Raw genomic sequence first — 141,695 nt, forward strand, 5'->3', positions numbered from 1 at the left:
CCTGCATTGGCAGGCAGATTCTTAACCACTGAGCCACCTAGGAAGTCCCTCTTTTTGCTCTTTTAAATACTAGAACATTTTAAATTGACTTGCTTCATCTTATTGGACTGCACTGATATAGAAGGTAATATAAGAAAATATCTTCACAGTGTCAAATTAAGAAAAAACTTCTTAAGTGACATGTAAAAGTGCTAATCCCAAGGGGAAAGATTGATACATTTGATCACATGTAAATTTTTAAAAGACAGTCCTAAATGTCTTCTAAGTTTCAAAAAGACAATGTTAAGAGACTAAAAAGGCAAGCTATGAAGTAGGAAAATAAATTTGTAGCACATACAACTCTCGAAGGGCTTATATCAATAATATATAAAGAACTCCAACAAATTGGTAAAGAAAAGACAAGCAATGCAAAAGAAAAATAGGAAAAGATTTGGAGCTGTCATTTCACAAAAGAGGCTTTTCAAATGACCAATAAACATACAAAAAAAAAGTAGGTCAATCTCTCTAGTCAATAGGAAAATGCAAATTTAAAACCGTAATGAGATGCCACTACATACCCACCAGAATAGCCATAATTAAAAACACTGACAGGGACTTCCCTGGTGATGTAATAGTTAAGAATCCACCTGCCAATGCAGGGGACACAGGTTCGATCCCTGGTCCAGGAGAATCCCACATGCCTCAGAGCAACTAAGTCCATGTGCCACAACTACTGAGCCTGGGCTCTAGAGCCCACAAGCCACTGCTGAGCCTGCACACCACAACTACTGAAGCCCGCGCGCCTAGAGCCCGTGCTCCACAACAAGAGAAGCCACTGCAGTGAGAAGCCCATGCACCACAATGAAGGGTAGCCCCCACTTGCCACAAAGAGACAAAGCCCGTGCTCAGCAACAAAAACCCATCGCAGGCAAAAATAAATAAATAATAAATAAAACTAAAAAAAAATAAAAAACACTGACAATGTCAAGGGTTGGCAAAGGTAGGGAACAATAAGAACCCTAGTGGTAGAGTAAATCAGTTTCACTATTTTGGAAAACAGCTTGAAACCATCTACTAAAACTGAACCATAGGCAGTCCCTATAATCCAGTAAGTCCACTTCTAAGTATGTATCCAACAAAATGTTTGCATGTGTGCACCAAGAGACAACTACTAAAATACTCATACAACATTATTTGTTATAGTTTGTATTGAAACAATCCAATGTTCATCAGTAGTAAAATGAATAAAGAAATTGTGGCATAATCACAAAAGAGAGCACCACACAGTAATAAAAAGTAATGAAGCCATAGCTATCTACATGCAACAGCAATGATGAATTTCACAAACATAATGTTGACCAAAAGAAGCCACACACAAAACATGCATACCATATGATTCCATTTACAGAAAGTGAAAAACCAGCCAAAGTAATCTATAGTGTTAGAAGTCAGGACAGCAGTTACCTTTGAGGAGAAAGGAGAAGACAGGGTTTGGGAAGAGGCATGAGAGAGGCTTCTAGGATGCTGTCAATATCTATTTCTCAGCTTGTCTGATGGTGACAAATGTGTGCTTTGTGATAAATCACTGTGAGCTATACATTTTGTAGAAGAACACTTTTCTGTGTCTATGTGTGATGTTTCACAATAAAAAAGTTTTTGTTTTATATTGTTTTTTAAATGTGAGTGCTTATCAAGAATTCCTAACTTGGAATTCTGAATTCTACCAAGTTATGGTGCTGAGAGGGAGGTGCAAGGATCTCTCATGAAGAACCCAGCAGCTCTCCACTGTTACTTGCCTCCCCATCTGCCAACTGTATAGAGGAGTGCCGAGACCAGCTCGGCGACTCGAGGTGAGTGACGGGTGCCGCAAGCTTGAAGAAGACACAGACACAGACTGAAGAGAAAGATGGGACCGGGGGACTCAAGACCTCTAGGATCAAGAGCCCCGCTGACTCATCCCAGGCTGCTTTTATTGAGTTCGTGGGCTTACATTCTCAGGTTACACTCATAAACAATCAAAGGCCTCACATGACTGAGGCAATGATCTTTGTTTACTTCCTGGGTCCGAGTTGAGCAGGTGTGGATCTGAGCTGGGGGTGGAGAGCAAAACAGCCCGGGGGGTAGGAGACCTCTCTCAGATATTGGGGGTCTGTGCCCCACCCGTGTTGGCCCCTCTGCGACTGTGCCTGTCTTAGGTTGTTCCTCCCTTGAGGAATCTTACCCGTCTCTGGCTAACCAGTCATCCTCCAGGGCCAAACACGGTGATATAAGGAAGGTTCTATGCGCCACCCCTGTTGGCCCCTCTGCGGCTGTGCCTGTCTTAGGTTGTTCCTCCTCTGAGGAATCTTACCCGTCTTTGGCTAACCAGCCATCCCTCAGGACCAAACAGGGTGATATTAGTCTCCACGCCCCGCACCCTCAGCTCCTCCACTGCTCAAGCAGGACATTCTGAATCCCATCGCTCGGCCCACATACTTAAACATTTTCAAGGTTTCAAAAAGGTTCCAGAATGTCTTCCCACATCTCCCCCTTTTTGTTTTCGTAGGAGAAGATAAGCCTGTAGGAGAAGATAAGCCTATTCCAGTTATTTCTTTTTCCCTCAATCCTTGGAGCGTTCCTCCTGTACACCTGAGAACTTAAACATAGGATAATTAAAAGACAACAAAAAGTATCAAAATGCTTAGGAGACTGCTATTCATGCCTTTTATCCAATCCAATGGATGCAATGCTTTTAATCCATCAGCTATACTTTGTAAAGTAGCAAATTTGGTGTAGAGACTGCAAAAATCATATTGCATGCCAGTTATTTTAGTTTGTAATTGTTGTACGTCCAGTGTGAGACCATCCGCTCCATATCCCAGCAGATGTGTCACTGGCATCATGGCCATTCCAGATTTGTAATGTTCTTAAACTTAAGGGAAGTTTCCATATTTTTGTTTGAGCTCTGCCATTCTCTAATTGAGGCCAAGGAAGTATTAATCCAATCCTAAGCCATAAGATGGGATAGGGCGAGTGCATGGCAATATTGGTATATGCCATCACAACCTTTTATAGGGATTGCAGGAGGAGTTTTTTTGGTGTAAACCATTAGAGACTGCATACCCCTTAGGGGACCAGTTTCATACTGTTCCATAGGAACCATTAAGTAGTATCACACCCTCCGTCCCACAGCAAACATCCCAAAGAATCTGATCTTGTCTGTCAGCCCATATCCGTTTTATTTTACACAAAGGTCTATCAGGGATGGCATAATTAGTAAACTTAGTCTCCAAAGCTCAAACCTGAAAACAAATGTACAAAGTTCATCTCCGGAGATTCTACATCCCATTCAAGATGGCGTTTCTTTGGAAAGCTCATGATATGGCTTAATTCTCCGAGATGGAATCCACACAGGTTCCAGGCCTTGTCCTGGTGACACACAAGCAAACCCTCTTCCCCATGTGATTAACCTTCCTGATGACCAGATATTAGTCAATGGGTCCTGCCACCATATCAGCGGCTGTGAATCATTAAAATGAGTCACATTCCTAGATGAGGCTCGAAAATGCCTCTCAGCTGCTGTATCCGTAGCCTGTGCAGATACATTCAAAAAATTAATAGTAAATAAGGCTTTATTTAAAATTGTTTGTTGCCCTTGGGTGATTCCCCCTTTTTGTTTTTGGAGCATGTTTTTAAGTAGTTGGTTTGCTCTTTCAACTATTGCTTGTCCCTGGGGGTTGTAAGGAAGTCCTGTAGAATGTGATATAGACCACATATCAAGAAATTGTTGAAATGGTTTACTAATATAAGCAGGGCCATTATCTGTTTTAATGGCTTGTGGCAACCCCATGACTGCAAAGCATGCATATAAATGCTTTTGCACATGCTTTGCAGTTTCACCAGACTGGGCAGTAGCCCATATAAATTGAGAAAATGTATCAATGGTTACATGCACATAGGAGAGCTTACCAAAGGATGAGATGTGAGTAACATCCATTTGCCATAAAGAATTAGGGCGCAAGCCCCGTGGGTTTACACCAGGTTCAGATTGCTGAGGATTATTAATAATTTGGCATGATGGACACGTTCTTAATATATCTTTGGCTTGATTCCATGTAATATCAAACTTCATTTTTAAGCCTTTAGCATTTACATGAGTTAATTGGTGGAAATGTTGAGCTTCATCCAATACGGGTGCAACAAGTCTATCAGCAGCTCTGTTACCTGTTGCCAGAGGCCCAGGCAAAGTAGTATGGGCCCGAATATGGGTAATATAAAAAGGAGCGTTTCTAGAATGGACAACTCGTTGAAGTAATAGAAAAAGATCATAAAGAGGCTGTGGAATAGACTGCTTGATAGTAGCAGTTTCTATCATATTAGTGGCTTGAACCACATAGGCAGAATCAGATAAAATATTAACCGCCTGAGGTATGTCTTGCAAAGCACAGATAACTGCATATAATTCTGCTTGCTGAGCTGAAAAGTGAGGGACAGGGATTTGTCGTGTTTTAAATCCCGTATATCCCGCTCAGCCCTTACTAGAGCCATCAGTAAAAATTATAGAAGCATCTGGTATAGGATCAGATTTTGTTATTCGAGGTAGAATCCATTGAGTTCTCTTAAGAAACTGCAAAATGGGATTTTTCGGATAGTGATTATCAATTTTTCCAATATAATCAGCAAAGGCAATCTGCCAACTTACACAATTTTGGAAACAAGCCTGAATTTCTTTAGTAGTTAAATTAATAATTATATGTGAAGGGTCAGTTCCAATTAAATGCTTACTTCGAGTTCTTCCCTTCAGAACCAACTGAGTTAATAATTCTAAATAAGGTGACAAGGATTTTACCATAGTATTTGCTAAAAACAACCATTCCACAATTCCTTCATTTTGCATTAATATCCCCGTAGGTGAATGAGGAGAAGGTAATATAATTAATTGCAATGGCTGATTAATAGTTACTCTCTGTAATTGAGAAGAATGAATTTTATTTTCTACAAGTTTTAGTTCCTCTAAAGCAGCTGATGTTAAAGTTCTTGGACTATTTAATTTTGAATCTCCTTTTAACAAAGCAAATAGGTTAGACAATGCATAGGTGGGGATCCCTATGCATGGGCGAAGCCAATTAATATCTCCTAGGAGTTTTTGCAAATCATTAAGAGTTTGGATTTGATCTGACCTCAGTTCCACCTTTTGTGGTCTAATAGTTGTTCTATCAACTATTGTGCCCAAATATTGATATGGGCTATGCATTTGTACCTTTTCTGGAGCTATTTTAAGTCCTGCTCTATCAAGGCAAAGCTGCATGCTAATATACGCAGAAGTAAGCAAATCTTGATTAGGAGCAGCACATAAGATATCATCCATGTAATGGATAAGATAACAATTAGGAAATTCTAGTCGTACTGGTTCAAGGGCTTTAGCAACAAAATTCTGGCAAATAGTAGGGCTATTCAACATGCCTTGAAGTAACACCTTCCATTGAAACCTTTTTCGAGGTTCTTTATTATTTAGTGCAGGCACAGAAAAAGCAAATTTTTCTTTATCTTTGGGATGTAATGGAATGGTGAAAAAGCAGTCTTTCAGATCAATAACTATTAGAGGCCAATTAGGAGGGATCATATTAGGTGATGGGAGGCCTGGTTGTAAGGCCCCCATTGGTTGTATAACTGCATTGACTGCTCTGAGATCTGTTAATAAACGCCATTTACCAGTTTTTTTCTTTATTGGAAATACTGGAGAGTTCCATGGGCTAAAAGATTCTTCAATATGTACAGGTGTATCAGTTTTCCAGGTCAATGGGATTGGTGCTGGGGGAAGCAGTAAGCTTTTACGAACAGTGGCCACTAGTGAAAAGACTGATATCCAAGACCTTCTCTATTTGCATTACCTTCAGCTGGAATGGGAAATAGTTTCCCTTGATGATATTTACCAAGACCTAACCCTGGCTGATATCCTTGATTTATTTGCATTTCTTGACTTTGCATACTATAAGTATCTAACGTTGGAATGTGGATTTCAGCCTTCCATTGTTGCAATAAATCCCTTCCCCATAAATTAATTGGAAGGTCTGCTATATAGGGTTGTAAGTGGGCTGGCTGCCCATCTGGGCCAATACAAGGCAATATTTTAGCACTTTGCTGCAAGCCATGAGCTCTATCTAAACCTACCACTGTAATGTCTGCAGGACAAGTAGGCCAGCGAGAAGGCCAATGATTACTGCTTATAATTGAAACATCAGCACCTGTGTCTATTAATCCTCTAAAAGCTTTTCCATTTATAGTTACTGAGCATGTCGGGCGTGTTTCTAAAATTTTTTCAGAGAGGAAAACTTTAGCCTCTCCTGTGCTTCCAAAGCCTCTCGTTCTCCTTACTTTTGTACTATTGCCAATCTTATAATATGGCAGAATAAGCAACTGTGCTATTCTATCACCTGGATGGGCTTTCCATGGAACCGAAGTTGATATCATCACTTTAATTTCTCCAGTATAGTCATTATCAATCACTTCAGTATGAATTCTAATTCCTTTTTGTTTTTCAGTTTCGTTTGGCACTGCACATGCCCATCGGTCCTCTGATTGACCGGCTTCTTCATCAAAGCTATCATTTGAGCCCTCAGGAGCCCATAGAGGCTCTAATAGAGGCTCTAATATTGACTTAATCAGAGACCACATTTGACCAAACAGAACCTGGTACGGGAGTCCCTTTAGAATGCAGTTTTTTAAGTTCGTTCCCAACCTTATCCCTAAGTACATAAACCCAGTGTTAGCCTAAAGAAGGAAACTATATACAATATTCTCTCAATTATTTACAGAATTTCTAACAATCGACCTTCACTTGCTTTTTACAAGACCTTCACTTGCTTTTTACTCCACCTGCCCTTAGGAGCTGCCGTAACAGGCATACATCTGGTCGATATTAATCTAAACTTTTATTTCCCATATTTTACCCCGAACACAAACTACCCAAGAGATTTACTTACTGGCAGGATTTTCTCAGAGGCCTCTTACTCTCCTCTTGGGGGCTTCACGGCACTTCCCAATTCTTTACTTTTATCAATTTCACTTTCCGTGAACCTTCGTCACTCAAGCCTTTCGAGCCCCACGTTGGGCGCCACTTGCCGAGACCAGCTCGGCGACTCGAGGTGAGTGACGGGTGCCGCAAGCTTGAAGAAGACACAGACACAGACTGAAGAGAAAGATGGGACCGGGGGACTCAAGACCTCTAGGATCAAGAGCCCCGCTGACTCATCCCAGGCTGCTTTTATTGAGTTCGTGGGCTTACATTCTCAGGTTACACTCATAAACAATCAAAGGCCTCACATGACTGAGGCAATGATCTTTGTTTACTTCCTGGGTCCGAGTTGAGCAGGTGTGGATCTGAGCTGGGGGTGGAGAGCAAAACAGCCCGGGGGGTAGGAGACCTCTCTCAGATATTGGGGGTCTGTGCCCCACCCGTGTTGGCCCCTCTGCGACTGTGCCTGTCTTAGGTTGTTCCTCCCTTGAGGAATCTTACCCGTCTCTGGCTAACCAGTCATCCTCCAGGGCCAAACACGGTGATATAAGGAAGGTTCTATGCGCCACCCCTGTTGGCCCCTCTGCGGCTGTGCCTGTCCTAGGTTGTTCCTCCTCTGAGGAATCTTACCCGTCTTTGGCTAACCAGCCATCCCTCAGGACCAAACAGGGTGATATTAGTCTCCACGCCCCGCACCCTCAGCTCCTCCACTGCTCAAGCAGGACATTCTGAATCCCATCGCTCGGCCCACATACTTAAACATTTTCAAGGTTTCAAAAAGGTTCCAGAATGTCTTCCCACAGAGGAGAGCATATGGCTTTTCTCTTTTATGTGTTAATGTGGTGATATTCAAAATATGGTATTTCCAAATATTGAACCAACTTTGCACCTCTGACAAATCTCATTTGATCATGATGTATGATTCTTTTTATATATTACTAGATATTATTTTCCAATACTTGGTTAAGAATTTTTGCATCTATATTCATGAAGGATATTTATCTTTAGCTGTCCTTTTGGTAATAACTTGTCCAGTTTTAGTATCAATGTACTGCTGACCTCATAAAATGAGTTGGGAATTGTTCCCTCAATCTCTGTTTTCTGAGAGAGTGTGTGTAGTATCGGTGTTTTCTTCAATTTGTGTTTGACAGATTAATCAGAAAACCATCTGGCCCTGGGAGGTATACTGTGGGAAGTTTTTCAACTACAAATTGAATTTTTTAAATAGATATAAAGCTATGCAGATTGTCTCTCCCTCTCTCTCTCTCTCTCTCTTTTCTGTTCTGTTCTGGAAATTTATAACTTCACAGAAGTTAGCCACTTCATCTCAGTCATCAAATTTATCGACCAAATTCTTTATAATATTTCCTTTCTCTCCAGATAATGTCTCCAGGGCGTGTAATGATGCCCCACTTTTACTCATCATATTGATCACGTGTCTTCTTTTTTTCTGTTGATTAGTTTATATGTATTGTTGAATTTTCTACAAACCAGCTTTTGATTTTATTGGTTTTATCTACTGATTACTTGTTTTCCATATCATTAATTTCTACTCTTTATTACTTCTTTAGTTCTACTTATTTTTTTATTAAAATTTGCTCTTCTTTTACCAGTTTCCAAGGTATAAGCCTAATCCATCAGTTTTGTACCTTGATTCTTTCTTAGTACCAGCAGTTAAAGCTATAAATTCCCCTCTAAGCACTGATTTGTATATATTCTAAAAATCTTAATAGTTGTGTGTTCACTTCTTATCAGTTCAAAGTATTTTCTAACTTACGATTTTCTTTGATTTAAGACTTCTTTAGAAATGTGTAATTTGCAAGAAATTTGAATTTTCTAGCTATCTTTTGATTCTTGACCTCTAACTTAAATCTGTTGCAGTCAGAGTACATATTTGTATGATTCGTTCCTTTTAAATTTACTGAAACTTGTTTTCTGGTGTAACATATGGTCTATATTGGTTAGTACTGTACATGAAATTTAAAGGAATGCGTAGCCTGATATCAATGGGTCAATGTGCTCTAATTGTCAATTAGGTCAAATTGGTTGATAGTGTTTTCAAGTCTTCTATATACTCACAGATTTTCTGTTTGCTTGCTTTGTCAGTTACTAAGATAGAAACATTGGCAGTTCTGTCAGTTTTTGCTTTATGTGTTTGAAAGTTCAGTTATCAGATCCATGCCCATTTAGAACTGGTATGTCTTCCTAGTGAATTGACCCTTCCATCTTACGCAGTATGTCTCATTAATCCTGGTGATATGCCATGTCCTGAAGTCTACTTTGTCTGATATAAACATAGCCACCCCAACTTTCATATTATTCATGTTTGCTTGGTGTATCTGAGTCTAGCTTTTCACCATTAATCTATATGTGTCTTTACAGTTAAAGTAGATTTATAGTAATTGACACATAGTAAGGTCTTAATTTTATCCAGTTCAACAATCTGTTTTTTAATTGGGCTATTTATATTCAATATAATTATCACTATGGTTGGATTTGAATATTACATATTGCTATTTGTAGTCTATCGTGACATCTCTTTTTTGTTCCTTATTGCTTCTTTTCTTGTCTTCCTTTGGAAAAATTGAGATTCTCTGTACTATTTTCATTGTTTTCATTAATGTCTTGTGAGCTTTAGTTTCTTTGTCTTATTTAGTGGTTTCTCTAAGATTTACAATATGCATCTTTAGCTTATTCCAGTCTACCCTCCATTAATATTATACCACTTGTTACATAACACAAGATTGTTACAATTGTACACTTCCATTTCCCCCTGTTTTCCTTTTTATTACTCAGCCATAAAAAGGAATGAAATGGAGCTATATGTAATGAGGTGGATAGACCTAGAGTCCCCCTGTTTTTGTGCTTTTGTTGCTATACATTGTATTTCTGCACATTTTGACATCCACAATACACTGATATTATTTTTACTTCAAGCAGTCAATTTTTTTAGTAGAAATTGAAAAAGGATTCTTTTATATTTACCAACATAAAGTTGGTAAATAAAAATTTTATCTGTTATTATTTTCTTTGTCTTGAAGAACTTCCTTTAACATTTCTTAGAGGGCAGATCTGCTGTTGAGGAGTTCTCACTGCTTTTGTTTACCTGAAAAATTCTTTATTCTACCTTCATTCTTGAAGGATGTTTTCACTGATTATAGGATTCCAGGCTGACAGTTTTATACTTTCAGCACTTTAATGAAGTTCTATTGGCTTCAACTTCACATTGTTCTGATGAGAGGTCTGCGTATATTAAATTTGCTACTCTGTACATAATCTCCTTTTTTCCCCTCTTGATGCTTGTATCAATGGTTTTCAGAAACTGGATTATAATGTGCTTTAATGTGGGTTTCTTTATATTCATCCTGCATGGGCTATATTGAACTTCTTGGATCCATGAATTTTTACTGGTCACCAAATTTGGTGAAAACTAATTCACCATTAGTTCTTCAAATATTTTCATGTTCCTAAACTCCTATTTTTCTGAGTTTCCAGTAAGACATGTTAGACACTAGTTTGTCCGTGGGTCACTGAAGCTCTTGTTTATTTTTGTTATCATTTTTCTCTCTATTTTAATCTAGATGGTTCTAGTGAAATGTCTTCAAGTTCACTGACATTTTCTTCTCCAGTGTCAAACTTTAATCCCATCCAGTGAAATTTTTATTTCATATTTTTTCATCTTTATTGGAGTATAATTGCTTTACAGTATTGTGTTAGTTTCTGCTGTACAACAAAGTGAATCAGCTATATGTATACATATATCCCCATATCCCCTCCCTCTTGAGCCTTCCTCCCACTCTCCCTATCCCACCCTTTTAAGTCTTCACAAAGCATTGAACTGAACTCCATGTGCTCTGTAGCAACTTCCCACTAGCTATCTATTTTACATTTACTAGTGTGTATGTGTCAATGCTACTCTCTCACTCCGTCCCAGCTTCCCCGTGCCCCACCTCCCTCCCCCCATGTCCTCAAGTCCATTCTCTACATCTGCACGTCTATTCCTGCCCTGACACTAGGTTCATCAGTACCATTTTTCTAGATTCCATATATATGCATTAGCATACAGTATTTGTTTTTTTCTTCCTGATTTACTTCACTCTGTATGACAGACTCTAGGTCCATCCACCTCACTACAAATAGCACAGTTTCATGCCTTTTTATGGCTGAGTAATATTCCATTGCATATATGTGCCACATCTCCAAAATTTCCATTTGTTTTTTTTTTATTACATCTATTTTTCTTGCTATGTTCATGTTTTCCTTTGTCTTTTAATGAATAATAGCTATGTTGAGGGCCTTGAAGTTTAAATTCCTTGATCTCAGCCATTTTTGCTTCTATTTGTTGGTTTTTTCTCATGGCTATGGGTCACAACTTCCTATTTCTTCAACTGTTTGCTTTTCCTATAGTTTTTAATTGATACTGCCCATTGTGAATGTTCCATGGTTGAATGCTGGATTTTGTTGTCTTGCTTTAAAAGGTGTTGGAAATATTTTGTCAGGCAGTTTGGCTACTTGTGGATCAATTTGATACTTTCAAAGCTTGTGTTGAAACTTTGTTAAGACTAGAGTAACCTTTTCTACAAGGCTAGCTTAGGTATATTACTAAAGTATAAAATCTTGGGGGTCTCTACTAAGTGCCTTCACAAGGCTTCTCTATTTAGTCAGAACTCACTCCTTCACAAGTTATGGAAATCATTCAGCTCACAGCTCCCTAGTCATTCTTTCATGGAGTTTCACCCTTCTTAGTATCAGGCAACACACTCAAGAGGATTCCATGCACACTTCTGGTTTCTCTCTCACTTGCTCTCTATCTTTCTCTCCCTCCCTCCCTCTGTCCCTCCACCCATCCCTTCCTTCCTCCTTCCACAACCCCCCTTCCACACCCTCTCCAGTTAACTGCTTCAGAAAATCTCAATTGCCTCAAAGTGCCTGAACCTCATTCTATGTCTTCTCAATCAAACAATGTTGCCATGCTCAGTTTGTGTTCCCCCCTTCCCTGCATATTTCAGAAAGTGCCTCCAGGCAGACATTTGGGACAACTGTAGGGCTCATCTCATCTGTTTCCCTTCTTTCAAGGAATCACAAACAGTTCTACTTGTCATTTGATGTCTAAAAACAATTGTTTCATGTATTTTATTTAGTTGTTTGAAGCAGGAAGGCAAACCCAGTCCCAGTTACTCTACTGTGACAATAAGTAAGCCTTGGTTTGTATTTTTATCCTATATTTTGCTTCCTCAATCTCCTACCCAAACAAACATTAACTCTATACCACATAGAATTGGTGTTGCACCATAGAGTTGGGTCTGTTGGTAGTTTTAATTAACAGTATTATATTATAAACCTTTGCCTTTTCTAGTTTTTCAATCAACATTGTTTTTAAAGGTCTGTCCATATTTCTATAGTACATTCAGTTTGTGGTTTTAGCTGCTGCATAGTTGTCTCAGGAGCATACAATGTACATTTCCTTATGTATTAATATTTTTTTATGTTATGAAATAGTTTTAATTTTCTTCTTCATAAAAGATTCATGTATTCCTTGTTAGATTAATTCCTCAATAATTCAGTTTGTTGCTAAAGTGAACGGTATTTATTTTCCATTCTATTTTCTAGTTGATTTCCCTGTTAACTAGGTCCCTGCATCTGATTCTAACTGAGAGGCAACCAGAGATGTTAAGAAAAATCTGTAACTTCAGACACTGAATGAGAAGCTAGAGGGCCATGGCCATCATGTTTTTCAACTTTCCAGTATTTCCCAATACATAGTCTTAGAGTTTAGAAGTATACTGATGGCCGGGGGAATGACCGAAAGTAAGCAAAAGCTAGACACAGAGAGCCAATGGGCTGGGCTGTGATACGTTCAGAGGTCAGGCTCCCGGCACCCAGAAGACATAAGAATGTGGACCTGGTGTGCAGGGAAGTTGAAGCTACAGAGATTCCAACCCCTCCTTTTTCTGAGCCTTCACCTAGTTCTAGCCCTGTGTGGAGTGAGGGCTGCTGCACCACTGGCCCAGGCTACAGAAAGCTCAGTTTGGCATGGGACACATACAGTCTTGCCAGTTTTCCCAATGCTAACAATATGGCTCCTCAGAAAATTGATGGTTTATTTTCTTCTTATCCTTAGGAAGGTAGTGAAGACCTCAGGAGGCTGTTAGACTCTTGCTAGAAAAAGGGACCCAGGCATGGCTCACAATGACAAGTAACAGAGGTGCTTCTCTAGCTCAGCCAGGTGCAATGAAATCTGTTTGCATTTCTGCATGATGTAAGGGTTTATGTAATGATGTAAGCAGAAGAAAATCACAGGGCCATCTGGTTGAACATTCAGTCAGCCTGCAAACATTTACCAAACACCTTCATCTGTACATATTGTGCCAGGTACTGGTAACCCAGAGATGGACTGGACGTATTTCTTGTTCTCAAGTAACTTAGTTCTATATAAGTAAATTTAGTAAAGTATTCTAGGACCACAGATTTGATATTGAGTATGGCACAAAGAAAAATTGGACTAGGGGCTGTAGAGCCCAGAAAGGTTTTTGAAAGATTACTTGTGAGCTCATTATAAACATTAGGCGACTGTATCCCAGACAGACAACAGAGAAAAGAGCCTTCCAGGTCAAGGAGATGGAGCAGCTGGAGCTAAAGCAAGGATCAGGATGTCACTTGCTGGGCTCAGGAAACTGCAGACATGTCTACGCAGCTGGCATGTTCAACATTGTGTCTCCAGGCCTAAACTCACGGGGAACACACTGTCCTGAATGGAGGGATGGACGGATGGGCAGATGCATGGATGGATAGACAGATGAAGTGCACATAGTGAGGAAGACCACAAGTTCTGGAGTCAATGTTTAGGTGCTTCCTAAAAGCGGGGGTGGCTCCTTTCTTCATGCTACGCTTACTTTTAATTCTTTCAATATAAGCTATATTATATAAGGTATCTAGAGTAGTAAAATTCATAGAAAAAGTAAAATGGTGGCTGCCAGGGGCTAGGGGGAGGAAGCAATGGGGAGTTGTTTAATGCATATAAAAACGATCTAGAAATCAGTTTCACACAGTGTGACTATACTTCACACTACTGAACTACAATACTTTAAAATGGTTAGATGATAAATTTACGTGTATTTTACAAGAATTTTTTAAATTTAAAAAAACTATAAAGTCGCTAAGTTACTTTTAGGGTTAGGAAAGGGTTATTCTACCTATATTATCACACGGGTGATCTGCGCCAGAATGTCTTCTCAGATGGGAAACCTCCGCTGTTTGTGAGATAGACATAGAGGGTCTCGATTCTGGGCATCTGCTTTGAAGTGGGAGACGTTTCTGACTCCTTCCAAAATCCTTCTTAGGAAATGACTGGCCAAGGCGAGGTCCATTCCTAAGCCCAGTTACCTCTCAGGTCTGTCACTTCAAGGAGAGTCGTTTTGGGGCGGTGTCCGGCCGCGGTACTGTAAGCAGGCTAGGTCCTAAGAAGCTGGAGAGGTGAGTCGAGTGGCCAAAGGGGGCGGGGCGGGATGGGCGCGGGTTAGAAGATTCGGGGCGGGGCGGTGGGCGGGCAGGAGTGAGGTCTAAGGGAGGACGTGTTGCCTGGAGACGGCTTGGGACTCTGTTGCCTGGAGACCTGGCACCCGGTGAGCGTCCGGAGGGCGGTGAGAGGGGGCGGTACTGACTGGACGCAGCAGAGCCAAGGCCATGGCTGGACACCAGAAGGAGAAGGCGATCGCAGATGAGGTCCACCAGAACCAGATCCTGCGGGAATTGTACCTCAAAGAGTTACGAACCCAAAAACTCTACACGCAGTATCACGTGAATCCACTCCGCAAGGGTGAGGGGCGCGGCGGGATGCAGGAAGGGAACGGGGGAGCCCCCTGGAAGGAGCCGGCAGGGGTGCGGGTCGGGGTGCTGGGTGGAGCACAGAAGCAGACGCCTCCTCTGACCTCTCATCCCTTCATAACCTTCAGGAACTATGACTTTGGGGGTGGGGAGGGGTCTCACCCCCCCATCACATCAACCATATTAGATACGTTAAAATGCATCCACATCCTGATTAAATTAAATTTTATTGTAAAAAATTTGAAAGGCTTTTTGTAAATTTGTTTTTGAAATATTTTGCAGGGTTTTATATTTTGTTTTACATGGATTTTGGTTTGTTAATTAATAAGTTAAAGGATTTCTTTCCGTCTTCTAACATTGTCTTAAGACCTTTAGAAAGTTCTAGGGGAGCAGATTCAGGGCCTGACGATGCTGCCTGATAAACTGTCCCCACCCTCACGCCTCACTTTGCACATTCCTGGGCCGGTTTCATCCAGTCCTGTAACATCAGCTCCCCCTAAATGCTACTGAGGCTCAAATGGAGCCCCAGACCCACGTCCCCAACTACCTCCCAACTCCCTTCCCCTGGACATCCCTTAGGTACCTCAGACACACCTGTTCAGAAAACTAGGCTCCTCCCACACCCCTGCCGCCCCTGCAGCTACTCCAGAAGATTTTGTTTTAGCAAAAGGCACCACAGCCCTTCTCTCTCCCAACTTAGAAGCCTGGGAGTCATCCTCAGTCTCTCTCTCCCTCACTCCCCACCGCGGGGTAGGCACAGTCCTGTGTCTTCCTTATCATTTCTCTCACATGAGGGTTCCCGTGTTCCTGCCTCACTGCGAGACACCATCATGCGTGGGGAGGCATCCCCACCTCACCTATCTCCACCCTCTCTCCATCCTCATTCCCAAACCTCAGCAGGGCCCTCCTCGTTCCTGCCTGCCTTGGTCTGATGGGCAACGAACTCTCTCTTTCCCTCCAGTCCCAGGCCTCCACCCCTCCCCTTCACCACTGCTGGCGAGAGCTGTGCTAAAGGGATCTGATCATCCAGTCCCTCTGTAAAATCCTCAGTGGCCCCACAGTTTCTGAGTTGAGGTTTAACCTGATCAGTACATGAGGCCCCTGTGGCTCTAGCTCTGTTGCCCACCCAGCTTCACCCCGACTCCCCCCACCCCCACCCATGCACTGTTCCTTTAATAAACATTTTAGTGCCTATTCTTCACAGCTCTTTTCTATCCCACTGTATCTAAATGCAAGGATTTCCTAAATCATCTTCACTTTCTGAACTTCTCCCCCAGTCCTGGGCCTAATTAACTGCAGTCCACTGCAGCCCAGCTTTGCAAAGAAAGTATAATGTCATTTTTTAATAGAATTTGTATGTAGTTAAGGTGTACCACGTGATGTTTAGATATACATATATATATACACAGTGAAGTGATTACAACAGTCAGCTAAGGGGCATATCCACCTTCTTACACACTTACCTTGTCGGGGGAGGGTGGTGAGAGTACAGAAAATCTATGTCTTCCTTTTGCTTATACTTAACCTGGTTTTCCTCTGGAGCCCCCAACTACTGATTTCAAGAAAACCAGTTAACATCCAATTCTGTTTGAACTTGGTCCATTTCAACAATTTAAATAATCCCTTCAGCCAGTGTCCAGGCTTCCTAGGGAAAGTGCTTCATCTCCCAGCTCACGGTCCTTGGGCACGTGATTAATATGATCCACTGGGATTAAGTGAGGAAATGTTAGAATTTGTATCTATGTTTACACTTATGTATAAAGAAAGAAATGATGCTTTTTTAATATATGACAATAGGGCATAGAGACTATAGAAATACACGTACGCAGTTTTTTGCTGGTAGGAGTTTGAGATAAAGCACTTAGAGACCGCTGGTTCCTTCTGGCCTCTGCTCATTTACTCCTGCTCTCTTCCTAGCTCCCTCCACTAGAGTTACTCTGCCTCTCGATGCTTCTCTAGCTCACCAGCCTCGCTCTTGGATCCTTCCCACGTACCCTCCCACAACAAGTTTATTCAGAACTCTGCTCTGATGTATGTCCTTAGAGACACATCACCCACACTGCACCCCACCATCACTATGGGTTTACCCATGTAACCTGCTTTCTGTTGGTGTGCATCTCACTTATATTTGCCTGATATTATATCAATATGTCTGTGTATTGAGTGTCACCACAAATAGAGGGGAAGCTCAGGGAGTACGGGGACCTTCTCTGTCCTATTTGCAGCCCTATCTCCAATGCACCAGTAATTACGAGCTGAATAGATGTCTGTGGATCCTACTCCTCCGTTACCCCATGGCCTCCTGGCTGCCTAGTATGTCTGCATCCCCACAGACCAGTCTGTCCAAGAGGACATTCTGCGATGATGCAAATGTTCTCTCTCTGTGCTTCGCTGCCCTAAGTGGTAGCCAGTAGCCACATGTGGCTGTTGAGCACTTGAAATGTGGCTGGTGGGACTGAGGAATGAATTTTCAACTGTATTAAATTTAAATTATTCAAATTCAAGTTGCCACATGTGGCTGGTGGCCACCATACAGGACAGTGCCTCTCAGATTGTGAGGTCCTTAAAGGTCTTATGCCCTAGTACCCAGCATAATACCTGACTCGTGACAGACACTCAGAAAATGCTGAATGGGTGTCCGGCCTAGGGTGGGTCTTAGAGAGGCCAGGGAGATCACTTTTTAACTTGAACCTGTGACGCTGTTTTTCTCTAGTTCACACAATTGCCAGAAAGCCCATGTCTTGGCATGATAACCTGGAGGAACCTGCAGATGGTAAGTCCGGGGTCTGAGAATACCACTGAGATAGAGCACAGAGAGGCAGCTGGCTGGGAGCCTCCCAGGGCAGTGGTTCCTTGGAGCAAGCCTCAGTCCTCTGTTTGATCATCTGAAAACTGGGCACATACTGACAAAGAGTATGTGTCACAGACTCTTTGTGCTCACAAGAGACCAACATATGCAAACAAACTGCCAGGTTATTAACTGTCAAGCCAAAGAACATGTTCCTAATGGCCCTGACATTGCAGTCATTCATCCATCCAGTAGTCAGCTGTTACAAGCACAGGTTCTGGCGTCCTGCTAACTGAGTTCAAATCCTCATTCTGCCGCTCATTAACTGTGTGACTTTGAGCAAGTTTTTTAACCTCTCTGAGCCTATCTCTTAGGGGTATTGTGAGGATTAAACAAAATAATGCAAGTGCTTAGAGCAGTATCTGGTACATGGTGATCAGGACATGCTGTTATTTTCATTAGTACCACGTGACAGTCACTAGGATGGGGCTGGGGGTCCCACACCATAGTCAAGAAGACAGACAAGTAAATGCACAGGTAAACAGAGAGCAAGACTGCTATGGCAGCAGCATAGAAAACAGGTGCCCACCGCAGGCAGTGGACTTCTGCAAAGTCTTCTTGGAGGTAATAACAGGGTAAGGTGGAGTATGTCAGGGGTGGAAGACTGTGGAAGGACATTCCAGTTATATGAAAAAGCACAGTAATGAGATACCAGCACGGCCCAAGAACTGTGAGTAGTTTGGCATGGCTGTGATATATGGGTGAAGGGGGGTCACGTTTGGGAATGAGGGAAGAGAGAGACTTGATGGGATGCCTAATCCCTCTGGCAAGCTCTTCTCCTTCCCCTCTGCCTTCCTAGAGTGGAGTTTGATAGACAAAAGATGTGTCATGTATGTAGGAGGACAGGGTAGGGAGTGAGGAGTGGGAAGAAGGAGTGAGGATCTCATAGCTTCATAGAGACAGACAAGTAAGTAGACTAATAGCGAACAACCCAAGGACGTAAGGTTGTTATCTGTAGTGGAGACACCAGCCTGGCTAGAGGAAAGGATAGGAGCCGGGGACTTGCAGCAATAAGGAAAATAACAGGTGGTGATGGTCTTGAACACCAGGCAAGAGTTCATCACTAGCCGCCTTGTATCAGGATACACTCAGCCCAAGGCCAGGTCCTGTATTCTTTAATTCCACTCTCAGACATCTTGCTGAGGTAGATATTTTCCTCCCATTTTACAGATGAGCAAAGTGAGGCCCAGAGAAGTTAAACCAACTGTCAAGCTAGTAGCGGAAGGGCCATGAATGTCTGACTACAAGCCAGCTTCATCCCCTTGTCAGACTGCCTCTCTCAAATTGAGACTGGATAGGGTAGATTGAAAATGAAATATAAGTCCTTAAGCTGTGGAGTTACCAATATACCTGGTGTTGACAGTCTTGCTGATTTCAACCCAGAAGGATCTGACCTCACTCTGCTGCAGCTGCATTGCCCAAACTCGCTCATCCCCCAGGACATTTGTTCTTGCTGCCTGTGATGTGCTTTTCCTCTGCCTCTCTCAAGGCTGGCTCCTGCAAGCCATCCTACCTAAGCAGCCAGCGCTGCCTCCACGTGCCCCTTTGCCAACTCCCTCCTTCACAGTTTGCATCACTGTCTGCCACCAGCAGGTTTGTTTTCATACTTGTATATTGTGTCCCCTGTCCCCTCAGACTGCATCTCCAGGAGACCAGGCACCATGTCCGTTCCTCTCTGCTCTACCTCCAGGGCCCAGACAGTGCCTGGCACAGAGTTTGTGCTCAGCAAATGTTTGTTGAGAGATGAATGGAGGAACCAGACACCTGTGCCTCGAGGCCTAGTCAAGTCTCTGAGGCCGGTGCTCTGCCTCTAAGGGAGGATGTGGCAGAGTCAAGGGCACAGGATCTCTCATTTGGTCCCAAAGCCTGACTTCTTCATAACCCATGCCTCATCTCCCAGCCAGGTTTCTAAATCTTATCCACCATGCTGCCCAGGGACCGAGGAAGAGATACCCAGAGACACAGACTGAAAGCCAAGAGATTGGATGGGATTCAGAGCCCTTGGTAAGTGTCTCCTTTACTTAGAGGCTCAAGGGTAAGTCAGGGGTGGCTAAGAGAACAGAGTGTGGAGCCAGCTGCCTGGACTGGAACTCTGGCTATCACGTACTAGCTGTGTGACCCTGCTAAGTGACTAAGCTCTTTTGTGACTAAGTATCCTCCTAATACAGTGGAGATATTACAGCCCTTGGAAGATTGTTCCAAGGATTAAATCAGGTGGTGTTTGTAAGGTGCTCAGTTCTGTGCCTGGCAAGTAGTGAATGCTGGTAACTGTGAGTTAAGCAGAGCTTGCTGATGACAGATGGACGGCCTGAGTGTGCTCTCCCAGGTGTTAGTAGAGTGCTCTCGGGCATGTCGCCTACATCTCTAAATTCTGTCCCCTTCTCTGGAAAATGCGAACGCCAGTACCATATTTGCCTCGTTGACTGGAAGGGCACCACTAAGTGCAAGGAGCCTGGGAAACGCAGTCTTTAGCACGTGATCTCCCTAAATGATATAGGGCTTCTGTTCCTGAGGAAGAAATGCAGGATTTTGAATAGACAACCTGAAGAACTTCCTGCCACACTTGTCTTCCAACTCTGATTATGTCTTTCTTCACATAGAAGGTTCTAATTTCTACATAGCCAAATGTGCCAGTCTTTTCCATCCGGCTTCTGGGTTTTGTACCTTACTTAGGAAAACCTCCAAAAACCAGAGTTGCAAAACACCTAACTTTGCTGTTCATTTCCCCCTAGGTTGTTATTATTGGTGTTGTTAGCATTTGGCTTTGAGCCCATCTGTTTGTTTTGGGGAAGATGTGAGGTTGGAGACACTGTCCCCCAGCTGTGTCGGAACGTTCTTCACTACCTCAAAGGCATCGAGACCTGCACACCCTGTCTTTATATTTGCTGCCCTGCAGCCGCCTCCTGGCCCCCAGCCCCCCTCACTCCTTGGGGAAGTCCCACTCACCCTTCATGACATCATTTAGGCTTCCCTAAAGCCCAGTTAAGACCCTTCTGTCCCCCACGGCCCTTGTGCTTCTTGAGCACCGTGTGCTCCTGCTGCTGCAGTAGCCAGCTCATCATTAGTCCGTCAGTGTAACCGGGTGGCCCCAGAGCCAGACAGCCTGAGACCAAATCCCGGCTCCAATGCTCTCTAGCTTTGTGAACTTAACCTCTCTTAACTTTCATTTATCTGCCTTAAAATGGGGATAATAGGATCAACAGTTGCAGGTTTGTCGTGAGGACGAACTGCGACAACGTATGTAAACTGCTTAGGACAGTACCTGGCACATAGCACGTGCTCAGTACATGCGGGCTACGGGGATGCTGAGGAGGAGGAACAGACAAGAGGGCACACGGCCCAGCGGAGGACCAGTCAGGGGCTTCTCCTGGCCCATTGGCCTAATCCCTGTTTGTCTTCATCCCTTGAGTAATTTTCTAATACGCTCCCTTCCCAAGAACACCCCACGCCCTGTCATCCTCCTATTTCTACCACAGGGGCCTGGCTTTCTCACCCATGTGTACAACCCCAGTCTAGGCATGTGGCTCTGCACAGGGCTCCTGCATGGAGACTGGAATACGTAGCTCAGCGAGTCGGGTTTTACCAGTGAAGAGCCCAAGTAGCTGCTCATTTGCAACTGCTCCTCTTCAGATGTGGGGCATCGCCTTGGGGGGAGGAGACTGTGCAAGACAGGGAGAGGATCCCAGAGGGAGCCCCCACCTCTTACCCAAGGAGGACTGGGTCCAGAAGGAGAGGCACTGTTGGGCAGCTGGGGAAGAGAGAAATGCTCAAAGGGAAAAGGAGGAGAATGGGAGGTGGAGGCATATAATTTCCAGTGAATAAGGGAATGGAGAGGGGGCTTGTGAACAAAGGAAGGCAGAGTGAAGAAAAAATCCTCCAAGTAAGACAACTAAGCAATGTAGAAAAATATTACAAAGCACAAGTAATTTAACTCACTACTCTTCATTTTCTTAAAGAGAAAAGGCCTGACTCCCATGGGTACAAAGTGCATGGGTAGAAATGTTGCATCTTTGAACGGCACATCTCAGGGCAGGCCCACCAGCCATGATAGGAAGGAGAAGTGGCTCTGGGTTGGCCAGCCCTGCCCTGCCTGGGCCCCGAGATCACTAGTCACTATGGAGTTTCAGAGGGTCTGGAAATATGCCAAGCCTGTTCATTATAAACCTGGGGACAATGCCATCAGATGGCACTGGTGGCAAAGTAAGAAAGTATACCCAGAAAGCTTAGATCCAGGTGTCACACGACCATAAAAGGTAATTAAGCTTTCAGAATGATGTGTTTGGGGGTGGAAGAGGTTTGATCAGCCCCAACTTAACATAGGGCTCCCTGCCCCCTAGCAGCACCCCGCACAGGCAGAGAACGCCAGCCCCAATACTGGGACTCTGGGGAAGCCACACTCAGTGAATATCGCTCAGCCTCTGGTCTCCTGGTAACATTTGCTGAAAGTATAACCTTTTAGTCAATTGCACAGTGTAGCTTCTGTGACATGTATGTGTCCCAGGGCTCACTCAGTTCTCTGTGTAACTACTTCAACAACATCCAATCTTTCTTTCAGCAAATATGTCTTGAGTCCCCGGCGTGTGCTGGATACTGTTCCAGGTGCTGGGATACAGACACAGCACCTTGCCTCCTGGAGCTTCCATGCCAGTGGGGGAAGAGTCCACAGGCCTTCACTATAGGCAGTGGGAAAGGGCAGTGCGGCAACTCTGCACATGTTATTCTCATGTAATCCTGCAAGTCTTTTTTTTTTTTTTTCAACTCTTTATTGGAGTATAATTGCTTTATACTGTTGTGCCAGTTTCTGCTGTACAACAAAGTGAATCAGCTGTATTCATACATATATCCCCATATCCCCTCCCTCCCATGACTCCTTCCCACCTTCCCTATCTCACCCAAGTCATCACCCATCATCGAGTTGATCTCCCTGTGTTATGCAGGAGCTTCGCACCAGCTATCTGTTTTACAGTTGGTAGTGTATGTATGTCAATGCTACTCTCTCACTTCCTCCCAGCTTCCCCTTCACCCCCACCCCCACCCCCGTGTCCTGAAGTCCGTTCTCTACATCTGCATCTCTCTATTCTTGCCCTGACACTGGGTTCATCAGTACAATATTTTTAGATTCCATATATATGCTTCAGCATACAGTATTTGTTTTTCTCTTTCTGGCTTACTTCACTCTGTATGACAGACTCTAGGTCCATCCACCTCACTACAAATAACTCAATTTCATTCCTTTTTACGGCTGAGTAATATTCCATTGTATATATGTGCCACATCTTCTTTATCCATCCATCTGTTGATGGGCATTTAGGTTGCTTCCATGTCCTGGCTATTGCAAATAGTGCTGCAATGAACACTGTGGTACATGTATCTTTTTGGATTATGGTTTTCTCAGGGCATATGCCCAGTAGTGGGATTGATGTAAATGTTGTTGTCTTCATTTCACAGAGTTTAACAAGGAAAAGCACCAGAGGCCACACATCAGGAGACTAGGGCCTGATTCAAGTCCAGGTCCCTGCAAGCCCGGGTCTTCCCCCTTCCCCACAGGCTTCTTTCTGACCTTTGCATCCTCCTCTCTAGGTGAATCCACAACGCGATGACCACAGGCTGAATCACTTCAGGGTCCACAATGACATCACTCTGTACAAGGCTAAAATGTGGAGCTTGGGAGAAGATGACCACCACAAGTAGTCCTCCCGCAGTGCTGTCAGTCCTTGTCATTAATGCCCAGAGTTTGAGCTGCCCAGGTAAATAAAGATACTTTAAGGCCTAGGTCTGACTTTTCCTGTCCTGAGTCTCACGTTTCTCCCTTCTCCCCAAGTCCACTGGTTCACATCCTTAATCTAATAAACTAGGAGGAGAATTCCAGTTAAGATGGCAAACTGAAGGCCTACAATATCTCCTCTGCCTTCCAGACCCCAATAAAGGATAATAAATGGATTTTTTAAACGGTATGAACCCACAACAGAGGAAACAGGGGAGAAACATTAGCAAGCGAGAATACTGACTCCATCATTAGCAGATGGAAAGCTGATGGAAGAGGTTGGAGGAAACCACGAAATGCGAGCCGAGCGGGACACCTCTGAGCACACAGCTCCGCCCCCCAGAACTCTGAAGGCAGGTCAGGACTCTGGACAGAGTGGTGTGATGCAGGGAACTGAAATGGCCGTTAGGAGGGAGTCTGCAGGGAGTCCTGTCCACACACCCCAGCACCAGGTGTGTAACAGCTCCCACGCTGGAGGTTTACTCTTGGAGAAATGGGCAAAGCAAAGAGCTCGGGGACACTGAGTAAGATGCAGGGTAGGAGTGAGGTGTGAGACTGGAGACAATGAACATCTGTGAAAGGAAGGTGGAACCCCTCATCTGCACATGCTGCATATTTACCCTGGGTTTGAAGATGGAGGGCTCCTTTCTGAAAAATGAAACAGCTCTGAAGACCCCCACGTGGTACCACCTGAAGGTCCTGGAAAGCAAGAACTGGTGAACGTCCAGGCAGGTGAACACACAGAAGTGCCAGGAGAGTTGCTCACCCCCGGAGGGCATGGATGCTGTGCACTCTGCCCTGCCCAATGCCCCCAAATACCTTGCTCTCAGTATCTCTTCCATCTGGCTGTTCCTGACTTAAGCCTTGAAGGGTGAAGCCATATATTGCTGAGGTCACTCCTGGTTTTGAAACCTGACAAGATCCAATGGAAGCTCCAACTCTGAGTGGCCTCACCCTGACAGACACTCCCACACAAGGATGGACTAAACCAGGGGTCCCCACCCCTCGGGCCGCGGACCAGTACCAGTCCACGGCCTGTTAGGAACTGGGCAGCAGAGCAGGTGAGCGGTGGGCAAGAGTGAGGCTGCATGTGCCACTCCCCGTCACTCCCCATTGCTTACGTTACCGCCTGAACCATCTGCCACCCCACCCCAGCCCCCGCTGTCCGTGGGAAAATCGTCTTCCACGAAACCAGTCCCTGGGGCCAAAAAAAGTTAGGGACCACTGGACTAGACCAATTATTAATGACTACATGGGAATCGAGAAGGGTGCCAGTATCTTGTAACTGTCCCAACCCTTTTGCTATAAGGAATCCATGATCAATGACCAGGGGGTGACCTGATATCATAGAAAGAGATTTGGTCTTTGTCCTGGTTCCTGACACAGAGCCCCTAAATCCTTTGTAACTTCCTAAGTGACAGGGGTGGTAGGAGGGTCTTTTGTTCTAATGAGGCAACTCTTAGCAGCCTCTAGACAGCTTCAGGATGCGGTCTGCTCCCAGGGAAGACCAAGCCTCGGTTTGACACTTGCAACTTCCAGCCCCACCACCCAACCTCTGGGGAGGGTAGAGGAGCACAGGATTGAACTGATCACCAATGGCCCCTGACTTCATCAATCAGGCCCACATAGTGAAATCCCCATAAAACCCCTAGACTGCAGGGTTTGGAGAGCTTGCAGGTGGGTGAACACATCAAGGTGCTGGGAGGGTGGCAGTGTTTTACCTATCAGGACTTGTGACTTGAGTGTGCCTGGCGTTTGGATGCACCTGGTCTTCCTTTAAGGTAGTGTGAACTACTGCTAGGTTACTGGATTCTTTTCTTGAGAGGTCATCAGCTTACAACAGTCTCCCAAACTCCCTTAAAATTCCCGTTCTGTAATCCCCTAGTGGGATTTCTAAACTAACTAATTATCCTACTCTATTCCTATCAGATTCACCTCCAACATTTTATCATTTGTACTTTCAATTCCACAAAATCTAAGAGCCCCTTTAATGGGAAGTTTTCTGCCAGTGTCACTTCCTCTGGGAAGTCACCACACTTTCCATCATTTTTCTCATTCTGTTAAGTTCACATTTACTGTCTCTCTGGTTGTATCTCTACCTAGTCTCTAGAACAGAAGCTGCACCCCCATCCCTCATCACCTATTTCTCCCATAACTCTATTTGCATTCTATTTAATTTTACTTCCAACCTTATCACTTTTCATTTCTTTGCTGCACTTTCATCTATTAGTCAATTCCCTCTTTCAGGTACTTACTTTTGTAAAATGCCATGTGGGTTTATCGCTGGAGATGGGGAGGCAACACAACTGTACATGAACTAACAGGTGTGCAGTGACCAATCACCCACATACTTCGAAAGAAGTGATTTTTGGTCACTAATCATTATGTATCTTTTATGTGGTGGATTATGGACTGAAGAGCCAGCAGCAAAGCTTCTACTTTCTGCAATTATTTGGTTAACAATACTTTAGCAACTGAAGCACAAACAGTGTTGTTGAGAAACTGCCGTTATAACTGAACCTTGAGAGCTGAAGTCCACGTATATTCGAACAAACCAAAGCAAGAAGAGCCTGGACTCGGTAATGGGAACTGCTAGCTTCTACTTATCTTTCAATGCACTGAATTGCATTTTAAAGCAATATGAGGGCTAATACTGCCTACAGCCTGATTATACTTCTAGAGGCTGGAATGGTAAAGTGATATAAATGAGTTCTATAAAGTATACCTCTGAAAATAAGGAAAGGGATTCCATTTGATATTTTTAAAAAAATTGTTTTCAAAATATTTAAAATGTACTCAAATCAGTAATTTAGTCTTGTCCCTACCAGTTGAACCGCTGTTGATCTGTGTTCTCCACATGTTCCACACATAGTGCAGAGCCTCTGAGCCGAGGCTCCCTGTGGGAATTACTACCCATTACCCCACTCACTACTAGCACACAGACTGTCGGAACAGGTCAGGGGGAAACACTGTGGTCTTCTGGGAACATGACCTGTTTGCTTACAATTTTGTTCACTGAAATTAGTTTACAAAAACTAATTTCACATTCTTTTTATTCTAGAAACTCAGTATCAGAGGAAACCAGAGATCCTTTTTTAGGTACCAAGGATGCGACAAGAAAACAATGTGAAAATGAGTTGTTTTTTCTGCTTAAGCATATAGAGTTCTCAGACATCTACAGCCTCCTTAAAGCCCTGTTTCTAAACTGGAATAGAGAGAGGGAGGCTGGTGAGCTGCCTTCCCTTCCCACCTTTCAAGACAGAGGAAAGTCTAACACATGACATGGCCGGCTCACCACGTCCAATCTGTGGACACCTCCCAGTCAGCATTGGAGAACCTTCAAATACCCACTACCACAGCTCAGCAGACACTATGGAGAGCCACCCCACCAGCAAAATAATCCTGCTCAGGCTTACACTTTCATTATACGGCAGGCAGTGTTCTAAGCATTTGACACATATTAACTCAATGCTCACAGGAACCCTCTTTGGTAGATACTATTATCATGTCTATAGAGATGTCAAAGCACAGAAAAATTAACTTGCCCAAGGTCAAACAGCAAGTACACAGCAAAGCCAGGTGTCAGACCCAGCAGTTTGGTCCCAGAGTCCATGCTTTTAACTCCATAGGGCTCATTTATTTATTATTAATAAATGATAGTATTATTTAATATGAAGAAGTAACTTCTAAATCTTTTAGTCCTGAGTTTTTAACTGAGAATATATAGTTCTCTGAATATTTTTTAGTTTATTGAAAGAATTTTTACAAAAAGAAACCCGCAGAAGGGATCCAACTGTATTGTGAAATCCCAGGTCTCCATCCCTTTTGCTTGGTCTCTGTATACAAACATGCTGCTTATTTAGCGTGTTCTGCTCTTCATTTTCTCTCTTGTCCGTTTTCCAGGTCTCTTCTGCAGAAAGCGAAACGCCACATGCATTCACACAGGGCTTGGCCTTCTGCCCCGGGGTCGGGATGCAGGGAAAGGAGGGGAGCAGGGTGGAGGAGGGGTGCGGGGTGGGAGATGAGGCTGCACCGGCCCCTCACCCGCCCCCCAGCTCACTTACATTTGATCCTTTCTTTCCAGGCCTCTTGAGGCCCTTGCCATGAGCTGTCTTGGCCCGGAAGCTGGATACATCATCATAGCTCTCACGAGTATTCCACTTGGAACCTTTCTTCTTCCCACCGTAACCAAACTTCTGGTTTTTATAGCGTCGCTTGGCACTGGGCCTGGAAAAAATTGGTCTCGCAGGCCACCCTCAGCACTGCAAATCCTGGTGAACACTATGGCCGAACAGTACCCTCAAGTTTCCTGTCTGTACAGGTACTACTGTACCTACCATCTCATCCTGGGCCCTGCATTTATATGCTCCAAACTCCCCAGGCAAGCTCATCTATTTACAGTCTTCGCCACCAAACCAGGAAAACAAAGCAAGAATTAGGAAAAGGCCCAGATACATCACGTGGCTCACCACTTATCTTCAGAAAGCTTTTGATTTAAACTAAATCATCCTCAGTCATTTCTATTCCTCTCAAGGACATTAAACGCAGTTAGCTTTCAGGTTTTAATACATTTTAAAACTGGTCATCCCACAGGAACCTCAATTCACCATATCCAGAGTCACACGTCATCTCCCTTGTAGACGGGTTTCAGCTCCTGTATCTATGTCCTAACTTGAGGCTGGTGGTCCTACCATCTACTCAGCCACCCATGCTGCGAACCTGGAGTGGGCCTTGATTCTTCCTTCTTTCATTCTCTACACCCAGCTCAATTACTGAGTCCCGCTAATTTAACCTTCTTCAATCCATTTTCTCTCCTCTACCCCCATTACCACTTTCAGGTCATTATCCTTGTTCTCGAGACTTTTCTAACAGTCCCCTGATCAATCTCCCTGCCTCCCTCACTAACACAAGTACCACTGTGATATTTAAAACATGAACATGACCTGCTCACTATTTTGAATAAAGCCCACCAGCAGCTTCCCGCTGACTGCTGGATACAGCCCAGGCTCCTCGCAAAGCCAACAAACACTGCCCTGTACTAGACCCAGGTCCCCCCAGCCACACCTCACCACTCCTTGCCTCACACTGTATCCCCATACAAACGCTGGCTCTTCCTCACACACAAACCTGCTGCTCTCATGTCTCTGAGTTTGCTCATTCATGTTCTTCCTTCTTCCAGATACCCCACATCTCTCCTGTTCTCCTGGTTAATTCCTACTCATCCTTCAGACTAAGCTCAGGTGGACCCTCCTCCAGGAAGCCATCAGCAGAATCTGACCCCCAAACCGTGTCATATATTTCTAAAATGTGCTTCCAGACCACCCCCTCAATGCCTCCAACACAGCATGTACTACATTACACAGAAATGATCACTCGCCTCAGGACGGGTGTCCAGGAACCCATAAAGGTGAATGAAAGGAATCAATAACAATATCCAACGTTATCCCTTTTAATCTTCCTAATATTAAGAGGCACTTAGAATTTTCTCATTTTCATAGATAAGGAAATTAACATTTAGGAAGGTGAAGTAACCTGCTCAAAGCTAACCTCCAAATGAGTGGCAGAGTCCAGACGGGAACCCCAGATCTGCACCCTTAACCACCACAATGACACGAGGAATCGACTTTTACTGAGCATTCACTCAAAATGTGCCCAATCCCGAAATCACCTCCCTTCAGCCTTCAAAGACTGACATGGCTGAGCAGACCCATCACACGGCTTGCACGTCTGGCCGCGGGCACAGCCGCGCGCTCTGCAATGAGGCCACACCGTGAACTGCAACCCCGCACACACCACCACCAAAACAGAACCCAGCACTCATACCCCTTCTTCGTCTGCTGGCTTTTGGCTCCTTCTTTCGTGCTCCGTGCGGCAGGCTTCTGATCTCCCTCAAGGAAGTCCAGTTTATCAGAGAAGCCTGGGAGTGAAGAAGTACTGTGATCAGTGCCATCACATTTTAAGAAAAGATTAAACTTCAAAAGAAGGATGTTACTTATGGAATCGGTATTAAGAGGCACATCTTGCTCCCCACACTGTTCCCAAACCTTAGGTCCAACAGTTCCAAATCGATCAAGCCTCCACAGCACACCGTGTCTGTTAGAATTAGCAGGTACCCCTGCTCCCCTGCAGCCGTAGGAGAGAATACACTCACCTTTCTGATATTTCTTAATGGCAGTCATCATGTGCGCCTTCTCCCGCTGCCGCTTCTGAAGAACTTCTGTTTGTACCTGGACGTGGACACAGGACTGTTAAACCCACTCCAAGCCAGCACGGCAAGTGTCTACATTCTCTCAGTAACCACACTGTGACATTACCACCACCGCTGAACACTGTGCCACAGCTACGCTAAGCCTCTAAGTATATTCTCAATTTCTTGTCTTAACAACCCAGTGAAGCCGAAATTCTTATGACCCTGAAACTGAAGCACAGAGAGGTTACATAACTTCCCTGAGTCACACAATGAGAAAGTGCAGAGCTGAGATTCACACCCAGACAGTCTGCACTCTTACCCCGTGACACAACCTGCCCACAGAACTGCACAAATCACGTTTATGTCTACATCCAATTCTCCCACTAATTATATTTGGGCAGATTAAATATCTAACCTACCACTGCTAGGCATGAAAGTACCAACAGAGAAAACAATCTCCCCAAAAAACAAGAAAGAAAAAAGGCTTTAAGGACAAAAAGATGCTTAAAATCTAAGGCAGGGTTTCTCCTTCTCAACACTATGACAGTTTGGAGAGGATTATTCTTTGTTGGGGGGAGCACGGCCGGTCCTGGGTGTTGCAGGATGTTTAGCAGCCTCCCTGCCCTCTACCCACCAACAGCACACTCCCCACCAAGATGGGACAACCAAAAATGTCTCCAGACATTGCCAAATGTTCCCTGGGAAGCAAATCATCCCCCATTGAGAAACAAAGCCCTGAGGTTTCCTCAAATTAGAAATGAGGGGAGTCCACCAGGAAAAAGATGGCGGCGAAGTAGAGAGACGTGGAGTGCATCCCTCTCCACAGATGCATTGGGAATGCACGGAAGGACGCAGTCATTCCCACAGAGAACCAGCTGAACACCAGCAGACGGCCTCGGACACCAGAAAGGGCTGCGGGGAGCCTGACATAGCCGACTGAATATTCGTCTACACCAATACTTGGACATTAGTCTGAGGCTTGGACAGTCTTCTATAAACACCTCTATCAGCAGGACAAGCAACCCCAAAAGCTTGGACAACCATGAGGAAACAAAGAAACACCATGCAGGCAAAGGAGCAGGAAAAAAAACCCACAAGACCAAATAAATGAGGAGGAAATAGGAAAAATGCCTGAAAAAGAATTTAGAGTAATGATAGTAAAAATGATACAAAATCTCGATAACAAAATAGAGAAAGTACAAGAAACAGTTCATAAGAACTCAGAAAAACAAACAGCAATGGATAACAAAATAACTGAAATTAAAAATACTCTAGATGCTCTAACCAGCAGAATGACTGAGGCAGAAGAACGAATAAGTGAGTTGGAAGATAGAATGGGAGAAATAAACGCCACAGAGCAGGAAAAAGATAAAAAAATAAAAAGACTAGAAGACAGCCTCAGAGACCTCAGTGATAACCTTAAACGTACCAACATTCGAATTATAGGCATCCCAGAAGAAGAAGAAAACAAGAAAGGGTCTGAGAAAATATTTGAAGAGGTTATAGTGGAAAACTTCCCCAACATGGGAAAGGAAATAATTCACCAAGTCCAAGAAGCACAGAGAGTCCCATACAGAATAAACCCAAGGAGAAATACACCAAGACACATATTAATCAAACTAACGACAATTAAACACAAAGAAAAAATATTAAAAGCAGCAAGAGAAAAGCAACAAACAACATATAAGGGAAAACCCATCAGGATAACAGCTGACCTTTCTACAGAAACTCTGCAGGCCAGAAGGGAATGGCAGGATATCCTGAAAGTCCTGAAAGAGAGAAACCTACAGCCAAGAATACTCTACCCAGCAAGAATCTCATTCAGATTTGAGGGAGAAATCAAAAGCTTTCCAGACAAGCAAAAGTTAAGAGAATTCAGCACCACCAAACCAGCCTTACAACAAGTGCTAAAGGAACTTCTCTAAGTAGGAAACACAAGAAAAGGAAAACACCTACAAATACAAACCCAAAACAATTAAGAAAATGGTAATTGGAACACACATGTCAATAATCACTTTAAATGTAAATGGACTAAATGCTCCAACCAAAAGACACAGACTGGCTGAATGGATACAAAAACAAGACCCTTCTATATGCTGCCTACAAGAAACCCACTTCAGACCAAGGGATACATATAGACTGAAAGTGAAGGGATGGAAAAAGATATTCCATGCAAATGGAAGTCAAAAGAAAGCTGGAGTAGCAATACTCATATCAGACAAATTAGACTTGAAAGTAAAGACTATTAAAAGAGACAAGGAAGGGCACTACATAATGATCAAGGGATCCATCCAAGAAGAACATATCACAATGGTAAATGTCTATGCCCCCAATATAGGAGCACCTCAATACATAAGGCAAATGCTAACAGCTATAAAAGGGGACATCGACAGTAACACAATTATAGTGGGAGACTTGAACACCCCACTTACATCAATGGACAGATCATCCAAACAGAAAATAAATAAAGACACACAAGCTTTAAATGACACATTAGACCATCTCGACTTAATTGATATTTATAGGACATTCCATCCAAAAACGACAGACTACACTTTCTTCTCAAGTGCACATGGAACATTTTCCAGGATAGATCACATCTTGGGTCACAAATCAAACCTCAGCAAATTCAAGAAAATTGAAATCATATCAAGCATCTTCTCAGACCACAACGCCATGAGACTAGATATCAATTACAGGAAAAAAACTGCAAAAAATACAAACACATGGAGGCTAAACAATTCACTCTTAAACAACCAAGGAATCACTACAGAAATCAAAGAGGAAATCAAAAAATATCTAGAAACAAATGACAATGAAAACACAACAACCCAAAACCTATGGGACGCAGCAAAAGCAGTTCTAAGAGGGAAGTTTATAGCAATACAGTCCTACCTTAAGAAACAAGAAAATGATCGAATAAACAACCTAACCTTACACCTCAAACAACTAGAGAAAGAAGAACAAAGAAACCCCAAAGCGAGCAGAAGGAAAGAAATCATAAAGATCAGAGCAGAAATAAATGAAAAAGAAAGGAAAGAAACCATAAGAAAAATAAATAAAACTAAAAGCTGGTTCTTTGAGAAGATTAACAAAATTGATAAACCATTAGCCAGACTCATCAAGAAAAAAAGGGAGAAGATGCAAATCAACAGAATTAGAAATGAAAAAGGAGAAGTCACAACGGACACCTCAGAAATACAAAACATCATGAGAGACTACTACAAGCAACTCTATGCCAATCAATTGGATAACCTGGAAGAAATGGATACATTCTTAGAAAAATACAATCTTCCAAGACTGAACCAGGAAGAAATAGAAACCATGAACAGACCAATCACAAGTACAGAAATTGAGGCAGTGATTAAAAATCTCCCAACACACAAAAGCCCAGGACCAGATGGATTCACAGGCGAATTCTATCAAACATTTCGAGAAGAGTTAACACCTATCCTTCTCAAACTCTTCCAAAATATTGCAGAAGGCGGAGCACTCCCAAACTCATTCTACGAGGCTACCATCACCCTGATACCAAAACCAGGCAAAGATGTCACAAAAAAAGAAAACTACAGACCAATATCACTGATGAATATAGATGCAAAAATCCTCAACAAAATACTAGCTAACAGACTGCAACAGCACATTAAAAAAATCATACACCACGATCAAGTGGGGTTTATCCCTGGGATGCAAGGATTCTTCAATATACGCAAATCAATCAACATGATACATCATATCAACAAATTGAAGGATAAAAACCATATGACCATTTCAATAGATGCAGAAAAAGCTTTTGACAAAGTTCAACATCCATTTATGATAAAAGCTCTCCAGAAAATGGGCATAGAAGGAAATTACCTCAACATCATAAAAGCCATATATGACAAACCAAAAGCCAACATTGTTCTCAATGGAGAAAAACTGGAAGAATTCCCTCTAAGAACAGGAACAAGACAAGGGTGTCCACTCTCACCACTGTTATTCAACATAGTTTTGGAAGTGTTAGCCACAGCAATCAGAGAAGAAAAAGAAATTAAAGGAATCCAAATTGGAAAAGAAGAAGTAAAATTATCACTCTTTGCAGATGACATGATACTATATATAGAAAACCCTAAAGACTCTACCAGAAAACTGCTAGCACTCATTGATGAGTTTAGTAAAGTAGCAGGATACAAAATTAATGCACAGAAATCTCTTGCATTCCTATACACTAACAACGGAAGAGCAGAAAGAGAAATTAAGGAAACTCTCCCATTCACCATTGCAACAAAAAGAATCAAATACCTAGGAATAAACCTGCCTAAGGAGGCAAAAGATCTGTATGCAGAAAACTTTAAGACATTGATGAAAGAAATCAAAGATGACACAAACAGATGGAGGGACATACCATGTTCCTGGATTGGAAGAATCAACATCATGAAAATGACCGTACTACCCAAAGCAATTTACAGATTTAATGCAATCCCGATCAGATTACCAATGGCATTTTTCACAGAACTAGAGCAAGAAATCTTACGATTTGTATGGAAACGCAAAAGACCCCGAATAGCCAAAGCAATCTTGAGAAGGAAAAATGGAGTAGGTGGAATCAGGCTTCCTGACTTCAAACTATACTACAAGGCCATAGTGATCAAGACAGTATGGTACTGGCACAAAAATAGAAAGGAAGATCAATGGAATAGAATAGAGAACTCAGAAGTAAGCCCAAACACATATGGGCACCTTATCTTTGACAAAGGAGGCACGAGTATACAATGGAAAAAAGACAGCCTCTTCAATAAGTGGTGCTGGGAAAATTGGACACCAACATGTAAAAGAATGAAATTAGAACACTTCCTAACACCATACACAAAAATAAACTCCAAATGGATTAAAGACCTACATGTAAGGCCAGACACTATAAAACTCCTAGAGGAAAACATAGGCAGAACACTCTTTGACATACATCAAAGCAACATCCTTTTTGACCCACCTCCTAGAATCATGGAAATAAAATCAAGAATAAATGAATGGGACCTCATGAAACTTAAAAGCTTCTGCACAGCAAAAGAAACCATAAACAAGACTAAAAGGCAACCCTCAGAATGGGAAAAAATAATTGCCTATGAAACAACGGACAAAGGATTAACCTCCAAAATATACAAGCAGCTCATGCAGCTTCATACCAAAAAAGCAAATAACCCAATCCACAAATGGGCAGAAGACCTAAATAGACATTTCTCCAAAGAAGACATACAGATGGCCAACAAACACATGAAAAGATGCTCAACATCACTCATCATCAGAGAAATGCAAGTCAAAGCCACAATGAGGTATCACCTCACACCAATCAGAATGGCCATCATCACAAAGTCTGGAAACAACAAATGTTGGAGAGGGTGTGGAGAAAAGGGAACTCTCCTGCACTGTTGGTGGGACTGTAAGTTGGTACAGCCACTATGGAAAACAATTTGGAGGTTCCTTAAAAAACTACAAATAGAACTACCATATGATCCAGTCATCCCACTCCTGGGCATATACCCAAAGAAAACCATAATCCCAAAAGAAACTTGTACCATCATGTTTATTGCAGCACTCTTTACAATAGCCAGGACATGGAAGCAACCTAAATGCCCATCAACAAATGAATGGATACAGAAGATGTGGCATATATATACAATGGAATATTACTCAGCTATAAAAAGGGATGAGATGGAGCTATATGTAATGAGGTGGATAGAACTACAATCTGTCATACAGAGTGAAGTAAGTCAGAAAGAGAAGGACAAATATTGTATGCTAACTCACATATACGGAATCTAAAAATGGTAATGATGAACTCAGTGACAAGAACAAGGAAGCAGATACAGAGAATGGACTGGAGAACTCGAGGTATGGGAGGGGGCGGGGGGTGAAGGGGAAACTGAGAAGAAGCGAGAGAGTAGCACAGACATATATATACTACCAACTGTAAAATAGTCAGTGGGAAGTTGTTGTATAACAAAGGGAGTCCAACGCGAGGATGGAAGATGCCTTAGAGGACTGGGGAAGGGGGGGGGGGACTCGAGGGGGGGGGCGTCAAGGAAGGGAGGGAATATGGGGATATGTGTATAAAAACAGTTGATTGAACCTGGTGTACCCCCCAAAAAAATAAAATAAAATAATAAAAAAAAAAAAAAGAAATGAGGGGCTAACGAGCCCAACTAAGTTATCCTTTGCTTTTGAAAATTTACTTTAAACCAATTGCCCAAGTCTTTGAGCTGAGCTCAACCAGCAAGAACCACATCCACCTACCAGATCCACAGCTGCCACTGTGCACAGCCCAGGATGTAAACTGCTCACACCCTGCTGAGGATCCATCAGTAAAATGACCCCACGTGTGGACAGCAGCTCAGCACCCAGATCACAAGTGTATATGTCCAACATATTGACAAAGTCAACCCCCATGCTGGTCCTCCTCACAGTCGTTTCTTCCCACAACCCTAAGTTTAATTCCTGTCCTCTTCCTTCTTAGGTAACCATGAAATAAATAAGGAAATCAAGAAAAGTTTCATGGTATGCCTTCTGGTTTTACATTAGAACTCAGTCACAGTTCAAACATACTAGTGCCATCTTTTCTCTGATTTGATAACAATCAATAATATGATTGCGGTTCCGGCAGGCCGGCGCGGCTCCGGGGCGGCCGGCGCGATGTCGGGCGGCCTCCTGAAGGCGCTGCGCAGCGACTCGTACGTGGAGCTGAGCCAGTACCGGGACCAGCACTTCCGGGGCGACAATGAAGAGCAGGAAAAACTGCTGAAGAAAAGCTGTACACTGTATGTTGGAAACCTTTCCTTCTATACAACTGAAGAACAAATCTATGAACTCTTCAGCAAAAGTGGCGACATAAAGAAAATCATCATGGGCCTGGATAAAATGAAGAAAACTGCATGTGGCTTCTGCTTTGTGGAATGTTGCTTCCTCTCTTTACAAAAGTATCTGGAGAGATGTAATTCCTTAATAATTATAATTAAGATACTATTTGAGAGCAGATGCAGAAAATGCCATGCGGTACATCAATGGAACTCGTCTGGACGACCGGATCATCCGCACGGACTGGGACGCCGGCTTTAAGGAGGGCAGGCAGTATGGCCGTGGGCGTTCTGGAGGCCAGGTACGAGACGAGTACCGCCAGGACTACGATGCTGGGAGAGGCGGCTATGGGAAACTGGCCCAGAACCAGTGAGTGGTGAGAGCCCCGCCACGAAGAGCTCCTCCTGTGGCCTGCTGAATCTCACGTGCGTTACCCACGGCCTGCAGACCAGCCCGTTTTTACCAGGCTTTAGTCAGTGTCCCTACGGAGCCGGAAGCCTCTTCATGGTTTTCCTCTTAACAATTATTAAAGGACAGAATCCAAAAGAATGCCTTTAATTCTGTAGTGTCTTGGTCGTGTGTCAGATTACCAGAATGATTTCTGTTACCAGGTCAAAAATTGTGTTCCTTAGCAAGAGACTTGATGTATAATGTTGATCTATCAGCCAGAAACACACCTCTTTTAAGTGTTTACCATGTGTGAATCTAAGTAGGTTCATGGTCTACGTTGGGGCCTGGAATTACTATTTTTAAAATTTTAAGTTTGCATGAGATAAAGTTTAATAAGTGGAGTTTTGCTATGTAATGTAGCTTTGTTTTCAGTTAGGAGTAGATGTTTGATAACTGGATTTTTTTCTGTGTTGAAATTTTTAATCTCTGACAACAAGCTTAAAAGTCAAGGGAACTTCCTAAATGGTGCAAAAGTAAGCCTTAGATAGTCCCAGGGGACACCACCTGCTTACATGCTTTATATGTCAGGAAATTAGGTCAGGACTTGAAGGGTATTTACTAAACACATTTTTAAAATGTGTTTTTGCTAATGCTAAAAAAACCCCAACAGTCTACAGGGAACCTTAGCTACTCTAAGGGCAGGGGGGAACGCTGTCAGTAGGAAATGGGGAGGAGATATCAGGTGTTGAGTTAAAACATTGCCTTGGCATGAGGACGGTTGCTGTGAGAGCCATCAGATCTTTTTTTTTTTTTTTTTTTTTTTTTCTTTTTCATTTTCAGACTTGATCTTGAGAGTGGAGTGGGGAGTTTCTGTTGTTATTTTTTTTAAAAAAAGAAAAGCTTGAAGATCAAGAGACTGCTTAACAAAAACAAAATCAGAAGTGCTTCCCTCAGGAAATGTTTTGGCCAGTTCTCATTCTGGAGGTCTGTCTTGTTTTTTCCCTAATTGTGCTAAGTTTCAAAGCCTGGATAGTGACCTCATTGTCTCTACAGAGAAGCAAGTCTAGAGGATTTATTTTGCATTTGAAGGCAAGAGAGAATTTCTCTAATATTATGGGAACTATTGCTCGTTTTAAACTGCTAGTCTAGTATGATTTTCCCTGACATAAATGAAATTTTTTCATCTAGCAACAGAGTATCTCCTAATTTCCAATAGTTTGTGAAGCTGGGGCTGAAGTATATCAGTGCGAACATCTTTCATGTTACAGTCAAGTGTATGTTTTCTCAAATTTAAACTGGCGATTTGAACTAAATTAGTTGTAAGTATTTAGGAAAACATTTGCAAATATTTAATGACATACAATTCATTATTAAAATCTTTTTACACTGTAGTTTGAATTAATGTATTTTATATTTTGCAGTAAAACGTAACTCACATTTCTGTCTGTGCCTTAAAACCAGACAGTGGTTCCTATTTGAATTGTCTTATGTAACAAATTTCAATAAAAGTGGACCAACTTAAAAAAAAAAAAAAAAAAAGAATAATATGATTGATTCCTTCAAGGAGTTTACAATCATCCAGGCCAGTGATTCTCAAACCAGGATGTGTACCGGAAACATCTGAAAAGCTTTAGGGGGAAGGGATGAAAACATACAGATTCCCAGAGATTCTGAAGCCGAGAAATCTGTTTTGAAGTTTCCCCAGGTGACTGCGCTATAAGGTCAGGTTTGGAAACCACCAATCTGGACCCAACTCTTCACTCTGCAGGTGTGCAAACTGCAGCCCAGAGAGATGCATGACTCGCCTGTAGTGCCCACAGTACCTCTGGTGACACACAGGTGTCCAAGAAGGATTGTGCTCGTGGACACTAGCACCCATGCTGCTATGAAATAGTAAACACACGATGGAACACACATGGGGCACGGAACCAACTCAGACCAAGCAATCTGCTGACAAACACACTCGGCCCCATCCCATCCCTACCCATTTTCCTTCCCACCTTCTTTCCATATTTCCTAAGTGCTCGCAGCTGCTTAGCCTTTTCCGACTTCTCCATGGCAGCCTGTTTAGCCTGCAGCTTCTGTCGAATCTAAAACACAAAATATTGTCAGCTTATGTTATTTGAAAATGGGATGACTCCTGCTTAGGGTGTACTGCAGCAGGGAGAAGATAATCCCAGCTCTGCAAACTATGGGGCTCAAAGGAAACCTGTGAATCATCTACTCCAAGCCCTGTGTTTTATACACAAGGACAATAAGGCCCAAAGGCTGAGCACTTAGTCTCAGCCTTGGAGCCAGAACGTCAAAGTGACCTTCCTACTCCCAGTGTGTTGTCTGATCCATTATGCAAAGTGGCCCGCTTGCCACTGTACCAGGAGAGAAGACTAACTTCTCTCCACCCCTGTCTGCATACTGTGGTTAAACTAGTAGGCAGCTTCAGCCCCCTTCTCCAATATATCATATACACAATAAAAACTCAAACAGATATCAGGTACCTAGCAGCTTGCATTAAACATACACATTTCAGTTAAAGGATCAGCAGTTGCCAGTTTGAATATGCAGAGATGCGTCTGGGCTCACCTCTAGATTAGTTTCCCTGAGTACCACTGAGACAAGAAAACCTAGCTTGAGACCCAAGGTGACTATTTAGGTATATCTTGGATTAGATGTTGATAATTCTCTGCCTCCCAAAGTTGAATGAGGACCACATTCTACCTAACTCTAAATTATACCAAATCTGAGCCATATATTAATCCTTCATTTTACGGAAGAGAAAAACTGAGGCCCAGAAAAAGGTAATTGTTTACAAGTTAGAGCCACTGCACCCTGGCAATGGCAAAAAAGAACTGTTGTCTTTTCCATATACCATGCCATGACCAAGCCAGCTAGGAAATGCATAAAGGCCATCTTTACCTCAGGGACCACACTTCTTACAGTACTTTCCTCCCCTTAACTGTTTAAATCTAGAAAAAAGTTATCCTTATGTTTATCCAATTGGTGGTGACTGGCATGAATCTGATGTAGATAACTGCTCACTGACAACCTGCTCCCTATTAGTGGGCTTATGCCTATGTTTGTTTAAACATTAAAGGATATAAGCCAGCTGAATACACTTAAGTACAAAGCCTCAGTTTTCCAGAGAAAACCTTTTCTGTTTCTCACCTTCTGCATCTGCTGATCAGACTTGGCCATCTCTGCAAAATAATCGGTGGGCCGCTTGGTAGGGACTTTGAGCTGATGAAGGCGGGGCAATACTGCAAGCACTGCTGCCTGGGCCTGACGGTAGCTGAGGATGTACGACAGTGTGAAATAAGCTAAGGGAGAGAGGCCTTACATCCTTCTCACTGCCTCTCATGAGGCATTCAAGGTCAGGACTCTCAACATCTGACCTCCACCAGGCAAGAACACACACACAAACAAAAATAGTACTAAAACCACATTAACTCATTAGGAGAAATTTAGATGTACACTCTTTTTAAACGGGGTGGGGAGTATTGCTGAAAATAAATTAGTTTAAGACAATGACCACTTTGGAAGTGCCTATTAACTTATAAATGCCAATTACACATTCTTATTGTCACTAAAAAAAAAAAAACTCGACATAAGGACCTTCCATAAGCAAATTTTTGTTATAATCAACTGCACAAAAAAACTTTAAAACTGAATATCTGAAAATAAGCTGGACTTTAAATTGTGACTTCTGGACCAACGGGCTCGTCTCTCAATCAGGGAGAATCTCCTAGCTCTTTAGTCCAAAGACGCCTTCCTCCCTAAGCCCTGGCTTACAACATCTCTGAGGAGTACAGGCTCACTGCTTTCCCCCTCTTCGCATCCTCCAGCATAGGGACCCACAACCTCTCCCACATTTGAAAACACACATACAAGCTCATCTCACGCTGAAAATCATCTTCTGGATCGACAGCTTTCTGATTCTTGTCCTGAGATGTTGACTGAGGTCCACTGGTTTCTGGTACAGGACCCCGGGTCACATCAAGCCTTTCAACCCATTCCAGATCCCGCTTGAATTCAGTCAAACACTGCTTCAGGCCATTCTAGGAAATTCAGACACTAAGCTCACGAGACAGTAACAGGCCAACAGACGAAGCGCGCTAACTCCCAAGACCCCGGCAGGTAGTCTGGGACTGGAACGCAGTTTCCCGAGCACAACAGTGCCTCCCGCGCATCCCAAGTGCAGCACCCTCCGACCAGGCGCCCTAGCTCACCACGTCGTTCACGGCCTTCTTCGGCCCCTCTAGCACCACGTTGAGGCCTGGCTTCAGGAGCCCTCGGGAAAAGGCCTCCTGCAACTACAGGGAACGATCGGCGGTCAGTACCGGCGAGTGAGCATTCCTCTCCCGCGCGCAGCCCCGCGAGCTCGTCTGACACTTACCTCTCTGTCTGTGACAAGAGAGTCCTCAGAATCCGAGTCCGAACCTGAGAGCGGCGGAGTGTCCATCTCGCAGCGCTCACGTCCACACCCGCCGGAAGAAGCGGAGTAGCTCGAGGCCCCCGCGCCTGGAAAACGGCGCCCCTCACCGCCGCCGCCGCCGCCCCCCGCTTTCAGCCCTCTGCCCTTCAGCCGCTGCTCCACGTGGACCCGAACTGAACCGCCGGCCAACAGCTCTCAGGTGCTGCTGATTTTTCTGATCGGGACTTCCGCTTCCGGCTGAGACACACTTCCGGTTTTCCGTTGCTGTAGGAACTGTTCCGGCGTCGGTGAGTGCAGAGGTGTTTGGGATTCGTAGGGGCCGTATCTAGGATACACGCGTGCTCTGGTGATCCAGAGAGCAGAAGCGACAGGTGGGAGGGGTCCCTGGGGGTCGTCCGGAGGAGCAGGAAGCCACGAGGGCCAAAGGAAAGAGGAGACTCCGGCCGGGGTCGGGAGCGAGAGAGGAGGGTGCGGGGGGGGGGGGGGGAGGTGCGGAAGAGGAGTCCGGGGGCGGGTCGCGGCGCGGGTGGGGCGGGCTGGGCGGGGTGACGCGCCCCTCCACGCTCCCCAGCTGCGCTGCCTCTGTAGCCGAACGACTTACCCGGACCATGTCCACTGTGGTAGCTCAGTCGCTGCATGTTTTTGGTCTTCGATCCCACGTGTCCAACAATGTGTTCTTCTTCGATGAACAGATCATTATATTTCCTTCAGGAAATCACTGTGTGAAGTACAATGTGGATCAGAAGTGGCAAAAATTCATTCCAGGTAAAAACCCTTTCCAACCCGACTCGCACATAACCGTGTGTGCCGGGTGTTACCCCATAATCCCAACACGACGATTGAAAGGACACTTTTTTGGCCAACTTGAATATACATATAGTTTTATAAATGTGGAAGAAATACGTGTCTAGTTGCCTTATTTAATGCATAGATTAGTGAGTCACACACATGTAAAGTCCCATGTAGAATCATGTTAATTTAAAAGTATTTTTTTCACTGTGATTTAATGAAAAAAATTCTTTTAAAGAGTTTCATGCATTTCCGGTATCACTGTCTTTGTTATCACCAGGGCCACTTTTTGAGTTTTCTCACAGTTTTCCAGAGTACACCACTTTCATTGCAGCACCTTTTGAATCCATGTATGTGGTGCAGATGGTGGAGACTTCAGCCCAAGTCACAAACAACCATTTGTATACTGTAACGTTTGGTTTTGTTCGCATTGGTCCTGCTCATGATATACATGATTTCCACAACTTAACCACCTAACTCTCTTTTTCCACTCTTTTTTGCATTCAACATGTTTTATTGTGACATGCATACAAAAGCCTGTACACTGCATATATGTAATATTTAAAGAACTGTAATAAAATAAAGATCTGTGAACCCACCAACAGGAGGGCAAATAGAACATTACCAGTTCCAGTGTTTATCCCTAACTTCATTCATCTCACACTCTCACCCCACCCTGGACTGTGTAATTATTCCCTTATTTCTCTATGTAGTTTTACCATGTACCTATCTGTGTGGCCCCATGTGAGATATCATTTTTGTTTGTGCTGTGTACCAGCTATGTATAAATGTAACTGTAGTGTATGTATTCTGTGACTTGCTTCTTTTCTTCAACATACTTTTGAGATTCATGCATCTTGATACATATTAACTGAGTTCATTTTATCACTTGTTTGACTCTAATTCTCAAGTATATTTATCCATTCTAGTGTTGGTGGACATTTAGGAATGAACATTTTTTGCTATTTCAGATGATGCCACTATAAACATACTTGCATCTATGTACTCATCCACTTGTGCAGAGATTCTCCAGGGCACACACCAAGACTAAAATCACTGGGTAATGTGGCAGTGCCAATTCACACTGCCATTCCTCCACAACCGCACCACCCTTTGCTATTGTTCTACTTTCTACTTCCTAATTTTTTGTTCATCTGTTGCTTGAGAAAGAGTGTCTTATTGTGGTTTGAACGTACATTTATCTAGTACTAATGAGGATGAGTAGCTTACCACACAGTTAAGGAGCTACTCATTATGTGAAATGTCTTGTTTAAATCTTTTATCCATGTTCTGTGTTTTGGGGGTTAATTTTCTTACTGATCTATGGGCACACTTTATATTTTCTGTATGCTAATCCTTTGTCAAATACATATATATATTTGTATTTGACATATATATATAAATAATTTCTCCCAGTTTGGGGCTTGTGTTTCCTTCCTCCTTATGGTATCCTGATGGACAGGAATTCTTAGTTTTAATGATGTAAGATTTATCAACCTTTTCCTTTTTGTGTCTTGTTAAGGAATCATCCCTTACCCCAAGCTTATTAATATATACTCCTGTATTATCTCTTCGATGCTCTACACATTTGCCTCTCACCTTTTAGGCTCTGGGTTAGGAGGGTGCTGAGCATGTTAGGGAAGTAGCAAGGAGGCCAGTGTGGCTGGAGTGGAGTAAATGGAGGGGAAGCGAGAGCTGAGACAGAAAGTAATGGGAGCAATGTCACATGGGCTTTGAGGTCAAGAGTTTCTACTCTGAGTGAAATGAGAAGCCGGCGGGGGGGTAGGGGGAGGGATTCTGAGCAGAGTGACATGATCTGACATGTTTCAACAGGTTCCTTCTGGCTACTGTACAGAGAATAGATTTAAGGAGGGGCAAGGGAGGAAGCAGGAGACCAGCTGAGAGACTATTGCTAATGATATAATCCAGGTAAGAGAACATGGTGGCTTGGAGCAGGTGGCAGGCAATAGGGTAGTGAGAAGAGATCAAAGCCTGGCTGTGTTTTGAAGGTGGAGGTGACAGGTTTCCTCATAGACCTGATGTAGGTGGAGGAGAAAAGGAAGAAGCAAGAGTTTTGGCCTGAGCAACCAGAGGGATGGAGTTGCTGCTGAGACAGAAAAGACTGCAGAAGGAGCAGGTTCTGTGGAGTGCCTCAGGAGGTTAGTATTTGACACAGTAAGACTGAGATGCCTGCTAGATATGCAGATGGGATCTTAAGTGAGTACTTTGATGTCAGGTCTGGATTCAAGGGAGAGAGGTCCAGGCTGGTGACAGAAATTTGAGGGTCATCAGCATAGAGGGGAAATATAAAGTCTTTAGAATGGATTCGATCCCCCTCGGGAGGGAATAAGTCTCTGAAAGAGGAGGCGCCTAAAGATTGGGGTCTGGGGCCCTCCTACATTTAGCGCCAGGGAAACAAGGAAGAACCTACGAAAGATCTTTGGAGGAGTAGCCAGAAAACTAAGAGGAAATCCATGCAAGAGGTGAACCTGTTTCAAGGGGGAGTTGGTCATCAACTGGGTTAAAACAGTGCGAAAGCATTTACAGACTCTGCAGTCAGTGTATATTGGTGGCTGGCACTGGTGATTGAAAGAACAAATAAGCAAGAAAGCAGAGCCCCTGGCCTCCAGGAGCTCTCAGCATTATATTGGGGACAGGTATGTATTCAAATGAGCTGGACTGTGTAAATGAGTAGGACACCGGCTAGGCCAGGTACGGTCCTGGTACAAAAGCACAGAGGAGGGAGTAATCTGTTGCCTTTTGCCTCCTCCAGGCAATCTCATCTACCCACACACTTTTAACTCCCCACAGTGACTTTTAAATAAAAAAATTTAAAGGCCAAAAGTAAATATTTGTTTTATTGTTTTATACAGTGTTTGTATACCAACTTTTTGTTCACTGTTCCTTCTTGCTTCTCTATCCTCCTCTTTTTTTTAATTTTTATTGGGTAAAATTGACTTACAATGTTGTGTTAGTAACAGGTGTACAACAAAGTGAATCTGGTATAGAAATATATATATATCCATTCTTTTTTAGATTCTTTTCCCACATAGGCTTACAGAGTATTGAGTAGAGTTCCCTGTGCTATACCCTAGGTCCTTATTAGTTATCTATCTCATATATAGTGGTAGGTATGTGTCAATCCAGTCTTCCAATTTATCCCTTCCCCTCCTTATCCCTCAGTAACCATAAGTTTATTTTCTACATCTGTAACTCTATTTCGGTTTCATAGATAAGTTCATTTGTAGTCTTTTTTTAGATTCCACATGTAAGCAATATCATATGATATTTATCTTTCTCTGTCTGACTTCATTCAGTATGAGAATCTCTGAGTCCATCCATGTTGCTGCAAATGTCATTATTTTGTTTTTTTATGGATGAGTAATATTCCATTGTATATATGTACCACACCTTATTTATCCACTCCTCTGCCAGTGGACATTTAGATTGCTTCCATGTTTTGCCTATTGTGATAGTGCTACAATGAACATTGGGGTGCATATTTTTTTAATAAATTTATTTTATTTATTTATTTATTTATTTATTTATTTATTTATTTATTTATTGGCTGTGTTGGGTTCTTCGTTGCTGCACACAGACTTTGTCTAGTTGTGGCAAGCGGGGGCTACTCTTCGTTGTAGTGCGCGGGTTCCTCATTGCCATGGCTTCTCTTGTTGCAGAGCACGGACTCTAGGCACGAGGGCTTCAGTAGTTGCAGCACACGGGCTCAATAGTTGTGGCACATGGGTTCTAAAGCACAGGCTCAATAGTTGTGGCGCACGGGCTTAGTTGCTCTGTGGCACGTGGGATCTTCCTGGACCAGGGCTTGAACCTGTGTCCCCTGCATTGCCAGGCAGATTCTTAACCACTGCGCCACCTAGGAAGTCCTAACTATTTGAATTATGATTTTCTCCAGATATATGCCCAGGAGTGGGATTGCTGGATCAAATGGTAGCTCTATTTTCAGTTTTTTAAGAAACCTCCATACTGTTCTCCATAGTGGCTGTACCAGTTTGCATTCCCACCAAAAGTTCAGGAGGGTTCCCTTTTCTCCACACCCTCTCCAGCATTTATTGTTTGTAGATTTTTTGATGATGGCCATTCTGACTGGTGTGAGGTGCTACCTCATTGTGGTTTTGATATGCATTTCTCTAACAATTCGTGATGTTGAGCGTCTTTTCATGTCCCTCTTGGCCATCTGTATGTCTTCTTTGGTGAAATGTCTATTTAGGTCTTCCACCCATTTTTTTATTGGGTTGTTTATTTTTTTGTTATTGAGCTGCATGAGTTTTTTGTATATTTTGGAGATTAATCCCTTGTCAGTTGCTTCATTTGCAGATATCTTCTCCCCATTCTGAGGGTTTTCTTTTCGTTTTGTTTATCATTTCCTTTGCTGTGCAAAACCTTTTAAGTTTAATTAGGTCCCATTTGTTTATTTTTATTTTTATTTTCATTACTCTAGGTGGATCAGAAAAGATCTTGCTGTGATTTATGTCAGAGAGTGTTATCCCTGTGTTTTCCTCTAAAAGTTTTATAGTAACCAGCCTTACATTTAAGTCTTTAATCCATTTTAAGTTTATTTTTGTGTATGGTGTTAGGGAGTGTTCTAATTTCATTCTTTTACATGTAACTGTCCAGTTTTCCCAGCACCATGTATTGAAGAGGTTGTCTTTTCTCCATTGTATGTTCTTGCCTCCTTTGTCAAAGATAAGGTGACCATATGTGTGTGGGTTTATTTCTGGGCTTTCTGTCCTGTTCCATTGATCTATATTTCTGTTTTTGTGCCAGTACCATACTGTCTTGATTACTATAGCTTTGTAGTATCATCTGAAGTCAGGGAGCCTGATTCCTCCAGCTCAGTTTGTCTTTCTCAAGATTGCTTTGGCTATTTGTGGTCTTTTGTGTTTCCATACAAATTGTAAAATTTTTTTGTTCTAATTCTGTGAAAAATGACATTGGTAGTTTGATAGGGATTACATTGAATCTGTAGATTGCTTTGGGTAATATAGTCATTTTTAAAATATTGATTCTTCCAATCCAAGGACATGGTATAGCTCTCCATCTGTTTGTGTCATCTTTGATTTCTTTCAATATCTTATAGCCCACCATGACTTTTACCTCAAATCTGTATTTCAGTCCAAACATCTTCCCCAGCTTTCATCATATCCAGCTGCCTGCTAGACCTCTTTACCTGAATGTTCTACAGTATGTACCTCACACATAATGTATCCAGAATGGAGTTTATCATTTCCTTTTTTCTCCCTCTTTCCTTAAGAGCCTACTTTGCCAGGTATCCAAACATATGGTAAAGATATGATTACAAAAATAAGCTAGTCCTAGTATAAACAACCCAGAAACACAATAATATACACATAAATGAATACAATGGATAAATGAATTTAATACAACATAAACATGGCATAAGTAATTAGTGCTGAGACAACCAGTTAGGTATTGATATTTGGGAAAGGGCAATCAATTTAAATCCTCACTTTAAACCTTTTACCATCATGAATCTGAGATGGATTAAAGACTTCAGTAAAAAAAAAAAAAGAAATCATAAAAAACTGGAAGCGAATAAGCATGAAGAAATCAGAAATATTTGCATGGACTATTTTCAGTGAAAAACAGTGGACGTACTCTTCACCATGACCCCTAACTCCCTTAGCCTGTGTTCCATCCCAGGTGTCACCACCACTCCCATCACCAACCAGAAACCTAAATGTCATTCATTGTTGCTTTCTCTCCATCAGCCCCTCACCCCAGCCATCACGGAGTCCTCCTGCTTCCTCTCCATCAGCCCCTCACCCCAGCCATCCCGGAGTCCTCCTGCTTCCTCTCCATCAGCCCCTCACCCCAGCCATCACGGAGTCCTCCTGCTTTCTCTCCATCAGCCCCTCACCCCAGCCATCACGGAGTCCTCCTGGTTTTCCTGCTTAGCGATTCTCTGACCTCCCCTTCCCATCACCCCTGCTGCCTTCCTGTTGCTCGTTGCTGCCATATCTCTCGGTTTTTGGAATAACCTTCTGAGGTTTTCGTCCCTCCAGGATTGTCTTCCATACAGTCCCCAGAGGGATCTTTCTACAACACACACCTGACCTTCCTAAAATTTCCCAGTGCCCTCCCATTGGCCTCCCTGGTTCTTCTCGGAGGTGCAGCTACTCCCTGCAGCCCTTCCAGAGAAGTCCGCGGGCTGGTCCAGCTTGCTGAAGCTTGTGTGACTCAGCAGCGTGGAGTCCATCGTGTCACTTTCTAGCACAGCTTCCCCTGCCTCCCTCACGCTCCCTGCCCTGGGCTTGTAACAGGCTAAATTACTGTGAGGCACAGCCTGGGGCCCATGATGCTTTTAGGGACCAAAGAAAATATTTTAATTTTAATTTATTTTAAAATCGGGAAAAAATGAATATAATACTAGTGAATCCAGCATGGATTATATTCTTCTTTCAACCAATGAGTCATAAAATATAATTTTTACCATATTTTAGTGGAGGAAGGGGACCGTGAAAGCAGAAGTGCATAGGGCCCACGAAAATTATAATGCAGACCTGATTACATTACCCAAATAAGACATTTGCAGTTTAATCTTTACATCGGGCTCTGCTCTCTAGAAGCCCACGGCTTTCATTCTCATGCTTGTTACCTCGTGGACATGAAGAGTGCTCAAGCACCAGGTACTGCCTCTTCATTCCTGGAAAATGGGGAGAATGCACCCAGCCTGGAAGCACAGGCTCTACCGTAAAGCCCACTCAGCAGACCTCTGCATCTGTCTCTCAGCCAGAATGTCACATAGATCACTTAACTGCGAGGGAGGCTGAGGAATCCAGCAGTCAGCACGCCAGCCTGGAAAATGGAGGAAGAGTAATGAGTGCTGGCTGCTCAGGGCATAAAGGCCTCTGAACTGACCCTGCTGCACCCTCCAGACCCATGTTTGGTCACCCCTGGTGCACAGGGGATGCTCAGCCCTCTCCCACCATGTGCAGTTCCCCCACCATCTATGCCCTTTCTCACGTCCACACCTTGGCCCTTCCTGACCTGCCCCACTCCTCAGCCCACTTTGTCCTCCTTCAGGAATCCTTCCCTGACTTCTCCTACTACTACAGCCTCAGTGAGGCGCCCATTCTACTTATTTTCATAATTGCCCAGACAGTTGCACCGAGGGACACAGGGGTCGACAATTACCTGTTTCTGCACTTCTGTTGCCTCGGCAGTGCCCGCCACCGTGCCTGGTTCATACTGAGTCTTGGTGAACTGGTGATCTCCCCTTATCAGCCCCTCTCCTTTGTTTGCAGGCTCAGACAAGAGTCAGGGCATGTTGGCCCTTTCCATCAGTCCCAATCGGCGATACCTCGCTATCTCCGAGACTGTGCAAGAAAAGCCCATCATCACCATTTATGAACTGTCTGCCGTCCCGTGCCGAAAGCGCAAAATCCTTAATAATTTTGACTTCCCAGTTCAGAAGTTCATTTGCATGGCTTTTTCTCCAGACTCCAAATACCTCTTGACTCAGACATCACCTCCAGAGTCAAACCTTGTCTATTGGCTGTGGGAGAAACAGAAAGTAATGGCCATTGTTAGAATCGACACCCAGAACAATGCTGTCTACCAGGTACGACCCAGTGTGACAAGTATTGTGCAAATTATTAAAATATAGCACAAGCTGTCTCTCACTGAATGCTTTCTTTGTGCCAGGAGTAGTGCTGATTTCTTAAAATGTATTTTTAGATTTGCCTCACAACACCGTATAAGGTATACATAATTATTGTCTCTGTTTTAAAGATGAAGGAACTGAGGCTCCAAGAACTTAGCAGGGCCAGAACTCCCTGACCCCAGGGCCTGTGCTCTTTACTTTGGCTCCGAATTTCTTTCTGGTCCCAAGTCAGGCCCAGAGGAAGGTTGATCAAATTTGTTCTCTCTCCCTGGTCCTGGCCTCTTCTGAGCAGCATAGCTGGGCAGTGGGAAGACTTCAGGAAGGTGATGTGAAGTGGTAGATCTTTAGGAAGCTGTCCATGAAATCACACTTATGTGGGAAGCAGAAGTTTCCATCGTGGGTTGAGGGCAAAATGAAGAAAACGTGTCAGGAGGCTAGTTTGGTCCCAAGGAGGCTTTTCTTGGAGCAGTCAACCAGTCAAGGATCTAGCGCTCAACTTTACAAGTCCAAGCACTGAGTTCTGTTCATGTTCTGAGTTACTGGCTAGTCAGCGTCTCGGGCACAGACTCCGTTATTCTCACAAGAGGCTGACGTGTGAACCAGCATGTCACAACCAGAACACACAGCATTTATCCAGTGTACTTCTTCCTTGATAATAGAGCCCTTGGGAGGTGAAATGAGTAATCAGAAAGTTGCTTGGTGATCATGGAATCAGAGCAAAGGCAGGTAGAGCCTGAAGATAGTTCCATCCAGGTCACAGTAAGGCACGATACAGCATCCTGTTCAGAGCAGGGAGCACCTCCTCTCACACAGACTCAGGAAACGTTCATTGCATGCCCGCTATGAACCCGGCACTGGGGATACAGAGAGGAAAAAGCCACAGCCCCTCCAGGCGCTCACCATCCAGTGGGGGTGATGGGTTGACCGCCCATGACGGCACACTGGGATGAGGCTAGAGCTGAAGGAAGCTTAGTCCCTGACATGTGGTTCCTTCCCCCTGGACAGGGCCCGTAAACCTGCCAAACCCTCAGTTTTCTGTGTTTTGAGCTGAGCCTTCTTTCCATTTTGTTGGCACAGAGTTTGGTGATTGTCAAAACCTGCTCATCCTGCTTTTTGGCGCTTGTCAGATGACTTTTGAAGGTTTCCTAGTTTGACTCATGAGCCCTATATATATAATGGATATAGATCTGTCCGCTTGTCAAATATGGTCTTAAAATTATGATTTAGTGGTGTTTAAAGGATCCTGTGAGCTAACTGGAATAATTAGCAATTAGTAAAATGGGAAATAATGCCATCAAGTTTAGTGTCATATATCTTTTTTTTTAATTCTTTCACATTTTGCAGGTGAGCTTCAATCCCCAGGATAACACTCAGATTTGTGTCACTGGAAATGGGATGTTTAAGCTTCTCCGTTTTGCTGAGGGAACCCTGAAGCAAACTAACTTTCAGAGGGGAGAACCCCAAAACTATCTCGCCCACACCTGGGTGTCTGATGACAAGATTGTCGTTGGCACTGATACAGGCAGGCTCTTCCTCTTTGAGTCTGGAGATCAACGCTGGGAGACAAGTATCATGGTCAAGGAGTCCACCAGCGAGACGAAGAACCTGGGGGTGATCCAGGAGTCAGAGAGGTAATGGTGCCCTCTGGGCGGGGGCTCTTGGAAAAATACACTCATCGTGCTGATAGCATCACACTGAAAACAGAATTCTTTAAAAATCCCTTCTGTCCCCTCTACCTTAAAAGTCAATGCTTTTCATTTTCCCTCTGTCTTTCTAGTGCTCATGCATTTTCAAGCACATATGAAAGTTATATCCACAGCCTAGACACAATTCTTTATATGTTTACACCTAACCTCATTTTATAAGCATTTTAGTATGACTAGTCTTCAAAACTGCAGATTTTCAAAAATATGTTTTCTAAATGCTGCCTAATTTACTGAATCAATTAAATAAATGCCCACCAAGTCCTTGCAGTGTGCCAGGTGTCTTGCTAGGTGCTGGGACACAGGTCCTGAGGACCTTACAATTCAGCAGGAGGCACCAGACCAACAAGGAAGTGCAAGGAAATATTGTCGGTCAATCTGACAGAAGCATATGGGCTAAAGTGGCGGCTCAGGATGGAGCTGTCAATTTTACCTCGACTGCAACCAGTAACAGTTGCAGTCTCACCCACATTCGAAAGTACCGTTGTGTGTTCTAGACACACAATGACTTAAGCACTTTATATATCCTCATTTGAGTCTTACCCTAAAAAGCACATATTATTATCATGCCCATTTTAGAGACAAGGAAACTGATGCTCAAAGAGGTTAAGTGACTCACCCGAGATCACAGCATTGTTAAATGACAGGTCTGGATTCAAACCCAGATGTGTCTGACTCCAGAGACTGAGCCCTCAACCACAATGGCATGCAGTAGATGCTTCTTCCTCAATGACTTTGGGTGCGCCCATTTTTACCACCCTCCATGACAATAATATCTCCCTTTCTGTTGTGATTATGTTGAGAAGTTCCTAATAAGGCCATATGCCCTCCAGTTTGCTGGGTTCAACATCCTTCAGTGGGTCCAGGGCTCCAAAATAAAGCTCAGACTCCTGAACTTGGCCCACACGTCCCTGCTGCTCTGACCCTTCTCTACATCTGCAGCATCAGCTCCTGACTACCTACCACACATGCCTCGTGCACTCTGCTTCTGGGCTTGGTCTGCCCCCCACCCAGACCCCACTCCCCCGGACACAGACACATGCCTGACACAGTCCTCTTTGTCCTTCAGGTCTCAGCTGGGAGCCCTCAGCCTCTGCTCATCTCAGAGAGGTGGTCCTCCCCTGTAACGGTCCTCAGAAAACCGTTGTTAGCTGCTGACCGGCTGCTCCCATCCCACTCAGCTGCCCCCAACAGTCCTTATCGCACGCCCCCTTCTCTATCAGCTCTCGGGGCAGGAACTGTGTCAGCTTATTCACCATTGTCTCACTGAGCTGTTAACACATGTAACTCCAGTAAATGTTGAATAAATGAGAGAGAAAGGGGGCGGAGGGAGGATGAAGGAAGGGGTGAAGGAAAGGAAGGAGGAAGAAAGGAAAGAAAGAAAAAGCAAAGAGCAAGGAAGGGAGGGAGGAAGGGGATAGAAACCTGGATTCAAATCTCAGCTCTCCCACTTCCTAATTTAGAACTCAACGCCTCTGAGCCGCTTTTTTCCAAACAACAAAATGAGTACAATAATAACAATGAAAGCAGGGACGACACGGGGTTGCGAGACTCCACATGAATGCACAACCTTCCATCCTCCATGGAGCTCGGGTAGGACTCCCGGCCAGAGGGGAGCATCTGGGACGTGGGAAAGGGGCTCCCCCTGGGTGGTGTCTCCCACACCCAGGGACAGCCCTTCTTCCCCACCCCAGCAGGATTCATCTCCTTGGAACCCTCTGTTATCTTTACGTGCCGTCTTCTTTTCCAGCCTGATCGAATTTCCGACCATCACTTCCCCAGTCCCCTCCTCGGAGCAGGTCACGTTGGCCAGCAGCCACAGCCAGCTGTCCCTGCCCCGGGTGTCTGCCATCGCAGCCTACTCCAAGGGATTCGCCTGCTCTGCTGGGCCGGGGAGAGTTCTGCTGTTTGAGAAGACGGACGAGAAGGAGTTTTACCATGAGAGCAGGGAAATCCGGGTGAGGACGGGAGGAAGAAGCAACACCCGGGTCCAGCTGGCATGTGCTCTCCAGCAGCAGAGCACCGACAGGGCGTCTGGTCGGGGGAGGGGCGCTGAGTGCTGAGCACAAAGGGACTGGAGGCATTTGTCCTGAGGGGAGTTCTAGGACGGATTGGACAGAATTGGGCTTTCAAATTAGGGAGATCTGGATCTGAAACCTGGGAGAGAATTTGGCAAATTCTGTTTTCTCTCTGAAGCTCAGTGTCCCATAAAATTTGTATGATTATGATGTATATGGATATTTAATGTCAAGAAAACTACCTGGTGCACAGCAAGCATTCAGTAAATGGGGAATAAATGATACAAACTGTTTTAGAGATAGGTCTTATCTGGTTTGGGGAGAACCAGGACGCCTTCAGGGTGTTTGAGGATAATCTTTGAGGAAGGGTCTTAGAAGGTGGATAACATTTGACAGGAAGAAACAGATCAGGAATTCCAGGTGAAAGGAACAAATTTAGCAAAGGCATCACTGACAGGGAGCAGGTGGTGTGTTTGGGAGACGTCTGTTGCCCAGTGGAGGGGCCTGAAGTCACTTGAAGGGAAAGAGAGGTGCTAAGGCTGATGGGAGATGACAGATGCCAGCCTGAGGGGTGTGTATGTAAATCGGCAGGCATCCTGTTTTTCAGCAGAGAAGCATTGTACTTCAGAAAAGTAATCTGAATGAGACATGACTCTGAAGTTTACTGGCTGAGTGACTTCACGTGACAACAAATCTAGCAAACCTGTGTCTCTTCGTTAAGGAAATAGCCCACCCTGGTGGTTATCTAAAGGATTAACAACATCTGTGTAATCACTGATGCAGTGCCTGTGCTCAGTAAAGGATCCTAGTTATTATGGCCACAGTTAGGAATCTGTTCTGAGGCTCTTTTGATACAGAAGCCAAAAGGCAGTGAGGTCTAGGATCACGGCAGTGTGAAGCAGAGAGAGTCTTTGTGAAGGTCAAGTCTGTGGGACGTTCCCTGAGTAGATGCAGGAGCCCAGAAACAAGGAGCTCTCAGGGAGGATGCCCAGGCTCTGTGCTGGGTGCTGGGAAGGGACGCCAGGGCAGGAAGACTGGAGGTGAGAGCAAAGCGGGTGGGGACTGCAGGGGAGCATTGTGAGTTTACTTTGCCTATGAAGTTCATTCTTTTGTGTGTTTATTCATTTAACAAATATTTATTGAGTGTTTACAATGTGCCAAGCTCTATGCTCAGAGCTGGGATACAGATGAGAAGTAACCACACTAAGACTTGACCTTAGCGCTCAATCAACAAGTAAACAAGCAAATATGGCAGATTGTCGGATGAGATCAATGCTGTGAAGAAAATAAAGCCAGGAAAGGACAGGGAGCAAGAGGGGCTTCTGTTCTAGAGAGAGTGGCCGGGGGACGCCCCGCTGAGGATTACTGACATTTGACCAGATACAAGGATAAAGTGAAGCAGTTGGCAATGTGGTTGAGACCTGGGGAGTGAGATCAATACATCCACCACGCTCAGATACACTCACACACACCCATAGTGCTTGGCTTGTGTCTGGCACATAGACGATGCTTTATTTTCACTATTTTAAGTATTATTGTAATTACTACTGTTGTTTTCATTGAACCCTCATGTTAGGTAAAATCACTGAGAGATCAAATATAGAGATAAAAAGAGGACTGAGGACAAAATTTAACATTTCCTAATTTCAAGACTAAGGATGAGAACCCAACAGGGCACTGGAAAGGTGTGGTCCTTCACTCATTCATTCAACAAATGTCTATCGTGCACCTATCACAGGCCAGGCTCCGTGGTGGGGCCTGTGGTGGGTGCATCAGACACGGGAGCTTCCCTCATGTCTGGGGGAGGGCCGCGAGGCCACACCATGCAGTCACTGAGCGCCAGCATGTCCCAGGCACTGCTCCAAGCACCAGGAGACAGATGTGGGAACAGACAGGATGCTCAGTCTGCGGGCTCCCATTCTGCTTTACTCCATGTGATGCGTGTGACAACAGAGGGAACTCCCAGGTGCTGTGGGCACACTGAGGGACCATCAGGGCCCACTCAGCCCAGGGCTGTCAGGGACAGCTTCCCAGACCCTCGCTGTCCCAGCAGAGCAGGGGGAGTAGACTTCATGAAAATGGGTTAGGAGGTACCTAGGAAGACAGAACTCCAGGCAGGGGGAGGGCAGCACAGGAGGCCAGGGCCTTCTAGGGAGGAAGGTGTTAAGGTCGCTGCTGCAGGCTCTAAAAAAGCCCAGAAGATGAGGGCTGAGTGGGGGCATCAGGCTTTGGTGATAAGGAAATTTCTGATGTTCATGAGGACAATTTCAGTAAATGATGCAGTGGGAGCCACATTATAAGGAATTAAGAACTGAGTGGGTGGTAAGGAAGCAGAGATGGTACATGCAGACCAGCCTTTCAGTAAGTTTGGTTGTTAGTGGAAGGAGTGGAAGAGCAGGGAGAAGAAAATCTAGTTTTATAATGTCCACTAGGAATTCCAGGCCCCCTGAGATGTTGCAAGAGCTGTGGGACCCCTTCTCTCTGCCCTGTCCCCTGCCCCACGTAGTAGAAGGGCCCCCACCTTCCCCTCTGCTGCCCTGAAACACACTGTGTACCTGGTGCAGGTGGGCGCCTGTACCGGGCTCCCAACAGCTGGCAAGAGTAGGGGCTAGACTGTCGCTTGTTCTGAGGGGGGATCTCAAACTGAAACAGAAGGGTTGCTTTCACCTGTGCCGCTGCCTTATTACTCAGCCACTCATCACTCAGAGGTGAGTAGGAAACCGACAGAAACGGAGGGCCCTCCCTTCTCCACATCTGAGGAGGCTCTGGGAAGCGTGCTGGTCGGGAGTCTGTAAGCTGCAGGTGTCTGAGAGGATCCGAAAGCCCGAGGACACCTGAGAATGTGGGGGCATTGCTGACCGCTGTGCTGTGTCTTGGGCAGATTCCTATGGACCCACAGAGCCATGACCCAAGTCAGTCTGACAAACAGGACGTGCTCTGCGTGTGCTTCAGCCCCTCCGAGGAAACGCTGATCGCCAGCACCAGCAAGAACCAGCTCTACAGCATCACCATGTCCGTGACGGAGATCAGCAAGGTGAGTCCCCCAGCAGCGCTTCCTTCCAGCCCGGGGACTGGTCACCGCGTGGGAACATTGTAATCCAGTTCCCGAGCATGTGCTCATTCACCCCTTCATAACAGAGCAGAAGAAACTCTCATTTCAAGATGTCCAGGTAGGAGCGCTCCAGTACCCTCAGAGGGCAGGGGCAGGGGGCAGAGGGGCACAGGGGGAGGCACGGGGATGTGATGGCTGCAGCCTCTTTGGAGAACACTTGAGATGTCTGCCAGACTTAAATTGTACCTGTCTTTTATCCAGCTAGCAAGTGTACTTCGGGTATTTAATGTACTGCTATACCTGCTCCTGTGCACAAAGACATATATATATGTAAAGGTGTATCATTGCTTTTCATGTTTAAATAACAAAGGAAGCCAGTATGAATACGCTGCAGACATTGCAACCCAAAAGCTATATTAAAGATAGAGAATCACTTTGTACTTATAGAAGGTTCACTTCATCTAGCAGATGTTACAGTTTTAAATTTGTGTGCACCAAATAGCCTGGACTCAAGATAGATCAAGCAAACTTTGGCAGAACAACAAGGAAAATAAACCACCTACAATCATAGTAGGAGATTGTAATATATCTTTCTCAGTAATAGTGGGTTTTTTAAATAACAACTGTGCTGAGTTAAATTCATATGCTATACAATTCACCTATTCAAAGTGTACAATTTAATGTTTTTAGTATATTCACAGTTGTGCAGCCATTACCACCATCAATTTTAGACCATTTTCATCGCTTCAAAAAAAAAAACATGCCCTTTAGCTATTATGCTCCCAGCACCCCATCTGCTCCCTTCCCAGCTGTAGCCAACCACCAATGTCTTGTGTCTGTATAGATTTGCCTTTTCTGAACATTTCATACCAATATGTGTACTCTCGTGACTGGCTTCTTTCACTGAGCATGATGTTTTCAAGTTTCATCTGTGTTGTTAGTGTGCATCAGTACTCCATTCCTTTTCATGGCCAAATAGTGTTCCGCTGCATGGCTAGACCACGCTTGTTAGTCTAATCATCAGTTGATGAACATTTGAGTTGTTTCCACCATTTAGATATTATAAATACTGCTGCTATAAACATCTGTGCACAAGTTTTTGTGTGGACATATGTTTTTATTCTTGTTGGGTATTTACCTAGGAGTGGAATGCCCGGGTCACATAGTAACTCCATATTTAACTATTTAAGGAACTGCCAGATAGTTTTCCAAAGTGCTGCACCATTTTATATTCCCATCAGCAGTGTACAAGTGTTTTGGTTTCTCTGTATTTTTGCCAACACTTTTTCTTATCTGATTTTTAAAGTGACATTCATAACATGTTTGTCTGTAGTTTTCTCGTGATCCTTTCTCTGCTTTTGTCTCATTCTGGCCTCATATATTGAGGCGCAGAGACAAGGTGGAAAGAGAATTGCTTTTGTTTTAACAGAAGAGAGATTTGAGTGTACTTAAAAGCTTGTAGGCTAATATATAAATCATTATGTTTTATACCCCAAACTAAGACATTTTTATCATTTCATGGTGGGGAGGGGAGGAGGACCTCATTCACAAGGACCCAGAAAGGACTAATTTGATGGCCACATTTCCAGTTTGTCCACTTTCTCTGTCTAGAGGGTGAGCTCATTGCATAGAGCTTCTCTCCCTGCTGATGGGAGAAGGAAGGCTGCGTGGGGAGGAGAGAACTAGACCAGAAAGTGGGACCTTCTTTGGAGAGGAGTGTTTTCAGTCTCTCCCAGGCTGTAAAAGTCTCCTGCCTGTCCCTGCATGTACACTCTACCTTCCAGCCACTGAATTATATTCTGTTTAGTTGCCAGAATGATCTTTACAAATCCCAGATGTGGTTATCATAAAATACACATCCTCCACCACCTCCACCATCATCACAGCCGTGATCCTTCAGTGGCCTCCCAGTGCTCTGAGAAGCACAGGGCTGGGTGATATCTGGCCTAGGCTGCCCTCTGCAGCCCCATCCCATCATCCACCTGATAGGACTGGCCTTTCTGATCACCATGAGTCTGCATGTTCCCTCTGCCAAAAGGCTTCAGCACGCTCTTCCCTCTGCCTGGGGCACGCTCCTCTTCCCCACATTAGTTCTTGCTCATCCTTCAGAGGAAAAAAACAGATACTAGGAATGTGCTAGTAGAGACAGGGAGGTTGAAGATCCTGGAGAAAGAAGGGGAAGCAAATGGAGAATGGGAATAATCTGTGCCTACCCCCACCCCAGCCCAGCACCTCTTTCCGACTCAGTAGAGAAGGATGGAGTGGATGCTGGTAGTTTATAAGTGGGGAAGTGTCTGAATTTGAGGGAGTTGCCAGCTCAGCCTTTGTCTTTGCTTGTGAACAAAGTATGTACACCTCATTAAATTCCCCAGCCATCACTCCTCATTCAGGTGTCCCAGGTATAATGTCTCTGATGACAGACACCTGGAATCTCCCCACCAGTGCAGTAGGATACATTTTAACTTAAAATCATTCTCCCAACTCTCCTTGCTGCCGCTGGTGGAGTAATATAGTCTATCTGCAGAGAAATTTGGGGGGACTCATTAAGATCTTGAAAACATTCATACCAATTTGCCTTGTATTCCTCTTCTAGAAATGTATTCCTTGTGTGGGTCCCAACCCATTGGTAGTGATGCTATCAGCCAGGAATGCCAGAGGCAGTCTCCAGGGGCTGTATGACTCCTAGCAAGCCCTCATGTACACTTCCCCCACCAGGGCCAATGTTGTGGCCCGATGAGCCCTTAGGTTCTTATTATGACTGTAGGATGTACTTCAGCAAAAACCATCAGGGAACTTTGAGGAACAAGATTTCTTATTCACAGGTCCTAGAGGGTACATAGCACGCCCAGGGACCGTACAGTGAGGCCATGGGTGAAGAGCCAGGTGGACCTGGGGCTCTGCCTTGTTTAGGGTTTGAGGGTGGGGTGTCTAGGGTTTTGCGAGTTCACTATTTAATGCTATCTAGTCATGAGAGTGGGAATTAAGGCACAGGAAGAGAAAAGTGGGGTCACTCAAGAAGTCATTTAAATTATCTAGGACTTTCTGCAAAAGGCATCTTCAAGTGAGGGGGAGGCTTAATTCCTTAGCTGGTTATTTGGCTGGAGGCTGTGTCATACAACTGGCAATATGTTTATTCAAGACAGATGCCCTTTGAAATAGATGCCTTGAGACCCAAAAGCTTAATGTCAGGCACTTACACTGCAGTATCTAAGGAGGTAATCAGAGAGGAACACAGACTTACACGTAAGAGTATTTAGTCTAGTGTTACCCCTAAATATCAAAAATTGGAGAGCACTTAAATATTCCCACAGTAGAAGAAGGGATAAATTAAATCCTGGTATATTCACAGAATAAAATATTTTATTTCCATTAAAATGATGTTTTAAAATAATAATGGTATAGGAAAATATGCACAATGTTAAAGCGATTTGCCCACAGCCTGATTTCTGTACATCTGGGCTACTTAACGTCTGTAAGTGGTAAGGAGAGCTGGAGTACATAGCCAGTCTTTTGCTTCCTCTGGCCGATCTCATCCTGTGTGATTTCTCCAGGGGGAGCCTGCGCACTTTGAGTATCTGATGTACCCGTTACACTCAGCCTCCATCACTGGCCTAGCTACTTGCATCCGTAAACCCCTCATTGCCACCTGCTCTGTGGATCGGTCCGTTCGCATCTGGAATTATGAATCAAAGTAAGGAATGAAAGGCTTTGCTACTGTGATATGCAGGATTTTGGTTGTTCAATTTTTCCATGCAATAAATGCAAGTAATAAAGCATCTCAAACGCTATGATAAAAATATGTACCAGATACAACGGAGAACTCGAGGGACTCAGTGGGCTAGACTTATATTCAATAATGTATCTTTTTCACAGCACCCTGGAACTATTTAAGGAATACCAAGAAGAAGCTTATACAATCAGCCTTCACCCATCTGGACACTACATTGTAGTAGGGTTTGCTGACAAACTACACCTTATGAATCTACTCATTGATGATATACGTTCTTTCAAAGAATACTCCATCAGAGGGTGCAAAGAGGTAAGAACTGCTGGAGATAAAGGTCCAGTTTCTTGGAAAACCAGAGGTGAAATATCAAGAACTAACACAACTGGAGAGGTGGGACCAAAGCCTGTCTTAGAGAATTTTAGTGGCTTTAAAAAATCCAGTTCTGCCCCCAAACGTATTGAGTATATTGGTTCTATCCCCTTTCTCTTATGCCCACCAAAATGTATCATTGAACCAAACCTTGTAATATCCCATCTGCGATTAGTTCTGTGACTGTGAAGTAATAATTTAATAATACCAAAAAAAGCATTAAAAAGAAAGTTATCACAGCATCAGTCACAGCTGGGAAGGTGGGGTTGGTGAGTGGGAGGGGCCAGGGAAAATGTGCAACAAGGAGAGACAATAGCAGCCCATCAGATGTCCCCCTGAGATGACTTGTGGGATCAAGACAGTGACTTCAGGCATCGCTTCCCTGCTCTGAAACTTCTTCTGCAGACAAAGTGAGTGTTCTGCCCTCTGATCCAAGCACCTTCATGATTTGTGCACATGGTAGTGTCAGCATCTTGGCCAGTATGAGCTACAGGAATAGTGAAAGTGAAGATGTCAGCCAATTCTCAGTCCTGTCTGCACCTTCCCCCGATTCCCAACCCTGCACATGATTTCAGCCTGAACTCTTTAGGAAACGGAGCTCTCGACTGTAACCTCCAGATAGACTGCTCTTCTTTTCATTCTTGCTCTCTTCCTGTATTTCCTGGTAGTGTTGCTTTAGCAATGGAGGTCACCTGTTTGCTGCAGTGAATGGGAATGTGATTCACATTTTTTCCACCACAAGCCTGGAGAACATCTTGAACCTGAAAGGACACACAGGGAAGGTAAGTGAGTGAACAGTGTCCAGGGAAACAAGGACACCGAGCCAAGCATCATGTCAGCCAACGGGATGTGAGTGAACAAAAGAGAAGTGATTCCTTTTCTCTTGGAGGTCTCTGTCTAATTGGGGGAAAAGACAATAAGACCAATGCACAGATTTAAGTACTAACTGCAGTAAACTCAGTGAAAGAAAAATAGGGGTTGTTATGAGAGGAAGTATTGAGGAGTTGGCAAGATGAAGGAGACTGGGGTGTTCACAAAGGCTTGGTCCTAAGCAGTGAGTTGGAATTAACCAGCCAGAGCTGGTGGGGAAAATCATTGCAGATAGGGATCCCTGAGATGGGAGATTTCTAGGGGTATAGGAGGAACTATCTGTGGGACTAAAACATAGGTATCAGGAATGAAACTTGGCGTGAGCTGACATTGGTGAGGTTAGCATGTACCCAAGTTCATGGAACCTTGTTCATGGAAACTTGTAGGCCTTTTAAGGGTTTTATACTTTATCCTCCTTGTTCTTTGAACTCATTGAAGACTTTAGGGCAAGAAATGGTATGATGATATTTGTATTTTAAAAGATTACTTTGGCTGTAGAGATTGTATTGAAAGGGGCAAGTGTGGAAATGGTAAGGAGATTATTGTCTACATGGTAGATGATAGTATTTTGGACCAGGATGGAGGTAATACCAATAGGAAGAAGTGAATGGATTCAAAAGATATTTAGGAAGTAAAACCACTAGTTCCTGAAGATAGAGTGGATATGGAGCATCCAGAAAATTGATAGACCAAAGATTGAAAGGGTAAGAAGAAGTCAGCAGATGAATTTGGAGAGAAAAGCAAAGGGAAAAGAAAGGCAGCAGGACATGTTGTAGATGATGGAAAAGGAGTACAGAATAAGATGGTGGTTTGTGGATTATAGGGCTGGAACACTGAGCACATTTGAGGAGTGATAGAAGGAGGAGCTGGAGAAGTTTGCTGTATCGTGGAGTGTGTATGCCATGCTGAGGGATTGGACATTAGGCTGTAGGTGATGAGAAACAATTGGAAGGATTTAAGAAAGGAAGTAATGTGATCAGGAAGCTAATTCTCTAAACAGTATTGAGGATGGGTTAGAGGGAAGGGAAGTTGGAGTGAAGGAGATCAGCTAGGAAGTGAGGGTGAAAGAGGAGCTAGGAACTAAACCATGGCTTTAGTGTAGGGACAGAGAAAAGAAAGATATTAAGCTCCATTTTGGACATGTTATGTTTGACGTGTCCAGGAGTGTGATATATGAGTATAGAGGTCAGAGGGCAGTCAAGGCTGAAAAATTACGACTCAGGGGATTAGGTGGTAGTCAGCGGAAGTCAGAGGCATAGATTAGATCACCAAGGGCTCAGGTGGAATCTGAGATCTTGGGCAGGAGATAGGTGACCAACATTTAAGGGATTGGTAAAGAAGAGAGAGAGACTGCAAATGCAGGTGTAAAGAGAACCTGGAATCAAGGAATTGTATCAAGCCAGGAAACTAATTTCTAAAAGGATAAAGTAGTCAGTGGTGTTAAATGTCAGAGAGCAGTCCTGTGAAGACTAAATACTGACCATCAGGAATATTGTTGGAAATAAGATAACTATATTTAAGTGCATTTTTACATAATACTAACAATTAGAAAGTGCAATGTAAGAGGTGGAGCTAGGCCTGAGACACGGCTAAGGGTGTGGCTGACAGGACTGGAGCCGTGGGAACACCCGAAGAGGTAGCCAGTGGGTCAGGAGGTTGGTTACTTATAAGGAGATGGAGAAAATCCCTTAATGTATTGGAAATCATGGGAGCCAGTCTCTCTCTACTGGAGAAGGGAGTTGCAAATACAGAAGGGAAAAGGCTAAAATGTTTTTATTTGGCTAAAATGTTTTTATTTGGTCGTTTTGTTTAGTGACTTGGCTGAGCTCATTCTAAGAAGTCATTTTCTCCTGCAGTGGGCAGCCTCGGATGTCTTTGCTCAGGTGTTTTTCTTTTTTGATATTTTAGCCTGGCTACCTCGTTGCACTGGATAGGACTCAGTACAAGGCTACCTAGGGCTTGCCCCTGGGTTGATGTAAGCCACTTATTAGTCATAGTTTGTGCTTAAGGTCCCTTAGCCAGTTAGATTTTCACCCTTTACTGCTGGATTTTTGTTCGGCTTAGAGGCTTCTGTCACAATTCATGGAGTTTATGTTTTTGCCGCATGTTTAGCCAGAGGCCAGTAGTTTGGAGGCTCCCTCTCTGATTGTACCTGAGAGGGTGCAGCCTCAGCCATGCACACAGCCTTCCAGGCTGCCAGGCATAAGCATGATTTTATTTCTAAACCTGACTTCCTGGGAAATGCCCCTGGGTCAGGAGCTTATTATTCAGTTAGTGTTTGGTCAGATATTGTGTTTAAACCCCTTGTGCCTATGAGGCTTCCACCCTGTGTTAATGGGTCTTTGTGCAGTTTAGGAGATGCTTTCAAGTGGTCCCCGTATCACGCGCTGATTGCTCTTGAGTGGGTGCAGCCTAGCACATACATACGGCCTTCCCGATCCCCAGAACTGTCCATGATCCCAGAAGGGCTCTCTTGACTCTTTCCCTTGTTCTCTCTATTCCAGTTCTGTTGCTCCGCCATTCTGCTTATATCAGGGAGTTACCAGCCTTCTCTTAATTGCCCTCCACCTAGAACTCCATTGATTTAGATGAGGCCCATGAGTGGAATTCTCCATGCTCTGTTCCAAATAAGTCAGTCTCCTCAAGCAGAACTGTAGAGCTTGTTGTCCCCTGGGAATAACCCCTGCTCCACTGCACCAGAGCAGGGGGTAGGGACCTCCTTTTTTTTTTTTTTTTTTTTAAATTTTATTTATTTATTTATTATTTTTGGGGGATACACCAGGTTCAATCATCTGTTTTTATACACATACCCCCGTATTCCCTCCCTCCCTCGACTCCACCCACACCCTCCCCGTCCCAGTCCTCTAAGGCATCTTCCATCCTCGAGTTGAACTCCCTTTGTTATACAACTACTTCCCACTGGGACCTCCTTTTACAAGACTGACATCCCTACTTTGTGAGTGGCACTTGCAGGTGGAAAGGGGGTGGCATCCCTCATCTCTTCAGCTCTCCCTTCATGGTGCAGACCCTCCACCCTATGAGTTAGCTGGGGCAGGAGCAGTCAGGGCACCAGGATTCTCATCCTTCTGCACTTGGCGTAGAGCTTTCACCAACAGGTGGGGGCTAGTTGGGGGAAGGGAGAGGAGGTCCTCTTGGCCGTATCTGCCTGGACATGAGCTTCTGGGTGGGGATAAGAAATGCCAACAGGTGTTTTCCCAGGGTGAGACTGCAGCCAAAGACTGAGATGTGGGGAGAAAGGGAGCCCCATCTTTTGGCCGCACCTGCCCGGAGTCCACAGGAATAAAGTGTTTGAGGCTGAGGAGGGTAAAGGAGCAGATCGTGGCTCATATGCCACAGTCTCAGTTCCTACTGAGGTGGAGTAGATTTTCTTGAATGAATGTTTCTACATTTGCTGTGTGCCCCTAGGACAATTTCCAGAGACTTTAAATAACTGTTTTTATAAAGTTTAACAGTTACCTTATTGTGTGGGGGATAGGTCAGCTGAGGGCCTTACTCTGCCATTTGGAAGAACCCTCTCTCTGTGCAATTTTTGCAACTCCCTGTGAATAGATAATCATTTCAAAATAAAAAGTTTTTGTAAAACACAGCAATGATTGATTATAGCATTATCAGAGCTCTTATGATTCAGTCTTTACATTCATAAAGTGAAATGGAAATGGGAATGTTTCACCTTCAATATTTTGCAAGCATCTAAGAAAACAGAATGGTAACTTTCCCACGAAGCTATGATTTGTGTTTACTGAAGCGCATGTACCAGGAAAGGACATTCTGCCTCAGTCTAGTGGAACATGTAAGGGGTTATCCTCCTTTCCGTGAGAGGGGTGTGTGTGTGTGTGTGTACGTACTTCTAACTGGGTATGTCTTCATCCCCCATAGATTCATTCAGTTGTGTGGAATACAGATGACAGCAAACTGATTTCTTGTGGCACAGATGGTGCTGTATATGAATGGAATCTGTCCACAGGAAAGAGAGAGACAGAATGTGTGCTCAAGTCCTGCAGCTACAACTGTGTTACCATCTCCCCTGATGGCAAAATCATCTTTGCTGTCGGATCAGACCAGACTCTCAAGGAGATTGCAGATTCTTCAGTGAGTCTGCCCCTGTCCCTCCCCTGGGCTGCTGTCCTGATCTGCAGAAGACAGCCTCCTGTGTTTACAGCAGAAAGGAATGGAAAGGGGGCCTGTGAAAACAGCATCCCTTCTTCATGGGATAACACCCAGCACCTCATTCCTATAGGATCAGCTCAGTAATTTTTACTTCTGGGATTTCCTGCCCAGTGCCCACCTGACTGGGTTAAATTGTGGGGCCCTTTTCCATTTCTACTTTCCTTGCTGTCTATAACTTCTCTCCCACCCTCCATGGATGGAGGTCAGCAGGGTCCCTGAACTGCCCTTTAACCCTTGATCTGCACATACTTTTGTGTAAAAACAGAATTCTAGTTATGGCTATCACCTAAGCTTGCCACCATATTTGTTTGGAAATCCCCAAACTCTGCAATTTTAGAATTACCACATTGGCTCCAAATAGTTGAGGGAGGAGAAGAGAGCTCAGCAAAGATACCTCTTGCAAATGCAGCTGTGTCCTTCTCCGTGAGCCCAGCTGAGGGTAGGGTGTCTCTCCAGTGTGCCCCCAAGTAGCTGGGTCCTGACTCTGCAGTGGCTTCCATGGTGCTGCACCAGAACAAAACTCCTTTAGGGCAGGGCCGTGGCTCACACCTCTCGGTATCCCTACTAGCTAGCACAATGCATGACCCACAGCAAACATTCAGTAAATATTTGGTGGCTAGGTAGATGGGTGGGTTGATGGATAGTAAGGTGGATGGGTGGGTAGGTGGATGGATGGGTGGATGAGTGAATTAAAGAGTGAAGGAATGAAGTCCCTGATAGTATAGTTTTGTTTATGTAATGGACATTAATATTCGCTGAATAAATTTATGGTCCACATCCCATTCTTAGTTTGAGATATGTGATAGAATAGCAGTCAAGAGCATAGTCTCGGGAGCCTGACTGCCACCTAGTAGGTGGGTGAGTTGATGCAACTTACCTAGTATCTCTGTGACTCTGTTTCACCATCTTTAAAGGGTTTTTGTGAGGATTGGGTGAGTTACAACCTGTAAAAGCCATAGAACACTGCTGGGCACACACTTTATGGAGGTTTCCCTTTTTTAGTGTTGTTCCTAACTCCTAGAACTGCTTACTGAGTGGCCAAGCAGCCAAGAAATATTTAGTTTGTGCCCTTTATGTGCTGGACACAATGTCAGATGCTAAAAGGAATGGGAAAAAGCACGTTTTTAAATCCAGAACTTGCCCTACTGTTGCTATTAGAAGCAAGGAGGATGATGACATGGGGACAACTGGGGACACGGCTCTGCCCCTCACCCTGAACAGAGCTGGCTGTGTTCCAGGTCCTTAGGGAGATGTCAGCATTTGACGTCACCTACACAGCCGTCGTCATCTCCCATTCCGGGCGCATGATGTTTGTGGGCACCTCAGTGGGAACCATTCGTGCCATGAAGTACCCGCTGCCTCTGCAGAAAGAATTCAACGAGTACCAGGCCCATGCCGGTCCTATCACCAAGGTGAGGGGGAACGTCTCCCCTGGGGCCCAGTCCCAGATCCAGCTCTCAATAGACCCACCTGGTCCTGCCCTCCACATACCCGCTTCATCCCTTTAACCTCCCAGTATCTTTTCTCTCCATTTATCTATTCATCCAGGTAAATGTTCCACAAACATTTATTGGCTCTTAATACTCTTTGTTTAAACTACTCCCAGGAATTTGTCCTAGGAAATAATCAGAGATGCACCTAGAGATTTATGTACAAAGTTACTCGTCATATTAGGCTGCATAATAATGGGCCATTTGAGAGTTGCTATAGGTGCCCTGCACCCCCCCCCCAAGTTGTCCTCTACAGGCCAGCACCCTCATGTCCCAGCTGCTGAGTGTTGGCTGCTAAGGGCTCACAGCTCTCCTTCACAGAGTAGCTCTGGACTAAAAGGGGTCATAGCCCAGGAGATGAACCCCCGCCCCTCCCTGGGGTAATACCATGAGCACACATTTGTAAGTTGTCCTTTCACTCTCCCTTGTTAAAAAGCAGTGTCTGTGCTTACATGGGCTGCTGGAGAACAGGCACTGGGAAAGTGTGTTCTCTCTCCCTCTGCCCCTCTCTTATCCTCGATTGAACAATACCAACACCTGAGGTTTTTAATTACAGTATGTCCCCAATTCTGTACTGGCTTGCCTGCAAATACCATCCTTATTAGGAAAGCATTTTTCATTATAAACTGGAACATTCCTGTACTGAGCCTGGGTCTTGGGTCCAAAGTAAATTACTATCACATGTTCCCCCCTCTTTGCTTCAGAACTACCAAGTGTCATGGATAAGATGTTTACTTTTCTGATTATAAAAGCAATACATGTTTAGTTTAGGAATAAAAATCCTCATAATAGCATCATCGCTAATATGTTAATGAATTTTCTTCTACTTTTTTGTGCATATGCTTTAAATAAATTAAGATCATACTGTATGTACACTCTTTTATAAGCTTTTTTTTAATTTAATGCTATCGTAAGCAGTTTTCCATATAATTAAATATCCCTCAAAAACATGATTTTTAGTAGCTATACAAATATCCTATCATATGGTGGACCATAACTTATTTAACTCTTCTCTTACAACTGGACATTTAAATTATCCTATGAACTCATGAATATCCTGGTCTATAGATTTCTGTGAGCATCTCTGATTATTTTCTAAGGCTAACTGCCTAGGCAGAGAGCAAATCCTAAGGGAAAGAACATTGCTGTTTTTAAGGTTCTTGACACATATTGGTGATTGTGAAAGACAGTTTCCACAGTTGATTCTTTACTTTTCACTTTTTATTTTGAAGTAATTATAAATTCATAGGAAATCTGAAAGATAGCGTCGAAGTCCTGTGTGCCCTTCACCCAGTTTCCCCCAATAGTTACATCTAATGTAACTACTGTACAATGTTAAACCAGAAAGCTGACAGCACTGGTACACCGTGTGTGGGGGTCCTGTGTCATTTTTTCACATGAGTACATGTGTGTAACCATCACTGCAGCAAGACACAGAGCTGTCCCAGGTCCACAAACAGCTTCCTCACGCCACCCTTCATAGTCACCCACCACCATGCCTAGTCCCCGGCAACCACGAATTTGCTTTCCATTTCTATAATTTTCACATCTTGAGAATTTGATATAAGTAATCATACAGTATGTGACCATTTGAGAGGAGCTTTTTTCACTCAGCATCATACCCTTGAGCTCCATGCAAGGTATTTCATGTATCAATACTGTATTCCATTTTTTTTTTTTTTTTTTGCTCCGTAGCATTCCGTGGTAAGGATGTACCATGATTTGTTTAACCATCTACCTCTAGTAGGATATTTGATCTTTTTCCCAGTTTGGGGCTATTACAAATAAAACTGCTGTGAACAATTACGCACTGGCTTTTATGTTTACCTCAGTTTTCATTTCTCGGGAAAATGCCGAGGAATACTATTGCTGGCATATATTGCAAGTGTGTTTATTTAGTTTTTTTAAGAAACTACCAGCTGTTTTCCATTCCTACCAACAATGTGTGAGAGATCCACTTTCTCCACATCATTGCCAGCATTCGGTATCACTATTTTTTTATTTTAGCTATTCTAATAGGTGTAGAGTGACATCTCATCACAGTCTTAATTTGCATTTCCCTAATGGCTAACAACGCTGAACATCTTTTCATGTGCTTATTTGCCATCTGTGTTACTTCTCCAGTGAAATGTCTCTGTATCTTTTGCCCACTTTCTAGTCAGATTATTGGTTCTTTTTTTTTTTACTGCTGAGTTTTGAGAGTTCTTATGTAATGTACATAATAATTGACTCTGAAGATTCTACATCCACAGAGAACATATGCATAGTCTTATGCTGTTACTCTTTCCCACAAGCCTGTGAGGGTTCCTGTCTCATTTCTTTTCTAAGACCGAGTCCTCCTCCCCAGGAGGCTGTGCCCCAGCTTGCGTGGTGGGAGGTCTCACACAGCAGCTGGCTCAGTCGCGGTCTCCGCAGCCTGAGAAGGCCTCCTCTCCACGCTCCTTCTCCACAGATGCTGCTCACCTTCGATGACCAGTTCCTGCTGAGTGTCGCCGAGGATGGCTGCCTGTTCACCTGGAAGGTCTTTGATAAGGATGGTCGGGGGATCAAGCGAGAGAGGGAGGTAGGCTTTGCCGAAGAGGTGCTGGTTACCAAGACCGACATGGAAGAGAAGGTAAGAATTGGATCTGATGAAGAGGGACACAGATTCCTTACGAGGCTGCATGCAAAGTCCTGGGACCGGCATAGAGCCCTTCTCCAGCCTGGCCTCACCTTGCCCGGCACAGACCCTCACGGCTCCCTGCCTGTTCTTGCCCACACCGCCGCCACTGCATTCTGTGTCCTCCCTACCCCACCTGTCCTTCTGCCGCGTGATCGTCTTGACTCACACTGAGCTCTGCTTTTAGTCTGTGACTTGTCTTTCATCTCCTACTCTTTGAGGACAGGAACCATGACATAATTCGCTTGTATGACCAACAGTTTCCGGCATGTGCTAGGCATAAATAAATATTTACATAAATATTTGTGATAAATATTTACAAAATTAAAGTGACAAACTGAATATTCCAGTTGTATCTGTGAAACTTAACAACTGCTGGTATCTGGAACCTTCTTTAAAAAAGAAAAAAACAATCCTGAAACCCACTCCTCTCAATAATAAAGCAATAAAAGTAATAATAACCAATAACCAACCTTTTTTCAGGTTCGCCACGAACCAGATACTGTGCTAATTACTGTATAAGTATTTTCTCATTTAAATCTCACAACATCTCTGTGGAGAAAATACCATTGTTTTCCCCATGTTTCAAAAAATGTTTTTGGAGAGGTCGAGTGACGTGTCCAAAGTCACTGAGCTAATTCGGAGTAGGCTCAGAGTTCCGATCCCGATTTCACATAGAGCCCACTCTCCTAATCACGACCTCACAGCGCCTTCCCTCCTGTTGATGCAGCTAACGGTGCATTAAGACGTGTTTTGAGCACTCTGAGTGCTGCAGTCCCCGAGGGAAAAGCCAGGTGGGTGGTAACCTCACGGGGCTTACAGAGGGTGTACAACTGCGCACTCACTGCCGTTCTTCCAGAGTGTAAGGTGCATTCATTGAGTACCTGCTGTTTGCTGGTTACTGGGGATGCGTGTGTGAAAAGACAGAATGGGCCCTGTGATCAGGAAACTCACAGTCAAGTTGAGGGACAGAGACAAGCGAACCAACAGGACTGCAATGCCAAAACAACCCCAGAACAGGATGGTTGGCTCCTGGCAATTCCCTGAGATCCCTCCTAGAGCTCTCTGGAGCTTTCTGCAGGAAAGGGAAGTGGGAGGAAAGGCTGAGGGAGAGCCTGTGAGAGTCAGGGTCTGACCTCCTGCAGGCAGGCTAATGTGTCTCCTCCTCTTCCTTCTTCTCTGTTTCCTCTCTTTTTCCCAGAGAGGAGAAGACACCAAATAGGAGACACTGGGCTGCACCAAAAGCCTGAGGTCTCTGGGCTGACTCCTGACCCAGTACCTAGCTAATCGTGACAGCACTGCTGCCAAGCTGGAAATGACTAGTGTATGTTCCACCCACTTCTTGAAATTCCCTTCTCTCTCTGGCTCCAGGAGACCACACTCATCATCCCTGTAAGCCTCTCTGACTCGTCCTCCCCAGTCCCTTCCTGGCTCCTCCTTCATCTGACCTTAAAAGTCACATTGCCCAGAATTCCCAGCTCTCTCTTTTTCTTCGTATTCTATGACATTCTATGTAACTATCGTGATTTACCCACTCATTCAGTCATTCCTTTACTCATGCATCCAACTAAGTATTTGCTGCGGGGATCTGCTATGTACCAGATACTGTGCTCGGTCTAGGATTACAGAAATGAAAGACCTAGACAGTCCTGGAGCTTATATCATGGGAGGAGGTATGGGGAAATTTTTATTTTGTTTGTTTATTTATTTGGCCACACTGCATGGCTTATGGGATCCTAGTCCCCCAACCAGCCATTGAACCCAAGCCCTGGGCAGTGAAAGCACAGAGTCCTAACCACTGGACCACCAGGAAATTCCCCAGGTAAAGTTTTAAAAGGGAATCAAGTGTGTAATGAGTGTTATGAAGGAAACCGTGCTGTGGGAGCACAGGGAAGGGAACCGGACCCAGGCCAGCTGGTGCCTGAGGAAGTGAGCCTTGAACAGAGCCTCTGGAACAAGTGGGAAAGGGCCTTCCACCCTGAGGAATGAGTGTGTGCTGATGGATGAGTGAGGGGTCCTCTGGGGAGGATGCTTCTAGCTGGTGGTGCTGGAGAAGAGGGGACTGCCAGAGAGAAGGGTTGGAGGTGAAGCAGAGAGAGATGGTGAGGGGCCTTTTACACCACGTTTTAGACTTTGGAGTTGGTTCCTAGGGCCCCATTGATGATCTGGGTTAGGGAATGAGTCAACAGATTTGTGTCTGGAGAGACTGCTCTGCAACAGCAACATAGAGAAGGACGGAGGCAGGACGATGAGCAAGTGTCTCCAATGTGACATGTCAGAAGCAGGTGGTTCCCACCAATAAACGTGTCCCACTCGTCCATGGCAGACCCCCAGGCCATGTATTCATCTGATACATATTTATTTAGTGCTGACTGTGTGCTGGGCTTCCAGGATAAAGCAGGGAAGCAAGACAGGCCAGTGCAACCCTCAGGGAATGGTCTGGGCCGGGCTGGGTCTTCATCCACACTCCTTTCACTTCACCCCACACCCCATCAGGCACCATGTTCCCTAATATCTCTTTCTCTGGAATCGTTCCATGGTGCTCTGCTCCCCCACCTCTGGTCAGGTCCTTACCTGCCCCCACCTGAACTATGCAGGGCCCCCCCAGCTAATGCACCCACCTTCAGTCCTTCTCTACCCTAGCCTGGGTGCACGCTACCTGGCTTTGGGTCCTTACCGCAATTGGTAATGATATGTCTACTTGGCTGTCTCAGTAGACTGTAAGTTCCATGGGGGCAAGAATCATGATTCAACAAATATTTTTCGAGTGCCTACTATGTGTTCAGCACTGTCCTAGGTACTTGGGATACATCAGCATACAAAACCAACAAAGATCTCAGCCTTCTTGGAGATTAAATTCTAGTGGGGGATGAAGACAAAAGACAATAAAATGAAAAGTCATATTTAAAAGTGCCAAGATCTAAGGGAGTAATAAAAAGTAGAGCAGTAAGGGGGTGGAGGGGAAGGGGAAGGAAGTGGGATTAAATCATGTGGTCCATGTAGACCTCACTGAGGTGACATCTAAGCATATTTGAAGGAGATGTGAGTTATTAGCATAATGCCTGTTGCACAGTGGAGCTCACTGAATACATGTTTTAAAGGTAGAGGAAGAAGCTCGTGTCTCCTAATTTCTGGTCTGTGTGTCTTGTGCAGGGAGATGACACATGCGTTGGAGGCCGAGCAGAGCTGTAGGTCTCAGAGAGCTCATGGCCACAGGTTTAAATAGTCTGATTCACCCTCACTGTGAGTGTTCTTGATTCTGTGTCCTTCTCCCAAAGGCTCAGGTTATGTTGGAGCTGAAGATGCGTGTGGAAGAGTTAAAAATGGAGAATGAGTATCAACTTCGACTAAAGGATATGAACTATTCTGAGAAGATTAAGGAGCTAACAGACAAGTTCCTCCAGGAAATGGAGTCCTTGAAAACGAAAAACCAGGTCTGTTGAACCAACAACCACAAATAACAGGAAATTTCCTATTCACTCAAGACAACTGGCACACCCTCAAACAATAAGACACATGCTGATGTGCAATTTTAAAACATAGTTGGTAACATCAGAAATGCTTACAACAAAGTGCTAAGTGGGAAAAAAAGCAGAATATAAAGCTCTCTATAGTGAATGTTATTAATGAGGTAAAGTAAATACACACAGAACAATTTTTTTCTAGTTAGTATTTTTTATTAAATAAAAGTAGTGTACTATGATGTAATATGGAAAAGATATAATGTTTCCACCCCCAAATTCAATACCAAAATAATCACACTATTCAACTTTATAACAGAATATTAGTAATAAATTGTTTGGGACAAAGAAAATTTTCCTAGACTATAAAGTCATGTTTCCCTAAGGAAAAAAAAGAAAACAGATTGCCAATTTTCTTCTTTCATTAGAACAATTTTTTAAGAAAATAGCCAACAGTGTGATTCTCTCTGAAAGTTGGGATTGTGGATAGTTTAAATTTGATTCTTTATGCTTTTCTATAATTTCCAGATTCTCCACCATAAGAATATATTACCTTTCTGATCCAGAGAAACTTATGTAAAAGCAAAGTGAAAAAAGTAGCAAGAAAAACGAAGTATGGAAAAAGAGGAGCTAGCAAAATATTGATCTCAGGATTGTCAGTAGGTTAAATAAAATTAGTCTAAATGGTCTTCCTGTACTTAAAGATGGTCCAGGACTCTCCCAGAATGATTTCTCTGTTCTGTACAAATCTGCCTGGTCCTTCATCCCAAAACTGCCCATTTTTTGCTCAAATGATGTTTGTTCTTTTATGTTATCTCCATGGGTCTAAAAACACCCTGGCATTTAATGTTATTATTTCATTCATTTAATCAACAAACATTGGTGCCTTCTGTAATCCAAGCACAAAGTTAGGTCCTTCCCCTGCCTACAAGGAGCTTTCCTGCTCCACGAAAGAAAACACTTGCTTAGAACATGAACATATCCAAGGATTTCCTTGAGAGCAGTGTGCTGACAACAGTGGTTTCAAGATCCATTTCGTAGAAGGATCTAAACAGAGACATTGTAGAACTTTCAGAACAGAATATAATGCAAAAAAAGTGATAGCTCAGGTGTTGCTCATAGAACAATGCTTGGCGCAAAGTAAGGGCTTGGAAAGTGAAGGCAGCTCTCACTTGTATAATTTGTTTCTCATAGTGGTGCTTTCAGCAGATGTGTAGAAATAAGAACACTTGACTCTGTGTCTTAGGTTTTAAGAACTGAAAAAGAAAAGCAGGATGCACTCCATCGTGAACGCATGGACGACCTCCTAGACAAACAGAGCCGAGAACTGCAGGACCTGGGTGAGGCCCCCTGTGGAGGCCACTGGGCATAGGGCAAAATCTGAGAGTCCTCCAGATTCAGCAGAAGCCACAGTCTATGAACAGCCTACACTTATCCCCTGGAACTCACCATGGTTTTTACTCCTGTGTATTTACTCATTCTCTAAACATGGATTAAACACCTACTGCACGCCAGTAGGGGATAGGAAGAGTGTGGATTTGGAGCCTGATAGGCTGCCTTGGGTCCCAGACTCACCCAGACTTGCTGGGTACTCTAGGGAGTTGCCTAACCTCACCAAGCCTCAGGTTACTCTTCTATAAAATGGAGGTACTAGTACCTGTTTTGCACACTCAGCACATTCTTCTTGGCCCTGAACCCCCAAATAACCCTCTGCACTTTTTCTGGAAACCTTCCTGCCTAGATGGTGAAGGGAAGGAATCTGGCTGCCTGACAAGACAATGGCATGAGGTGGCCCATAGGGAAGACGGGTGTGCATTTGGATCTCGGCTGTGGAGGCAGAGGCTCTAGCTGGTGCTCGAAGGGGACGGAAAAGCACCCAAGGCCTCCTGAGTGTCCTTGAGTTTGGTGCTACTATCCCTCTTGAAATAACCTTCTTTGCTTCGCTCCAGAATGTTGCAACAACCAAAAGTTGCTTCTAGAATATGAGAAGTACCAGGAGTTGCAGCTCAAGTCCCAGAGGATGCAGGAGGAGTATGAGAAACAGCTTCGGGATAACGATGAGACCAAGAGCCAGGCCCTGGAGGAGCTGACTGAGTTTTACGAGGCCAAACTGCAGGATAAAACCACCCTCCTGGAAGAGGTACTCGCAGGAAGCCGAGCTGTGCCTCCCTCTCACGGTGCCATCCTGCAGACCTGGGAACAGCCCCGAGAGCTGTGGGAAGCCTCGCCTGACCTCCTTTTCCTTCCTCACCTTCCTTTCCGAGTGTGTTTCATTCAGCCTTGCTTTGTACTGTTTATATATTTGTTTCCCTGGTGGCCAAGAGACTCCCTGAGCTGGGAGGTACTCAGCTTTTGAGACTGAAATTCCTTGGATAGACTGAGTGTATATCTATTATTCTCTCCTAACTGTATCTTCATGCCTTAAGCACTGGGGACAGCTTTCTAGAAGGAGCCTGTAGAACCTGGAGAGGAACAAGGGTCCTGAACCATGGGGCAGGTGGTTGCCTGAAACCCTTCGTAACTTCTTATGTCTCACAAGACATTGTAAGTCAATGAAATCATTCCTTCACTGACTCAACAAGCACAGACCATGTCTTATTGGTTTACCAGCCCAAGTGCTGGGTGGTGAAGCTAAGTGAAACATGGGACCAGGTTATCAGTCAGGTAAGAGAGGCAGTCACACAGACTGATATTCATCAAGGTGCAGACCAGACAGTGGGGGATACAGACACAGAGCACCCCCACCCCTGGCCTGCAAGGGCTGGAAAGGCTGGCAGGAGCTACTGAGATCCAGGAGGCAGGGAAGCTGGAATTAACCAGAAGATAGGGAAATGCCCGAGGTTAAGAGCATCCAGACACAGCAAAGTCATAGGATGTTCAAGCAGTTGGGTTGCCAAAATATCTCGTTTCCCAAGATGAAGAGAAAATTGAGAGAGGCCAGATGGTCTTCTTTTTGGCATGAAATTCTGGCAGGTAGTATGCTGAGAGTGAGAAGGCGGGGGAGTCATGCAGGTACGGAGTTATTTTTGAAGGGAATAAGGAAGGGAGTGACCAAGAAGAGGACAGGCATGTCTGTAGCCGAAGGCTCAGCTCAGGTCTGAGACACGAATTGTGGTGGCGTTCACCCACCAGGCTGTGTGCTTTTCCACAGCAGGGTTCAGTGAGTAGATGTGTGAGCAAGGAAGGCGGGGAGCCGCCCTGACCTGGAGCTGGGGCTTCACTGAGTGGTGAAAATAAAGGTTGGCTGGTCACCAGCCACTGGGTCCAGGCCAGAGAGGGCCAGTAAGGACCTAAGGGTCAGTGAAGGAATCAAGACCAGGCCTGGGGCCGTGGTGAGGTTGAGAGCTGGATGGCATACCTGGGATCCAGCAGGGAAGTCACCTGTGCTCAGAAAGCAGGGCCTGTAGTTCAAGACTTCAGAGGTGGCACCGTTCCAGGGGGTGGGCCTGAGAGTGGGTGCAGGAAGATAAGAGTCAAAGCACCAGGAGACCACCCTGATGACGGCAGGGAAGATGGTGCGTGGGCATCCGGAAGCCTCTGGTGAACTGGGAGGGTGACCAGGTAGTGGGGGATATATAGGTGGTAAGAAGTAGAGGGTAGAGGTCCTGCAGACTTGCCAGAGGCTGAGCTCTGTTAGCAGAGCAGGAGCTAAGAGAATTCCACCCCCACCTGAGCCCGCCATGGTTCCACTTCTACAATGTGAGGAATGTTCCTTCGCTGCCCTGACCACGTCCCCAGCCCCATTTCCGGCCGCCCCTGTCCAGCTCCCCCGCGTCCAATGATGTGGAGCCTCTGGGAATTTTCTACACAACCTCTGGTCCCCTGCTCAGGATGCTGCCTCTTCACCTATGCACTTGTCTGCACCCTCAGGGACTCAGGACAAGACCCAGCTCCTTGGTTTCCACTTCTTTACTAACACTTGGTCTCCCATCCCCATGATAGGCCTCGTATGCTCACCTCGTCCCAGGCCCTCTGAGCACACAGGTGCCACATGTCCCCTCTCCCCTGGGCACACATTCTCCCTTTCCCCGAGCCAGGCGCAGGAAGACGTCAGGCAGCAGCTGCGCGAGTTTGAAGAGACCAAGAAGCAGATTGAAGAAGATGAAGACCGTGAGATCCAAGATATCAAAACCAAGTATGAGAAGAAGCTTCGGGATGAAAAAGAAGCAAACCTGCGGCTCAAAGGAGAAACGGGCATCATGAGGAAGAAGGTAGCGGGCTGTTTCCGAGAGACCTGGGGGGCAGGCCAGGGCCGCACTGCAGAGGAAGCACGGGGTGGGCTGGGTTGACGGACAGGAGCCCGCTGACGGTGGCTCTGCCCCCAGATGGGTGGGGGAGGTGCCTGGCAGAGGTCCAGCCTGGATGTCCTCATCTCCAGCAAGTGGGTTCGGAAAGGAGCGCCAGCTGGTATGAGGGTTCCCCCTGTCCAGACAGGCAGACAGATCCTTACCACATCCTCTGATGGGGTAACTGTCAGGGGTGCCCCTCCTATTTCCTGTTTACAGGGGCAGTGAGGTTCACCATGACACCCTTGGACACCCTGGGCTTTCATTTATTGGCAAGTGGGACTTAGAGTTTTCAGAGCTAAACTTTTAAAGTGGAAATGAGGTCTTTGGAAGTGAAATAGATAAAATCTTTGCCTGGAGGTGTCCTCAGGCTCTCAGTGCAGGGAATCAGGGGTGCTCCTGTTCAGACTCTGTGGGTGGGAGAAAGATTGGGAGTATACGATGCTTAGTTTACAAGGCAGGGGAGATGTTTGTAGTCACTGATGGCTGGGTAAGGAGGCATTCAGTTCACAGATCCTTATAGAATTGCCACGTTCCCCAAAACATTTAGGCTTAGAGAAGCCAAGTTCAAAGCAACTCACATTCCTTCCTATTAAAACTCACGCTACTAATCAATCCAGTGGGCAATCACGTCTTCCCTTCTTGGACGTGACTAAGGTGGCTCATCCGCTAGGGCCCAACCTCTGTGACCTTGGTGGCGCATGGATCCCAACCTTTCAAGGTCAGTGTGATCACAGAAAACTCTGGATCTGCTGGGGGAGCTGGTCTCTGGAGCCTCTTAAGGCAGACAGTCCATCCTCGCATAAGGGGATGGGACTGAATCTTCTTGGAAAGAATACTACATTGTCCCCTTGGCCTGGGAAATTCTTGACTGTCCCATATTCTGATGGGGAGCTCTGAAAATCTCCAGGCAGGCGGGAGGAATAGAGACGAGCTCACAGGCTTTGGCGGTCTCTGTTGTTGCCGTTTGTTCCTCTAGTTCAGTAGCCTGCAGAAGGAGATTGAAGAGCGAACCAACGACATTGAGATCCTGAAGGGAGAGCAGGTGAAGCTGCAAGGGGTCATCAAGTCCCTGGAGAAGGACATCCTGGGCCTCAAGCGGGAGATCCAGGAAAGAGACGAGACAATTCAAGATAAGGTGAAGGCACATCCCCTGTCCTCCCTCAGCTCCAGCCTAGGTGGACCCAGGCAGTGAAGATGAAGCCGGAGGGACAGGATCCCTGCCTTTTGAACTTGCTGGGGGAGGAGCAGTCAGTGAAGTGGGTACAGTGTGCTTAGCACTGGGCTAATTGCTGTAAACACATCCCATTCAGTACCCCCAGCAACCCCAGGGACCATCAGCAACCCAGTTGTATAGTTCAGGAAACTGGTTCCAAGGGTTAAGTATCTTGCCCAGGGTTGTACAGTTTATAGGTGACAGACTTGGGGTAAGAACCTGAGGGCTGACTGCCAGGCCCCTGCAAGCCGCTGCTCCGGGCGTCCCAGGGTGACCAGCCCACGGACTGGGGGCAGCTCACCTGTGCTGTCGCCCATGTGATCCCCCTGGTTGGAGAGGAACTCCCCCATGGTTGGCCCCCACTGGGTACCCCGGAAAGTGGTATCAATTTTTCGGACGGCCTTCTCACAAAACACTAAGACAGACACATCACATTTTGTGAGGCACACCGCCTCCATATCCAAAATCTCCTATCCTTCTGAGCAAATCCAGGCTTCATGCCCTCCTCTCCATGCCTTCTGCCATTGCTGCCTTAGTGGGACACAACTCCCAGGTGGTTGAGAACCCGAGTTTCAGCCCAGCGAACTAGGTTCCAGGGCAGCCTCTTGCATTGGCCACACGACCTCGGGCACCTAATCCAAGCCGTGTTTTCTCACCTGTGAATGGGGCCCTCAGGGCTCTGAAAAGGATGAAATGAGACAGTGCCCACATGTATTTCTGCAAGTGAACGTTTGCATTTGTATCTGGGCATTTTTTAGGGAGGAGCCAAAGCTCTCCGCAGATTCTCAAAGGGTTTTTTTTTTAATTAATTTTTATTGGAGTATTATTGATTTACAATGTGTTAGTTCCAGGTATACAGCAAAGTGAATCAGTTGTACATATACATATATCCACGCTTTTTTAGATTCTTTTCCCATGTAGGTCATTACAGAGTACTGAGTAGAGTTCCCTGTGCTATACAGTAGGTCCTTATTAGTTATCTATTTTGTATGTAGTACTGTGTATATGTCAATCCCAATCTCCCAATTTATCCCTCCCCCGACTAAAGGAGGGTTTTGACAAGAAAGAGGTTAGGACCTCTGGAAAATTGCACAAGCCTCCTAACAGGTCTAACGGCCTTCCTTCCCACTTCCCATTCAGGCTCCCTGCTCTGTAATTATGTCACTCTTCCACTTAAAATTCTTTTGCAGCTCCCAACTGCCTGTGGCAAGAGTCAGCAAACTTATTCTGTATTAAGGGCAAGGTAGTGCATATTTTCGTCTTTGCAAGCAGTGTGGTCTCTGCCACAATTGCTCAGTTCTGCCGCAGTAGCATAATATCAGCCATAGACAAGACATCAATGCATGGGCTTGGCTACCTTCCAGTAAAACTTTATGAAAACAGGCAGCAGGTCAGATTTGACCTGAGGGCTATAGCTTACCAACTCCTGGCCTCCTGAATAAATTTTCAACTCTTTAAGCCAACAGGGAAGACCCTTGCCCCCCGCCCCCGCTCCTCCCCTCCAACCTCACCTCTCACTGCCCCGGTGAACCACCACCTTAATTCACGCAAGTTATTCTCAGCACCCTCAATACTCACCACGCCTCCTGTGTGCCTCCCTCTTCCACAACACCTGTCACAGTGTAGGTTTACATTTGTTGACACATTTGCTTTCCAGCTAGTGTGTTCCTCCTTGAGGGTAGGGACGGCGGCATATTTCTATTTGGAATCTCCAACCTTGGCAAAAGATCTCCATTCAGTAAATATGTGGTAACAGATAGACCTACATTCCAACTACTATTGCCTTGCAACACATTACCCCAAAACTTAGTGGTGAAAAACAACTGTTTTTTTTATGCTTGCAGATTTTGTGGGTCTGGAGTTGGGACAGGGTACAACAGGTTGGTTTGTCTTTGCCCCCGATGTCTGGGTCCTAGTGGGGCCTCAGCTGGGTGACTTCAGCATCTGGGGGCTGGAAGACCAGCATCCAAGGTGGCTTCTTCCGCATGTCCAGTGCCTCGGCCAGCATGGCTGGGAGGCTGGGCTTAGCTGGGACTGTTGACCAGTGCACCAAATGTGCTCTCCAGCCTGGAGGTCTCAGAGTGGTAGGACTTTTGACATAGCAGATGGCCTCCCCCAGAGCACGTGTTCCAAGAGAACCAGGTGGAAGCTGCTTGGCCTTTTCAGAGCTAGCCTGGGAAGCCATACAGCATCACTTGAGCTGCATTCTTTGGCTTATAAGCAAACCAGAAGTCCAGCCAGGTGCAAAGGGAGGGAATTAGGCCCCACTTCCTAATGGAGGAGCATAACGTCACATTGTAGAAGAGCATGTGGGACAAGAGATGCTGTCCAGGTGAGCTTTGGAAAACTCAGTCGACCACAACCTATGTCTGAATGGGTGAGTGAGTGGATGAAATCCTGGCAGAGAAGCTAAGGAGTCAGTGATGCTACCTGGTAGGGGATCTGGCCTTTGTGTCCCCAGCAAGGGGAGCGGTCTGTGGCCTCCTCAGCTAGGAGGTCACCGGGTTTGTGCCCTTTGCCTAAAGGGATTCCATACCAGGGCCTCCTAGTAGCTCTCTCACTTCTCTCTCCTCTCACCGACAGGAAAAGAGAATCTACGATCTGAAAAAGAAAAATCAGGAACTAGAGAAATTCAAGTTTGTGCTCGACTACAAAATAAAGGAGCTGAAGAAACAAATAGAACCTCGAGAGAATGAGATCAAGGTGATGAAGGAACAGATTCAAGAGGTGAGAAGCCATCTGGACACGCTGGCCGCCTTCCTGACCTTTCCTGGCCGGCAGGGGCGGGGAGCGGGGGGAGGTGAAAGAAAGCTCTCCTCACAGCCCCTCCCTTCTCCACACGGTCCGCACCAGCTTCCACTCCGCAAAGGAAGCAAAGAGGAAGGCCCAGTGGGGATGCAGTGGTGCAAAAACAAAATGCTGTGGGAGTTGGCTTCCCTGCCGGGGGGTGGGGGGCTTGGGGTGGGCTCTGGCCCTGTTCCTCCCCTCTCCCCGCAGGACGTATGCTCTGGGCCCTTAAAGGGAAACTACAGCGGCTGAACCCTCAGCCACCAGGGGGCAGTGTGTACCCAGCCACCAGCCTGGTCACCAGCGAGGACACCCCTCTGGAGTCAACATTGTCTTCTCGGACTAAACATGTTGGTGGGGGCCCTGTGCAAGGCTGTGGTGTTTGGACTTCATCTGATAAGGAATAGGAAGTCATCAAAGGCCCTTGGGCAGGAGAGCGGCAAAGTTAAGTGTGTGTTCTGGGAAGCAGACAGGATGAAGGCAGAGAGGAGAGAGGTTAGAAGCAAGGGATGAGGGCTCCTGAGAGCCCAGTGAGGGACAAGCGTTCCCCTTCGGGCCCTCTGCCCCGCACACCCTGTGTTTCCTTGTGACGTGTTTGCCTGTCAGCCTGCCCACACTGGGCCGTGAGCAGCTGCCTGGAGTCCACGGTCGATCTAAAACTGAACTCCTGGCCCCCCTCGTCCGGTTTACCCATTTCTCAGTCAGTGGCCTCACAGCCCACCCAGGTGCTTAAGTACAAGTGTAGAAGGCTTCTGAGTTCTTCCCTTCTCTTAACTCCTATATTCAAATCACCAACACCCCTCTGATCAATTTCCAAAGGATATCTCAGATCCAACCAACCCTCCTTGCCCTCTGCTGCCATCACTCCAGTCCAAGCCTCCATCATCTCTCTTCTGGACTTGACTCCAGCCTCCAGTCTGGTCTCCACATAGAGACCACAGCAAACCCCAAGTGGTATCCCCTCCCACCTAGAATAAAGCCCAGACGCCTATGGAGGCCCCTGAGGTCCTGCATGATCCTACCTCTACCTCTCCAGGCTCCTTCCCTGGATCCAGCCTGCAGGCTTTCTGACAGTTCCGAGGACAAGCCACGCTTTTCCCATCCTGGGACCTTTGCAGTGCTGCGCTCCCTGCCCAGAAGGCTCTCAGATCTTCACATGACCGGCTTCTTTGTGTCTTTTACATCTCAGCTCATATGTCACCTCTTCAAGGAGGTCTTCCCTGACCACCCTATCCAAAATAGCCTTCTGCTCCCCCTCCACCTTCTCTGTGCTAAGCAAGGCTAAAAGTAAAAGGATATGAGTGTACTGATGGCCCAACTAGAATTAGCTCCACAAGAGCTATGGTGGAGAAAAGCAAAGCCTTTTCTCCAGGAGGCCCAGAAAGAGGCCAGGTGGTGGAATCAGTCCAGGGCTGGGGCATCCAGAGAGAATGTGTCCGTGTGACAGTGATTTTTGCCCTGCCCTCTGGGATGAGGAAGGATGCTCCCAGCTGACCACAGAGCTGCTTCCTCTGGGCCTCATGCCATTATTGAGTAATTTCAGGGCCCAAGAATTGCAGCCTGAGAAGATGAGAAAGAGCAGGGGCCCCACCTGCCTGGAAAGCCAATGTGCCGCAGGCCCCTGGCAGTCACTGCCCCACTTCTCCTGCCTCATCTGACATATTGTCAGCTGCATTTAAGGTTGGACCCGTTACCTTCTACTGCAGCACACCTGAGAAGTTGTTGACTTTCCCTTCAGTAACTGGACCAACCATGGCTTTAATCCTCAGCAGGGAATAGGCCACCCCCTTGGGACTGAGTCAAACAGGACCCTTCCTGCTCCACCCCAGGTGCCAGTTGCTGCCAGGGCTGATATCTGGGCTCAGTCCCTTTCCCAGGGGCCTGTGACCTGGGGGCTTCCCTCTGGGGCTCAGACACGTTTGGCCCACCCGCTGCAGACCTCCTGTGAAGTTCCTTTCCCTGACAGAAGGAAGCTGCTCCTTTGTAGCGCTGAGACCTCTGTGCATGGAAGCAGAATACTTCCCTGACTCAAGTACCTCCCCTCACAGACACATTTCCAGTTTCTCTTTGCTGAGACATGACTATCTCCTTCCTAGGGCAGGAGTTTCCGGAACCTCGTCATTTTACTTCGCGCTCCTTTATTTCTCCGTCTAGTGCAGGATTCCTCTGCCTCAGCACTGTTGCCACTCTGGGGGGGTAATTCTTTGTTGTGGGGGCTGTCCTGTACCTTGTAGGATGTTGAGCAGCATCCGGGGTCTCTACCTGCCAGATGCCAGTAGCAATCCTCTGCCTCCCTCACACGTGATCACCAAAAATGTCACGAAGTGTCGCCAGATGTCCCCTGGAGGGCAAGATGCCTCTCCCTAGCCCCCTCCCCACTGAGACTCTCTCAGTGTGATGAGTAACTCATGGCGAGTGGATGGAATTTCCATGCCAAGAAAAGGGTGCTTATTCCCACGCACCGTCTAGGCTGACCAGCCAGCCACTCAAATTTGACCTGTTTCACAATCTTCCCATGAAATAGATTCATTCTGTTCTCAGTGTGGTTTGAGGCTTTGTTCATATCACTTCCTTTCTGACCTAATCTTTGTTGCTGACTTTAAGATTGTAGAGAAAGAGGCACAGCCAGCTGCAGGCACTCAGACCTTGGAGAAGCCCCTCTGTCTGTTGCAGTGGCCATTTCTTTGGTCTGGAGCCCCAGCATCTCACCTGGGTCACAGTGGCAGCCTCCTGACCAGGCTGCCTGGTTCCGGTCTTGCTCTCTGTGGTAGAGCCTCTGCATCAGGCCTTCTAAGGTGCAAGTCAGATCATGTCACTCCTTGGGTAAGACCTGTCAGTGGCTCCCTGAACTTTCAGGATAAAGGCCAAACTTCTGACCCATTTAAACTTCTGGTCAAGATAAAGGCTGAGCTTTTCACCATTAAAGCCTCAGCGCTCGGGTCCCGCATGGCCCAGCTCAGCTGATCTCTCCAGTCTCTCGTCCCCTTCCTCACACGCACCCCTCCAAGATCCAAGGGTGGCTGGACCACTTCAGCCTGCAGAGATTCACCAGCCCATGCATAGCTTTCTGTGCATGGCTGTTCTCTCTGCCTGAGATTCTCCTTCCCAACTTGTCCTCTAAACGCTATTCCTCCTACAAAACCCAACTGAACATCCCTTCTCTGGGTGCCACCCCGCACCTCCTCTGTGCACACACAGGGCCCTTTCTACCCTGACTACGGACAGTGTTTATCCTGCTCCACCTGAACTTCTCATTTACTTCCCTCTAATCTCTCTAGACCCAGGGCTTCTTGAAGACGGAAACTGCCTCTCAGTCAAGGTTTATATCCCTGTGCCTGTGACAGCCGGCCATTCCTTTCCGATGGATACATTCTTTTGTTAGCTGTGCAGATACCCACACGTGCTGTGTGTCCTGCACCAGGCGGCTCCACGTAGCTCTGCCAACACTGCATGTTTATCTTATCGCTCTTCTGCCAGAGGCAGGTTCTTTCATGCCCTTCTCCCTTCCCTCACTTTTGCTTCCCTTGGCCTTCTACGTCTGCAGTGCATTCATTCATCCATGTAAATATTTATTGAGGGCCGGCTTTATGCCAGGCATTGGGTCAAAGGGCTACTCTATCTGTACAAAATGCTTCCAGTAATTAGGCTAACATTCTTCTAAATGCTGCCCCCTTCCTGTCCAGGATGTGGCTGCTTAGGGCCTCCTGGTACCCTGGAAGGTGGCCAGGAGCCTTGAAATCTGACCAAAGAGCCTGGGTTAGGCTAGAGGGGCTACTCCATCCAGCCATGAAAAAACCCAGTGAACTCCCCATTCCCCTCAAAATAGTCAGCAAACCTCTCTAATATCAGGAACACTGGCATCTACCAGAGTTGGTGTGTCAATCAGCCTGCATGCCTTTGCTTTCGGCAGAAATTAAATCAATGGAGAGCTCGCCTACAGCTGGTTTCATCCTAATCAGAAGCTCCGATTGTCATTCACATGTCTTTGGTTCATACCCTTGTAACAATGAATAAAACGTCTTTCAAAAATTAAAAAAAAAAAAGTCTTTCAGAAGCTCATGGGTAGCTTCTTTTTTTCTTTTGAAGATGAGGCACTCCGCAGTTATACTTTTAAAGAACTTTTCAGCAGAATGATGAGGCAAAGATTCCTTCTCAGCCTCCTCTTTCCTGTTTTATGCCTTAGACTGGGGATGCCTACATGCTGGTCCCTCAGAACTTTCTGCTTCAGAGTCAGCCCTGATGACTTGTGGCCCCAGACGGTCAAGATTCACTCATACAACTTCACAAAGTAGACAAGGAAGGTGCTTTTCTGCAGAACCTTGCCTCAGGTTCCAGTACTTAGGAGTTATCAGTTTATAAGGAATGCAAGAAAAGAAGGTAATCAGAAGGTTGAAGGAACAGGGAAACTAAGGGGGAAAACTTCATAGCCTGGCTATAGGAACACAAGATCTGGGTTAACATATCAGCCAAGGGGTGGGGGGCTTTGGGGATGCGAGGAAGAAGAAAGGTTCATTCCAGACTGGGAACTAGAAGGGAAGCGCCCTGGTAGCAGAGGAAACATTTGCACTGAAAGACTTCAGTTCTCTAATATAATTTTCATTCTCTTACTTTCTTCATTGAGGTTACATTGGTTTATAACGTTATATGTTTCATGCATACATTATATTTCTACTTCCGTATGCACTACAGTGTGTACAGCTAGTTTCCATCCGTTGCTGTACAGTTGTTCCCCTTTATCCATGTTCCCCTTGCCCTGCCCTTCCCCCTCTGGTAACCACTACTCTGTTCTCTGTATCTATGTGCTTGGTTTATTTGGTTTGTTCATTTATTTTCTTTGTTTTTTGTTGCTTTTTAAATTGAAGTATAGTTGACTTACAATGTGTTAGTTTCAAGTGTACAGAAAAGTGATTCAGTTATACACATAACCTTCAGATTCTTTTCCATTATAGGTTATTATAAGATATTGAATATAGTTCCCTGTGCTATACAGTAGATCCTTGTTTACCTATTTTATATATAGTAGTGTATATATGTTAATCCCAAACTCCTAATTTATCTCGCGCCCCCCGCCGCCCTGCTATCCCCTTTGGTAACCATAAGTTTGTTTTCTATGTCTGTGAGTCTATTTCTGTTTTGTAAATAAGTTCATTTGTATCATTTTTTTTTTTAGATTCCACATATAAGTGATATCATGTGATACTTGTCTTTCTCTGTCTGACTTATTTCACTTAATATGGTAATCTCTAGGTCCATCCATGTTGCTGTAAATGGCATTACTTTATTCCTTTTTATGGCTGAGTAATATTCCATTGTGTGTATGTACCACATCTTCTGTATCCATTCATCTGTCAAAGGACATTTAAGTTGCTTCCATGTCTCTTATATTTCAAATGTGAATGAAATCATACAGTATCTATCTTTCTCTGTTGGACTTATTTCACTAAGTATAATATCCTAAAAGGGTCCATCCATGTTGCTGCAAATGGCAAGAATTCATTCTTTTTTATGGCCAAATAGTTTTCCTGTGTGTGTGTGTGTGTGTGTGTGTGTGTGTGTGTGTGTGTGTGTGTGTGTGTGTGTGTGTGTGGTGTGTATACTACATCTTCTTTATCCATTCATCCATTGATGGGCACTTAGGTTGCTTCCATATCTTAGCTATTATAAATAATGCTGCAATAAACACAGGGGTGCATATATCTTTTCAAATTAGTGTCTTTGCAGTTTTTGCACAAATACCCAGAAGTGGGTTATCTGGGTCCCCCATTATGTGTCTATTCTTAATTTTTTGAGGGATCTCCATACTGTTTTCCACAGTGGCTGCACCAATTTACATTCCCACCAACAGTGTACAAGAATTCCCTTTTCTCCACATCTTCGCTCACCCTTATTCTTTCTTGCCTTTTTGATAATAGCCATTCTGACAGGCATGAGGTGATATCTCACTGTGGTTTTGTTTGCATTTCCCTAATAATTAGTGATGTTGAACATCTTTCCCTGTGCCCGTTGGCCCTCTGTGTGTCTTCTTTGGCTTACTTTCTAATCCTTGACTCTTCTCCCCCTCTTGCCTATAGATGGAAGCTGAACTGGAGCGTTTCCATAAGCAGAACACACAACTGGAGCTGAACATCACGGAATTGTGGCAGAAATTAAAAGCCACTGATCAGGAGATGCGCAGAGAGAGACAGAAGGTGTGAGGAGTTTCAGCGTCTGGGAGCTCTTGGATTCAGGAGCTGGCACCTGTCTGCAACGGGCAGCTGGCTTCCAAGAGACAGAGCCAGCCCCTCGCTGTGATACATTCCCATTTTAACTCACATTCTTTACTTGCTCACAGCCCTGCCCTATTTCAGGCTCATGTAAATGTACATGACTGAATCCATCTGAGACTATAAAATGACTTTGAGTAGAGTGATCATGGAGGTGGGAAGCCAGTGTTAACAGGAATGCTCCCAACATTGGCTTGTGTGGCCTGGGAAGGAACATGCTAAGAGAGATCATCTTCAGTCCGTGGTTAAAGGCTTGGCTACCAAGACAGTGCTGAGCTAGGAGGACCTCAGAGATCACCTCTTTCGATCTCTCTATGTAATAAACAAAGAAAGCAAGGTCAGAGAAATTAGGAGGTCAGAAACTTCACGCAGCACCCACAGCTAGTTAGCACATACAGAGCCAGTGCTGGAAACCCAGATTTCTGGTCCTTGGCCAAGACTTGGCTGCAACCTTACCTTCTGGCACAGAGCACCTTGTAATGTTGATAGAATCAGGTTGAATTTTTCCATCTCCCACATTAAGCATTGACTCTGTACTAGGTAACACTAGAAGCTGCAAAGCTATCAATGTGAACTGATACAGATCCTGCCCTTCACACACTAAAGAGGTTGACAAATGATTTGTGGCATGTGCATAATAATTATAGTGCAAGGTAGAAAATTATGGAATATGAATAAAGGGCATGGGAGCGAAGAGAAAGGAGAGGCTCTCTAGGTCAGGGATAGGAGAAGATGGGTATCTGAGAAAGCCTGATCTGCCCAGTTTTGCTGTCATCTTCCCTACCCACTCACAGCAGCCCTCAGGAAGCAGACACAGTGGAAGAGCTAACAAGGGGGCAGGGAAGCCCTGGCCCAGGGATCTGCAAGAGAGAATTGATGCTCTTCATCTTGACTCTGAAAGGAGCAGGTGACCACTTGCGCCTCCTTTAGTCTTTTGAGGCCTGTGGTCCTGGAAGGAATCCAGAGCCAATAAAGGAATCAGTGTGTGCAGCCTCTTAAAGATGCAGCCCCTGCCCCTGGAGAGTCCCTACAGGGCCAGAAGTATTTAAATGCCTCTGCTTGCAGGAGCGGGACTTGGAGGCGCTGGTCAAACGGTTTAAGACAGACCTTCACAACTGCGTGGCATATATCCAGGAACCCCGGCAGCTGAAGGAGAAGGTCTGTGCGCTCTTTGAGAAGTACGTGCAGAAGGCAGACATGGTGAGCTCTGCCTCCCTCTCCCGCCCTTCCCTGCCCCCTAGGCTCTCCCCTCCCTCACAGCAAACCCCTTCTGCTCCATCAGGTGGAGATCGCAGGGCTGAACTCGGACCTGCAGCAGGAGTACGCCCGTCAGAGGGAGCACCTGGAGAGGAACCTGGCCACTCTCAAGAAGAAGGTGGTCAAGGAGAGTGAGCTGCACCGCACGGATTACGTCCGCATCATGCAGGTACCCACGTGTGCCCCTCATCTCCCTCGGAGGCTGAGCCATCAAAGATGAGAGAGCCTGTCGGGGGCCCCTCCGAGACCACTGTCCTCAGGCCTCTGCCCCAAATGTCCAAGGGACCCACTGGCTTTCTCCAAAGTTCCCTCATTAGCTCATCTTCTCTGACCTCCCAGAGCTCATCCTGGCGGCGACCATGGCCCAGAGCCCCACCAAGGAGCTTTTCTAGCCATTTCCAGTGCCCACTGCTGCCTCACCAGTGCCGGTGCATGTCTGCCCCATCTCACTTCACCAGGCACCTGTTTCTTTTTTCCACTCCCATCTTCATCCACAGCACTCCTACATCCTGCCTCACTCCTCTCCTTGACCCCCTGTCCCCTCTGGACCTTCGTCCATGTGACTTCAGCTCTCCAAGTCACTCTCTTCCTGGTCCTCTTTTCTGTTTCCAACTCTTGTTTCACCTTACTTTGTTTTGCCACTTTTTATTCTGCTACCTGTATCATATGGTCCCTGCTGGCCAAGTTCTCTCCTGGGAACATACCCATCTCCTCCCACCTCCTCTGGCTTTTCTGGCGCCTCAGGTCCCTACTCTTATCTCTTGGGTCCGGAGCCAAGCACACCTACCCTAAGTGTTGGGCTCCCCGTGATTTAATGAGCTCTCCACCCCCATCTCCCAGGACTCTTCCTAGGGCTGCTCCTAACCCCATAACTGCCGCCTCCACTTATGTGCACTGTGGGGACTGCAGGCGGGATTCTGCTGCCAATTCCTGTTCAGGTATCAGTGTCATCTGAGGCAATTAATGTGAATTAATATCAAAAGAGAACATCAGAATCACATTTATACGGCACATACCTTTTCATGTTTGTATGTCTTTAATGCCATAATGAAAAGGCCAGAATGGGGAAGAGCTGCAGCTGGATCGAAACAAATCAGTTCCGAACACAGCTGGGCAGAGCACACTGCAATTCAGGCCAGCCCCAGGCATGGCGGGTCTCATGCCACCTTACAACCAGCCCTCCTTAAAATCAGCCCACACCATCAAGCAGCCCACTGTCCAGTTCCTGAACCATGAAAGCAGTCAGAGGCCCAGAGATAAGAGGGTATCCAATTGGTGGGGCCCTTGGGTACCAGCAGCTGATACCCAGAGCCATTGCTAAGGGTCTCAAGCAGGCCGTGGAAGATTCCCAGATGATTTAATGGCTTACTTACTCTCAGAGAGCTCACCTAGAGAACTTGAGCCGGACACAGATAATCACCACTCCATACAGCACATCCGGTGCTGTGAGCTCACCGGAGAGGCAGGCTTCAGCTAGGGGGCACGGCATTTGAGCTGGGCCTTGAAGGGTGAGTAGAGGGGGTCAGGGAGCAATTGAGGGAAGAGCCTTCCAGGCAGAGGATACAGCCTGAAAACAGTCAGAGAAGAGTGAGACCTGCGGAGTGTTTGGGGACCTGGGAATCCCCGACCTAACTTTCTTGCAGAGCATGGGGGCCGGGAGGAAGGGCCCACTGGAATGGTAGGTAGCTTACGGTCACATTGAAGGGGCTTTCCGTGTCACACAAGAAGCATGAAGTGTATTTTATAAGCTAGTGCCATCTAAGGTTTCTTAAGTAGGTAGGGGTATTATCTGTTCTGGAAAGGATTACTTCAGTGGGCAGGGGAGAAAGGCTGGTGGGGAAAGACAGGTGGCAGGAAAACCCTTTAGAAGGTGACTCCCACGTTAAAGGGAGATGACAGGCCTTGGGAGGGGAAAGTTGTGATGTCAGAAGACGTTTCAGAGTAGAGGTGATGAACAGATATGTCCCATTAGATGTGAGAGGAAGGCTGAAAGAGGAGCAGAGAAATGGTTCATTTGTGCAGTTAGGCAGATGGCGATCCCACCAACTGTGGGCTCTGCAAAGACACCACTGACGCGGGTCTCCCAAGTCATCAGAATAAGTCTGTCGCCTGCTTTTTCCACACGGACTGTATCCACTCAAGGCAGACCAGTAGGGGGTGCTGTAGGCATTTCCTCCCCTTGCCCCTCTCCCTCGGAGGCTGACGTTCTGTCAGTTGGCTCCCATCCGGGGCTCTCTGCCATTGCCCTCCACCAAAGGTAGTCCCGGACAGCTTGGCACAGCCTCTTTGTTCCGAAGGCTTTCTATCTAAGCAGACCTTAGCATCCCCGAGCCAGTCTCTCTCACGTGCCCCATGTCCTGGCGCTCGGTGGACCCAGGTCAGGTTTTCCCTGCCGGAGGCGCTGGGTGGGGGTCTGGAGGGTTAGAGGGGCTTTTGTAGACCGTCCTGACCAAGGAGGAATCAGGAACAGAAGGCTCAGCAAACCTGTTGCATTCACGTTTTAACGTCACAAAACTACCCAAGGCATTTACAGTTGACCTCAGTGCGACCTCCAGACTCCTCAGAACACAGACCACCCCAGAAAGCCCTCTTAAGGCAGCCCCACTTGTACTTTTCGGGGGCTCCCTTGGCCTTCATACTCTGTGAGGTGTTGACGGAGGTGACGTACATCAGAGGTGAGAGAGTAGAGTCTGGGAGGCAGCAGTGAGAGAGGAATTAAGGCAGCCAGGGGGCTGCCACCCATGCACGGCTTCAGCTTCCTCCTGTGAAACTGAATCTCATAATACCTTCCCTGTGAGGGGGTCGTAGGGGTTAAATGAGGCCACGTATGCAAAGTATCTGACGTGTCGCAGGAACCTAGTCCACCCTCGAAGTCATTATCTTACTGCCATTGTCACCGAGCATTTGGGAACTCAGGCCCTGCTTGCTCTCTCTTGGCTCTGGGTGTGAGACACTCTTCCCTCCCTGCCACCTCCACAGGGAGGCTTCCTCACACTGGTGATCCCCCCTCTTCACAAGGTCCGGGCATCTCTCTGCACAGCATCCCCGCTGGACCTCCCATGTCTGGCACAGTAAGCACCTAATAGGCTTTCCGTTTTTATGAATGAACGAACAAGAAGAGCAGAGGAATCGGGCTGCGTTGAGTCCTGGGCCTCAGTCACACACCAGTGAGGCCTGAAGCATGTTCTGGAGACCCGTCTAGGTGGCCAGCCTCCTGGAGGTGTCCAGGGCTGGCGGTGGGGTCAGAAACATGCATATCAAAGAGTACCGGGAGCCCGAAGTCGCAGTCACGGTGACAGGGTTGTCAGGGGCTCCGTGTGGGGCCGTCACAGTAGTGGAGGGGAGAGATGCTGAGAGCTGGTCATAAATAAACACGAGACTCCATTCAGACCCAAAGCCAACAGGACCGAGTGATGAAATGAATGGAGATTGACTGGGAAGAAGTACCTAAAAATGTTTCTGGAGAGAACTGGGGAAATGGCACTTTCAGTCTCTAATCTTTATTCTGATTACAATTACTTTATTGAATGAGGCAGGGGAAGTGAAGCTAAGCAACACCAACTGCGAGGAGGGGTGGAAAGAGCCCCTACGTGAGCTGGTGTGCCCAGCAGTTCCCTGTGTCTCTCCTGAGACTCTCTTTGGTCTGGTCTCCCGTGTTCAACCTTTACCCCCTGGTTTGTAATTTCCTCGTGAGTAAGATTCATCTTATTCCACTTGGTATCCCCTGTGTTAGTTATTAATTTGCTTATCCCTTCCACAAATATTTAGCGAGCACCTCTTCCAGGTCAGGCAGAGTCCAAGGTCTTAGAATCCAATAAATACATATTTAATTGATTACATCATGATATAAAGTCAGCATGGAGAATTTCCGGGGGGGGGGAGGGAACAGAGCATCTGTGGACTATGCATCACCAAGGCCTGGGTTGGTTAAAGGGGTAAAAAAATCAGGAGAAAATGTGCCGACTTTATCAAAAAACAGGCACAAAGCCAAGCCTGAGAACGAGGGATTAGCGATAACTGGACATTTCATCCAAGAGGGAGAACACTTTTTTAAAATGAGGAATAGCAGAATTATTGAATACGTGATATACTAAAAATCTGAATGTAGATCTGATCTGCTTAGATACAGAGGCCCTGGAGGGAGAGACTGTCAGGGTGTCTGCGGTTCACATCCCCATAACAGAGGAGGCTTGTCCCGCTCCACGGACAGCAGAGCTGGGGCTCACGCTGTGCTCTGGGCTCTGACTCCATGCTCACCACTCCAGGGACAGTGTCCCAAGTGGAAGCACAGTTTGTTTCTGGCACAGGTCCATCTTATGTAGATTTGGCCAGAATTTGCCTCTGTAGGTACTCAGACCCTCAAGGGCCTTGCTACTACCCACGGCATGGTCCAGCCCCACAGCATCTCCTGGGAGCTGGTTAGAAATGCAGAATCTCAGGAGCAGCTCCAGGCCTGCCGAGTCAGAAGCCACATTTAACAGGATCCTCAGGTGATTCGTGCACAGTCCTCTGAGAGGTGCTATGGCGGACACACTGAGTACTGAAGCCGTGGGCTCCAAGAGCAGAGCAGCCCGTGGTGACGGGGCGCCTCCATGGAGCCTCCCTTGGGGCTCCTGTGCTGAGTGTGAAGAGAAAGCCAAGGCCAGAGAGAAGAGACTGCTTGGTGCCAGAGCACAGGGCCCCCTCCACCTGGCCTGCAGCGGGCTCGGCCCCGCACGCCTCTCTACTCCTCTCCCCTCACGTTCCAGTGACATGGAACTGCTGCAGGTCACCCCACACACCTGCCGTTTCATTCTGTGCCTTGCTCCTGCCGTTCCTGTTATCTGGGACCCCCCACCCTTTACTCTTTCGTTGGTAACTCCATCAGGCCTCAGCCCAGGGGTCAGTTCCTCGGAGTCCACCCTGGTCTTTCAGGCAGGGCTAAGTCCCTTTCCTCTGTGCCCCACTCCTCTACCCCGGCACAGTGGCCACCTCACTGAAGTGTGCCCAGACCCCTCACTAAACCCTGAACTCTTCAAGAGCAGAGGCCAGGTCTTACTTTCTCTATATATACACTTCAGGATCAGCACAGTGCCTGGCACATAGTAAGTACTCAATAAATATTGGATGGATGGATGATGGATGGATGGATATTCATCAAACACTAACGAGAGACGTGAACATCCAATGGATATAGCAAATGTTAATTATCCGTTTACTTTTCTTTATTCCTCACTAAACTGTATGCTGCTGAGAGCAGAAACCATGTCTTATTTCTGTCTGCATCCCAGGGATGTAGAAGATACATAAATGCAGGTTCAACAAATGGATGGAAAAAAAGCAGTCTGTAGCACAGTACTTAAGAGCTCAGAGCTCTGGAGCCAGACTGGGACAGAATCCTGGCTCTGCTACTTGCTATCTGTGTAATTTGGATAAGTTACATCACCTCTCTGTGCCTCAGTTTTCTCTACTATAAAATTGTGGTTGTAATAGAATCTACACATAGGGTTATATGATATGTCTGCATTAAGCTCATGAAAAGTGCTTAGAAAAGCATTGTTGTTGCTACTGATGGGAAGAGCCTGGATGGATGAGAGTGATGCGCGCTGTCTGTATCTTATGTTGCCAGAGTCACCTGAAGGTAAGTCAGTGGTACCTCAAGAGGCTGATCCACGAGCCAGGATAAAGACTCATGCCACAGTGAGGAACCAGAGACTTAATCTGGGTCCAGGACCAACCCCAACCGTTCCCTACAACCTCAGCCCCAGGCTGGGTCAGGTCCTGTGCCCACTGATCACTTATCCATCTATACTCACTCTCTCCTGCTTCTTTTCTATAGGAAAATGTCTCCCTGATCAAGGAGATTAATGAGCTCCGCAAAGAGCTGAAGTTCACCCGCTCTCAAGTGTATGACCTTGAAGCAGCCCTGAAACTGGCCAAGAAAAGTCGACTACAAGACGTTCCAGAGACAGGTAATGTCACCAGTGGAAAGATGGGCATTGGGATCCAGGGACCAATGGCAGCCGCGAGCAGATCTCCTTTTGGCTTCCAAAGCTGCCTCTCCCGAGTTTTCTCCTGTGTCAGGTCACATCCACCCCATGGCCTCCTGGGCACCTCTCCATGCTACACACCTGCTCTCCAAAGGATGTATGAGGACCCTACCACATTCAAACATCCGCAAATCCAAAATCCTTGAGGTTAGCTAAGGTTTCAGAATTCAGAATCTTTCAGATCTTAGGAAGAACATACCATATATACTGTATATTACATAACATCCCTACAGGAGTCTGGGGCAGTGCCCTGAAATCAAATACAGTAGTATTTCTGTAGTGAAACATATGGATATTCACACTAAACTTCATGAATTTAAAAGCGCTTTCCATTTTTAAAGCTTTTTGCATTTTACAGTTGTGGATAAAGCATTGTGGAACTGTACAATGAAAACAAAGGCAAAAGGAAGGACCAAAAACAATTTAAAGGGAGAGGGGAAAGAGTTATTGCAGTTATAAAGTTCCTCTGAATTTCTGATAGCCAAGACAAAAGGGGAAAAAATATGATGGTTTACATAGCTCTCGTATGGAGAAAGGAGGGTTTTCTCTGGAGAAACAAACCTTTGCCTAGTACTAAATTCTATGAGAAACTAAATACATGGAGCCTTACAAAAGGGGTGTTGAACAACGTAATTGACGGTCTTTAATGGTAGGTTTTCAGACAATAAAAAAACATTCTTTGGGTATCCATTTCTTATCTGGACAGTCAGTAAAAACTAAGAGTATGAGGTATTGCCGTGGAAAATTAAGCTAACGTAGTTCAAGTATATTGTTTTCTAGTGGTTTACCATCAGGAATAAAGCTTAGAAACCCTGATGAAACATTCCACGGCCATGGACTAGGTGTTTCAAATATCAGTCGCCTTGCGTACTGTGGTTATGCAAGATATCACCATTGGGGGACAGTAGCTGGAGGATGCACAGGAACTTTGCACTATTTTCATAACTCTTTGTGAGTCTTAAGCTATTACAGATTATACACACACACATAATTGTTGTCTCATATGCCATTTTCGTTAAAGAGAAGTTGTGAGGGTAAACTCTGTGAGTAGTACCCGAAGAACAATGTTAGCTCTAAACAACCAATGTAAGAGCACAGCATGTGTTAAAAAGACTGTGAACTTGGGAATTCCCTGGTTGTCTAGTGGTTAGGGCTCCATGCTTTCACTGCTGTGGCCTGGGTTCAATCCCTGGTCAGGGAACTAAGATCCCACAAGCCACATGATACAGCCAAATAAATAAATTTATTAAATTTATTAAATCAGCCTTTAAAAAATAGAAAAAGACTGAGAACTTGACTTCGTGGAGGTGAAAACATCTTCAGTTGGAGATGAAGCATAGATGTCTGTGAACAATTGCAAAACTTCTCTTTTAAAAAATATTTCAAATATGCCCAAGCAGCCTAGCAAATAGTCAGTTGAGACCTCCTCAGGATGCTGTATGATATAGCCAGGTTTTTCTTATTACTATGATAGAAACTGACAGACATAGACAGAAATTGTGAGAGACGTCTGATGAATTCCCATGAATGCATTCCCTGACTTGGAACAACTGTCACTCTTGTTTCATCGGTATTTCCACGCTCCTCCCCCGCCCCAGTTATTTCCTCCCACACCCACAGTAGATTATTCCGAAGCAAACCAAACATCATGCCACTTGTGTGATAGAGCTTTACTCAAGGAGATTTCATCTCTAATGGTTGAAGGCAGGTATTACCAATTGTCTGCCTTGATCACAAAGAACCTAAGTCAGACTTCTGATTTTAAACATGGGGCCACAAAACAGGTTAGCCCAAAATTTGCATTCCCATGTTGTTTAAAATTGACCAGTTCTGTTAGTTTTGAAGAATTCTTTATCTGAACAAGAGAGCTTATCATCCCTAACTAAGATTTTAGTTTTAGCATCATTTATGTTGTCTTTCACACAACAACTAACAGGCCTAACAGACACGCCTGCTTGTTTTTCATTTATTAAAACCATATTATTAGCACTTCTAGTTAAAGATGGCTAATTGAAAGCCTGCTAAAATAGCTTAAATAAATAAATAAAAGAAAATAAACCAAAAGAAAATAAATAAGTAAAACCAAAGAAATAAATAAACCAAAGAAAACACAGAAGGAAACAAGACACAATTTTGAAAGCAGGAAAGTGGACAGATGAGTTGTCACCAACTTCATAGACCCGAGAAACCTGAATCCTAAGCCAGGAGTGGGAAACCTAGAAGAAAGCTGATGAAGTCCCAGAAGGCTCAGGAATTAGTAGAAGCAGCTATCTCTGGAAGTGGGGGTGAAGGTGTGGCTAAAAGCAAGAGGGAAAGTCTTTAAGAAGCTGTTAGATTTACCTAGTATCCAGTATAGTGGTTAAAAATAGAACTGTCAGGTCCATCATCATGAAATTCTAAAATACCAGAGTACAAAGAAAAAAAATCCCAGTTGCAGATATAAAATCAGCACACAAAAATCAGTTGCATTTTTATACACTAACAGTGAATAATTTGAAAAGGAATTAAGAAAACAATTTAGGGACTTCCCTGGTGGTGCAGTGGTTAAGAATCTGCCTGCCAACGCAGGGGACACAGGTTCCATCCCTGGTCCGGGAAGATCCAACATGCTGTAGAGCAACTAAGCCCATGAGCCACAACTACTGAAGCCTGAGCGTCTAGAGCTGGTACTCCACAACTAGAGAAGCCACCGCAATGAGAAACCAGCACACCATAATGAAGAGTAGCCCCCACTTGCCACAGCTAGAGAAAGCCTGTGTGCAGCAATGAAGACCCAATGCAGCCAATAAAAAATAAATTTATTTAAAAAAGAAAGGAAGGAAGGGAGGGAGGGAAGAAGGAAGGAAGGAAGGAAGGAAGAAAGGGAGGGAGGGAGGGAGGAAGGAAGAAAACAATTTTGCTTACAATAGCATCAAAAAGAATAAAACAGTAATAAACTTACCAAGGAGGTGAAGGACTACCTGTACACTGAAAACGGCAAAACACTGCTGAAAGAAGTTGAAGAATACACCAACAAATGGAAAGGCATCTTTTGTTCAAAGATTAGAAGATGTATTAAAATGTCAATATTACCCAAAGTGATCTACACATTCAGTATAATCCCTGTCACAATCCCAATGATATTTTTTGCAGAAATAGAACATCCATTCTAAAATTCATTGGGATCTCTGAATGTAAGGCCAAACACTATAAAACTCCTAGAGGAAAACATAGGAAGAACACTCTTTGACATAAATCACAGCAAGATCTTTTTTGGTCCACCCCCTAGAGTAATGGAAATAAAAACAAAAATAAATAAGTTGGACCTAATGAAACTTCAAAGCTTCTGCACAGCAAAGGAAACTATAAGCAAGACGAAAAGACAATCCTCAGAATGGGAGAAAATATTTGCAAACGAATCAACAGACAAAGGATTAATCTCCAAAATATATAAACAGTTCACGCAGCTCAATATCAAAAATACAAACAACCCAGTCCAAAAATGGGCAGAAGACCTAAATAGGCATTTCTCCAAAGAAGACATACAGATGGCCAAGAGGCATATGAAAAGCTGCTCAACATCACTAATTATTAGCAAAATGCAAATCAAAACTACAATGAGGTATCACCTCACACCAGTTAGAATGGGCATCATCAAAAAATCTACAAACAGTAAATACTGGAGAGGGTATGGAGAAAAGGGAACCCTCTTGCACTGTTGGTGGGAATGTAAATTGATACAGCCACTATGGAAAACAGTATGGAGGTTCCTTGAAAAACTACAAATGGAGTTACCATATGACCCAGCAATCCCACTTCTGGGCACATACCCAGAGAAAACCATAATTCAAAAAGACACATGCACCCCAATGTTCATTGCAGCACTATTTACAATAGCCAGGTCATGGAAGCAACCTAAATATCCATCAACAGATGAATGGATAAAGAAGATGTGGTACATATATACAATGGAATATTACTCAGCCATAAAAAGGAATGAAATTGGGACATCTGTAGAGATATGGATGGACCTAGAGACTGTCCTACAGAGTAAAGTGAGTCAGAAAGAAACTGATATCGTATATTAACACATATATGCGGAATATAGATAAATGGTACAAATCACCCAATTTGCAAGGCAGAAATAGAGACACAGATGTAGAGAACAAACATATGGACAGCAAGTGGGGAAATTGGGGGGGGGGGATGAGGGGGATGAATTGGGAGATTGGGATTGCCATATATACATTACTAATAAGAAAAAATATCAAATTGAACACTTTAACTATGTGCAGTTTATTGTATGTCAATTGTATCTCAATAAAAGTTCTTTAAAAAAAATTTTTTAAATAAATAAAATAAAATTCACTGGGGTCTCAAGGTACCCCAAATAGCCAAAAACTCTTGAAAAAGAACAAAGTTGGAGGCCTTACACTTTCTATTTCAAAACTTACAGCAAAGCTATAGTAATCAAAACAGTGTAGTACTGGCATAAATGTAGACATATAGACCAATGAAATAGAATACAGAGCCCAGAAATAAATACTCACATATATGGTCAAATGATTTTCAATGTGGGTGCCAAGACTATTCAATGAGGAAAAGACAATCTTTTCAACAAATGGTGCAGGGAAAACTGGATATCCACATGCAAAGGAATGAATTTGGACCCTTACCTTACGTCATATACGAAATTTAACTCAAAATGGACCAAAGACTTAAACATAAGAGCTAAAACTATAAAACTCATAGAAGAATATATAGGGGGAAATCTTCATGATATTAGATTTTGCAATGATTTCTTAGATATGACATCAAAAGTACAGACAACAAAAAGAAAGTAGATAAACTGGACTACATCCAAATTTAAAGCATCAAATATTTAAAAATCACATATCTGATAAAGGGTTGACATCTAGAATATATAAACAACTTCTACAACTCAACAACCAAAAAAAATTTTTTTTAATGAGCAAAAGACTTGGATAGACATTTCTCCAAAGAAAATATACAGATGCCTATAATAAGTATATGAAAAAAGCAGGCAGAGAGGTAAACAGAAACCAGCAGAGGTGAGAGATGCAGGCCCAAGAAGGTGGATAGGCTGGTAGGCTTTTGTGTGCTGTACCTTCCCAGGGCCGCTACTTTTCCCAGGCCTCCAGGACTAGGCCACACAGCTTGCCTGAGGAGATAGCTACCAGGGACCACAAGTAGCCGAGGGAGGATGAAGGGTCAAGACCTAGGAAAGAGAAGAAATCAGGAGCCTAGAAAGGTCAAGAGCCTGGAAATTGCAGCAAAGGAGAAGAGGCAAGGAGCAAAGACAGAAAGAGAAGGATCCAGACTTCTCCTGGGAAGGATGGCATAAGTCAAGTATTCTGAATGCTGGCCCCATCAGGCCAATTAGAGGCCAAGGCAAGGCTGGCCACTGGCCATTGCTGACCACTTCCTCTTTGAAACACTGTTATCCTTGGCCACCATCATGTGTTCTTTTCTAGTTTTTCCTCCAGGGAAGTGGTTGGCAATGGATAAGAAAGAAAACCCCTCTTCCCCTGAGAGAAGCTTGACTGTGGTGAGGGAGTTGGAGACACAGTTTCTCAGTGTAGAGGGTGGCAATGTCATCTGTTAAGAGCAAAGGAGAGGATGGGTTTGGCAATACTTTCTTCAATATGATGCCAAAAGCACAGGCAACAAAAGAAAAATATATAATAAATTAGACTGTCAAAATTTACAACTTCTATGCATCAAAGGACACAGTCAACAGAGTGAAAAGGCAACCTATGGAATGAGAGAAAATATTTGCAAATCATACAGCTAATAAGGGGTCAATGTCCAGAATATATAAAGAACTCCTACAACTCCAAAACAAAAACAAAAACAAACAAAAAAAACCTGATTTAAAAACAGGCAACGGACTTAAATAGACACTTCTCCAAAGAAGATACACAGATGGCCAACAAGCACACGAAAAATACTCAGTATTACCAACAATTAGGGAAATGAAATCAAAGCCACAATGAGTTACTGCCTCACACTCATTAGGATGGCTACTATCAAAATAAACCAAATCAAAAAGAAAAACAAACCAAAACATGACAAAAATAAATAAAAAATAACACCCAGAAAGTAACAAATGTTGGCAAGGGTCTGGAAAAATTGGAACCCTGGGGAACTGTTAATTGGATCGTAAAACAGTACAGCCACTATGGAAAACAGGTGTTTCCTCAAAAAATTAAAAATAGAATTACCATATGAACCAGAAATTGCACTTCTGTGTTTATACCCAAAAGAAGTGAGAGCAGGGTCTCAAAGAGGATATTTGTACACCCATGTTTATAGCGGCATTATTCACAGTAGCTAAAAGATGGAAGCAATCCAAATTTCCACCAATGGATGGATAAATAAAATATGGTATATACATGCAATGAAATACTATTCAGCCTTAGAAAGGAAGGAAATTCTGACATATGATACAACATAGATGAGCCTTGAGGACATTATGCTAAGCCAGACATAAAAGGACATATACCGTATGATTCCACTTATCTGAGATACCTAGAGTCATCAGATTCATAAAGATGGAAAGCAGAATGGTGGCTGCCAGGGGCTGAGGGGAAGGGGAACTGGGGAGCTGTTTAATGAGTATGGGGTTTGAGTTTTTCAAGATGAGAAGAGTTCTGGAGATTGGTTGCACAACAATGTGAATGTACTTAACACTACTAAACCGTACACTTAAAAATGGTTAAGTGGGGACTTCCCCGGTGGCGCAGTGACTGGGAATCCGCCTGCCGATGTGGGGGACACAGGTTAGATCCCCGGTCTGGGAGGATCCCACATGCCATGAAGCAACGAAGCCCACGTGCCTAGAGCCCGTGCTGCACAACAAGAGAAGCCACTGCACTGAGAAGCCCCGAAAACGACAACGAAGAGTAGCCCCACTTGCCACAATGAGAGAAAGCCTGTGCGTAGCAACGAAGACCCAACGCAGCCAAAATAATAACAATAATAATAATAATAATAAATAAATTTTAAATTTTTTTAAATGGTTAAGGGACTTCCCTGGTGGTCCAGTGACTAAGACTCCGTGATCCCATGCAGGGGGCCCAGGTTCGATCCCTAGTTAGGAAACTAGATCCCATATGCCACAACTAAGAGTTTGCATGCTACAGCTAAAGATCCCACATGCCACAGCTAAAAAGATCCCTCACATAGCAACGAAGATCCTGCGTGTTGCAACTAAGACCTGGCACAGCCAAATAAGTAAATAAATATTTTTTTTAAAAATGGCTAAGAGAGTAAATGTTATGTTATATAGATTTTACCACAATTTTATTTTCTAAGTAGGGGAGAGGAGTTGGAGTAAAGATTGAAGTTCCTAAGTGCTGCTGTGGGGAATGAGAGTTTCCTGATTATGGACATAAAGTCCGTCTGGGATTGGAAACCAAGAACTTCAATGTCGTGTGTTGCTTTTATCGGTAGTGTGCAGCAGGCCAGATGTAAAAGCAGAGACCCTGGATGGTCGGATTATCTTGGGTTTGGGCTGGGCAGCTACCTGGGACTGAGGGACGAGGCCTCTAGATGGAAGAAGAAACTCACTCTGGGTCAGAAAAGGGAGCGAATCTAAGAGGAACCCATTTGGTAGGTAAAAAATGGAGTTGTCCAGGAAGCCAAGGTCTAAATTCAGTCTAAGAAGAGGTGAATGGAGCTCTAGAGTGAAAGATCCTGGGCATGGCAAGGGCGGGGAAGCCACAGAGTGGGTGCGGAGCTGGCGTGCAGGCCAAGCAATTAATGCCGAGAGTCCAGCCTCGTGAGGCCAGAGGGTGGGGTGAGCCGTGGACCCTCGTGGACACCAGCATCGCCCAGGATGATGGCAGCACGGAGGCAGGAGGATGACTGAGAGTCTCGGGGGACGTCCTCAGGGGACACGAGTGAGTGACCGCAGCAGGAGGGCTAGAGAGGGGTCTCCAGGAGCAGGTGTACGTGAGGAGGAGGAGGACTGGCAGCTTGGAGGCCAACCTGGGTCAGCAGGAGAGTGTCACCCTGCTTGGGGTGTGGGGAGTCAGTAGCCCCCACTGGAGGGGGCCTTGGGGCAGCAGACTGCAGAGCTTAGGAGAGGGGCCGGGCTGAGGTCAGGCTTAGCATTTGCCTTCTCTCTCCAAAGCGTGTCTCTTCATTTCTCCTTCTCTGCGGGACAGTGAAACAGCTCGTCTCTGTATCCCTAGGGTCTGGGATGGAGTGTCTGCCCCATAGTAGGTGCTCCGTAAACAAGTGCGGGGGGCGGTGTGGGGGATGGAAGGGGATGGGAGGATAAGCTTTGCAGCAGTCCGGTAACAGGCCCACGCTTGTCCTGCTCTGTCCCCTGCAGTGTCCAGCGAGGACTTGCCCGGCATCTCTCCCACCATGAGACTGAACGAGCAAGAGGAAACTGGGAGAATCATCGAGATGCAACGCCTGGAGATCCAGCGCCTCAGAGACCAGATCCAAGAGCAAGAGCAGGTCCCGGGCTTCCACCCCCTTGCTGGGATGCGGCTGCCTTCCCTCCTCGGGGCAGAAGTGGACTTAAAGGTGCAGACCAAGTGACCCTCGCTGGTGAGCATCTCCACGTCAGAGGAAGCACTGCGCTCCTGTCCCCAGACTGGCTCTGGGCAGCAGCCCCTGTAGCCGTGACCACACCAGCATCTCCCTCCTGCCCTGGGGAACTTGGGACAAGGGGAAAATAAAGGTGTTCGCCCATAACCACATCCAACTCTCTGCTTAGCCAGGGAGCCGGGCGGGAGGGAGGGAAAGAGGGACCCTGAGGCCCGGGGGGCTCCTGCTCATCCAAAGCTACCGCTGTTAGGCCCTGTCCAGGCACGGGGCTGCCCGGCACTGCAGAGATCCCATGTCCCTGGCGCCTTCTCTCTGGGCCTCAAGGGCAGGGCTGCCTGTCTCTTCTTTTTTTTTTTGCCTGTCTCTTCTGACCTGCTTTCTCCTTTGCCAGCCACCTCAGGACCAGAAAAAGCCTCCTATGTTTTCTTCCTACTTATGAAACATAATGAGGTTTTCTGAGAATTTTCACACATGTGAAGGTGAGAGTAAAATCATGACCCCAGAAAAGTTGGTAGAGTTCCCCCACATCTTCCACTATCTGCAGACCCTGGTGTTAGTATTGTAAGCAGAGCTCTGCCCTTCTTTCTCTTACCACCGTGCCTCTCTAGACTTGTCATCCTTGGTCTGCAGGGCCCTGCCCTGCTCCTCCATTTCTGGGGAGCACCTTTTCCTTTAGACCCCATACTGGGTGGCCCAGCCACACATACCAGGAAAGTGTGGGTTTTTATGCACTAAGAACGCAGACATCCCGACATCCCTGTCTTTTCCCACCTGCAGAAGCCAGACACCCTTCTAATACCCAAATAAATATTACACCCCCAGTCTCTGCTGGTAACCACAGGCTTTCCTTTTTTTTTTTTTCTTTTTGGCTGCATGTGCATGCATGCGGGATCCTAGTTCCCTAGAACCCACGGCCCCTGCAGTGGAAGCACGGGGCCTTAACCACTGGACTGCTGGCTGTCTTGAACCTGGCATCTCCCCATCTTCCCCAATCTGCTTTACCACAACTCTAGGCACTGCTCTTGGGTTCATTTCCTCAGTGAGAGCTGAGACAGCTGTCACACTCACCGAGGCTCTCCTGAAGGCTGGGACAACCGAGGAGACACAGGGCAGAGCCCACAAAGCAAAGTCCACATGGAACTCTCTCTCCTGAGCAACTCTCCACCCCGACCCCCAGCCCGCACCCTGTTGCAGTGGCCAGCTTATCCCCTCCAGACCAGTGTGCACCCTGGCATGTCCCCTGCCCACTGGCAGACCAGGCCCAGGAGCAGGAAGAGGTGCACCCTCTGATGGACTTACCCACAGGGACAGCAGCCCAGTACATTATCATGCCGAGCAGACGGGCTCTTCTGGAACTCAGACTTCTCCATCCCAAACTAGCTTTACCCTCTGCAGAAGAAACTGACTCAGAATGAGTTTGGGGAGGTCAGCAGGGCCAGATGGTGCAGGGTCTTGAAGGCACATTACAGGTAGGGGACCGTCCAGAGGCCAGCACTGAGCCACTGAGTGTCACTCCCCAGGGCTTCCCAAGCTCTTGCCAAACGGGCCTCCTTTCAATTCCTACAAAAAGCCGAGTTCTTTCCTGCCACTGGGTCTCTCCACGTACTGTTTGCTCTGCCTGACATGATCTCACCTCCAGCCCTCCCTCAGTGAGCCTCTCCTCATCCTTCAGATTGTAGCTGAAATGTCATTTCCTCAGAAAGAACTTCCCAATCCCTTCCTCCCCCACCTTATCATTTTCCTTCCTCACCTTCCCCGTAACATATCCTTTCAGTCTGATGCTGCCTCTCCTCCTGGGCTCTCAGTTCCATGGGGCAGGAGCTGTGTCTGTTTCCAAAGTTCACTCCAGTATCTGGGTGGAGCATTGACTGAGGGACCCAAGAGTGGAGGCAGGGGGACTGTTAGGAGGACACTGTGGCCGACCACACATGATAAGACAGCTGCTAGGACCAAGATGGTAGCCGTGGACATGCAGAGAAGAGAGTTCTTCTGACTTAAGAACTGGAGGGAATTAGCCAAGCAAAGGGGGAGGGAAAAGGACCTGGGAAGAAGGAACCTACAGGGAGAATTGGGGCTTCACTGAGGACCAGAAGGAAATTCACTGGCTCGGATGTAGCAACGTTCAGATGACAGATTTTTCAACTTAAAAATGCCTTAGAATGAAGACATCATATTTCACCTATGAAATGGGTCTTAGATTACTGATGAAGAAACCAAAACCAAGAAGGAGTGAAGTAGCTGGCATGGGGTCACACTGGTGGGGCCAGGATTGCAGCCTGGTTTGCTCAGTGGCATCCACATCCCATGCTCTTAAGCCGGCCCTGGAGAGGTGCCCAAACAGAACACTGGGCCAAGTGGTGGCGGTTATAGAGTCTGAGGCCCACATTGTCTAACCCAGAAGTAAAAGGAGCAGACAACTCCGAAGCTAAGTGGCTTCACCTAAGCCAGTGGCTGGCTGTGGTCCATATGGGGAGGACAAAGCAAAGGAAGCCCAAGCTGAGGGAGAGCCCCACACAAGCAGAGCCTGGTACCTCAGCCAGCAGGTCACCAGGGTTTTTTCTCAGCTGCACAGGGGTGAGCACAGCTTCTTGCTAGCAAATCTGGGGCCAAAGGTACAATCTTGTTTACGCGTCTGTGTTTTTTTCATTGACGTATAGTTGATTTACAATGTTGTGTTAGTTTCTGGTGTACAGCAAAGTGATTCAGTTATACATATATAGAATATTATTTTTCATATTCTTTTCCATTATGGTTTATTATAGGATACTTAATATAGTTCCCTGTGCTATACAGTAGGACCTTGTTGTTTATCTATTTTATATATAATAGTTTGTATTTGCTAATCTCAAACTCCTAATTTACCCCTCCCCACCCTCTTTCCCCTTGGTAAACGTAAGTTTGTTTTCTATGTATCTGAGTCTGTTTCTATTTTGTAAGTTCATTTGTGTCATATTTTAGATTCTACATATAAGTGATATAATATTTGTCTTTCTTTTTCTAACTTACTTCACTTAGTATGATAATCTCTAATTTCATCCGTGTTGCTGCAAATGGCATTATTTTGTTCTTTTTTATGGTTGAGTAGTATTCCATTTTATATATATATATATATACACACACACACACACACACACCACATCTTTATCTATTCATCCGTCGATGAACATTTAAGTTGCTTCCAATGTCTCCATGTTCTGTCTTCCATGTCCCGATGCCAGCCTGTTGGGTGGCATTGGTTGGGCGGCATTGCTGGGAGGCTGCTGCATATGAGACCTCCCTCCACTATGCCTATCCTGACTCTGCGGGGAGGTTCTTACCCCATTGGTGCCACCTCCTCCTTCACAGGCTCCCTTGAGCCAGTTGACCAGTTGATGGAATGAGGCGGTAACCTCCTCCTGCTGGTCACCCAAGTGACTAGGCATTGGCATATAGACTCTGCTCTTGTTCTTCTGGCTAAAGTCCATTGTTGAGCTCTGGTGATTCGTTCAATGCTGGTGTGACAGCTATGCCTTTTGGGGGCTGTCCTCTTTCTGGGCCCCAGACATCCTTTGGCTCTCCTCCACTTCTTCTAGAGTCTTAGCATCGGTGGTGGCCAGACCGTGTGAGCTGCCAAGCTGAGCCTCCAATGCCATCCTGTTCTCTCAGCACTGAAGACCCTGCCACTGCAGGAGTTCTGACATCAGTGTCTACTGCTCCCTACTGCTTCTTCTGTTTGTTTGTTTTACAAATTAACATTAGGTTTCATTAGAGTCTCAGACAATGTGTGGATGGAGCAAGAGACACTGCAGCATTAACAGGAACTTCTATATCCATTGAACCTGGTCTTGTGATAAGACATATAATGAGAAGACACAAACATACATATGACAATTAGTGGGAATGCAACCCTAGAGGCATAAAAATATTTTGGCAGCATGGAGGTGCTAGAAAAACATATTTGAGAAAAATGGAAGAAACTGGGTGTCCCCACCAGAGTCAGAGAGGGGAAGATTGCCATTAAGGATAGTGGTGTCAAAGAAACTAAATGTGGCTTCAGAACAAGGGGGAAATAAAGGGGGGGGGGGGGAGGAAGAAAAAAGAAATAATGTTACATTAAAAAAAAAAAGAACAAGGGGAAAGCTTGGGCTTCTCATAATCCCTGTTTTTATTCTTAAAATTAAAGGACCAATGTGATTAAGAAATAGCTGACCTTACACGTATTGCCCATTCAAGTAATACATTTCTTTTTGGCAATAAAAACCTGTTTTCTAAAAGGTTTTTCTGTAGGAAAATATGAGGATTTGCTTAATTTAACCTCCCACATTTCCCCAAAGGTAATGTTTGTTATTCTGCCATTTAATTAAAATTCATCTTAAGCAATGCAAATAGTCGTGGCTTATTGCTTCAGTTTACTATTTGTTCATGTTTTCTTTAATTTTTAAGGTTTACAGGAATGAGACAAATTATTTGTATTCTTCTCTTATAATGTAGGATTAAATATTCTAAAATTATTACTCCCAATGTTATAAAAGTTGCATTATATTAAATATTTACAATCATCGTTTTTATCAATTATTAATATATATCAATATTTCATAGCATGTACTGTAAAATATTTTCAGGTGTTTTGAGAGTAGTGAATGATCTTCAGCCTAGAATAGTTTTCTAGTCTGATTTTTTTTTTCCCCTGCTTTCCATAGTCCCTTTCTTTGCAAGAATGAAATTCCTTCTTATTTAGAAAATTCTGGATCATCGATTGTTTTGGTTATTTATTGCTGTATTTAAAACTACACCAAAACTTTGCAGCTTAAAGCAGCAATTTGACTTTGCTTATCATTTATGGGTCAGAAGTTCAAGAAGGACTTCCCCTGACACTTTATCTCTGCTCCATGTGGCACCAGCTAGGGAGGGTGGCTGAGGCTGGAAGGTAGCTCGCTCACAGGGTTAGCAAGCTTGCGTTGGCTGTCAGCTCCAAGCTCAGCTGAGAAACTCGAGGACCTCTTCACTGGAATGCGTAGCTGTTCTCAGAGAATGGAGGCTGGGTTTCAACACCTAGGAAGTTTAAATTGCCATTCTCTTTCGTCCTGGGCCTGGAAACTGGCAATATTATAACTTCTTCCATGTTCTATTGGTCAAAGCAGTCTTAGAACCCACTCAGATTCAGAGAGTGGAGGCACAGACTCTCCACTGTTTCTTACAAAGCGTGACCAGCCATTACCAACCAGCCGTTCCCAGCAAGTGCCAGAGGGGGCCTGGTAGGCCTGGAAATATCTGCATGTCCAGCTCAGACCCCCAGCAATCATTGTTCTGGATTTGGAGTGAGAGGTGAGAGAGAAGGCATGTCAGGACCAAGGGTCCTGGGGCTCATTCTCCATGAGCTCTGTTGGGGTCAGCTCCCCTAGACCTCAGAGGTTCTGGGGCCTGCTGTGCTTTGGACGTGTCTGAGATGCCGTCAGACTTCCCCGAGCTGAGCGAGGCTGAGGAGCAGATCCACAGGGAAGTAAACGTGCTGTGTGCCAGGCAGCAGGAAAGGCGAGCGTTCCTGACCACCTGTGATGACCCGTCATGTACAGGGATGTGTACTTATTGCTCATCTAGCATGTGTCACATGGGGGGATTTGGCAGGGGCAGCAAATGGAGGCTGGTATTACTAAGCACCTACTGTGTGCCCTACCGTATTAAACATACTAAAATTGGGACCATGAGATTCTAGTTCTGAACAGAGGACCTATGGGTGCACGTTTTTGTTTATAAACAACAGAAACTAACTCTAGCCAGTTTAAGCAAAAAGGGAGACTTTATTATCCGGCCCTGGGGGTGTGTCACAGAATCTCAGGGCTGAGATACAACCAGGCCGCGAGAAGGACTTGAACTAAAACCTGGGTCTGGGCTGGAACCTCCTCTCCCTCTCTTATTCTTGCCTCTCTGTAAACCAGCTTCCCATTGCCAGTACAGCTGGCAGAGGGACCCTTAGCATCCCGTGAGGAGATGCCCCAAGGCTGACATGGCATCTCTAGTCTGACTTTAAATTGCCAAAGGAGAATGTTTTGGGCCTAGCTTGAGTCTGGAGCTCACCTCTCTCTAATCAACTGTACCCATAGGGGTGGGTCACAGAATAGAATCCTGGTTACTGGAGTTCATCCCTGTAGTGACGTTGGTCATTGTGAGCAGGGCAGATACTCCAAAAGATGTCTATCTGGGGCGACTGTCAGTCATGGAACACGGGCTGGGGGCCGGGGGCCGGGAGCCTTTGAAGACCTGCTGCTGCACCTGTGCTTTAAGCCCGTTATCCGCCAACTGCCCTTCAGGGTGGCAGCAACAGGACCTCTCCTGCTCACCTGCACAACCCCTGGTCCAGAAAAGGGAAACAGTAAATGTTTGCTGGATAAATTATATTATTTACACCCCTCCCCCAACTATTCAGACTAAGTACTATTGTCCCCATTTTACAAATGAAGAGACTGGGGCACACGGAGCTTAAGCCATTTTTCTAAGTTGCAGAGCTAGAGCTGGGACTGGGACCTCCAAGGTCCATCTAGCTCCAAAACCAATATTCTCTCTACTGTTCAAGCTTTCGTTCACAAGCATTCCTTGAACACCTATTTATGCCAGGCCTGACCTAGGAGCGAGGATGCACACATCCCTCCCTTCCTGAAGCTTATATTCTAGTGGGGTAGACAGACAATATTCCAGACAGATAGGAAGAATATATAGCATATTAGACAGCAACAAGTGCTAAGCAGAAACATGAGAGAATAAAGGAAATCAAGGAACTAAGAGCAGGGAGATAGGAAGTGTGGGGAAGGCTGTGATTTTAGACAGGGTAGCTGGGAAAGTCTCACTGAGATGTAACATCTGAGCACCTTCCTGAAGAAAGGTGAGGAAGGGAGCCACGTGGGAGGAAAGCATTTCAGGCAGAGGGAACAGGGGATGAAGTCAGAGAAGGCCTTAGAGATTGTGGGAGGGCTCTGGCTGTTTCTCTGGTTGTTACCTGCTCTACTTTATAACAGGATCACTCTAGGGACTTTCCTGGTGGCGAAATGGTTAAGAATCTGCCTGCCAATGCAGGGGACTTGGGTTCGAGCCCTGATCCAGGAAGATCCCACATGCTGCAGAGCAACTAAGCTTCTGTGCCACAACTACTGAGCCTATGCTCTACAGCCTGTGAGCCACAACTACTGAGCCCATTCACTGCAACTACTGAAGCCCACATGCCTAGAGCCTGTGCTCTGCAACAAGAGAAGCCCCTACTTGCCAAAACTAGAGAAAGCCTGTACGCAGCAACAGACCCAATACAGCCAATAAAGAAAGAAATAATTAAAAAAAAAAAAAAAAAAAAAAACAGGATCACTCTAGCTACTGGGTGGAGAATAGTCTGAGGGGGGAACCTGGCCTAAGCAGGGAGGCTGGGCTGCAGGGCCTCTCCCTTCTCCAGGGCCTCCCCCGGTCTAAGGGATCAGTCAGAAGCTACACCTTGCGCTCTCCGCCCACTGCCGCCTCCTCCCCCTGCCTTCAGTACCGCCCATCTGAGCTGCCCCAACATCCTCTGCTTTGGGGACAGAGTTCAACAGCCCTTCGAAGAGCCTGCCTGTCTACTTTAACTCCAAGTTATTCAGTAAGACCGGAATGAGAACAAAGTCTCACCCAATCAATGTTTAAACTGAGGAAGCTTTTAGGCTTTGTTCCCTCCACCCCCAAAATTCCCTTCAAACCCCCAGGGGAAGCTGGGGGTCGGGGGGGGGGGGGTGGGTGGAAATCTCATGACTTCCCCTGCCCGGTTCTGTCTGGGACAGCTGGACCATGGGTCTGGCTGGGACTGGCCCCTCCTTGCAACCAGGAGGAAAATAAATGTCAGACGGGCAAGAGGAATGCACAGCTACTGAGCCCTGCCAGGCCTCTGCTCCCCACTCACCCCAGGGCAGGGAACCCCTTTATCATGCTTGGCGAAGTGGCAAACCCGCATGTTTGTCCCCAAGATCCAGCCGGCCCTAACCTTTTCTTGAGGGAAGAACCATCGAGTAAGGAAGAACCATCTGCAAGTCACATGTGGTGAGCTTTAGACATGTGGCTGGTCTGAGCTGAGATGCACTGTAAGTATAAAATACACAGCGAATTTTCAAGATGAAATAAAAGACTAACATAGCTCAATCACTTGTGTATTAAAATGAAAATATTTGGGGCTTAAATTAAAATTTTAATGTATTAATTTCACCTGTTTCTCTTTACTTTTTTCACGTGGTTACTAGACAATTTTCAATTACATGTGTGGCTCGTGTTTTATTTCTATTGGACGGTGCTGCTCTAGAGTTACGACCACATCCCCAATCATCTCCACAGAGCAGAGCAAAGAGAAGCAAGGACAGGTCCAGCATAACTATTTTGTGAGCTGATAATGGAAAGGTAACTTTGATTTTGCTTTTCTTGTCTGTTTCATACACACCAAAATGAGAGCGAGCAGGAGGCACTACAAGGGCTTCAGTCCAGCCCACAGCCACCTCCAACCAGCCCCCTCGCCCATCATGGAGTGTGTGGTGCCAGAGTCCCCTGTTAGAAGCAGAGCCCTGACCATGTCCTTGTTATTCTTCAGAACCCTCCATCAGTATCTCAGATGAGTCCAAATGCCTCACCAAGGCATTCAAGGCCCTGTGCCACCTGAGCCAAACTTGTCTTTCCAGCTTCATCTCACAAGCTCCCTGTGTAAAACCCCCACATCTGGAAATCCACACATTCATTCATTCAACAAATATTTACTGATTACTTCCCTCGTGCCAGGCACAGTACTAACTGCTGAGATCACAGTGGTTAGCAAAACAGGCACTAAACCTGTAGCCACTGGGAATCACCCATCTAATGGGGGAAGACAGGTAAGTTAATAAGGGCAATCACAGCACATGCAGTAAAAGCAGTTGTGGGGGAAGCATGGGGGCCGTGGCTGCCCCCAAAGAGGCACCTGAACCAGCCTGGAGGTCAAGGAGGGCTTCCTGAAAGAGGTGACATCTCAGTTTAAGAATTCGAGTTGGCCAGACAGAGGCTGGGGAGGCTTGGTAAACATCCCAGGGAGAGAGAACTCAGAGTTCAAAAACCAAGCGGAAGGGCAGAGCCTTGCAGAGCACACACAGCTGAAAGACAGGCATTCTAGCTGGAGGGCAGGGGCCAGGGGCAAATGACTGGCCTGCTGTGGATGGCAGGGGCTTTGTAAGCCCTGTGAAGGAGTACGGCATTTATCCCTAAGTGTTTATTCTGCGAGTGTTTTAAGCAAGGGAGCTCCTGTTTCCCACCTGAAAAGGCTTTACCCCTTCCACCCTGTGCACTCAAATCCTGCCTCCCCAGTGGGACCAAGACAAGACATGGGGCAAACCTACCTTGGTCAGGCCCTGGAGGCTTTGAAGGAGAATGGACAAGGGGCTTGTGGGGCTCCAGCCCAGGGGAAAGCACCAAGGAATGGAGGTACTGGGGCTGGGTTTCGGGGGCCAGCTGGTGTTGGAATTTGGGGCTGAGGCAGGATTTGAGTTTGCAGTTGGGATTTGGGGGTTGGATTCAGGAACAGGGGTCAAGGTTGGGGCCAAGAATGAGGTCTCAGTCTAAGACCTAATTCCAGAATCTGGAGCTGAGGTTTCAAGCCAGATTTGGGGTTGGGATCTGGGGCTGGGACTGGAATTGGATTTGGAAATGGGGCTGGGGGTTAGGTTTGGGATTTAAGATTCAGTGTGGGAGCTAGGAGTTCTAGTTAGGGTTTGAAACTGCACCTGGGGTTGGGGTTCTGTTTAAGACTGGAACTAAAGCTAAATTGGGTTGGAGCTTGGGGATAGGTTTCGGGCCCAGGCTTTGGGGCAGATGGACAACATTCCTCCTGCTGCCCAGGTCTGGGAATTGTGTTCGAGCCCTAACAGCAGCAGACAGAAGCCCCTCCCTTCCCAGGAATGCCTCAGCCCTGCAGAAGGAGCAGTGCCACGTCAGCCAATCGGCTCAGGCCCTGCCTTGGAAACACCTGTAGATCCTCCTCCCCTCCCCCCACCGCAGCTCACCTAGGTGCAGTTTAGGCAGGTGGAGCACCTCCCCGGAAACGGAGCTGGAGCACCCCACCTGCCCGCCCTGCCTTCTCGGATCGGATCCAGCACCTCCAGGCTTTTGTGAGTGCCCCACGGTCCCCCTTACCCCCACCACCCCACCTTTCCCCCGGCTCTTCCCCTGAGAACCTCCACCCCACCCCCAGCCTGGCCCCTCAGTCGCACTACACCTGTGCAAGCACTTGCAGACCAGTGAAGTCACAGCCCCAGGGAATGCTGGGACTGATTCCAGGGTGCCTCTCTCGGCCCCTCCTCCACCTCCCTTGGGGGCACCTGTAGCTGCCCCTCCTACCTTGTGTGCCAGGCAGCCGCTGCTGAGGGATTGTGGAGGACGGATACCTCATCAGGGGTGTAAGCCACATACAGTCGTGAAGTCATATTCCCGAATGATCCAGGACCAGAGTCCTCTGTGTAAAGTGGGAGTCCCGTCCTGAATTGGAGGAGAGAATGTTGTGTTCTTTCATTCAGAAAGCATGCTCTGGGCATCTATGAGGGCCCTGGAATTCCCACTGGAATCCTGACTTGGAGATTTTATTGCCCCCACCCTTCAAGATAAAGACTATCGTCCTCACTTTTCAGATAAGGAGTCTGAGCCTCCGAGAGGTGAACTCACCGGGGCTTCTCTGACCTCCCCCACGTCCCTCTGACTAACCCACAGCCAGCACTCATCACAGGAACACACCTGCTCCTGTGGGCAAACGGGGGTTCCTTGAGGGCAGGGGCCAGCCTGCTGTATTTTGCCAAGTGGGAGTCGTGCTGACGGGCCTCTGGAGGACGTGTTCAGTGAGGAACCCCTGCATGGCCCCTCACCTGTGTACCCATGGCCGCAGGGACTGCAGCTGGGGGTCCAGTCCAAAGCCCTCCTTCCCTTTGTACACCACTTTAGAGAAATCATGGAGGAGGATGGCATGGGGGGTGGGGTGAGAGGAGAAGAGTTGGGGAAGCAGGGAAACCAGTGAGGAAGCTGAGGGGAGGGAGGCTGAAGCGCAGGAGCAGGGGAGTGAGGGCAGTGGTGGGATGGAGAAATACTTAAAGGTGGCATGCACAAGGGAGGAACACAAGAAGAGGAGCAGGTTTGCGGCAAGATGATGAGCTTGGGTTGGGACCTGTTGCATCAGAGGTGCCTATGGGACATCAAGGTGACAATTGGCTTATGGGTTTGGAGCTTGGGAGGGAGATCTGGGTTTGAGAGCGAGAGAGGGATTTGGGAACCAGCAGCCGTGGCCGTGAGATTGGATGGGAGGTTAGGGGTCAGATCCTGACGCGCAGAGGAGTCGCAACCCCAAGAGAGAAGATTCAGGGTCGGGCTGCTGCTTTCAGAAGGGTTAAGTCATAAGCCCCCTCCCTCCCCACAACCCTCCCCCCAGGAGCCAGCGGTGACAGCTGAGGCCATGTGAGGCGATCCTGAATGAGGCTTTATCTCTGGGTCTTCATCCAGTCGCGTCATCCACCGTGGCACCAGCTCCCTCGGCCAGCCGGGATGGGACAGGCAACCCGGACAGCCAGAGCCAGAGAGGTCAGGGGCTGGGCCGGGGGCTTCCCTGGAGGGGTGGGGGTGCTGTGGGTGGAGGGAGAATTCCTGGGGTCCCTGGAGAGGCATTCCCGAGGGGGCAGTGCGAGGGAGGAGGTTTTCCTGAGTAGGCGCTGGGCTACAGGGCATATGGGAGGATTCCCAGGAACCATCCCCAAGTCTCCGAGGAGAGACCAAGAGGGGCAGGTGGGCTGGGGAAAGAGCAAGTGTGATTCTCCCCCTGCAGATGACGGTGACCGTCCCCTGGACCGTGCAAGGAACAGGACTCTGGGCCTCTAGCTGCCACACGGGTGGTGGGGGCCCCAGGCCATGATCTGTACCTCTGCCCCCTGACGCTGCCCTCCGCCCTTCCTCGTGCTAGATCCGCCATGTCTGAAGGAGAGGCTCGGGCCCCGCCGGGCCGGGGGCTGCCCCCGGATGTGCTGGCGGAGCAGGTGGAGCTGTGGTGGTCCCAGCAGCCGCGGCGCTCGGCGCTCTGCTTCGCCGTGGCCGTGGGCCTCGTGGCGGGCTGTGGGGCGGGCGGGGTGGTCCTGCTGTCCTCCACCAGCAGCCGCTCGGGCGAGTGGCGCCTGGCCGTGGGCACGGCGCTCTGCCTGCTGGCCCTGCTGGTCCTGGTTAAGCAGCTGATGAGCTCGGCCGTGCAGGACATGAACTGCATCCGCCAGCCCCACCACGTGGCCCTGCTGCGCAGCGGCGGCGGGGCCGACGCGCTGGTGGTGCTGCTCAGCGGCCTGGTGCTGCTGGTCACCGGCTTGACGCTGGCAGGGCGGGCCGCCGCCCCCGCCCCTGCCCGGCCGCTGGCCGCCATGCTGTGCGTGGGCATCACCCTGGCTGCCTCGGGTGCCCTCTTGCTGCTGGGCCTGCTGCTGTATCAGGTGGCCGTGAGCGGACACTGTCCCCAGACCCGTGCGGCCGCCCCCGCCACCCGCAGCGGCCGCAGCGGCGACAGCAGCGTCTTCAGCATCTCGGGACAGTTGTCCGCTGGCCGGCGGCACGAGACTACGTCGAGCATCGCCAGCCTCATCTGAGCGAGCCCGAGCCCTCCTTCCCGCCACCCGCCTCAGCCTCCACAGAAGCGTGCCCTGGCGCGACGGAGTGTGCGTGCACGCGCACGCCAAGGGGACCGTGACTGCCCGTCTGTGCCCAGGACTGCCCAGCCCTCTGAGGGACTGTGTGACGTGTGGCGAGGAGCCGACGTGCACCCACACACCCACGTCACAAGGAGAGACCTGCTTCTCCTTGGAGCGCACGGAACCGTCCGTCTGCCTGTCTGTGTCCGGCGCCTCTAGGCAGAGAAGGGTCTGGGATCCCTGAAGATCCTTGGCCCCGATTCCTAACGCCCCTCAAAGGCAACTCTGCCCTGCAACACCTGGCAGGGCTTTCCCCAGGAGAGGCCCAGGGACTGCACCAGTGATCCCCCTTTATCAAGGAGACTGAGTGGGAGCAGAGTGGACAGAACACATTCTCCGGAATGACAGGCCGAGGGTGCAGTCCCACCTCTGCCACTCACCAGCTGGGGGCCTTGGGCAAGTGGCTTAACCTCTCTGAGCCCCAGTTCTTGAGCGTCTTGGTCATCGATTATTAGGATCAAATAACTTCGTGTATAGAAGGACCGGGCACATAGCAGATGTGCAATAAAAGTGGTGGCTGCTGTTAATGATGTTGTCATTAACTTACCATCTCACCTAGACACCTTCCCTCCCCTCCCCCCACAGCCGCCCCACCCAAAGGGAACGCTCCGTGCCTATCTCAGGCTGACATAAGGTGCCTTGAAGGTGGCCTCAGCCGGGCCTGTGGTTTCTCCTCATAGGTACCAGGAAGCCTGAGGGGAGATGGGGTGAGGGGATGCTTAGCCTCAGGAAGGTAGGGTGTCTCTGGTCCAGGGAGAGGGTGGTGTGGGCAGGGAGGATGATGAGTCCTCATTTGCTCGTGTGCTGGTTCCAGATGAAGGCTGAAGTATTGGGGTTTTATCGCCTGGTTTCTCCGGAGGCTGCAGCTCCCAACCCCACCTCTGAAACCAGAACATCCTGGTCTGTGTAGTCGCGGCACCAGCTGGCCTGCCTCTCGGTTCCCAGGCATGGGAGGGGAGTTGGACGCCCACTTGGGCATGAGTCCCTTCCTGCTTGGGGTCAGCCCTGGAAGGGCTCGCCTTTCTGGGTGCAGGGACACTTCCTGCATGACAAGGACAGAGGTCCACTGGAGGAACGCCCAGGAGCACCAGTTACTGTTTCATCACTTGCTGCTTCACAAGGTGAAGATTATAGGAAGCCCCAAGGAGGACACCAAGAGAGGATGGGAAGCCAGGCAGACCTGTTACCTAAGAGGTGTTAAGCGTGGAGCCACAGAGGCTCTGACAGGAGAAAATTACTTTCAGCTGCTAAGATCAAGGCAGTTTCCTGGAGAAAACACTGAGCTGATGGATGAGGGGAAAGGGTGCTGTCAGCCCTGGGAGGAAGCAACGTGAGCAGAGAGAACAGGGCAAGTCCAGATGCACCGGGAATTCCATGCACCTCAGACTCCACATATTCAAACATGACCCCTCTCCTCTCTACCTTGAACTAGGTCCCCGTCTCACCCTCCACCCAGCATCCAGGTTAGAGACCTCAGGTGTTAAGGCTCCGCCCTGTTTTTGCAGGCTAATGTGCAGACTGCCCTACACGAATGGCCTCCCTCTCTCCTCAACTCATCCACGAGCCAGCCACGCTGCACCATCATCGTGACCCCACCACGTTCTCTCCCTTCTACCAGCCTTCATGTGCTCTCTTCGCCTGCCTTGGTACCCTTCAAGAACCTGGGACCTGGGGGGGCATGTTCTTGGGGAGTCTTCCCTGACCCTATCCCCCTTACCCCTTTCCTATGCCCAAGCCCTCCATTGTAGACACCAGCCTACGGTGCTCTCTGTGTGCCTGTCTCCTTAACCAGGTGGTGAGCTCCTGCTGGCAGGGTCTGTATCCTGCTCATCTGTGTGTCCCTAGTTCCCGGCACAGGCCTGGTACACAGTAAGTTGTGGATGGGTGGATGAAGGACTCCGCTTGGTGAGACCCACCTATAACTGGGAAGGGTAGGGAGATTAGGCCACTGTCCACTGTTGGCCCCGAATCTTTCCCTCCTGAGGCTCCACACTGTCTGCCCCAGAAACTCTCATTCTTCCTCTCAGGTGCTCTCACTATCACCCAGCTCCTGGGCCATTAGAGGACCACGGAATGCTTCTCCATCCTGTAAAACAGGGATAAATCCTGAGACAGAGTTAGACTCTTTCACAATATTTCTTTTAAGAAACTAAAGGAAAACAGAAACAGAAAATTGGGAGCAGGGAGAGTTACTCAGGAAAATGTCTGGATGAGCAGCTGCTGTAGGCCAGGCCCTTGTCAGGCTCTCCTGGGAAGGACGCCAGATGAGGAGCATGATTTGTGCCCACAGAGGACCTATTCCAAAGGGCAGCAGAAGTCAGCATCTAAACACCCAACTATAACACGATGAAGATGGTAAGACTGCGTGGAGGCTTGGGGTGGGGGGGAAGAGGTGGGCGGAAATGCTAATACTTCCTGATTCTCTAAAGCCAACTCTACAACCTCCCACCTCCAGCTTGTGTGCTCAAAGCTGTGCATTAAACCCCATCTTGGTCCCCATTGCAACCAGACATCCACTGGCCCCTCTGCTCTCTCTCACTTGCACACTCTCTCTATCTCTCTCTTTCTCTAAAGCAGCCCATTTTGTCTTCGTCTCCCACCTGGTTAAGATTCTGTGACCCATCATGTCACCCACTCTTCGACAGAGTCCTCGACAACTTAGCCCACTGACCTTTGGTCCCGCCCTCCCAGCAAAATCCCCTCCATGGATGAATTCTCACAGCGAGCCGCTGCTAGAGAAGTCTGCACAGCCAGGCAGCCTGGTGTCACCATATTCCCTATCACCGACTTCAACCTGGCCTAAAACTCAGCTCACCAGTTACACTGTTGCCCTCACCAGCTCCTGCTCCCACACAGCCCTCAAGTTCTCTCCACTCCCTTCACACCCCAGCATCACCCCCTCGCAGCCCCCAACACTGCTCTCTGCAGACAACTTGGCCTCCCTCGTCATGAGAAAATGAAACTAGGGGCGGGAAGCCTCCACCTGCTCCTGTGAATCACTCCTTCTTTACTCCTGTCTGTCAAATGGTCTTGTCAACCCAGCTGAGGAATTTGGACTTCATCCTTAGAACACTGAGAAACATGGAAAGGTTTTAGTTAGGGGAGTACACTGAGCAGAATAGGATTGGGGACTCACTGGCTGCTGTGAGAAGCCAGGATTGGTCTTAGGAGAAAAAGAAATGACTAAACAGCCCCAGAAGTGCCTTCTCAGCTGGGCCCTGAGAGATGAAAAGCAGCTGGTCAAGCTAGAGAGATTGGGAAGAGAATCCCAGAAAGAAGGAATAGCAGAAGGGCCCAGAGACAAGAGCATTGGGTCCTTCGAGGAACCACGGAGGGTCTGGGTGGTGGAAACATGGAGTATTAGCTGGCGAGAGGCAAGGATGCAGCTGGGGTACCCCTGGGCCCCTCCCAGGCTTCAGAGGCTCCCTAGCAGGTAGCAGAGCTTCTTAAGGCCAAGAGGAATCCAGTGAAGGATCGTAAGCAGAGGAATGGCCTGGCTGGAATTGTATTTTAGGACAATTAGAATTAATTGGAAGGGGCAAAAATGGAGGCAGGGAAATCAGTTGGTGGGTTGATGCCATCTCCAGATGCGAGATGATGCAGCTTGGCCAAGGGGGTGGCTGCTGGGACAGAGTCAGAAGGGACAGGTTCAGTGGATGCTCAGAAGGTGGGACCAACAGGCCTCTGTGACTACCTGGAGGAGCTTTTTTAGGATGGGACAGACGTGGTGAGTCCATGTGGATAGAAAGAGAAGTTGAAGATAGAGGGTAGAGAAGAGGCCAGCCTTAAAGTCCCTGAGCAGGGAGGTGGAGAGGGTGGATCCAAGCCCGCGATGGAGGGATTGGGCTCACAATGTTATTTCCATAGGAGAGAAGGAAGAACGTGGACACAGGTAAGTGTGTGGGTTTTGTAGCAGGAAACCCATCAACAACTACTCTCTCTGTGAGGCAGAGGCCATTTTAAGGAGCTGCGGTGGAAAATGAGCAAGAAAACAGCAAGATAGCTGGAGGCTTTGCGAGCCCGCAGGGAGCTGGAGCATGGGCAGCGACAGAAGCACGGCCTGGGCGATGTGGGGTGGGGGTTGGGGGTCCTCAGCAGCACGTGGGGGGCGGGGTGCAGGCCTCAGGTTGCAGTGTCACCGGGAATGTGCAAGAGTGACGTGATGGGGCAGGTAAGCTGAGGATGTTGGCAAGAGAGAGGCGGACATAAAAGGCCCTGTAATCTAAACTGGTGTTGGGGAAAAAGACAAGAGGAGCTGATGGAGACGGTGTAGAGTGGGCTGGACTTCCTAGAAGCTCCCCCTGGGCGGCAGGCGAGGTGGAGAGAGACTTGCCACATGTTCCTCCTGGGTCACCAAGATGCCTGGATCCTGGAAGAATGTGTTCCAGACATTTCCAAATCCGTTCCAGTCCAGGTGGTCCTTCCATCATATCCAGTCACACCCCACCTGAGACCTCAGGTCCCCCTCGAGAAGCTTCCTCTGGGCCTCGGGGGACTGACACAAGCTCAGTTCTTGCACACTGACCAGGCTGCCTTCTGGACTGCTCCCCAGGACCTGTGAGACTACCCTGGGCATAGGAGAGACCAGACCATTCTGGGCCCCTCTGCAGCCAGGAATGGGACACACCACTTCTACACTCACAGCCTGCTCTCCCAAAGCTGGAACTTCCTGGCCCCCATTCACAGGGGGCTGAGGGGTGCCTGCCCAGGCAGGGTAGGAACAAGTCCAACTACCAAAAGATTCCTTCTCTGGGTCTGTTTTGATCATGACTTAGAGGTGAGATAAAGGCGTTATTGCTGAGCAAAGCAGGCAAGTTGCAATTAACTTGTTTGAGCCTCAGCTTCTTAGTCTATAAAATGGGGTGTCTGCCCAGCAGGGTGTTGTAAGAAAGTGCTAACACATCCGTATTATTATTACTGTTGTTGTTGTTCCTGTCATTATCATTATATTCTACAGCATCAGAACTTCTGGTTCAAGTCCTTTGCTTTTCTGAACTGGATCTCCTGACCTGAGTCCTGGGAAACAGAGAAGGTCAAATCCCAGCCCGGGGGCTTCCTAGGTGGCACAGTGGTTGAGAATCTGCCTGCCAATGCAGGGGACACGGGTTCGATCCCTGCTCCAGGAAGATCCCACATGCCGCGGAGCAACTAAGCCCGTGCGCCACAACTACTGAGCCTGCGCTTTAGAGCCCATGAGCCACAACTATTGAGCCCATGTGCTACAGCTACTGAAGCCCACGCGCCTAGAGCCCGTGCTCTGCAACAAGAGAAGCCACAGCAATGAGGAGCCCGCGCACCACAACAAAGAGTAGCCCCCACTCACCGCAACTAAAAAGAAAGCCCGTGCACAGCAAAAAAGACCCAACACAGCCAATAAAATTAATTAATTAATTAATTAAAAAAAAAATCCCAGCCTGGAGCGAAAGAGGAGAAGGAGGCATGGCAAGCTCCTCCTTCAGGATTAAGACTGATCACCTGTCACGGGGAGCAATTGCCCTGGGGGTGCCCATGCGGATATGGCTAATACTTGCAGATGCTTGCTCTGTTCTACTTTACACGGCACTCATTTAATCCTTCTAGAGCTGTGTGAGGCAAGTACTATTATGATCCTCATTTTATTAAGAAGAAATTGGAGCACTGAGGGGGTACGTAACTGGCCCAAGGTCACGCAGTGGGTAAATGGCAGAACTGGGATTTGAATCCAGGTCGCCTGGGCTCTCTACCCAGTTTGCTGCTGCTCTGGGCTTCTTCCACTTCATGTCCATGGCTCGTGTGACTCCTGTCCTTGGCCTCCACACAAGGGCAATGGATGTGGCCTTACTTTGGGGGCAGCAGGATGAGGCAGCCCGGAAGCTGGGCTGTCCTCTGCAGTCGGGTCTGGGTTGGGGCTCCCTGGGAAGACAAAGTAGTGACGGCTCTGAGGGGTTAGGACAGGGTGCAGGGCTGGGGGGCAGAGGTGGGCTGGGGTCAGAGTCCGAAGACAGAGGACGGCAGACCAGGGCTGAGTCCCAGGCCTCCCAGCAGTTCCAGCATCCCAGGTCTTTGAACCTGTGGACACAGGGGGTGCTCCCTCTTGGTGCCTGGGGCCAGGCACGCAGAGCTCCGTGGGAACCTTTCCTCAGGAGAGACCAGCAGGGCCGCTCTCAGGGTCCAGATTTCCTGCCACCCACAGCAGGTTCTGAGAGGAAGCCTTCCCTGCCAGCCCTCCTTGGTGCCGGGCTCAGGAAAGCAACTTCTCATCTAGGCTTGGGCCCTCACCGCCTCCTGGATCCCTCACAGGTTCTGACTCACGTCCCAGAGAAGGTGTGAAACGGGGACAGCCGAGCTGCGTCCTGGCCCAGACCTGCAGGCAGGGCAGCCCCTCCAGGTGCGCCTCGGGAACGCATGCAGGCGGGGGACAGACCCAGCTGGGTCCCCAGCAGCTCCTCCTCCGGAGGCCAGGACACGCTCCACGACTCGGCATCCTCCGGGGTCTCAGGCCGGGGAGCCTCCGCTGCTGTGCCCCACACAGGGCCTCGCTGGGCCAGCCGTCTCAGAGCCGAGGAACGACGGCTGGGGCTGGGCTCCCCTCCTCCCTGGCTGTTTCTCCCCCAGCTCTCCTGCCACGTCCTCCTCTGCAGACAAACCCTTAGATGTCAGTGTTTCCCTGCTCAGTCCTCAGTGCCTCCTCTACCCCGCCCCCTCCCTGGTGATCTGATTCACTCCCGGGGGCTCAGGGACCCCGTTGCCAATGATTCCCAAGCCAACATCTACAGACTGGACTTTGCCCTGTGAATCCAGCTACCCCTGGCATCTCTCCCCTAGAAATCCCATGTCCAGCATTGAATCCTCACGCCCCCAAAAACCTGCTGTTCCTCAAGTGCCCAGCCAGCCAGTCGGAAACCAGGGAGCCTTCATCAACTCCCTATTTCCCATGCCCAGCAGCCAAAAGTTCTGTCAACCACCCTCCAACCCCCGCCTCTGTCACATCTCTGGAATCTCTCTGTTCCCTGTATCACACCTTAGTCATGTCTGGGTCTCTCCCCTCCAATCCATCCCCATGCACAGCATCCCCTCTTCAGCTTCCTCACTGGAGTGGGCACCCTGGAGCCTACACTGTCCCTCCTTGACCTCCTGCCTTTATCTTGAGCACCCCCTATATTAGTCAGCACTCTCTTTCTCTGCTGGCTCTTTCCTCAAAGGCTAACACTGCATCCGGTGGACACATGTGAGTGGCAGCCTGGTTTCCAATGACGTCCCCTTTTCTGACCGGGACTGACCTGAAACAAATAGGTGGGCTTCCCAAATCACAAGTGGACTACAGGAGCCTACCTCCACTGGTCAGAATTGGTTGGACCAGTAGTAGATACTTGACTCAAGCTGGGCCAATCTGATTCCATCACCTGAGTACTTGAAACCCAGAATCAAGAGTTTGGGAGTCCCGGCATGAAGTGGAGCCTCATGTGTGCCCATAAATGACAGAGCACTAGAGGTCCCACGCCTGACCTCAGGTGGCTGGGACCACCCGCTGCCTGCCCTCCTGAGCCAGCTGTCCCTTTATTTTTTTTTAACTTTTTTTATAAACATATTTTATTTCTTGCCTTGATTTTTTATATAAATTTATTTATTTATTGGCTGTGTTGGGTCTTTGTTGCTTCGTGTGGGCTTTCTCTAGTTGCAGCTAGCGGGGCTACTCTTCATTGTGGTGCATGGGCTTCTCATTGCAGTGACTTCTCTTGTGGAGCACAGGCTCTGGGCACATGGGCTCAACAGTTGTGGCTCATGGGCTCTAGAGCACAGGCTCAGTAGTTGTGGCGCACGGGCTTAGTTGCTCCACAGCATGTGGGATCTTCCCGGACCAGGGATCAAACCCATGTCCCCTGCATTGGCAGACAGATTCTTAACCACTGCACCATCAGGCAAGTCCCAGCTGTCCTTTTAGTTCACCCCAAAACTCCTTTCCATTGCTTGCAACCAAAGTAGCTTAACTCAAGTCTCTGCCATCTTGAAACTGCCTCCCTTGCCCCAAACTCCCACCAGAAAGGACTGTGTCCTTCTCCTCTCCGTCAAGATTCCTGATAAAGTCTTCCACGGTCAACTCCATGCCCTCACCTTTCAACTACTCACCCCTCAGCCCAAGGTGATTCAACAAAGTCAACAAATATTTATTTAGCATCTGCCGTGTGAGAAACTCTGAGGACGCAGAACGAAGTGCAGACTGTGGCCTCAGAGAATTCACAGTCTAGCCTGGTAAGGGGTCTGTGCAAACTGCACTAAAGATTAAACTTAAAAGTGGTAAGAGACTGGTAGGGAAACTCACGGGTGTTATGGGAGGAAGGGGCTCTGGGAAGGCGTCTCCGGGAGGGGATGTCTGAGCAGTGTCATAGCTTTGTGCAACAAGAGACATTTTTATGCACAATTTTCAGTTCAGGAAAATAAAAAATGAGCATCTTTTTATTTTTATTTAAAATGAAAATAGATTTATTAATATATGTGAAAAACATAATATAACTATTTAGATTACCCACTTTATTGATAGGAAAAAAAATCTCAGTAAGAAACTTGGCACACTCATTGTCAACTGCTAAGATGTTATCATCTGGGCACGTCTGAAATGCTGGCGAATAGGCAGGCCACATGGGGTCTACTGGCCGGGGATTTTCATCACTGTCACAAAGGATTTGGGAGAAGAGAAGGGCAGTGGGACAAGGGAAGGGTGTGAGCAAAGGTCCATGGAGAAAGAGCATGGTAGGCAGGGAAGGAATAAGAAATAATTAGTTAAGTAGAGAGTAAAGTAGGCAAAGGCAAGAAAGGAAACCAAAGGCTGACAGAGGCCTGATTTCATAGCCAGGCCCTTGGTAGGCTTTATCCCATGAACAGCAGGAAGCCATCGAGGGTTACTGAGCAAAAGAGGGTCATGGTCACTTTGGTGGCTAGTGTCAAGGAAGGGATCCCTGGTCAGCTCTTAAGCCCTAGCCACCAAGTCCCTGAGGCTTGTGGTTCCCACGAAGTATCTGCTATCCTTAAGCTGTCAGGTATAGGGTTGGGGGTGGGGGGGTCCAAAGATGGGGGCTCAGAGGGAGAAGTGGTCCCTACTTCCCTCTGTCCCCAGCCCACCAACCCCAGGCTGAATGTAATTGTCCTCGATGAAGCCATCGTCATCCTCATCCTCACCCACCGCGGGGCGGACCCCTTTCCCTGTCCCAGACAGCGGGCGGTGCTGGTAGCTGGCACGGTATTTGCGGCAGAGGTGGCATTTGGCAGCAAGTGCGATGAGGAGAGAGAGGACCACAGCCCCCAGCACAACCCCCACCAGCACCGGCCATGCCCGGGCCCCACTGCCCGGTCCAGGGGACACAGCTGATGCTGTGGGGAGCTCCGAGGGCCCCACAATGGCTGCAGAGAAAGGGACAGCGTTACGGATGGCTCCCTGGAGAAACCGAGAGGAGTGGGGGCAAGTTCTCCCCCCCCCACCTCAGCATCTAAGGGGAGCCCAACCCCCTCTTCAGCCTCCCTCCCACGGTCACTCACTTCGGTTTGCCTCACTCATTGAGGGGCCAGAAGACACTGCTGAGCCTCAGCCTCTGCCAGAAGAGCCCTGGCTCTAAGGAGACTCCCAGATGCCAGGCAGCCCTGGGGCACAGAGTCCTGGAACATACACACACGTTCGGGTGTCAGGGATGGCCAGGGCGCGCACATTCCAGGCCTGCTCGCAGCCGTGTGAAGGCCCTGTGCAAACTCTGGAAACTGGACAACTGATCATAACCAGCTGTCCATCGGAGAAAAACAAGCCGAGCCATGGCAATGGGCTGTTTGCAAGGGAACAGTGTAAGGCACATCCCGGAAGTAGCTGGGAAAATAACTCTGTGCTGGAATTTACTGAGCACAACTTATGATTCAGGCACCAGGCAAATGTGCTTACAGAACCTTGTAATGTGGGCATAAACATTACCCCCACTCTACAGGTGAGGACTCTGAGGCCCAGAAAGGTGAATTAACTCAGCCAAAGTCCCAAGACGTGAACCCAGGTCTCTGATGCTGGGCCCAGAGTCCAGGCTGCTCCCCTGCTTGGTAAGCTGAGGATGGGAGGTGGGGCAGAGGCAGTTCTGGCTTCCAGAGGTCAGACAATAGCAATTGCTTGGAGCGAATGGGCAAAGTGGAGACCATGCACAGAGACCGGTGCCGGTCCCCACCCAGGACAGGAGGCCCCAGACACAGGCAGGGCAGCCCTGGCCCCTCTGCTCCAGTGTCAGGAGCCCTGCGTCCCCACCCCCAACCACTACCCTCAGCCCTTCAGGCACATTCCTTGTCCATTCACCTCTGCCCCAGGGGGCGGGGAGCTGTATTTAGGGCGTAGCCAACTGTAAATCAACTGGATCGGGAAATGACCTGGTTGAGAATCACTAGGGCTGGGAAGGATCTAGAGGAGGAAGAGCATCTGCATACAGGGAGCATCTGGAGGAAGATCATATAGGCTCGGGGTACCTGGAGGAGGAGCATCTGGGCCAGAGGAGTATCTGGGGGAGCAGCACCTGATTCTGGGGAGTACCTAGAGGAAGAGCATCTGGGTTACAGAATTACCTGGAGGAGGAAGAGCTGGGACTGGAGGTATCTGAATCAGAGGAGGACCTGTGTGTCCAAGCTAGGAAAGCACCTAGGAAAGAAGCACCTAGTTTAGGGGAGTGCTCCGCCATGTTCTTTAATATCAATACCTTAATGATGCCCTCCCTCCTCAACTCCACATTGTCCCTCTCAGTATCCCTAGAAAGTCTAAGCGGCTCCTCTGCACCCTGCCACCACTGCTCCAGTCCAAGCCACCTTCATCTTGTACCCAGCCTCTTGCAGTAACTTCCTAACTGGTCTCTCCTCACCTCTCATCCATTCCTCAGGATGGTGGGCCTACAGCTCAAATCTGACCCCATCACCCCCCCTGCTTAAAAATCCGACACGAGCTCCCCAGGCCCCCAAGGCTGTGTGCAGATTCCTCAGCACATCCTTCAAGGCCTCCCTATCCAGCACACGGCCCTCAGTTCCCTCCCTGTGCTACACACACACACACACACACACACACACACATCCTGCCCTGCCCTCTTGTTTCCCAGCCACCCTCTCCTCAATTTTTTGAGTCTCCCATCCCTGAAGGCCAAATCAGACCATACCTGCCTGTGAGGTTGCCCCAGGAGCCCCCTCATCACCCCCTTCACTGCCTTGTCCAGTCGGCCACCAGTCAGAAATGGCCAGTTACTGGATGCACAGCCACCTGGGCAGGGACTGGGCCGATTAACGTGTGCCCTGGCGCTGGTCAAGCTTGGTCGGTCAGCTGCTCAGTGCATGTTTGTGAGATGAGTGAATATGAGTGGTAGGGTGGTGGGGGGGTCATTAGAAAGGAGAAGTAAATCACTCACTCAACCATTCATCTACAACAGTCGTAGGGTGCCTACTCTGGGCCCCACACATTGGGTCCTCAAAAAAAAATTTTTTTTAATTGAAATCAGCTGAATTCAACCTGACATTTCTAAGATTTTACTCCTGCTCCTTTCCTTCCTGCCCTATCCCTGTGAATTCTTCCCAAGGACAGACACACACACACACACACACACACACACACACACCCCCCAGGCTGTCACCCCACCCCTTCTGGTCATATTTCTTCCACCGACAAACACACTCCACCCTGATTTGTAGCTCCCTTTCTGCTCCCAGGAGCCCTCGGGGATCTGTGGGTTCCCCCTCCCAGGTCCCCCCAATGTCTTCCCCTCTCTCCCCACCTGCTGGAACTGTGCACAGTCCGCGGAGGAGCTTCCGGTTAGAGCCGGCAGGACCCGGCCAGGTGGGCGGGCCAGAGCTGCAGCTTGACTCACCTGGGGACGCTGCAGCCGGGCGGGGCGGAAGCCGCAGGTGAGGGCCGAGGGCAGCGCCTCCAATAGGGAGGACTAATTCTACCTCTTCCCAAGCTTTTCCGGAGAACCTTCTGGCGCAAGCCTCACCCCCACCCCCGGTGCTGGGGCGGGGGGGGGGGGGGGAGGAGGAAGGGGGAGAGGGAGGTCGGGGGGTGAGTGCCGCTGGGATCCAGAGAGAGGGCACTCTTCAGCAGGCAGCCGCTCGAGCTGGCGGCCCTGATAAACAAGGGAATTTCCGGTGGCAGGTACGAAGTCCAGAGCTGAAGAGGGAGCTATACACGCCTGCGAAGGCGGCGGGCCGGGACCAGAAGCGCGGGGGGTGGGCATCCTCCAGGCAGAGCCAGAGGGACCGAGGACATTCAGAACTGCCTGCGAAAGTGTGTGTAAGCGGGTGTGTGTGTGTGTGTGTGTAGAGGGATGTAGAGGTCAGTGGGGAGTGTGATTTCAGAGGCCTTCCGAGGAGTGTGTATTGCCCTTGAGGGTTATCGTGTGTATGTACTTTTACCCGGACAGAGGGTGCAAGCCTATCTGGATCTCAAGGATCCTGTGACACCACAAAACTAGGCTCCTTCTGCCTTTGCCTTACTCCTCTTCCCCAGGCCGGGTGCTTCCTTGTCCTTGCAGACCCTCAGGGAGTCACCTTCCCGCAGCCCTAAGTCTACCCCAGGAAGCCCCGCCAAGCCCCGCCTCCTCCATGCGCAGAGCGCCGTCTATCACAGCGCTGCTCTCATTATCTTGCAATTATTTCTTCCTGTGCTGCCTCTCCGACTACACCAAACGGGGAACTCTCCCAGGGTGGAGCCAAGTTTGACAGCCTCTGGGTTCCCAGCACCTGACACGGGGCAGGCTCTCAGTAAATCTCTAAGGGAGGAAGGGTTCCATGAGCTGAACCAAGCTGGCACAGGAGTTCACAGGGACCCACGGGGCACAGCGGAGCCAGGGCTGCGGCCAGGGCTTGCAAGCAGGGCACGGTAGAACTGCTGCTGGAAGGTGGAGGCCAGTTCGTGCAGGACCTTGAAGATCTTGGCACGAAGTCTGAACTCCTACTGCCAAGGGCCCCTTCCTAACTCTCCCACCTACACCTCACACTTTCTGCTGCAGTCACACCAAACTGTTCTCTATTCCTAGGACCCACCATGCTTTCATCTCCCAGGCATTGCATGAGCTGTTCCTGGGACCCCTGCTTTCCTGCAACCTTCACCTTCATCCTCTCCCCCCAACAGGTCCACCTCCCACCTGGCTGACTGTTGCTCCAGGCCTCCCATCACGTGGGCCCCAGCTGAGGTCCTCTTTATCTAGATGCACCCTAGTCTGGATGGCTCCTCCCCTGGCCCTTCTCCTGTGTAGCTCTGACCCCGCAGTATTGTGATTTTCTCTTTACTTGGCAGAGCTCCCTATGAGCCCGTAAGCTCTGGGGGCCGGGTCTGTGTCTGTCTTGTTCCCCTTCAAATCCCTCCTATCTAAACGCACAACAATAAATACTCCTGAAAGAAATAAATGAGAGGAAAGTGAAGATTATCCTGGATGGGGCAGTGAAGAGCCAAGGAAGGTTCAGGGTTTGGTTTGATTTTGAAGCAAGGAAATCATAGGATTCAAAAGATATTCATTAAATAGCTATGGTGTCCTGGGCACTGTGCCAGGTGGTTCTGTTGTTTTGATTGAGGTATTCACAAAGCATAACCTAGTTTACATAACAAAAAAATTCACCATATTAGTCAATTTCGGTGCACAATTTAGTGGCATTTAGTACATTCAGAATGTTATGCAACTATCACTTGATACAGTTCTAAAACATTTTCATCACACCGAAAGGATTCTCCCTGCTCGTTAAGCAATCACTTCTCATTTTCCCCTCCCCAGCCTCCAGCAACCTCTAATCTGCTCTCTGCCTCCATGGATTTGCCTATTCTGGATATGTCCTACAAATGTAATCAGATTTGTGCCAGCTTTTTAATGAACTATTTCATTTAATCCTCCTAACTGTACTATGAGATACATGTTAATTACTCCCTTAACAAATGAATAAAATGAGGCCACGAGAAGGTAATTTACGTGAAGTCCCACGGAAGAAAACAAGTAAAGGTCTGCCCATCCATCAGTCAGCCATTTATTCAATGAATACTTACTAAATGCCCACCACAGAGCCACAGCCAGCCCATATGGCAAGCATGGCAAAATAGCAGAAGGCAACCTGCTAGATGCCCCCGCAGCATGGAGAGCAGAGAGCAAACTGGATATTAGCACCCACGGGCCCCTCAGCCAGGAGCTCTGGTGCAGTGAGCAACCTTTACAACCTTCCGTGGCAGCCCTGGCAACCATGTGGTAGGCTCTGTGCTAGCTGCTGGGGAGAGTTCCTGCCGCCATACAGCTTTCATTCTAGTGGTGAAGATAGACAATACACAAGTAAATAAATAAATACAATCATTTCAGATAATGGTTAGTGCTATGAAGAAAGTAAAATAGCTTTGAGTGATGGAGTTGTGGAAGGTGCTGCTTTTTTTTTTTTAATAGCTGAGACTTCGATGGGTGACAGTCTTTTTTTAATATTTATTTATTATTTATTTTGGCTGCATAGGGTCTTAGTTGCAGCACGTGGGATCTTTGTTGCGGCATCCATGATCTTTAGTTGCAGCATGCTGACTTAGTTGTGGCAAGCAAGCGGGATCTAGTTCCCCGACCAGGGATTGAACACAGGCCCCCTGCGTTGGGAGCGCAGAGTCTTACCCACTGGACCATGAGGGAAGTCCCAGGGCTGCTATTTTATATTAGTTAGTTGGAAAAGCAGGGGACTCACTGAAGAGGGGATATTTGAGCTGAGATCTGAATAAAACTGAGACAGCAATCATGCCAATATCTGGGGGAAGAACATTCCAGAAAGAGGGAACAGCCAGGACAAAGATGGGGAAACAAGAGCACAGTTTGCTCAAGCAACAGAAAAGAGGCCTGCGGGATGAGTTCTGTACATGGGGAGAGATGGGAGGAGCTGCACAAGGGGCCTGTCCAGAGCCAGTTCAGGTGGCACTGTGCTGGGTCCTTCCCTATGTGAGATGGGAAGCCACTGATGATTGGAGTTGGGGACCAAAGGACTGAGCTTTGTCAGTTTCTGTGTGAAAATGGACTAGACGAGGCCAAGGCAGAAGTGGGGAAGCCAGTTAGGGAGCCATTGCCATCATCCCGAGAAGGGAGAGGTGGCATCAGGGTGGTGTCAACTGTAAACTGGAACTTGCCATCTGCCTGTATAAGAATTAAATCACTTTGTGCTGCTGTAGCTGCTGACCTTCCACATCCCCTGAAGGGAATTCAGGATGGAGATCGGGAATGAGGCACTCTGTGCTTTGGAAAATGAGTGGAACAGGTCTTCAGATGGTTAGATGTTTTCTGAGGCTGATTTTATGAGTCCAACCCTTGCATCTCCTCACATCTAGAAAAGCACTAAATCCCTATATGGTGACGTCTGCTCCTCACGACTAGTAGAAACCCCCTACAAAATGTGTTTGATTGCATGTACTCCTCCTTTACCAAGAATACATATATACTAATCTTCCCCCTGTCTCTTTGGAACAGCTTCTCAGAGCTATCTGGGATGCTGTCTCCCAGGCTGCAGTCCTCATTTCCCCCAAATAAACTCAACTCGCAACTCTCACATTGTGCAACTTTTTTTTAAGTCGACAGTGATCAGGCAGAAATGGGGAGAAGTGCTCAGATTCTGGATGTACTTTAAGGGTGAAGCCAACACGATTTGCTGACTGGATATGGGGTTTGAGAAAAAAAGAAAGGGAGCAAGAATAACTCCAAAGTTTTGACCTGAGTAACTAGAAAGATGGAGTTGTGGGAGACTCCAGAGGGGACAGATTTGGGAGGACAATCTGGACTTCAGTTTTGTGAGATGCCCATGATTCATCCAAGTATCATCCTGAATAGGCAGTAGCATAAACGAGCCTGAAGGCAGCAGGAGGTGAGGGCTTTCTTACTGGGGAGCCAGTAAAAAGTGTACAGTTTGTAAAGCTGGTTGTCTAGATGACACCCCAAAGAGAAGTGCAGAGATAGAAGAGGGCTGAGGGCTGAGCCCTGGAGCATTCATGGAGAGGAGGTCAGGGAGGGGAGGAGAAGCAGGAAAAGAGACTGGCAGTGGCACATGGTGGGAGGCAGACATGTAAGAGAGGTCCCGGAGGTCAGAGAAGAAAACATTTCAAGGGCAAGGGCTTGACCAGCTACATCAAATGCTGAGGATAGATCAACTAAGATAATATGAGCTGAAAATTGATATTGAAATTTAGCCATGTGGAGGTCACTGGTGACCTTGGCAAGTGCAGTTTCACTGGTATGTTGGGGACAAAGGCCCAATGGGAGCGATGCATTGGTATGGGAGCAGAGGAAGCAGAGACAACTCCTTCAAGGAATTTTGCTGTAAAAGAAGCAGAGAAATGGGGCAGACGTCGGAGGCAAGGGTGGGATCAAGGAAGGATTTTTTCAAGGCTAGGAGCTTTTAGACACATGTGCATACTGGTCAGAATAAGCCAGGAGAGGGAGAAAACTGATTATATGATACAGAAGGAAGAGAGAAGGGACAGTGGGGGTGGGAAGTCCTTACGGCATCAAGGGGCGTGGGGTCCAGTGCACAGACGGAGGGCTGGCCTTGGGCAGGAGCAGGGAGAGTCCCTCTGAAGAAGGAGGAGTGTCAGGTGAGTGATAGGAGCCTTAGGGAGTTTTCTTCCCCTGGCGTCTGTTTTTCCAGAGAAACAGGAAGCAGTGTCATCAGCTGAGAGTAAAGACTGGGGAGGGGCTATTGGGGTTCGAGGAGAGAAGAGAAGGTGGGAGTTCATCATCCTGGGACTTTGGAGAGAGAATGGTGTGTGGTAGCCTTGCCAGGTAGCATCAGGACCCCCTTGAGGTGAGCGGCATGAATTTAAAGTGGTGTCAGGAAGCGTGGCTGAGTGTTTCGTTTTCCAGCCACACCAAGTGCAGGTGGGGAGAAGATGGAGCCTGGAATTTAATCAGGACTGGGGACATGTTGGGCAACTCTGATAAAGCCGTGGAGGGGCAAGGGAGATGAGCTGTGGGCAAGGCACTGTCACCCTGACGGTCCAGGTAGTCTGGCCAGGTAAAGAGGGAAGTGAGGATGGGGTCGGGGAGGTGTGAGGAATCCTGAAAACGTGGTAGTATTGATAGATTTTAGGAGCGATTACTGGCGTACTACAGAAAGGTGAGAAAAATAGAAGGTGGTGGGCAGATGACAGCATGTAGAAATGGACATTACCCGGGGGATACAGTTCTCCATACAGACAAGCCCTAAGACATGAACCATGGAGTGGTCCTGAGGTGGGGTTTACAGACCAGTGGTGGTTTGACTATTATCTGAAGCATATTAACTCAACCTCCTGAATCAGAGGCCCAATGGTTATATGCTAACGGCTGCATAAGGAAATGGCAGAGGCAGGATTCCAACCCAGGTCTTCTGCCTCCGGGTCCAATACATCTCCAGATACGTCCCCACTGCTCCTGTGAGTAACACTTACCACCAAGGTGTTCAATTCCTCACAATCATTTGAAGTGACAGATAGCAATCACTGCTTTTCAAAGATTTGCTTATATTTCCCCAAAGAGACCTAGGGTGCTGCTCCTAGAAGAACCAGGAACAGATGCTGAGCAAGCAAAAGAACAAGGTGCCCTGGTCCCCAGCCCACACCTACTTCCTCCCCCACTTCACCCAACCACTCCCTGTGGCAGACCCAGGGCTCTTAGCCTTGGGGTGTTTGCGTCCCCTCTAAGAAGCTGATGGGAGGCCAGACGGGCCCTCAGCTCTCTTGTGGACACTCGCAGCCCCAGCGTCATGATTGGTGATGATGAACCAGGTTATGACCTGGATTTATTTTCTATACCTAATCATTATGCTAAGGATTTGGAAAAGGTGTTTATTCCTCATGAAATAACTATGGACAGGACTGAACAGCTTGCTCGAGATGTGATGGAGGAGATGGGAGGCCATCACATCGTGGCCCTCTGTGTGCTAAAGAGGGGCTATAAAGTCTTTGCTGACCTGCTGGATTACATCAAAGCACTGAACAGAAATAGTGATGGATCCATTCCTAATGAATGTAGATTTTATCAGACTGAAGAGCTACTGTAATAACCAGTCAACAGGCGACATAAAAGTAATTGGTGGAGATGATCTCTCAACTTTGACTGGAAAGAATGTCTTGATTGTTGAAGATATCATTGACACTGGCAAAACACTGCAAACCTTGCTTTTCTTGGTCAAGCAGCATAAGCCTAAGATGGTCAAGGTTGCCAGCTTGCTGGTGAAAAGGACCCCTCGAAGTGTTGGGTATAGATCAGACTTTGTTGGATTTGAAATTCCAGACGAGTGTGTTGTAGGATATGTCCTTGACTATAATGAACACTTCAGGGATTTGAATCATGGTTGTGTCATTAGTGAAACTGCAAAAGCAAAACACAAAGCCGAAGATGAGAGTTCAAGTTGAGTTTGGAAACATCTGGAGTCCCATTGAAATCACCAGTAAAATTATCAGATGTTCTAGTTCTGTGGCCAGCTGCTTAGTAGATCTTATTGCATGTATCTTCTAAGAATTTTATCTGATTTGTGTTTCAGAAATGTCAGTTGCTGGTGTCCTGCACTCTTTCCTTGCACTATGAGCCTATAGACCATCAGTTCCCTTTGAGGAGATTGTTGTTTGACGCGTGAATGAAAAATCTCTTAAACCACATCACTGTTATATGTGGAATCTAAAAAAATGGTAGAGACAAAATTATTTGTAAAGCAGAAATAGAGTCACAGATGTAGAAAACAAACTTATGGTTACCAAGGGGGAAGGGGTAGGGGTGGGATGAACTGGAAGATTGGGACTAACATATATACACTATTGTGTATAAAATAGATAACCAATGAGAACCTACTGTATAGCATAGGGAACTCTACTCAATGCTCTGTGGTGAACTAAATGGAAAGGAAATCTAAAAAGAGTGGATATATATATACATATATGACTGATTCATTTTCCTGTACAGTAAGAAACTAACACAACATTGCAAAGCAACTATTCTCCAATAAAAACTAATTTAAAATAAAACCACATCACTAGTGAATGAAAATATTGAAATTGTATCTGTAAGAAACATTAAAAGAGAAGAAAATATTAGTTTTTTAATTGATATTTTACTTTTTATATATTCAGGAAGGAACAGAAGTGATTGATTATTGTTCATTAGACCAATGAGTGTTTAGATAAGTAAGAAGCAGTCAGTTTTGTATTAGTGACAGCACTTGCAGGTATCGTTACGTTGAATGAATAAACCACATGGCGTGGAATTATTTTAGTAGGTTTTGGTAGTATTAACTATATTTTCCTGCTTGTTCAGATTATTTCCGGTGAATCTTTGTTAACAGTTCCTTTTAAATACAGATCAGCAAGTTCCAAAAACCTACTACTTTTTGAATTCTTCAATGTAAAAGTCCTTAAAAATAGTCTGTCTCTTTAAGAGAAAAAAAAAAGAAGAAGCTGGTGAGAGCAAGAAAATTCATGGGCACACACCCAGTCACAAATATGCTCACAGGCCTGGCAGGTAGTAAGTGCTCAATAAGAACTTATCAAATTAAAGAATGGTTGGAATTCCAGGGGGCTTACTTGCTCTCTTAGAGTTAAGAACTGGTGTTAACACACCAGTTCCTGTACACTCTGTGTGCAGGAACCTCTATTCTATTGTACACAGGTGCCCACTTTGATCAAGTAGAGGACCTCTTCTTTGCAAGCCTCTGGAGGGTGGCTGCCCATTTCCTGCTCCCAGAGGTGGAGGCAGCATCACCCTGCACTCTTCCTTCTTCCTTCAGCCTCCATCTTCCCTGGAGCCTGGACCTTCCCCACTCCTGTTCTGCCAGCACTGACTTCCTGGAAGTGCCGCAGCATCCCTGACACGGGCCCAGCAGGCACCGGTCTTGAAACTTGGTGAAAACGAGCTCTCTGACCTGGTCATCTCGTGAGGTCAAGGGATATATTCCCAGTGATGCTTCCCAGACCTACACCTGACACTAGGGAAACGCCTGGAGATCACAGCTTCTAAGGTTTCCTCACTTCCTCAACGTGGACCAGCCTGTTTGGGGCCATGCTATGGCAAAAAGCCCTGAAGGAGAGCTTACTAAATCTCCTCTATTCCAATCAAACCACCCTGAAACTCCACTACAACTACCTCAGATGGTTGCCACATCCAATATCCGGGTTCACAGGACAACTTCTTCCCAAGCCACCAGCTCCATCTTGCCACACTGGATTTATAATTAGACATCACGGGTGGCCAGTATAATGAAGTAGCCATCTGTGGCCCCCTGTGATCAGTTATCTCTTGGGTAACGGGATCTGGGAGGAACAGAACTCAGCAGACCTGGCTGAGGACGACCATACCCTCACCTGAGGGATGTCACACACAGGCAAGTGGCCAGAGGTGGCAGAACAGCTGGACAGAGAGCCCCATCAGGCTGCCCCTCCCAGCCCCGCCTCCCTGGGCGCCCTACAATAGGAATAGTCATCTCTCCCACATAACCACTTTCTCCTGGGGTCTGGAAAGGAGGAAAGTTTGTCCCATGTGAGACCCCAGGAGCGTTGGGACATTCCCAAGTGGAAATCCTCTGGTGGCCAGCACCACTCATGCCTGGGAAAAGCATCTCTTCCCACGGGAGCAGGAAGCCCACTCCTGCGTGCTGTTGCACACACACACCCTCACTCTGATGCCCAATCAGAATGGGCGTCCCTTCCTTAGGGTGTGGGCAAGGACGAAGCACCGACATGCCTTCAGGGAAAAGGGGTTAAGAAAAGGGTGGGAACATCCTTATGACACTGGTGAATGAATCAGGAGAGCTAATGGGCTTGCACCATCTCTACTCCTTATCCTCAATTAACATTGGAAGTGAGATTGAGCAGCCAGGAGGCCATCCCTGTGCTCCAGGCAGGCTGTGGGTCCCGCAGGAAGGTGTGACTGAGGCCGGTGGTGGCAGCTCACTCCCACAAAATGTGCTTTGTATTCTAAGTAGGCTTGCTGTTGTTTGAGGCCAAGGACAATGAGTCATTTGTGTTGGGTGCTAGTCGTTCTAGGATTTCAGAGTGCTCTGGGGTGAAGCAACAATCTGGTATACCTTAAAGGCAAGATGCCCTGAAAATTTGTGCCCGTCCATCTCTGCTGGCCCACTCTTGCCTTTTAAAGGGCCTCCAGTCAATCATGACACAGCACAGAGATGCGCAAATTATTTTTCTGGAATAAAACCTCTAATGCTTTCTGAGTACATAAGAGTTGCCTTTTTAAAATCATTTGTAAGACTTTGGAGATGACACGTGCAGATAGTAGCCACCCACTGAGAATGCTAGCAGAGACTTTTACCCTGTGTGCTATCCAGGAGGGACGGTTACGCAGGCCTGATGCGGAGTTAAGCTCTCTGGTTGTGGATCCAATCACCTGGGGTCAAAGCTGAGCTCCATCACTTAACACCCTTAGGAAGCATCAGTTTCCTCATCTGTAACATGGGGATAATCACAATTAAACCTGCCTCAAGAGGCAGGGAGCCCATGAGGAGATGTCAGTACTTTTTCCTGACACGTATAAATGTTCAATAACTAGTAGTCATTCTAATGGAGGTTTGTTGGCGTTCTACATAAGACCTCTGCTTGCAGTATGGGGTAATTTCGTTCTAACCAAGGTCGATAAAAGTCTGTTATGCTTTAAGAAAGTCCTTAGCTTTGAACTGTCTGAACCCTGTATGGCAGCAGCCCCAACCTTTTTGGCAAAAGGGACGAGTTTTGTGGAAGACAATTTTCCCATGGACCAGGGGTGGCAGGGGGATGGTTCAGGCAGTAACATGAGCGATGGGGAGCGGCAGATGAAGCTTTGCTTGCTAACCGGCCCACTGCTCACCGCCTGCCGTGAGGCCCATTCCTAAAAGGCCTTGGACCTGAACCGGTCTGGGGCCCAGGGGTTAGAGACCCCTGCTTTATGGGGTGTTGATTCCAGCTTCTGGCCTCAGAGGGTTCCTCAGGGCCAAATGGCCTTTGTCAAGCATTTTGTATAAAAGGGACTTCATTCAAGCCTTTTTGGATTAACTGGGGCTTCCTTTAATTAAGGGCTTGTTTTCAGAAGCTTTCTTTTTCCAACAAGGAAAAAGAACACAATAGATTCCAAGTAATCTACAGTCCTTATCATAGTTTGTCACAAACACCTGGCACATCTTTTCAGCCCAGAGTGGAAACACACACACTCCCTCACTTGCTCACTTCAGGAATCCAGCCCCAGCCTGATGTTCCAAAAGCATTTGCTCACAAACTTCCTCTCACTACAGAGTTACTTCCTGGAAGAATAGCAAAAACTGTTTTTGAATTGACAATATGGCTCTAGTTGTTGCTGAAGTTAAGTGAAAATACCATTGTTATCAACTATTTACCTTAAAAAAAAAAAAAAGAAAAAACCCTTAAAAGAATTATTTTCTTTTTCTCTTTTTCTTTGTGGATCAACATGAAGAATGATTTCTCAGTAAGTCATTTTCAAGCAAAGACAGAACTTAGGAATTGGGTTAATGTATTGCTTATTTCAAAAAAAGAAAATTTCATGATGTTGGTTGGGCAACATGCTACTTCGTGCTTCAAAAAGCAATTGTAATGAACGGTAGAGAGAGTTAAAGCGCTTATGGAATAGACACCAGCATTTGGGGTTGCACATACCAAAGAAATATCTTAAATATTTTTCAAAATATTCTAGGAGCCAAGACACAAGGGCATGCTTTAGGAGAACACAGGAATGTAATGGGTGTGGGGGGGCGGGGCGCATACTGGAACTACCCATTTCCTTTAAAATCACCGAGGAAAACAAAGCAGCATTCAGTTTCGCATACTGACTTTACACAGTTTATATATAATAGCTTGACTTAAATCCAAGAAGCAAAGATGGAACTCCCACTCTGTTTATTTTGAAAAATGATCCCATGGACACCCAGGTAGTCCACCCTTATCAGGCAGGCTTCCTTGGGAGGAGTCTGTCTCTGTTACTTAGAAGAGGACCAACTTAGCATCCTTATCTAGATGGCCTTGGTGTCAGTTTGGAGGGACAACTTGGAGAGATTGATTGTCTCCCCCCTCTGTTGACCCAGCCCTAAATTTCACAAGCAGTTGTGTGTGTGTGTGTGTGTGTGTGCAAGATCTGCATACCAATTTCACCCAGATGGGTCTCAATTCCACCACCATTTCTACAAGAAGGCAGTAGAACTTGTCTACAAAAAACGTTAAATCGAATTATTGGGCATTTTCAAAAGAGCCTGTCAAATGTTTCCACAAATATTTACCTGCAAGCTAAGGCCATGGAGGACCAGGGAAAGCGTATAAATCAGTGTGTTGTCTGAGCCACCTGCTAAGGGAGGCTAACGGAGCTTGGAGAAACCAGCTTTCCTGTCCCTCTTAAACGTGAGGATCACTAGGATAAAGGTGAACCCAGCCCACTGGGGTGACCACAGGCAATGGGACTTTACTTTCCTAAAATAAAAGAATAATCAAGAAAATAATGTTTTGACTGGTTTGCAGCTGAGCACTCCCTCTAAATTGGTACTTAATACCACAACCAGACATTCACACTCCTGTGTTCTCTCAGGAGTAGTAGACTGCTTTTTGCCTTTTTTCTTTTTTTTTTTTTTGCTGCACCAGTGCAGCTTGTGGGATCTTAGTTCCCTGACCAGAGATCGAACCCCGGCCCTCGGCAGTGAAAGCAGCGCAGAGTCTTAATCACTGGACCACCAAGGAATTCCCTGATTTTTTTAAAATCAAGGAAATAAATACGAGGAGCTGAATTACCATTACTTCAAATTAATTTTACTTTATTCTCAAAAAAGTAATGAGTCAGAGATCAGAAAAAGATAAGCCATACAGTGAAAGGTCTTACTCCCACCCACCCTATTCCTATCTGCCTTATTCCTCTCACCCCAAGTAAGAACATACTTGTATTAATTTCTGTCATATCTTTCCAGTTTCCTTATGCAAGTACAAGTGGTATAAATATATATTCTTGTTTTCTCCTTTCTTAGGCAAAAGCCAACATACTATATATACTGTTCTGCATCATGTTTTTTTCACTTACTAATTAATGTGTCTTGGAGAGCTTTTTAAAATCAGTATATAGACTTAGAGAGTTTCTCCAACCATTTTTACAGCTGCATCATATTCCCTCATATGGCTACATCAAAATTTATTTAACCAGTCCTGTGTTGATTGACACTTGGGTTGTTTCCAGTCTTCTACCATAACAGTGCCACAATGAATAACCACAAACATTTTACACTGTGCAGGTATATCTGTAGGATAAACTCCCAAGAATGTGAGCCAAAGAGTAAATATATTTCTGATTTTGATGATATTCCCAAACTGCCCTCCGTGGAAGTTATACCAACACTCATCGTATGTGAGCATACCTGTTTCCCCACAACCCCATCAAGACTCTGTGTTGTAAAACTTGTGGGTTTTTGCCAAATTGATAGGTGAAAATAGTAGTTAGGAGAGTTTTATTTTGTATTACTCTTATTATGAATGAGGTTGAGTACATTTCCATATGTTAAAGGACCATTTGTGTTTACTTTTCTATAAACTTTCATAATCATGAAATTCTGTTAATGTATCTTTTTCATAATCTTTGCCCATTTATATATTGTGTTTTATGTGTCCTTACTGATTTCTAATCTGTAATAATGAGGTACAAATATTTTTGACATTTGTCTCTTATTTTTGCCTTTCGAGTTCTTTTATACCTAGTAAATTTGATTAATCTTTTCGTTTAAGGTCTGTGGATTTTTTTTTTTTAATTTTATTGGCTGTGTTGGGTCTTCATTGCAGCACACGGGTTTTCTCTAGTTGCAGCGAGAGGGGACTACTCTTCGTTGTGGTGCACGGGCTCCTCATTGTGGTGGCCTCACTTGTTGTGGAGCACAGGCTCTAGGTACATGGACTTCAGTAGTTGCAGCACATGGGCTCAGTAGTTGTGGCTCACGGGCTCTAGAGCACAGGCTCAACAGTTGTGGCACACGGGCTTAGCTGCTCCGCGGCATGCGGTATCTTCCTGGGCAGGGATCGAACACGTGCCCCCTGCATTGGCAGGTGGATTCTTAACCACTGCGCCACCTGGGAAGTCCCAGGTCTGTGGATTTTTAAAGCTTAGTTGTAAAGGTTGCCCAATCCAAAATTATAAGAAAATTTACCCATGTTTTCTTCTAGTTCTTTTGTGTGTTTTTTTGTTTGTCTGGTTGGCTGAGTTTTTTGTTTTTTGTTTTTGGCTACATTGTGCAGCATGCAGGATCTTAGTTCCTGGACAAGGGATCGAACCTGTGTCCCCTGCAGTGGAAGCATGGAGTCCTAACCACTGGACAACCACGGAATTCCCGGGTTTGATTTTTTAATCTTTAAATCTCAGATCCATTGGAGTTTATTTTGCTATAGGATGTAAAGTATAGATC

The 141,695-nt window shown here is 46.6% G+C and overlaps 6 protein-coding genes, 1 long non-coding RNA gene and 1 pseudogene across 12 annotated transcripts; 5 read left to right on the forward strand and 3 right to left on the reverse strand.

Annotated features, from left to right (window-relative positions):
- The first annotated feature begins 14,578 nt into the window (after positions 1 to 14,578).
- Positions 14,579 to 23,416, forward strand: CFAP144 (cilia and flagella associated protein 144). The gene is made up of 4 exons (XM_057705638.1): positions 14,579 to 14,789; positions 17,511 to 17,570; positions 19,546 to 19,649; positions 23,226 to 23,416. Exons 1-4 carry the CDS (start codon positions 14,657 to 14,659, stop codon positions 23,334 to 23,336), a joined length of 408 nt encoding a protein of 135 aa, XP_057561621.1. The 5' UTR covers positions 14,579 to 14,656; the 3' UTR covers positions 23,337 to 23,416.
- Positions 23,417 to 27,136: 3,720 nt separating this feature from the next.
- Positions 27,137 to 41,490, reverse strand: EBNA1BP2 (EBNA1 binding protein 2). The gene is made up of 9 exons (XM_057707756.1): positions 41,211 to 41,490; positions 41,044 to 41,127; positions 40,703 to 40,872; positions 39,983 to 40,106; positions 38,821 to 38,910; positions 29,561 to 29,636; positions 29,233 to 29,326; positions 27,474 to 27,636; positions 27,137 to 27,319 (listed from the first exon to the last, which is right to left on the reverse strand). Exons 1-9 carry the CDS (start codon positions 41,274 to 41,276, stop codon positions 27,269 to 27,271), a joined length of 918 nt encoding a protein of 305 aa, XP_057563739.1. The 5' UTR covers positions 41,277 to 41,490; the 3' UTR covers positions 27,137 to 27,268.
- On the forward strand, positions 36,231 to 38,339 carry LOC130835884 (nuclear cap-binding protein subunit 2-like). Its single transcript, XM_057707767.1, has 2 exons — positions 36,231 to 36,552; positions 36,593 to 38,339. The coding sequence occupies exons 1-2, from the start codon at positions 36,269 to 36,271 to the stop codon at positions 36,801 to 36,803; spliced, it is 495 nt and encodes a 164-aa protein (XP_057563750.1). The 5' UTR covers positions 36,231 to 36,268; the 3' UTR covers positions 36,804 to 38,339.
- A 367-nt stretch (positions 41,491 to 41,857) lies between the features above and the next one.
- On the forward strand, positions 41,858 to 103,617 carry CFAP57 (cilia and flagella associated protein 57). The gene is made up of 22 exons (XM_057709200.1): positions 41,858 to 42,014; positions 49,328 to 49,644; positions 51,031 to 51,317; positions 53,140 to 53,347; positions 56,289 to 56,441; positions 60,011 to 60,150; positions 60,333 to 60,498; positions 61,224 to 61,337; positions 65,323 to 65,535; positions 66,852 to 67,025; positions 69,556 to 69,717; positions 73,041 to 73,196; positions 74,470 to 74,563; positions 75,173 to 75,363; positions 77,261 to 77,434; positions 78,489 to 78,647; positions 81,309 to 81,452; positions 87,584 to 87,700; positions 88,841 to 88,975; positions 89,058 to 89,201; positions 94,851 to 94,983; positions 103,403 to 103,617. The coding sequence occupies exons 1-22, from the start codon at positions 41,858 to 41,860 to the stop codon at positions 103,615 to 103,617; spliced, it is 3,753 nt and encodes a 1,250-aa protein (XP_057565183.1).
- A 2,927-nt stretch (positions 103,618 to 106,544) lies between these two features.
- LOC130836746 (uncharacterized) lies at positions 106,545 to 114,644 on the reverse strand. The gene is made up of 3 exons (XR_009049219.1): positions 114,483 to 114,644; positions 113,965 to 114,102; positions 106,545 to 107,444 (listed from the first exon to the last, which is right to left on the reverse strand). It is a non-coding gene; the product is annotated as an uncharacterized LOC130836746 (long non-coding RNA).
- Positions 114,645 to 114,690: 46 nt separating this feature from the next.
- On the forward strand, positions 114,691 to 116,857 carry TMEM125 (transmembrane protein 125). Of its 4 annotated transcripts, none has more exons than XM_057709221.1 (3): positions 114,691 to 114,811; positions 115,040 to 115,188; positions 115,430 to 116,857. In XM_057709221.1, the coding sequence occupies exon 3, from the start codon at positions 115,572 to 115,574 to the stop codon at positions 116,229 to 116,231; it is 660 nt and encodes a 219-aa protein (XP_057565204.1). In that variant the 5' UTR covers positions 114,691 to 114,811; positions 115,040 to 115,188; positions 115,430 to 115,571; the 3' UTR covers positions 116,232 to 116,857. The 4 variants fall into 4 exon arrangements, with proteins under 4 accessions (XP_057565204.1, XP_057565212.1, XP_057565220.1 ...); XM_057709229.1 differs by lacking the exon at positions 114,691 to 114,811 and adding an exon at positions 114,827 to 114,996 and having other exon boundaries at positions 115,111 to 115,188; XM_057709237.1 differs by lacking the exon at positions 114,691 to 114,811 and adding an exon at positions 114,827 to 114,996 and having other exon boundaries at positions 115,111 to 115,188; positions 115,565 to 116,857.
- Positions 116,858 to 124,753: 7,896 nt separating this feature from the next.
- Positions 124,754 to 128,253, reverse strand: C1H1orf210 (chromosome 1 C1orf210 homolog). 3 transcript variants are annotated; one of them, XM_057744936.1, is made up of 4 exons: positions 128,174 to 128,253; positions 126,894 to 126,966; positions 125,844 to 125,960; positions 124,754 to 125,708 (listed from the first exon to the last, which is right to left on the reverse strand). In XM_057744936.1, exons 3-4 carry the CDS (start codon positions 125,860 to 125,862, stop codon positions 125,386 to 125,388), a joined length of 342 nt encoding a protein of 113 aa, XP_057600919.1. In that variant the 5' UTR covers positions 125,863 to 125,960; positions 126,894 to 126,966; positions 128,174 to 128,253; the 3' UTR covers positions 124,754 to 125,385. The 3 variants fall into 3 exon arrangements, with proteins under 3 accessions (XP_057600919.1, XP_057600916.1, XP_057600929.1); XM_057744933.1 differs by lacking the exon at positions 128,174 to 128,253 and adding an exon at positions 128,081 to 128,163; XM_057744946.1 differs by lacking the exons at positions 126,894 to 126,966; positions 128,174 to 128,253 and adding an exon at positions 126,798 to 126,853.
- A 5,255-nt stretch (positions 128,254 to 133,508) lies between these two features.
- On the forward strand, positions 133,509 to 134,694 carry LOC130857045 (hypoxanthine-guanine phosphoribosyltransferase-like; annotated as a pseudogene).
- Positions 134,695 to 141,695: the final 7,001 nt, after the last annotated feature.

Source organism: Hippopotamus amphibius, chromosome 1, assembly GCF_030028045.1.
Source record: "Hippopotamus amphibius kiboko isolate mHipAmp2 chromosome 1, mHipAmp2.hap2, whole genome shotgun sequence".
NCBI classification, from domain to species: Eukaryota; Metazoa; Chordata; class Mammalia; order Artiodactyla; family Hippopotamidae; genus Hippopotamus; species Hippopotamus amphibius.

Bases quoted from the DNA above. Each gene is read 5' to 3' on its own strand.
- CFAP57 (XM_057709200.1), top strand. From the start codon at position 41,858: ATGTCCACTGTGGTAGCTCAGTCGCTGCATGTTTTTGGTCTTCGATCC. The intron at 65,536-66,851 runs GTGAGTCTGCCC...GCTGTGTTCCAG, and splicing joins AGGAGATTGCAGATTCTTCA to GTCCTTAGGGAGATGTCAGC. The intron at 73,197-74,469 runs GTCTGTTGAACC...TCTGTGTCTTAG, and splicing joins CCTTGAAAACGAAAAACCAG to GTTTTAAGAACTGAAAAAGA.
- CFAP144 (XM_057705638.1), top strand. From the start codon at position 14,657: ATGGCTGGACACCAGAAGGAGAAGGCGATCGCAGATGAGGTCCACCAG. The intron at 14,790-17,510 runs GTGAGGGGCGCG...GTTTTTCTCTAG, and splicing joins CGTGAATCCACTCCGCAAGG to TTCACACAATTGCCAGAAAG. The intron at 19,650-23,225 runs GTAAGTGTCTCC...CCTCCTCTCTAG, and splicing joins GATGGGATTCAGAGCCCTTG to GTGAATCCACAACGCGATGA.
- TMEM125 (XM_057709221.1), top strand. From the start codon at position 115,572: ATGTCTGAAGGAGAGGCTCGGGCCCCGCCGGGCCGGGGGCTGCCCCCG.
- EBNA1BP2 (XM_057707756.1), bottom strand. From the start codon at position 41,276: ATGGACACTCCGCCGCTCTCAGGTTCGGACTCGGATTCTGAGGACTCT. The intron at 40,873-41,043 runs GTGAGCTAGGGC...TGAATTTCCTAG, and splicing joins AGAAGGCCGTGAACGACGTG to AATGGCCTGAAGCAGTGTTT. The intron at 29,637-38,820 runs GTGGGAAGGAAA...GTCCACGTCCAG, and splicing joins TTAGGAAATATGGAAAGAAG to GTACAAACAGAAGTTCTTCA.
- LOC130835884 (XM_057707767.1), top strand. From the start codon at position 36,269: ATGTCGGGCGGCCTCCTGAAGGCGCTGCGCAGCGACTCGTACGTGGAG. The intron at 36,553-36,592 runs GTATCTGGAGAG...ATTATAATTAAG, and splicing joins TGCTTCCTCTCTTTACAAAA to ATACTATTTGAGAGCAGATG.